We start from the raw sequence: 132,825 nt of genomic DNA, 5'->3' as shown, positions 1-132,825 counted from the left end.
ATACACACACACATATATATACACATATATATACATATATATATACACATATATATATACATATATATATATACACACATATATATCTCACAACCAGGATATTGACATATTGACATTGATATAATTCATTGTTTTTCCTCAGCTTTACTCATTTGTGGGGTGTTTAGCCCTATCCAATTTTTTGATGTGTACATTTGTGTATCCACTATCACAATCAAGACACATTTCCGTCATTACAGGGATCCTTGTATTAGTCTTAAAAACAAATCCACCCCCTCCTCCTGCCCATTCCTGTCTCTAACTCCTGCTAGCCACTAAACTCTTGTGTTTCTAAAATTTTGTTTTTCCAAATGTGTTATATAAACAAAAACATACAGCATGTTACTTCTTCAGATTTTTTTTTTTCCTCAGTGTAATTCCTGGAGACTGGTCCAAGTTGCTGTGAATAGCTTATTGCTGTTCACTGCTGAGTAGTATTCCAGGGTATGTGTGTACCACAGTTTGATTAACCATTCACAGGTTGAAGGACACCTGGGCTGATTCCAGATTACAGCTGTTACAAATAAGGCGACTATAAACATTGGTGTAAAGGTTTTTGTGTGAACGTTAAGTTTTCATTTCTCTGGGATAAATGGTCAAGAATGTAGTAGCTGGGGCATACAGTAATTGCATGTTCACTGTAATGACTCAGCAACTGAAATTTCCAACTATGACTGCAGATTTGTCTGTCTCCTTTCAGCTCTACCAGTTTTTACTTCATGCGTTTTCCGAGTCTGATGTTGGTAAAGGCACATGTAGGACTGTCTGGTGGTGAATCTTCTGTTATGTAATATCCGTCTTTGTCTCTGCCAATTTTCTTTGCTCTGAAGTCTAAGTGATCAGATATCAATATAGTCACTGCTGCTGTTTTTTAAATTAAATTCCGCATATCTGTTTTCATCCTTTCAATCTACAAATGTTTTTTATTGATGGGAGTTTCTACTAAACAATATAATTGAGTTGTGCCTTTTAATCCACTCTGCCAATCTTTGACTTAAGAGAATTACTGATATGTTAGCTCTTAAATCTACCGTTTTGTTTGTTTCATCTGGTTTTCGGGCTATATCTCTTTACTTGCCTTCCTTTGGGTTACCTGAACAGTTTTCAGTATTCTGTCTTGATTTCTTTATACTGTTTTCAAAAACTGAGATATAATCCACATACCATAACCTTCACCCTTTTAGAGTACACAATTCAGTGGATTTTCATCTATTCCCAAGGTTGTGCAACCATCACCATTAATTCCAGAATATTTTCAACACCCCAAAAAGAAATAACTGTGCTCATTAGTATTCATTTTCCATACCCTAGCAACCAATAAACTTTTTTTTTTTTTTTGTAAGATGGAGTCTTGCTTGTTGCCCAGCCTGGAGTGCAGTGGCTCGATCTCGGCTCACTGCAACCTCTGTCTTCCGGGTTCAAGCAATTCTTGTGCCTCGGCCTCCCAAGTAGCTGGGATTACAGGCGTGTGCCACCATGCCCAGCTAATTTTTGTATTTCTAGTAGAGACAGGGTTTCACCACTAGCCAGGCTCTTGTATTTAGGTCTTTAATTCATTTGACTTAATCTTTGTATTATAATATACGACATGAGGTAAGAAAAGACAATTCTTTCTACCATTGAATTGTCTCGATACTCATCAAATATTGATTGACTGTAGGCCAGGTGCAGTGGCTCATGCCTGTAATCCCAGCACTTTGGGAGGCCGAGGTGGGTGGACTGCTTTGAGCTCATGAGTTCGAGACTAGCCTAGACAACACGGTGAAACCCTGTCTTTACAAAAAATACAAAAATATCAGCCAGGTATGGTGGCGCATGCCTGTAGTCCCAGCTACTCGGGAAGCTAAGGTGGAGGATGGCTTGAACCTGGGAGGCCAGAGGTTGCAGTGAACTGAGATCGCACCACTGCACTGCATCCTGGGCAACAGAGCCAGACCTTGCCTCAAAGAAAAAAAAAATCAATTGATCAAGTCAGGCATAGTCCCAGATACTCAGGAGGCTGAGGTGGGAAAATCCTTTGAGCCCAAGAGTGCAAGTCTAGCCTGGACAACATAGTGAGGCCCCTATCACTTGAAAAAAAAAACTCAACTGACCATAGATGTACAGGTTTATTTCTGGACTCAGATAATCTATGAATCTATACATCTCTCCTTATGACACTGTCTTGATTACTATGACTTTATAGTTAAGCTTTGAAATCAAAAAGTGTGAGTCCTCTAGATTTGTCCCTTTTCAGGATTGTGTTGGCTATTCGGGGCCCCTTAAATTTTCTCAAGACTGTTAGGATTAGCTTGAGAGGGTTTGCACTAAATCTGTACGTTTATTTAGTGTATTAGTCCTTTTTCATGCTGCTGATAGACATACCAGAGACTGGGCAATATACAAAAGAAAGAGGTTTAATGGACTTACAGCTCCATGTGGCTGGGAAGGCTTCACAATCATGGTGGAAGGCAAGGAGGAGCAAGTCACATCTTACATGGATGGCAGCAGGCAAAGAGAGAGATTATGCAGGGAAACTCCCCCATATGAAACCATCAGATCTTGTGAGACTCACCCATCACCACAAGGCCAGCACAGAAAAGACCTGCCACCATGATTCAATTACCTCCCACCGGGTCCCTCCCACAACACGTGGGAATTTGAGATGAGATTTGGGCGGGGACACAGCCAAACCATATCATTTAGGGAGTATTGTCATCTTAACAATATTAAGTCTTGCAAAACAAACACAGAATGGCTTTCCATTTATTTGTCTTCAGTTTCTTCCAGTGGTATTTTGTAGTTTTTGTCTCTAAGTCTTGTTTCTTTTATTAAATGTATGACTAAGTATTTTTTATGCCATCACAAATGGAATTGCTTTTCTTATTTTCATTTTTAGATTGTTCATTGCTAGTGATTACAGTATACTGAACTTATATATTACAACCTGGGAAAAGCAGTTTTGTCCTCAGTGAGCTCTAACTCAAGTCAAATACAGCCTTGCAAGTGGGGTTTTTCATGGAACTACAAGATTTGTTAAATGACACATTTCTCAGCTGGGCGACATGGCTCATGCCTGTAATCCCAGCCCTTTGGGAGGCTGAGGCGGGCGGATCACCTGAGGTCAGGAGTTTGAGGCCAGCCTGGCCAACATGGTCAAACCCCGTCTCTACCAAAACTACAAAAATTAGCAGGGTGTGGTGGCATGCACCTGTAGTCCAGCTATTTGGGAGGCTGAGGCAGGGGAATCACTTGAACCTGGGAGGCGGAGGTTGCAGTGAGCTGAGATCATGCCACTGCACTCCAGCCTGGGCAACATAGCAAGAAAAGGACACATTTCTCCAGGAATGAGGCTTTGAAGGATCTCCAGCCGTGTTCTGCTCCCTCCAGTGGTGTCCAGGCTGTGCATCTGCACTGTGAATGTGTTTAAGGCTACTGTGGAGTTTGAGGATGTGAAAGAGGGATAGTGAGCCAGGCATGGCGGCTCACAGATGTAATTCCAGCACTTTGGGAGGCCAAGGTGGGTAGATCACCTGAGGTCAGGAGTTCAAGACCAGCCTGACCAACATAGAGAAACCCCGTCTCTACTAAAAATACAAAATTAGCCGGGCATGGTGGCGCATGCCTGTAATCCCAGCTACTCAAGAGGCTGAGGCAGGAGAATTGCTTGAACCCGGGAGGCAGGAGGTTGAGGTGAGCCGAGATCATGCCATTGTTCTCCAGTCTGGGCAACAAGAGCAAAACTCTGTCCAAAAAAAAAAAAAAAAAAAAAGAAAAAGAGAGGAATAGCGTAAGTTAAAAATGCCATAAACCTCTGTTGTTAATGAGATTTATATATTTTTCTTGAGTAAATGCTCTGGATTGCTTCAAGCCTAAGGTTAATTTCCAGAGCTATAAAAAGGTGACTGATAATTTTTTACTAGTTTTGTTACTTTTATGGAAGAGAACATTTTAAGAAGTTCTTGGCTGGACGCAGTGGCTCACGCCTGTAATCCAAGCACTTTGGGAGGCTGAGGCAGGCGGATCACTTTAGGTTAGGAGTTCGAAACCAGCCTGGCCAACATGGTGAGACCCTGTCCCTACTAAAAATAGAAAAATTAGCCAGGCGTGGTGGCACATGCCTGTAATCCCAGTTACTCAGGAGGCCGAGGCAGGAGAATCGCTTGAACCCAGAAAGCGGAGGTTGCAGTGAGCTGAGATCAAGCCACTGCACTCCAGCCTGGGTGACAGAGCGAGACCCTATCTTAAAAAAACAAAATAAGTTCTTTGCCAATTTCACTGATATCATTTCTATTCATACTGTCTCTTAGTGTGTCTCTGTAGTTTCCTAAGTGGCTCTGGTATTACAATATACATATATGACTTATTAAGTCTACTAGTGTCAACATTTTACCACTTCTAATGAAATAAGGAAATCTTACTTGCATTTAATTTTATTCCTTTTTTTTTTGTTTTTTCCCAAGACAGAGGGTCTTGCTGTTGGCCAGGCTGGAGTGCAGTGGTGCAGTCATAGCTCACTGTAACATCTAACTCCTGAGTTCAAGTCATCTTCCTGCCTCACCCTCCTGAGTAGGTATGACTACAGGCGTACACCACTATGACCGGCTAATTTTTTTTTTTTTTTTTTTTTTTTGAGACAGAGTCTCACTCTGTCACCCAGGCTGGAGTGCAGTGGCGCAATATCGGATCACTGCAAGTGCCGCCTCCCAGGTTCACGCCATTCTCCTGCCTCAGCCTCCCGAGTAGCTGGGACTACAGGCGCCTGCCACCACACCTGGTTAATTTTTTTGTATTTTTAGTAGAGACGGGGTTTCACCGTGTTGGCCAGGGTGGTCTCAATCTCCTGACCGCGTGATCCACCTGCCTTGGCCTCCCAAAGTGCTGGCATTACAGGCGTGGGCCACCACACCTGGCCCCATGACGGGCTAACATTTTAGAGATGGGGTCTTGCTTGTTGCCCATGCTGGTCTCAAACTCCTGGCCTCAAGCAATCCTCTTGCCTCGGCCTCCCAAAGTGCTGGGATTATAGGCATGAGCCACTGCACCCTGCCCTATTTCCTCTACTTTTAAATATCATTGTGTTGAGCATCAGACAGCATGATTTTTAATTTAATCAACACATATGATTTATGAAGATTATTTTATCACTTCTTTTGTTTGAAGAACTTCCTTTAGCTAAACTGTATGGGTAGATTAACTAATTCTTCTTGTTTTATTTCATCCAAGAATGTTTTGATTTCACTCATTCCTGAAAGTAAGTTTTGCTGTATATAGAATTCATGGTAGACAGTTATTTTCCTTTCAACACTTATAATACCATGCCATTTCCTTCTGGCCTCCATGATTTCTGAGGAGAAATTCACTGCTTTCAAACTGGTGTCCCCCTATAGGTAATGCATTATTTTCCTCTGGCTGCTTTTAGGACTTTTTGTTTTCAGTTTTTAGACGGTTAACTTATTATTTGCCTTGGCATGGATTTTTTTTTTTTTTTTTTTTTGAGACGGACTTTCACTCTTGTTGCCCAGGCTGGAGTGCAATGGCGTGATCTCGGCTCACCACAACCTCCACCTCCCGAGTAGCTGGGATTACAGGCATGCAGCACCATGCCCAGCTAATTTTTATTTTTAGTAGATACGGGGTCTCTCCATGTTGGTCAGGCTGGTCTCAAACTCTTGACCTCAGGTGATCCACCCGCCTCGGCCTCCCAAAGTGCTGGGATTATGGGCGTGAGCCACCATGCCCAGCCTCTTGGCATGAATTTCTTTGAGTTTATCCTGTGTGGGGGTCACTTAGCTTCATCAATCTGTGTTTCAGTCTTTCCATAACATTTGCAAAGTTTTCACATTTATTGTTTCAAATACTCTTTTTAGTCTTATTCCCTTTCTCCTCTCCTTTTGGAACTCAATAGGAAATGGAATCTTTTGTCATTGTTCCATTGAGGCTTTGTCCTCTTGCATTCCCCCTTTTTGGTTTTTCTCTCTTCGGATTTGGTAAATTCTATTGATCTGTCCTCAGATTTGCTGATCGTATCTTCTGTTATTTCTACTCTACTATTGAGCTCATCCAGTAAATTTTTAAATTTTCTGTCACTGCACATTTTAGTTCAATAATTTCCACTTGGTTTTCTGTAAGTTCTATAACCTTGTAGAGATATTCTATTTTTTTATTTGTCTCAGAACAATTCATTATCAGCTTTCGAAACATTTTTATGATGGGTACTTTAAAATACTTATTAGAAAATTCCATCTGATTTAACTCATGATTAATGTCAGTTTATTGTATTTTCTTATTTAAGTTGCAATTTTCCTGGTTCTTGGTATGATGAGTGATTTTCATTTTTATCTTGGATATTTCTATTATGTTAGGAGATTGTTAATTTAAATCGCTGTCATGAACTACCTGACGTCATGTCTGAAAGCCTGAAAAGCCATAGATATTGTTGGGTTTTTGCTTATTTCATATAGGAGGGTAGATCCAATCCTTGTTACTCAAGCTGCAAGCACAAGTTCCCTCTGTCCTTTCTGTTATCTTCCTTCCGATGGCTTTTGTCTGTTTTCTTCTGCATTCTGGGAGGATTCCTCAAATTTGTCTCTACATCATTGAGCTACTTTCTCAGCATCAATTCTGCCCTTTGCTGTGCACTTTATGATGATGACTTTAGTTTCCTCATCTAATTCTTTTATAGTTTCATTCTGTTTCCTTTTCACTTTGGCCTACTGCCTACTTAGGGCTTTTTTAGTCAAAGGTGCAATTTACTGCATGTTCCTAAACATGTGGATTTTTCTTCCCTAAAAGATTTTTTTTGATTCTACACTTCATTTCCAAAATCATGTTTACCCTTAGAATCTCTGGGATATTACTTCTTCTTTTCTGCAGCATTTTCCCACAGGCTTTACTCAAGCAAAGTAAACTCTGCTCAGCCTTGACATCTGTCAGCTGATGGAAGGGCAGTTACCTTGCCTGGGTGGTGCCAGATGCCATCCTCAGCTATTGCCTGGGCTACTAAGTGCACCCAGCTCCTGGTTGACTGCCACAAGCAGGCTTGCAGCTGGTGTACTGTGCTCTTAAGCTACTACATATTTACTCAACAGCCAAAAATCACATTGTAGTAACCTACTCAGTTACTGCAGCTGGCTAAGGCCTGTACTCCAGATGCTGACTCCTGGGAGAGGCAGGAATACATATGTAAGTGCAGTCCACACCCTTGGTGCTTCTGGAAGCTTGGGAAAGACGAGGATACTCAGAAAGTGTTTGTCTACCTGTAAGAGCAGGAACAGCTTCATAGCAGTGGCACCATATGAACTAACTCTTGAAGGAGTCCCAAGAGGGAGGCTGAGTGTCTTGGAAGAGTGGACCTCATCTCAGAGCATATAAGCACTACTTTGAGGCCAGGGTCTTCAGGGTAGTGGCTGGCAGGGTGGACAGGGGCCCAGTGACAATGGGCTCTGTATGCCAGGCACAGGAATGCTTATTCTGAAGGCAAGAGGAAGAGGTGGAATGGTCAAAGGTGTTTCAGAAACCTCTGTGGCAGTAAAGTGGAGAGTATGTGGGTGAGGAGGCCATCCCCACGGGTTTTAGTCTCACCTGGATGTCTGGCCAGCTCTTCCACATCCCACTGCCCTTCCTACAATGACCATGGTTTCTGTCACATGCCACTGTGATTGGTATGGCAGAGCACACAGCCATGTGAGTGGGATCCACAGAGTCACTGGGCTCCACCTGTGTCTCCTGCTCTATCTGGAGCTCCTTGCCACAGCATTCCCCAGGGAGACAGGTTTTCTCTTTCCAGACTAACTTGAGGTGGAAACCTCTTAGGAACAGGAAACAAGGCTACTGACCCACAGGGCTGCACCCAGCTACAGCTCCTCCACCTCACCATGGGAGGAGAGGAAAGGACACAGGTGAACAGGGTCACTGAGGTTGGAATACATATTTTTAGAAAGGGATATCTGGTAATATCAATGACTGGTTTGAGACAAAGTAATCTTCTAACATTAGGCATCAGGAATGACATACGAGTGATGGGCTGCTAGGAGCGTCATGAGGTTGCACACTGAGGTGATGAAAACCCAACACTGAAAAATGCAACAAATACAGACAGAGGAGGCCTTATAGGCCACAAGAACATCGCCTGGGTATCACCTAATTATCAGAGAAGGGGAAACACCCACACATGAACTGTGGACCAGAGGCCCAAGGAAGAGACAAAATGGAAGTGCTAAGCCACTACAGCTACTATGTAAGTCTCTCCTGGTTACTGTGCCTCCCTGACAAGTATTTACCCCAGTCGGCTGTGCATGGAGGCCCTGTTCACAGAAGTTCTCTTCCCCAGCATGGGGAACTCTTGGAGTAGGCACTGTCATTTCCATCTGGCCCTGACATAAGCTTAAAAAAAAAAAAAAAAAAAAAAAAAGCAGTGACTATACTGGAAGAACTCTGGCTCAGTGAATTTGCCAGTGAGAATCAGCAAGGCCTAAGATGAATTTTTTGAAGTGATCATTCAGTTCTTTATATAACTGTGTGAACAAACAGATATTCTTAACAATGCAGGGTCCCCAAATGCTCCCATCAGTGGGTTTCTTGAAGAACTTTATTTTTTCAAACCACAATTCTTTCAATAAATAAATTTCTGTAACCTATGGAAACCTGGGGTAAGAGAGGTGGCATAGATAGGTGATATAGACACCTCTGAACCAGCCCCTCTCAGCTGTTCAATATTTTTTATTTTAGGCAGGGCTATAGGAGGGAGGAAAGAGGGGAGTGACAGGTTTTCTCATTTTTCAAATTATTCTTTGGCAAAGAACAAGTTAAACATTTTACTAATACTATACATCAACATTTTACTAGACTTATTTTATGAAGAATAGTGAACGTGTAGCAAACTTGAATTTCCAAAGCGAAACATATGGATAAAAGTGAAGGCCAGGTGCGGTGGCTCACACCTGTAATCCCAGCACTTTGGGAGGCCAAGGCGGGCAGACTGTTTGAGCTCTGGAGTTTGGGACCAGCCTGGCTAACATGGTAAAACCCCATCTCTACCAAAAATACAAAAAATTAGCTGGGAATGGTGGTGCATGCCTGTGGTCCCAGCTACTGGGGAGGCTGAGGTGGGAGGATTGCTTGAGTCCAGGAGGTGGAGGTTGCAGTAAGCTGAGATCACACCACTGTACTCTAGCTCCAGCCTGGGTGAGACAGTGAGGCCCCATCTCAAAAAAAGAAAAAAAGAAAGTGAAAACAATCCTGAATTGGTGGTTTACATCTTCTTATTGGAATTCTTACATGAAAAAACACAATCTGCTTGATTTGATTATTGGCAAAAAGGGCGATGTTAACAGGAATATGTGACTTATTTGAAAATCTCTTAGGGAATAAGAAGGTTCTACTTAACAAATGTAAATCAGAATGCACCAGTAGTGCTGTGGGTTTTACAGAAGAAACTGGAACTGATTTTTCACAGCAGTTCTTTAAATAAGTGGGGCTGGGGAGTGGCAGCAGAGCAACCCCAGGAACAGCAAGTGGGGTTTGTTCACTGAAGACTGTGACAGATTTTTGTGATCACCACCGCCTGGGAGTTTGCCCTCTGGGATTTTTTCTTTTTTTGCGGTCTAGAATCCAGCAGAAGGGCTATTCAATCTTTCTGCTGCCATAAGAAAAAAACATGCTGGGTCTATCACCAGATGGCCTCTGAATGGGGCTAGGACTCTGCTGAGACTGGCTTAGCTATGAACACTGTTATGTTCTACACCCCACAAGGTCTTTCCAGACAAGTGTGCAAGTAACTAGAGACATGAAAATATGCACAGGTGCTTTGAATCATGTAAACTGCCAAATACAAAGGTACATGATCCTTTAAAAGAACGGACATTCACAATGTTTCAGCTCCTGAGCAGCCTCTCAGGCCTCTCGTGCTTGGAGACGAGGGCAGGTGAAGACAACCCTAACCCAAGACACTGGCTCCCCGTGGTCCATGGTGGAAACACCACAGATGACGAGTCGTGGGAGAAAAGGCGACGGGCACAGCTGAGATCCATTTTCAATATCTGAATAATACTCTCGCCTTGGCTCCTTAGTAGAGACTGCAAAGGGATGGTCACCTGCTGGTGGTTATTTAGGGGAAGATCAGAGGTAAGATGTGAGGCTTCTGAGAGGCTTACCCTGGAAGTGTTTCCTTCTAGGAGTGCTTGAAAAACATACAGCTTATGCATCAAATTCTAAGCAATAGTCAGAAGGACCCTCTGGAGTCCAGCCAAGAACCAGGATTCAGGAAGCAAAGGTTCTGGATGTCCAATTGGATGTCAGAGCTTCCCAAGAGCTTCACTTCCCCAAGGGCCTGCCCACTCTCACCTATTTCCAGGACTGGCCTTTTGGCCAAGTCTAAGGATTCCCATTCCCTGACAGATCAGAAACTACCAACTAGTACCCGGTTGGTTGGGGGCACATGCGCTGGAGCCAGAAATGTGACTTTGGCCTGTGAAAGAGGGAGGGGAACGCCAAGAAGTCAAAAACTCTGGAAGGAAGCTGGGTCCCACAGTCACCCAACAGATCCCAAGGACCCCACTGGCCAAGGACCCAGGACAACAACAGCTGCTTACTGCAATGGGCTGCATCTGAGTGTGCTCCTAAGATGCGGTGTGTGTGCAAAATATCTCTGGGGGATTTCCACTAGACAGAATTGGATGATTCAGTTATCTGGACATTTTGAAAGAATTGCTTAATCCCTGATGAGCAAAGTGTTTTTCTACTGTGCAGATACTTTGATGTCAGAATAGCTGATATTACCACTTTCAGTGTGGTCCAGAGGGCACACTGTTTTTCATGTACGCTGCATAAACGTTTCCACTGGACAGCAGGCGTTTCTCCCACAGAAGTGCTCTTCTGAAAAGTCCTGCATCAACACCTGCACCACCAGCTGGGGAACTCCAGGGAGCTCGAACAACTACTATGGGATGTGCCCTGACTTGGGCCTGGGACTGGCACCAAGCAGAGAACCTCATTTCCTGGGTCACAGGGGGCAGGAATTAGCTGCTGGCCTCCTGCCCTGCCTAGAGAGGAAGCCTAGTGCTCAGCTGGCAAGTTCCTCCGACACTAGGCAGAGTAAAAGTGTGAAGCTGCAGTACCTCCCTCTCCTAGGCCCTGAGAGGTGGGGATTAATGTGTCTCCTGGACAAGCCCTGAGCTCCTGAGATGCCATAATTCTCTTTATCCAATCTCACCCTTCCTGCTCTGTGTGGCCCATTAGCCAGGGGCCACCCTCAAGTCTAAAGGGTGCAAAGAGGAAGCAAGGCCTACATTCCTCACCTGCTGGGTCTCCGTGACACACTGATCTCACAATCAGAGATTCTATAAAGTAAGAAAAACAAACTAAACCCAGTAGATGGCAGACGGGGAATCCAGAGGTCTAAGGAAGCTGGCAGTTAAATTTGAGAGTGTTAGGCAGGCAGCAAATGAAACTAGACATACATTTATTTTGCGTTTGATTTCACTGGTTCAAATGTCTACATGCTGGAGTAAATCCACTTGCCTCTCTTCAGGGCTCTTCCTCTGCAGTACATTAATCTGGCCAAGGATGGCATATGCCACTGTTGACTCCTGGTCCTCCAAGGCCTAAGAAGCTCACCCCACCGGCAGGGCCTGGAGCCACAGCAAACTGAGAAGAAGGCCACAGGCACAGTCTCAGTGACATCAGACATTGGGCTGATTCCTGAGGCATTGCTCCTGTCTCCCAGGACAGCAGGGTCTGGTGCTCTGATAAGTAGCTACCAGGTCACAATCACATGACCACTGCAGAAGCATCAACCCCAGCTGGTCCAGGCTCCAGCCAGTTTCCTCTGGGCCGCATGTTAGAATGGGCTCCCTGCCTTTTTTTTTGATCATCCAAATCTAGCTTCAAAGGGCTCCAAAACGTCCTCACCACATCTGGACCTGAGAGCAACAGCTGATTTTTAAGAGTCAGATTCTCATTGCATTTGGACAAAATGAATAATGTGCCTTTCATATTTTCTTTGTATTTCTCTTCAATAGTTGCTTGACCCAGCATCTTTCTGTCTGCTCTATACAATGAAAATACAAACTAAATGAGAATAGAAAAAATAATTAAAGCATTGAATTGTACAAATTACAAATCTGTTCCAAAATATACTTACATTAAATAAAATACGCATTTCAATAAGAGATCTACAGTGAATGACTCTATGCATTCTGGGAAGCTTCACAACATCTAGGCAGGGCCAACATTCGTGAAAGAAGCTAAGAGATTTTGCATCCAATCACAGTTTGTAGCGGGTATCTTATTGCCAATCTGCGAGTTACACTGAACACATCATTAGCATCGCTTGTGCAGAAAACCAATTTTGTTTGGGAAAAGGGAAAGCAAGCTCTGGCCTCAATTTTGAGTTCATTACAACTTCTTAAGAATTTCACCAACAGCCTATACAGTACAAGTTCAAAAAAGTAAACATGTTAAGGTAAGCAGACAACTCTTCAGAAGCCCAAACACATTTTCTTGCTGTATTTATGTTGAATTCTCCATCTACAATGAGCAGTCATGAAGATGGTCTTCTTCAGGGCAACATGGTCACAGGACTGGGGCAATCCAGGGGACTGAGAGGGATTATGAGGATGGGAGAGGGGGCTACCTCTTGCTGTTTCACGTTAGAGACAAACTGTAACACAGTCCATGGGCCTGCAATCGTCCCCTTTTATCATCTGGCATAACGTTTGATGTAGTCATCCACTTTATTCCGGAAGTCCTCCTGTGGAGTAACAGCATTGGGGACAGAAAGAACAGGAGGAGTGAGTGAGTGAGTGAAGCAGCGCTTCAGGGACAAGTCAGACCCACCAGCACCAAGGCCCCCTGTGGTCGCCAAGGTGGTAGAAGGACCGGGACCTTGCGGAGTCTGACTGCCATTTCACCACGACCTGGGTGCCTACTGCACCCAAGAAACAGTGCTGGGTAGGCTGAGGGGCGAGCACGTGGAAGGCTTAAGTGGGAGGGACCCTAAGGGGGCGCTTATCCCTCCTCATTTTCCAGATGGGGAAAGTGGAGCCCAGAAAAGTGTGGTTGAGGTCACAAAGCCAAGACTCCTTTGGCCACAATGGGTGTGAGCTACAGCTGCTGCTCTCAGGAAGACCCTTGTTTCTGGATTTGTCTTCCTAGAATGATTTCCCTGGATGCTGCTACCTATTTAAAATGTGCCTGCTCTTCACAGCCCATGTACAGCCCCCCGTCTCTTCTGGGCAGGATTACTACCCTGCCCAGAAGAGAGCTGGGTGTGCCACAGAGCTCCATCCTCATGCATTGAAATGAAGGTGGACAGTGACCAAAGGCGGTGTGGACCTAGGAATCACCCCAGGCCAGTATGGGTGGAACAATCTTCTCAGATCTGGGCCACTGTCAGGTTTGTCCCTGGATCTGGTCTCCCCAAGGTTAGGAGTAAAATCCCATGGGATTGTATGAGCCGTAAGAGTGACTTGGAGCTCTTAACCCTCTCACTCCTACAACACAGCTGCCGGGTCTCAGATGTCCCCGCAGGATCACACTGCTTCGGTCCCATCAATGCCATGCAGCCCCCACTGCACAGGGAACACAGCACAGTTACCACAGTTCTTAGTGGGCATGAGTTCCATTTCCTTAGCTAAGCCTCAGTCTTCCTGTATAAGCGTCAGTCTAACCTGTTTGCTGATTCCACTGCATTATCCCGACACCTGGCAATGTGCAGGGCATACCCTGGCACTTGATGTATACCTTGCTGCTGCCGCGATGCCCTCTTGCAGGGGAGACCCTGCCTGGAGCATGGTCCTGGCCAGCTGGGCACCAGGTGCCTGCCCTCCTGCCACACCTTTACGACCCTTTCCAGGGTGGGCAAGTTCCCAATTTGAAGCTATGGATATGGTCCCATGACTTGCTCTGGTCTCAGGGTGAGAAAGCGGAGTGCTCTGAGTCTACCTAGGTGCCTCTGCCCTGCCATCTGCCCTATTTGTCTACAGGATGGCGTTTGGAGCCTCCCACATGGGCCTTTACCCCGCAACAAAGGGGGGCTGTGCAGAAACCCTGCCTGCCCTTTTACAAAACCTTCTCAAGGCCATTTCCACAGTCCCCAGAGCCAGACAATACTGGCAGCTCACAAGGACCCTGAAAAAGCTTACCGGATGTAAAATGAAGACCCCATAAATGCCCCTGCCTCTCCATGTTGTGGAGGACAAAAGACGCCATGTACTCTTAGTCGCCCTGTTCACCTCAGCCAGCATAGAGCCCGGCGTCCATGCCTGCAGCAGGCCCCATGCTCCAGCCTCTGCTGCCTCCCTCCTCCTCTCCTACTGCAAGGGACACAAAGCACAGGGCCCAAGTGAAAACCACAGACTCTGGAGCCAGACGGAGGTGGGTCCAAGTCCTGGGCTCTGCCTCCAGCGGGCTACTCAATCATGGCGAATCTCAGCTTCCTGGCAGCAGCAAAACGGGGATCATAATGGTATCCGCCCCAAGGGGCTGTCGTGAGAAACAAGTGCACTCTGTGTCAAGTGCATGGAAGTGTGCCTGGCTTCTACTAATTCCATTCCTCTGACGTGCACCAGTCATAATGGCCTCTTTTCTCTGCCCTGAGCTCCACAGCACATTCCTGCCTCAGGGCCTTTGCATTGGCAGCCAAGGTTTTCTGGAGTGCTCCTCTCTCACCACCCGGCCCTCTGTGGCCCCCTCTCCACCTCACATGCTGCGTTTGTTCACCTATTTTTTTTAATTTTAATTTTCATTATTATTATTTTTTTGAGATGGAGTTTCGCTCTTGTTGCCCAGGCAGGAGTGCAATGGCGTGATCTCAGTTCACTGCAACCTCCGCCTCCTGGGTTCAAGCGGTTCTCCTGACTTAGCTTCCCAAGTAGCTGGAATTACAAGTGCCTGCCACCATGCCTGGCTAATTTTTTTATTTTTACTAGAGACGGGGTTTCACCATGTTGGCCAGGCTGGTCTCGAACTCCTGACCTCAGATGATCTGCCCGCCTCAGCTTCCCAAAGTGCTGGGATTACAGGCGTGAGCCACGGCATCTGGCCATGTTTGTTCACCTATGCTCCGCCTCCTCCTGCCGGAATGTGTGCACCACAGGGACAAGGAATGTCATTCCCACAGTCATCCCGAGCTCTTTGCACCTCCCCTGGGACATAAGTGGTCACCAGCCAAATAAGTGACGAACGAGTGGACATAAGGACGCGGCGCTCACCAGCTGTGACTATGACTCCGCACGGAGACTGGGGTGGGGCAGCACTGCTTAGGCTTCATGTGGAGGCATCACTGTTTGGAGATTTTAGGTCCATTTTACTGGGGCTAAAAGTGTACCAGTTGCAAAGTCCTATTTTATACAAATCAGGAATATGAAATCTTATTTCATACAAAGAAAGGTAAAATGGAAGACATCTCTCCACCTGGAGCTATGGGAGTGCCCCTATTGCCATCGCTTTCTATCTGATAAGGCTTGGTCCACAAGGGCTAGTCCTTGCCAGCAACAGCAGACAGGACTGCCGCCACGAATGCCTGCAAGGGGTGGGCCAAGGGGCACATTTGCCCAGGGCTTGTCAGCGCAGTACCAAGCCCAAGGCTTTACCAGACAACACAAGCCCATCAGGACCACCGACGGATGGCAAGGGTCGGGGACTGACTGCCCCCATGGGGAGCTGTGAGCACAGGGCTGCCTCACACCCCTGCTACTTCTCTTGAGGACCCCTGCTGCTCCAGCCCTCAGGACAGAGCTCGCCTCCTCGGCACAACACCAGCCTCAGAAGATGGCCCGCTCTGCCCGCCTGGTTGCACTGCACCACTCCCCATGCCCACTGTGCCTGCCACTTGTTTTGTGAGTCTGAGCAGGATGCATGCTGGGTGGCACTTCTCTTGCCTCCCTGTCGGAGGTGCTCCTGCCCACTCTTTGGGGCCGTGGTCAGGCAGCACCTCCTGGGCTCAAGACTGTAGCGAGGACTTGGCAGGGCACATTTCAAATGCCCTACTTGGTCGTGGCACATAGTAGGTTTAACTAACGTTAACAGAAGCCAAGGCGCTGAACATTCAGCATGATGTCTAGAACTAGCTAGAGGGGTTTTAGAACTGTGTTCAAAGCTACATCAGGTCGGGTGCAGTAATCACTTTGGGAGGCTAAGGCGGGTGGGTCGCTTGAGGCCAGGAGTTTGAGACCAGCATGGGCAACATGGTAAAACCCCCTCTCCACTACTAAGAATACAAAAATTAGCCCAGTGTGGTGGCGCACGCCCACAGTCCCAGCTACTCGGGAGGCTGAGGCACAAGAATTGCCTGAACCTGGGAGATGGAGGTTGCAGTGAGCCAAGATCGCACCACTGCACTCCAGCCTGGGTGACAGACTCTGTTTCAAAAAAAAAAAAAAGGCAACTTCAGCCAAGCAAACAGTGGTGGCTGACCGACTGCCACAATGGCAAGGCTGCTATAGGGAATCTGGTTCAGAAGATGGAATGCGAGGTTCTACCACCAAATCCAGCCAGAGCCCCTGGCCTAAGCTGAGCTACCTCGACGCCAGCCACACACGGCCTGCCTCTGCAGGCTCCTGCTCCATGTGCTTTGCACTGGGCCAATGGTAAGGTCATTTCAGACCCCCTTTCCTGACAGCACTTCCCCTCCTCAAGGCTTGTATGCTTTCTTTTATCAGACAGTTAAAACCACTGCTGCCTTGCTACTCAAGCACAGTGGAAAGGTGCTTCAGCAACTATAATTCTTTCAGCATGGGTTTTGTTATACTTTTTTCTTCCCAGTGAGTTTTAATATATTGTTTCTAGGTAAACGGTCTTCCTTAAACAGGTGTCTTACTGGAAGACTTCAGTGTGGCTCCTGAAATGAATGACTGATCATTTATGCACTGCATTAGAGGAAAAAACTTTTTAGAAGTGGAACTGAAGATTAAAAATAATGAATAGGGGGAGCTCTCTGAACCTTTACAAGCTCAGTGTGCTGCCCTAAAAATTAAATAAATAAAAATTAATAACAGTAATGAACAGGATCTCATTATTTTTGGGTAAAAATCAAAGTCAAGTGTGTATGAATGTGTATGAGCTCAGCAAAAGGTGTGGAAGGATAAGGTGGGCTGCTGGGGGTCAGGAGGGTGCTAGTGGGTGTGACACCGTCCATTCTCCTTCTCTGTTCCTACTATTTCTTTATTTATGTATTTAAAGATGGGGTCTCACTCTGTCACCCAGGCTGGAGTGCAGTGGCACAATCTTGGCTCACTCAACTTCCCGCGCACAAGCAATCCTCCCACCTTAGCCTCCTGAGTAGCTGGGACCACAGGCGTGTGCCACCATGCCTGGCTAATTTTTGTAAAGACAGGGTTTTGCCATGTTGCCCAGGCTGGTCTCAAACTCCTGAGCTCAAGCAATCTGCCCACCTTGGCCTCCCAAAGGTTGGGATTACAGGTGTAATCACAACGCCACCATGCTAGTGCTATACCTGTTTTAAATTACTCATACTAAATTCTACTAGGAAATCACATCAAATAAAAAAATCACTTCTCAGCTGGGTGCCGTGGCTCATGCCTGTAATCCCAGCACTTTGGGACGACAAGGCAGGAGGATTGCTTGAGGCCAACCATTCAAGACCAGCCTGGGCAACAAAGCGAGACCCCACCTCTACAAAAAATAAAAGTAAAAAAATTAGCTGAATGTGGTGTCATGCACCTGTAGTCCCAGCTACTTGGGAGGCTGAAGACAGAGGATCACTTGAGCCCAGAAGGTGGAGGCTGCAGTGAGCCACTACTGCAACACTGCACTCCAGCCTGGGTGACAGAGTGAAATCTTATCTCAAAAAACACAAGAAAACAAAACAAAAAACAAAAAAACAAACACACACCAATTCTCTCTAACCTTGGGTAAAGCATTTTCCTGAGGTTACACACATTTACTATACCATATTGTTTACAAATTGCTTTGAATTCCAGCCTTGCATCCCACCACTCTCTTGGTGGATAAATTTCTCATTTATCCAATCAAGAGACAGTAGTAATCGTCTTTGTGACAAGTACATCAGCCTAGAATAAGCCTGTTACTGGCTCACCTTGTCCCGCAAATGATGTTCTGCAGCTTCAATATTCAGTGGATCATCAAAATTCAAAAGATCCTTAAAAAGAGAGAAACTTAAAGTAAACATTGGAAGAATTGCTTTTCTGCTGTTAAAGTCTTCATTTTATGGCACAGTAAGAGAAGTCTAACTAGCAAATGGCAGACCAAACTGGAGAGCTGAGAATCTCACTAAGAACTCAAGTGCTTGTGATATCAAAGTATTGAATATGTGGGTATTTTTTTCAAAATGGTGACTGACAACTGACTGAAAGAAGTTAGAGATATATTGACATGCAGTTCTACAAAGTTTGGTGAAGATGGAGTAAATTACAATCACATTCATTTCTAATGCTATTTGTGATAACTGGAGAATGAAAACCACTATTATTAAGCATTTCCAAATAAAAATCCCCTTCTTTTCCATAAAAATTAACTTTTTCTTTTGTTTTGTGATTAACAGCTTTGACTTTTTGAGCCCCTTCCCTGGACTTTCCTTTCTCTGATTCACAAAGCCACCCATGCAAAGCCAATAGGGACGACATCTGGAACCCGAGCAAACTGCACAGCAGTGTTGCCAGGCTCATATCCCCAGACTCCGGAGAGGGAGCCAGACCCTAGAAAAGCACTGCAATGGCTACGCCCCTCAGCCCCAAGAAGCACTCTGGCCTTTGGACCAAAGCTGCATCTTATCTTCACACTGCTCACCCCTCTTGTTGAGAATCGGCGGGCTTGCCTGGCCGGGCATGGTGGCTCACGCCTGTAATCCCAGCACTTTGGGAGGCTGAGACGGGCAGATCACCAGAGGTCAGAAGTTCGAGACCAGCTTGGCCAACATGGTGAAACCCCATCTCTACCAAAAATACAAAAATTAGCCAGGCATGGTGGTGCATGCCTATAATCCCAGCTACTCGGGAGGCTGAGGCAGCAGAATCGCTTGAACCCAGAGGCGGAGGTTGCAGTGAGCCAAGATGGCGCCACTGCACTCCAACCTAGGCGACAGAGCAAGACTCGGTCTCAAAAACAAAACAAAAAAAAAAAAAAGAAAAAATCAGGGGGCCTCAATTTGTCCTTATGATGAGTCATGGCTTTCCAATGCAGGCTGTAGGATGGATCATTGTCAAGACAATCATATTTCTCTTCAGGAATGATGTTAAATTTGGGGACTATGTTCCTGGAGATTAATATGGCTGTGACCATTAAAATGTTACAAAATAGCAAAGAAAAACTGTAAATCTCTATAGTCATTCACAGTTGGAAAATTAGATTCCAAGTCCTAGAAAAAGGCAAAAATGTAAAGTACATATTAGATAAAGACTGTTATCACACAGAATTTCTTACCTTCTTTACTGTATGTTAGACCTAAGATAAATGAGTTGATCAGAATAACCATTACAGACTTAATTAGCAATTTTGATTGGCTCTTTTAGAATTTACTCAGAGCACTGAGAGATGGGGAGCTAGTGTGGCTGAAGCAGATTTCTTTAAAAAAAAAATTTTTTTTTTTTTTGAGACAGAATTTCGCTCTTGTTGCCCAGGCTGGAGTGCAATGGCATGATCTCGGCTCACTGCAACCTCCACCTCCTGGATTCAAGAGATTCTCCTGCCTCAGCTTGCCAAGTAGCTGGGATTACAGGAGCCCGCCACCACGCCTGGCTAATTTTTTTTTTTTTTTTTTTTTTTTTTTTTTTTTTTTTAGTAGAGATGAGGTTTTACCATATTGTCCAGGCTGGTCTCCAATTTCTGACCTCAGGTGATCTGCTGGCCTCAGCGTCTCCTAAAGTGCTGCGATTACAGGCATGAGTCACTGTGCCCAGCCAACAATTTTTTTTTAAGTCCAAGGAGCCAGTGTTTCTTTCCTCCCATTAATTCCCCTGCAGCAAGTCACCAGTCAAAACCTATTCAGAGCCAAGGAACCTGGGACAGACATGGTGGGCTCCAGAAAAAATCATCATGGTGGCTGATGACAATGACAGCATGTGGGCCCCTAGAAGGGCCTGAGTTCACACCTGTCCTCTTTGGCTCTCTCAATCAAATCTGGAGATGCCAAGGCTCAATATTACAATGGAGCACAACTGCCAGACAGATTTCAAATTAGGCTCCAGAAATAAAACTCCATTCACTTCAGTGAAAAAGCCAAAGACAGAAGCAGAACAAAGTGGCTGAGACCAGCAGAAACTGTCAAGTCCAGGTCTCCATCAGGGATGACCTCCCATGGAGATTCAGGGAGATCCTGAAATCACTGGAAGTGCTTGGTTTCTCTGCTTGTGTGATAGACATTCACCAGCTAACATCTGACAGAAAGACAAAAGGTGGGCAGGGATTCAGTTTAGTTTGAGGCTCTGCTTTTGCTGAAGATAAGAACACTGTGCCCTCAGATGACAGGACAAGTAAGGGCAGACCCGCCCTAGTTTAACTGAGTCCTGCAGGTGCCTCTGCTGTAGGCAACAGCCAGTGACCCACATGACACCTGGCCAGGAGGATGCTCGTAAAACAGCCCACTGGCCTGGGTGGGCTATCCAAGATCATAGAGGCACCTTAGGTTTTATCAAAAGTAGCAAAAACTATTTTTTCATGAACAGATCTCTGAAGCTTATTTCTTTAAAAGCAACTTTATGAATCGAAAAGTAAAAATTCAAAGGAACGTGTAATATTGTATAAAAAAAATCCAACCAACAGCTTTTGGCTGAGTCCATTTAGCCTCTTCCTGCCCTACGGCCATTGTCTGAGAAATGCTATTTCCTGAGAACAGCAAACTTCAGCACCTCATCACTGACAAAAAGACAACAACTCTGAGGTTCTGGACTCGTGAAAAGCCCGCAAGGCTGGGTAACCACAAAATCATCCACCCCAATCAGGACACCTGGGAGGTGACAGGGCCACTCCCTGGGCTGTCTAGTGTAGCCACGGGCACAGAAGTGGCCTGGGCCAAGTGACCCCAGGGTAACAGCCACCCTGCTGGAAGGGGCTAAGGCAAGTGGAACCAGCCTCATCCCCTAGAAACCGGGGTCAGCCACCTCAGCAGGGCAGAAGTGAGATTGCTGTGGCCCCTGCCCCAGACAACCTCCCCACATGTCACTCCAAAGTCCCCTCATTCCCTACCTCACTGTTCTACTTCTGACTCATAAAAGAGCAACAGAAAAAAGGGGTAACTATGTAACTATTTGCATGGTGGGTTATTTTTTAATTTATTATTTTTTTTAGAGACAGGTCTTGCTATGTTGCCCAGGCTGGTCTTGAATTCATGGGCTCAAGTGATCCACCTGCCTCAGTCTCCCAATGTGCTAGGATTACAGGTGTGAGCCACCATGCCCAGCCAGGATGTCTTTGGGGGGTTTTTGTGTGTATCTGTTGAGGCAGAGTCTCTGTCACCCAGGCTGGAGTACAGTGGTGCAATCTCAGGTCACTGCAACCTTTGCCTCCTGGGCTCAAGCAATTCTCCCACCTCAGCCTTCCAAGTAGCTGGGACTACAGACATGTGCCACTATGCCCAACTAATTTTTCTATTTTTTGTAGAGATGGGGTTTGGGCCTCCTGGGCTCAAGTGAGGATCCGCCCAAAGTGCTAGAATTACAGGCGTGAGCCACTGTGCCCAGTCCATGTTTCATTTTGTAACATGGTTTTGTGTTAACCTTAACGCAATGTCTAAAACTAGCAACAAGGAAATTGAGAATAACTTGGGATTTTGATCACTGTACTTACAGTAAACAAAGAGTTTAATCCCCAAACGACATCCTGAAATAAAAAAGAAAACAGAAAACAAGTTTTAAGCCAAAGTGCACCTAGTCTTTTAAACCCATGATCAAGAAATACACTTTGTACTCTATCAAAACCTGTCTTCAGCATGGTTTGTTTTTCTCAAGATAGAAAATTAAAATAACTTCTCTTCAAGTGTAACAACAAACTCTGGAAAATTCAAAGAGATGAGCAGTCTCAGGCAGTGAATATAAAATCAAAGATAGCATCAGCCACCCTCCCAGTCAGACCTGACAAGCCCAATCCTGCACGACAGGGCCCGCAGGCCAGTGTCTGCATAGGGGCTCCACCTTAAATCACCTCTTACTTGTTACCACCAAATATGGTTCTGACTTCTAAAAAGTCACCTTCAAAATAACGTCTGTTGTTTTTACATCTACTGCCTCTTGCGGTCGTAGATAAGTTAATTACCCCTCATCCTATTAAGTTTTCTTAATGATTTTGCATTAGTTATTTAAAGAATCATAGAAGATTCACAATTCAAGGATTAGAGATTTTCATTAAATCAAACTGAAAGCCAGAGTTGTTCTATCTGTACTGACCTGCCATCTGTGAAGCACAAATTCATTCTCCATTTTCCTCTTCATCAACTCAAGAGTTTCGTCCTTTTTAGGCCTGTTCTCATGCTCCTCTCCTACTTTTTGCTAGTTGGTAATTTTATTTGCCCTTCTCTGTTTTCTCTAGTCCATCAATCCATCCACTCACCCATCCCTGACCTTCCAATGTGAGCCAGGCCTAGGGTTGGAGTGTGGGTGAAGGCGAGCCCTCAGCCTGAGGAAGGGGGATGGACAGATGGGCAGGTCAGCAGGCCAGCACTGTTCACGAAACGTGTTCCCCAGCACCCTGGGAGGAGAGGCTCCAGAGGCAATGACAGCCATCTGAGCCCCAGGGGAGCAGGAGTCTGCCAGGGAGAGGGCTGGAGGAGAGGGCCGCCTTCCAGGTAGAGGCACCACCTGCAGAGGGAAAGTTCTGAGAGGGCAGGACATTTCTAGAGCGTGGGGAGAAGCTAAGAAAAGGCTGGGTGGGCTGCCCATGGTGGCAGAGACTACAGCTCGGAGGAGCTGGGTCAGGACTGCATGCAGTCTGCAGTGTTCCCTGATGCAGGGCCAGGGCCAAAAGCCCCTTCCTGTGCTGTTCCCCTAGGGTCCCTGCCTGATGTTAGGTACCCAACACCTGACAGTCTTCTCTGGCCGTAGGGAGTGGTTTGCACATCAATTTGCTGCTCCTTCTTCAACACCTAGTGGCCAGAGGAGCTCAAGACATCCCTGTTGAATGAATGGTGGCCATGAGGTTTCCTATGCGGCGGGTGGTTTGGCTGTGAAGCCTGCAGTTTGGGCTCCTATCTCTGGTTCTAGAATGGTGCCTGGCAAAGCCAACAAGGATGCTCATCTGGCCCAAACTGACTGAGGTCAGTGACTGGCTAAGTAGCCTAGGCAGCAGGGAGAAGAGGAGACAGGGTGTGTCCGGCCACTGGTGTGGATGTGACAGGCAAGGACATGTGCTGCTTTCTCAGGAGGCTGGCTACTGCAGGGAGAGGACCACAGGGACAACTTATGATCAAGATCAAGGCACAGACTCTACCTTTAATGTTCTTGTGGGAGCCCAGCCAGTGCCATCAATTGAATGTTCTCTCAGTAAACTGAAAAAGACAAACACACAGTGGTTAGTGAGGAGCAGCCACAGGTGCCCTGCACGCTGCCAACTAGTCCTCTCGGTGTGTGTTTTGTCTTTATTTATTATATATTATAATAAAGAGCTCTACTTTTTATTAAACCCATCTTTTCCTCTGTGGCTTCTCAGTTTTCTCTTGCTGAGGAAGGCATTTCTACCTCCAAGTTTATATACATATTCAATTATAACGTCTTGTGTTATGTTTATCTATTTGTTGTAATACTTGACATGGAAGTTTAGGCTGAGGAAAAGCATGTTTAAAATAACACACAAAGAACATTTGTCAATTTAATATGCAGAAAATGACAATGGTGGCTAGGTACAGTGGCTCACGCCTGTAATCCCAGCTTCTGGGAGGCCGAGGTAAGGTGGGAAGATAGCTTGGGTCCATGAGTTTGAGACCAGCCTGGGCAACACAGTGATATCCTGTCTCTACTAAAAATTAAAAATTAGCCAGGCATAGCGGTGCACGCCTGTACTCCCAAAGGCGGAGGACTGCTTGAGTCCAGGAGTTTCAGGCTGCAGTGAGCTGTGATGGTGCCCCTGTACTCCAGCCTGGGAATAGTGTGAGGCCCTGTCTCAAAAAAAAAAAAAAAGAAAGAAAATGACAATGGCAACAAAATGACAAGATGACAACAGGAGTAACTGAAGCTTAGAGCTTATTCTGTGTATGTCAGGCACAATCCTAGGTGCTGTGCCATTAAATTCACTTAATGCCTATAACCACCCGTGAAGAGAGCATCACTGTTTCCCTGTCTTATACAGGAGGAAACCAAGGCACAGTGAAGACATGCCCAAGGGCACGCGCCTCATGAACAATGTTGTTCTTCCAACCCAGGCAGCTCACGGGCACCGACATTCTGAAACACTGCTGACGCAGGTTAACAACAATGGGAGCTCCCAGCATATGACATTTTAATAACTGTGTTTTTTTTGTTTTTTTTTTTTTTTGAGACGGAGGCTCTCTGTCTCCCAGGCTGGAGTGCGGTGGCACGATCTCGGCTCACTGTAAGCTCCACCTCCCCGGTTTTATGCCATTCTCCTGCCTCAGCCTCCCGAGTAGCTGGGACTACAGCCATGCACCACCTATGCCCGGCTAATTTTGTTTTTTGAATTTTTAGTAGAGACGGGGTTTCACCGTGTTAACCAGGATGGTCTTGATCTCCTGACCTCGTGATCCGCCCGCCTCAGCCTCCCAAAGTGCTGGGATTACAGGCGTGAGCCACCACGCCCGGCCGTAACTGAGTTTGTTTGTTTGTTTGTTTGTTTGTTTGTTTGTTTTTAAGTTCAAAAGAAAAAGCTTGAGGATAAAAGATTAATGCGAAATTCTGAATACCAATCACTCCTTAGGTGGGGGGCCCATGCTCAGGGAAGGCACACCAGGATTCAGAGGTCCGGTGAGGCCCCATTTCTGAAGCTGGTACCTGAGAGTCCTGGTCATTACTGTCTATCAGCTGTAAAGGCACACCATATACTCTCATGGAAATGATCAATCCAGTGCTCACTTCCGCAGCACATATGCTCAAATTGGGATGATACAGAGAAGATTAGCGTTTTCCCAATAATCTTAAAAAGTAAAAAAAATTTTTAAATAATTTTAAAAGGATTAAATGATCATTCCATACTTTGAAAAAGTATAATTTATTGCCAAGCTTCCTTCTGGAGATAAAATTACTTTTGTATTTTTTGAATTATTGTGCTGTGGCTTTGATCTGTAAATAAAATATCAGGCTTTATCCATAATTGTTACCTCTGATAAGCTTTTTTGAATTAGAGCATGTTTAAATTCACAAAAGTCAATTTAGATCAGGAGAAAAATATGTAGAGTTTGAATCAAAGCTATAATCTTAATTGTCTATGAAGAGCAGTTAAAAAAACCAGGTAACTAACCTTAAATTGACCATTAAAATTGACTTTTAGCCTTAAAAAGAAAAAAGGAAAACTCAAATCATGTACCCTACCAACTGGGTGGACGTCTTTCTACCCTATAGAGGTATTGGTGACTTGTGGATCTGAATTGTCAACTTCTGAATATCTTTTTTGGGAATGAACTCAAATCCTAGTGGCTATATTTTGTTGAATGGAGGAATTATTTCTGATCTAGCTAATCATTTTCTTATATAGATCTTAATGCAACCTTCAGTTATATATTTGTCATTTATTTGTTGAATGCCTGTTTCATCCATAAAAGCAAGGAATGCTAATTCCTCTGCTGGTGCCTAAGCTCAATCAACATTAGCTGAATGAAGGGGAAGGAAGCTCACCCTGAGCTTTGCTGTCAACAGCACAGCCAGAGCAGGAGGGCTTTGCATCTGGCCGGGGCGGGTAATAGGGAGGCAAGGCCGGCCCTAGCATGTGGTGGCCACTGGTCTGGGCAGCAGTGAGGCCCATCAGGGGTGCAGTGCCTCCAGTCACTGAGGAAGTTCTAGCCTGGCCTCACAGAGGATAGTCCCAGCAACAGCTCAGGAGACAGAGACACTCGGCTATCAGAGATGTCATTAAGCAAGGAGACAGAGGACACCCCAGGAACTGTAATAGAAGCTTGGGCTCTAGGAGAAGCTTTGACTGAGCTCTTGACCTAGGCCCTCCAATCCCACAGACATGGAGCCTCTGACCTTGTGCCAGAGCAGGGGAAGGGTCCCTGCTGGGACAACAAGGTGGAGCCAGGGCAAATCTCTCTAAAAGAGGAAGCTGCTCCTGTGTGCCAGCACTGAAAGGCCCATGGAGCCCCAGGCACCCATCAGTCTTGCTGTGGGAAGGGCTGATGAGCTGCTGTCAGCGTCACCACAAACCAGAGGTGCGGTTGGGCTTTTCCTTCCCTTTATTCGGGACACACCATAAAGCTGCCACTGGACACTGTCTGCTTTTCACTAACAAGGTGGTCCCTGTACATCAATCTGGCACATTATTTCCTTAGATTAAATCCCTAGAAGTGCAGCTGACAAGTCCAAGGGTACATACGAGTTACAGGTAGTCTACATGGCTGAAGGACCAATGAAAGGTGTGCAAATACACACACCCTCCAACGAGACAGCCTGCTCGCTCTGTCACACACTCCCCCACTACCACCAAGTATCTGCCTTTGTGCCTGCCAATCTGGTAAGTGGTAAGCCACACTTCACGGTTTTCTGCGCCTTTCTCTGGTTACCGATGACAGTGAACATCTCCTCAGATATTTACTGCTCACCTCTATTTCTTCTTTTATGAATCACCTATTTGTAGCCAATGCCACATTTTTCCAGAGAAGTATCCATCTTTTTTATAATGAATGGTAAGGACTATTTATATACCAAGGATGTTAATCCGGTTGATCATTTCTCCTTCCATTTTGTGTTTTTAATTTTTACGTGGTCAAATCTGACAATCTTTTTCCTTAAGATGTCTGGCTTTTATATCAGGATACCATCTGTTCATCCTTATAAGGCTTTGCTAATCATCTGATTTCCCAGAAGATGGCAAAAGGAACAAGAGAGCTTCCTATTCTGGACCCATTTCTGACTGAGGCAGGGGCAAGACAGGGAAGTAGAGTATGGCCCCCCAGAAAGTGAGCCAGGTGTCCTCACAAGCACAGGAGGAAGTGGGGCAGTGGGGGCCTGGGCCAAACACATTTATAACCTGCAACCAAAGATAGTGGAATTTTAATGTTTCAATACGTAAAGGACAGATACTTCAAAGGGAAGATGCTTTTTTAAAAAGGTATGTCTGGTAAAATGTATTTTTAACTATCTGTGAAAAATGAGGCTGATATTAAAGAAAGGGAGCAGTATATACAAAAATGAAATGGGCAAATGGGCACTGACTGTACTTGTGAAGAGAAAGGCATCCGGCCGGGTGCGGTGGCTCACACCTGTAATCCCAGCACTCTGGGAGGCCAAGGCGGGCACATCACGATGGTCAGATCGAGACCATCCTGGCTAACACAGTGAAACCCCGTCTCTACTAAAAAATACAAAAAGTAGCCGAGCGTAGTGGTGGGCGCCTGTAGTCCCAGCTACTCGGGAGGCTGAGGCAGGAGAATGGCGTGAACCTGGGAGGCGGAGCTTGCAGTGAGCTGAGATCACGCCACTGCACTCCAGCCTGGGCGACAAAGCGAGACTCCATCTCAAAAAAAAAAAAAAAAAGAAAAAAGAGAAAGGGATCCTAAGGTAAGATTTCCAGCAGCCACAGTTCACACATTTCCTTTCAAAGGTGATTACTGTTTACTAAGGAGAGAGGACCCAAAGAAAAGAGATACGGAAGTTGAGCATGAGAAATGACTTAGGCCACTAATTGCATTTCATGTCAAAATTAGGAGAAATGTGCTAAGAAAACGCTTTGTGCCTACATTCCAAACTGGCTGAGTGTGAGGCACATACGGGTCAAATACCTAGCCTAAAGTCCCACAGCTGCCCCAGGCAGCGGGGCAGGGGCGGGGGCGGGGGTGGCGAGCTGGACTCAGGTCCAGGTGGTCTGATATCAAAGCCCCTGCAATCAACCTTGCTGCCTTAAAGTGATGAAAGGGAAAAGTGCAGAAAAAATAAAGCCCAAATGCAAAACTTACTTTAAAAACCAACCAATCCACCTATACAACTTTTCCAGCAGCCTTAGGAGGAGAAATCACTGATGCCTGACGTTCTGCCCATGCCAGGGATCAGGGACACAAGTCACAGCAGACAAGAAGCTCCGAGAGGCTGCCTGCCCTAATTGCCCTGACACCTATCAGGACCATTTTGGTAGAGAGAGGGCAGTTTAAATACAAGTGCCCAAGGTCGTCTCAAGCCTGCCATCTACATTTTTTCTCCTGGGTATCTATTGTTCATCATATTTTCTCATCTTAGCTAAAATCAGCCACATGGAGGTAATGTGGTCTCTCATTTAAATAGGAGGGGAACAAGGCAAGGGACTCCAAGGGTCCATCCTGGGCAGGCAAGGAGGCTGTACTAAGAACTTAGTAGGGCTGTGGCCCCCAGAGGGCCACGAGAAGACACTGGTCTGGAGGCAGAAGGTAGGGTAGGGTTTGGGAGCAGGCAGGCAACCGCAGCTACTTCAGCTGAGTTCAAGCCCTTCCTAATCTTGGCCATGCCTCAAAATCTTTTCAGAGGAGACAACACGTTTAAAAGCCCAAGGCTGGCACATGACATTCACGAATGTAGAAGAAAGAAAAGACAAGAAACTCACCTCAGACATATTTCCCCTGTCTCTGTGATGTTGGGGTGCCAGATCTTGGTCAGGCATTTCACTTTGGGAGGCTGCAACATAGAGAGAATGAGAGAGATCACGCCGACAGTCTGCAAATCATATCTCCAGGCCAGAGCCTTACCATATCCCCTATCTAGACACTTGTTTCATGGCTTACTCAGCGTGCAGTTTGACTCGCTGAACATGTGTTCAACCCTGAATACTGGCTCACCTCACCCACGAGGCATGTGTTGATGCGCTGCATCCACAAGGGCTAGTCTCAGCAGCCAAGTCTACCCGTGGGCTTCTGAGCACCTCTCTACAAGCCCCATGTGTCCTGCTGGCTGACGGTGCTGGTGACTGGACCTCTGTCACCTCCCACACCCCCTGGGTTTGGGACGGCAGAAGGTATCCACAGTGCACTCTAAGGAATAGTTCTGCATCCTCTGGGTCCAAATCCAATCAGAAGCCCCAGATTCCTTTGCAATACAAGTTACTATGGCTGAAAGTTACTGCTCCTTGCAAGAACAGCCTGTTCCATTTGCTGGATTTTTCTGAAGATGCTATTGTCACATATATTTTCCTAGATGAAAGCCCTAGTCCACTTTATATTTAAAGGAGAGAAAGAGAATGAAAATGAATTTGTGGGGATAAAGTATATCGACATCATTTATGACTTGGCATGTTTGGATAAAGTTCTTTTAAGATTTTTCTAGTTTGGGCGTATTGGCTCACTTTGGGAGGCCACCTAAGAGAAGAAAATATAATTAATGATAGACACCCAGGAGAAAAAAATCTCAACACTTTGGGAGGTCAAGGTGGGAGGATCGCTTGAGGCCAAGGGTTTAAGATTAGCCAGGGCAATATAGCAAGACCGTGTCCCTCCAGGGAAAAAAAAAGAGCTGGGCATGGTAGCTCCTGCTTGTAGTCCCAGCTACTCAGGAGGCTGGGGTGGGAGAATCACTTGAGCTCAGACGTTGTAGGCTGCAGTGAGCTATGATCACACCATTGTACTCCAGCCTGGGTAACAGAGCGAGTCCCTGCCTCCAAACCAGAAAACCAAACCAAACAGATTTCTCCGTTACAAAGGCAATCCACACTCAGAGAGAAAAGGACAACAGAAATGAACAGAAATATATGTAAATATATAATAAATCCTGCTCTTTCACTTTTGTTTTTTATGTAAGAATATATATACTCCATCAAAATGGTACCCAGAAGTTATGTGACACCTGATGTACATGTGTTTATGCCTCTTTTCTAGGCCACACACATAGTGTGCATGCAGCATACTCATTTTTCTTTATAGAAGAAAGCTGTGCTACATATGTTTTAGTTATTTCTGCCATCATTTCAGATGGCATCCTGCATTCCATGGTACACCTGCCTGAGTTTAATAAGCACTTCCCTACCTCTGGGCCCTCAGGTTACTTCCTCTTCTCCCAACCCTGCTCTATCAATGCAGGGTTCATCCCGGGTGAAATGTTTCCTCAGGATGAAGCCCAGGAAGAGGATCTGCTGGTCAGAAACCCTAGCTTCTGATACACTGCTCACGTCCTTCAGAAGCTTCTGATACACTGCTCACGCCCCCCTGCCACCCCGCCACAACCTGCAGTAAGAGAGAGGGCCTCTTCTCCAGGACCTCCCACAGCAAGGTCCCCTTGGTTAATATGCAGAAATGTCAAATCACAGGATCTCATCAGAAAGGTCATCTCAAAAAGGAAACAAACCTTTGTGAAATGGGTAACATTTTCCCTGTGTATCATCTGCTATTAACTTTTATTTATGATGTTTTCTGAGGAGGTTATTTTTGTAATCAAATTTTTATCTTTGATGCCATACTTAGAAAATACTTCACCATCCAAATATCCTCTTTAACTTTCTAGTAAACTTTTATACTTTCATCTATTTATTTGTATAAAGCAAAAATACTTTTTCAACACTCTAATGAGCATTCTTCCTAATTTCAAAATACCACAAAATCCGTAGATTCCAAAAAACTGATTAAACTGACTGTGCAAATCCATGTGTCTGAGGACAAAGAATTTAGGTTCAGAATGAGTTTAAATAAATTTCACATTGTACTTTTCTACAAATAAATGGGAATGTATTTAATAGAAAGGAGGAACTGCATCTTTCCCTTACACTGAGGCATTTGGGCTGCAGACGGAAGGTCAGACTGCCATGAGGGGCAGGGCTCTGTGACCCCCCTCTGGGTCACGGGATGGTGGCAGTCTAGTGCTAGGCCAAGTCACCAACTCTCAGTTTTTGTAGGAACCTGGAAAATTGGCAAACTCACTCACCCTCCCAAGCAGGTACCCCTTCTGTGGAGGCCCTCACACATGACCACGCAGCCTGGTGCTACCACATCTCCCAAAGGCTTGGGGGTATTCGCCCTTCCTCCTGTCCCCTTCACACCTTCCATAATTTGATGTTAACACAGATACCTCCTTTTGTCAACGGTCCTCTTAACTGTGGTTCCAGAACAGAGAGCAAAACGCTGCACCTGGCTTCTGACATACATACTTTCCAAACTGAATTAGGCCTGTAGCCCCTTCCTCCCAACCCCAGTGGCCCACAGCTAGACCAACAAGCAATGCCCAGCCCTCCCACATTCCCCCTCAGTGCTTGGCACGGCTACCATCACTCACCCTGCCAGAAGCCTAATGTATGACAAATCTGGCCTTTCAAACCAACAGAGAACTGGGTTATTTGGTGGGCCGCTGGCTACCCATTTGGAAAAACACAGTGTTCCAGATGGCGTGACATGGCCTGGGGATGCCTTGGAGGAGGAAAGAGCCTTAGCCCAGACCCTAGCTGGCCTGTGGTGTCACACAGCCCTCAGGTGCATCGGTCAGGACTGTTTGGAGGAAGCTGTGTGCTGCAGCAGGAGAAAGGATTAAACATAAAAAGGAATTATAGGACTAGAAGAAAATGTAGATGACCGTCTTGGGGTCTGAAGGCTGCTTTAAGCGTATCATAACATACAAAACTCAAGCAGTGAAACAAAAAAACCAAACTTGTATAGAACAACAACTAAAGACGGCAAATGCAAAACAAAGAAAGTATTTACAGAATAGCTAAAAAACCTAAGAAAAAAGTTTCACATACTTTGCGTGTAAGGACTCTAGTAAATCCAGAAGAAAAACAAATATCCCCAATGGAAACATGGGCAAAGGACATAATAGCAGCTCATAAAAAATAGAAACAGCTTATTAGTGGGAAATACTATTCAGCATCTGACTTAAGAAATGAAAATGCAATTGCTTGAACCCTGGAGGCGGAGGTTACAGTGAGCTGAGACTGCGCCACCGGACTCCAGCCTGGGGGACAGAGCAAGACTCTGTCTCAAAAAAGAAAAGAAAAGAAAAAGAAATGACAATCGGATATTAAATGAGATACCATTTCCTCCCAAAATGGCAACAACAACAACAAAAAGGCAAATATTCTACCTTGGTAAGTGTTTAGGGAAACGGAATTTTCAAACATTGATGGTGAGGATGTCAACTGGCATTCCTCTCTGCAAGGTAATTTAATAGGATTTATCCAGAACCTTAAAATGGAGCATCAATTACTCAGTACCCATAATGCCATGTCTAGGAACTGATCCAGAAGAAAGAGGCAGACAGACATAAGATGCATGCCCCAGACTTACCTCACAGCCCTATTTATTCTGGGGCAGCAGACCACAGCCTACAGACCAAATCCAGGCTGGGACTGTTTTCACATGGTCAAAGACTGGTTTTTACATTTCTAAAAGGTTACTGAAAAAACAAAAAAGAATATGGGATAGAGACTATATGTGGTCCACAGAGCCTAAAATATTTATTGCTTAGCCCTTTACAGAAAGTCTGCTTTATACTACAAAAGGTTGGTCAACCAGTGACCAACGATAAAGGACTGGTTTAAATGACACATCATACATGGAAGTGCTCTTATTAATAATGATGCCATTGTGCATTGACTGACATGAATGTGTACGTCTATCATATTATGATGGGAAAGCCCCGAGTTACCAGACTATGTGTAGCATCACCCCATTGGTATGTGGGATTTATACTGTTTGCAACAGACATTAGAGAGTCAGGGTGATCATCTCTGGATGGAGAGATTACGGGTTATTATTATTCTATTTTTGCATGGCCGTGTTGTCTCAATTCCCTACAAAGTCTGATAATTTCATACAAAGAAGAAGGGAGAGTGGGAGTTCAGGTGTCACTTGTGGTCGTCACCACTGCTGTTCAACAAGTGTCTCTGGCTCTCCTCCTCCAGGGCCCATGGCAGGACTGGCCTTCCTTAGTCCCTCCGGGCTGGCCGTGGTCATGTTATCTGATTTGGCCAACAACATGTGAGGAGACATGGTGTCTTCACTTCCAGGAGGAAACCAGAGCCAAGAACAAAGAGCTGTAATCCTTTCTCCTGCTGCAGCACACAGCTTCCTCCAAACAGTCCTGACCGATGCACCTGAGGGCTGTGTGACACCACAGGCCAGCTAGGGTCTGGGCTAAGGCTCTCTCCTCCTCCAAGGCATCCCCAGGCCATGTCACGTACTCCTCCTCTGGGCGTCCCCACCAGCCTGAGGAATAGCCGTCGCCCACATCACCACCCGGGCTCCTCATTGTCATGTCAGCGTCTGTCTGCCCAGAGACTGAAATTCTTAAAAGGCCACCAAGTTCCCATCCTTGGCCCTCCAGTGTCTGACACGGAGCCTGGCACAATGTAGGAGCTCACTAAATGTCACTACATCTGTTTGGACAGTTTCTAAACTGACAAATTACAAGGCAGGCTTTAGGCTGGGAGTTAAACTTCAAAAGGCAAAGGGACAAAAACACAAAGAAAATTTGAATCTTAGCTGCTGGGATATTGGGTGGGGTGGGGGATTCCAAATAGACATTTTTCTTTTAAAAGTTTATTCTAAAATAATGATCGACTTTATTAAAGGTTTTCCACATTCACAGTCTTAATAACAGACCTTCACTGCAGGAACTGTAACTCTTAGGAGATAAGTCCTTATGAAGTATAGAAATTGTGTCAAGTCAGTCATGGCAGTGAAGCAGATGCACCCTGAGAAGCTCCAGCCCACCCCTAGGCTCCGCACTGGCTGCTGCTGTGTCCGTTCTCACTTCCCCACCTGGTGCCCTCAGAGTGTGCCCTCACACTCCCTATCCTGAATGACTGTGCCTATGTGATCTTCCTATGCTGGCTGAATTATTTCATCTCTTTTCTACACTAAGTTTGTGGGGGGCAGAGAGAGGGGCAACCACTGAACAATCTGTGTTTTTTGCCTAGCATGCTAGTCACAGGCTACACATTGGAAATAGTGTGGGCAAGACAGCTGGCACTCCCTCAGGGCTCACAGCCCAATGGGAAAGAGATGCTCGGGAGAGTCTGTAAGCAATGATACATTATAAACATGGCAAATGCAACTACTTTTGTGTTCAACCAAGTACTACACCCTAATGATCCCCTGGAGACTTCCTGCTGGGGACACTAGTGACATATGCTGGCCCCTAAGGAAGTTGCCCCACACTTGCCTGAATGAGAGGCAGACAGGAAGAAAACACGAGAAGGGGACAGGAGGCTGGGTGCAGTGGCTCATGCCTGTAATCCCAGCACTATGGGAGGCCAAGGCTGGCAGATCACCTGAGGTCAGGAGTTCGAGACCAACCCAGCCAACATGGTGAAACCCCGTCTCTACTAAAACTACAAAAATTAGCCAGGCATGGTGGCAGGCACCTGTAATCCCAGCTACTAGGGAGGCTGAGGCAGGAGAATCAGGAGGCAGGAGGCAGAGGTTGCGGTGAGCCGAGATCACACCATTGCACTCCAGCCTGGGTGACAAGAGCAAAACTCAATCTCATTTAACAACAACAACAAAAAAGGCTGAGCACAGTGGCTCCCCAGCACTTTGCGAGGCGAAGGCGGGCAGATCACCTGAGGTCGAGAGTTTGAGACCAGGCTGACCAACATGGAGAAACTCCGTCTCTACTAAAAATACAAAATTAGCTGGGCGTGGTGGTACATGCATGTAATCCCAGCTACTCAGGAGGTTGAGGCAGGACAATCACTTGAACCCGCAGGCAGAGGTTGTGGTGAGCCAAAATCGTGCCAGCCTGGGCAACAGAGTGAGACTCTGTCTCAAAAAAAAAAAAAAAAAAAAAAAAGGCAGAGGGGACAGGAAGGAAAGGCTGGGGAGAGGAGAGGAAAGGACGCTAGCTGCTCTCAGTACTTCTGGGTTTGAGAACATGGGGTTTTATTCCTGATGAAATCTGACCAGTCCATCATTTATGAAACTTCCAAAAGAGACAGCAGTGGAAATAGAAAAATGTAAGATCATCATTACAGAGCTAAAGGTCAAACACAGCACACAGAACTTCAGAAAGGCTGCACGGGGATGATGTTTTCCCACAGGGACTGGTAATGGGGACGGGGGAGGGGGGCTGGGGAATAGCAGGTCTGAGAGAAGGACAGGAAAATTTAAGCCTTACCCCTCCACCTCAACCTCTGTGCCAGTCTTGAACTAATAAGGGAAACAAGTCTTCAAGGCTCAGTGGCTTTCAAGTCATTCTTTATTCCATTTTCCTTTCTATTTCTTGAAGTCACAAATGGGACAAGACAGTATGACAAACATTTTCTCACCACCTGGTGTGGTAGGAAGGGCACACGCTTAAAAGCTGGGCAGCCCTGGACATTAAGTGACTTCAACAATTCAGCCGTCTCCGTTGGCAAAGCTAATGTTTTTAACTTTAGCTTTCAGAACCCTAACTTCCTAATGTAAAAAGATATTAATGTTAAGATCGCCCACTGACAGGAGGCTAGGGCAGGAGAATTGCTTGAACCCGGGAGCTGGTGGCTGCAGTGAGCTGAGATCACGCCACGGCACTCCAGCCTGGGGAACAGAGCAAGACTCCGTCTCTAAATAAATAAATAAATAAATAAATAAATAAATAAATAATACACTGAACTATCAGAAGAATGGAATAAAGTAATGTGAGTCAAGACACCTGGCACACAGAGGCTCTCAATCATGCCCGTTCCTTCCCTGGTATTTTCTCTTAGTTTGCTTTCTTCCTATAGTGAAAACAAGGAGCTCTGCTCCTAGATGATGCCAGATATACCTGAAACAATGGTTCTCTGATGCCTCACAACTTGTCTGGAAAGTTTATCAGCTTAAACTTAACTCCCTGCTATGACATCCAGAACCGTGTGTCATAAGTATTTAGCGGCAAATCTAAATACAGAATTTCAAATACTGTATGCCTGTTTGTTTCCCGAAACCACCAGAGTCCCCAAATTCTAAACATCTGTACTGAAACCAAGCCTCTGAAACCACCTCCCACTGGACATGGTGCAGTGCTCCGTCACCAGGCTTCTCAGTGTGGTTTGGGAAGGATGGAAAGTCTCAGCAGGTGGTGGATGGACAAAGACTGGAAATGTGTATTTTCCCGTCTTTGTCTATAAATTTAAAAATTTCTTGGACTGCCAACTCTTCCCCATCCCCACAAATTACATTTCAAAAAGAACCTTAAATGGAGTAGTCCGGTAAAAAGTCAATTTCCATAGATGAAGGTTTGCTTCTAAAACAAGTGTTGCAGCCACTAAACAGAGCCCGGTGGCTAGGGCTGGGGGCAACTCCACTCGTCAGGCAGTGGGAGCACACTTCCCACAAGCGAAGTCACAGGCACAGTGTCCCCAATGCCTACATCCTCATGATGGGAGTGAGGCTTCCTTTTCTCTGGCAGCACCATCAGCTTGTGCTTTCCTACTGGATGGGCCAAGAGGATTAGTTAGAACACGTGAGGAGGAATACATATATACATGGTGCACGCCAATAAGACAAGCACGCTGAACTGCCTGTACACCAACTCCTGGCAATTTGGGCCAAGACACATCACACTCGTCCCTGAAGTGCAGCCACACCTCCTCTAATACCCCAACTTGGGGGCGTGGAATTATTCAGAATCTCCAGTGGTTTGTCACTGCCAAATCGAAAATGCCCAACCAAACCCCCACATCCGAGTTTTCCCATTTTTTCCTCTATTCTTCCCCAATTCCAATTCTTCACTCGACTTGGCCTGGCCCTATCTGCCTTCTGCAGGTTGCAAGTTCTCATGTCCACACCTGTCACCACAGTTCACCACGTTTCCATGTCACCTAGAACACCCTCCCCTGGTTCTGGGCCACATCAGGGTGACTCCAGTTAGATTTCCCCCTAAAAGCTTAACTAGCCCCGACCACTTTCCAAAGTGATGATTACTTTCCCTTCTCTGAATTCTCAAAAACTAGTTTCCTATCATTGATCAGTATCACTACTGTCCTCTACTTACCATTTTTATCACCTTATCAACTTTCTACACTTTATCTCTCCTAATTGGTCTGTAAGTTCCACCAAAGCAAAGACATAATGTAATGGTATTTGGTATAATTATCGCCTAAAAGGATCTTTGAGGGATTAACATGAAACTATAGGTATAAATTACTTATAGTTTAAACTACAAGTCACTGTTCTCTGAAATTCTAAAATACACATTTTATAGACTTCTGGAATTTTGGTGTTATATCATGAACAGAACTACAGTCATTTTATTAAATGCTTTTTTTCTTCAGTGCCAGACTGTAACAGATAATATGAGTTATAGAAAATACACAGGCAGGCTGCCTGGCACATAGTACTCAGAAGTATTTGTTGAATAAACGAATTCTCTACTAACACTCTAAATACTGCTGATGAGTGACATTCATCACAAAAATACTGAAGTGAGTACTCAGTCACACATGGACACACGCAGAGGGGAGTGCTAGGACCCTGTGCCAGTGGCGGGCCACAGCCACAGGCAGCCCCGCCCGAGAAGTAAAACAACAGGCTCAACGCAGGCTACTCACCACCATGTTGTACGCATCGGGAACTTCAGTTTCAAACTGAAATTTTCCACCCTGGTAGTAACCCTCATCTATCAAAAAACACAAAACAAAACAAAAAAATCCTTTAAATTAAAAAAAAAAAGGAAACAAAAAGCAAACACTCTGTTAGGATATGGCAAATACAGAGAATCAGGAGTTTAAAAACAGGCCTGCAGAGTTCCTCGGTTCCATCACCAAATGCACACACACTGGTGGAAGTCCTGCCCCTGCCTGAACAGAAATGGGCTCCATGCTGTCACCTGCCTGCTGTCTGTCTTCTCGGGGGGCCGAGCACACCCTCAGGGAAGGGAAGGGACATCCTTCTGGGGCCATCTGCCTGGCCTCCTTGCATCCTACCATCTTCCTGGAACTTCCAACCCTCCGAACACATCTCATGCCTTAAGTGATTTCTTTATCTGCTTACTGCTGGTCTCCCCAAGAGAATGTCAATTGGAGGACACAAGACTAACAGTCACCAACAAACCCTTACTGAGCACCCAACCTCTGCTGGGCATGGTTCTAGGCCTTGGGGACACAGCAGTGAACCTGACAGAATCACTGCCTCGGTGATTGCTTGGTGCAGCCTTCAGAACAGAGCAGGCCTTCTAGAAATGCGGGCTGGTAGGCACGAAGGAGGATGCCCAGGGTGTGAGCATCACCAACATTGCCATCCACATGCTGTGTACCCCCACTCCCTCTTTACCCCGTCCCCCACGCCCTGTAGACCCCACAGGGCAGTCCCTCTCCTCAGGTGGTACCCAGCCTGGGGTCACTAAGTGGCTGCTGGTGCCAGCAGAGGGCACTTCAGCATGAAAGAGCTTGGAAAAGCCACTGGAAATAAATTATTCTCAATTTTCAAATTTGACAGAATTAGCACCATTTTAAAATTAAAATTCAACTTCCCCTAAAATATTTATCATCATGAACAAACCAGTAATATTAAATCTTATCATTTTCCTCAAATTTTTTATATGAAATGAATGCATAACAGCAAGTTGTTAGCCTCAAACAAGCCATCATTAAAAAAAAAATTCCATTCCTTAAGAGTTGAGACTGTATCAACATTTATGTCATCTAGTAGTTAAAACTGGCATTACCTGGACCCTAACATTTTTTTTCTTTGCCAATTTGATAGAAGAGAAATGCTAGTTCTCTTTTATTTTACATTCTGTAATGAATACTAGTGAGGCTAAAATTTATATGATGATTGGTCATTTATGTTTTTTCTTTTAAGAACTGAATGATCAATGTTCTGAAACTCTCCTTTTATTACTGAGGTATTCATCTTTTAATTACCAATATAAAAATCTCTTAATTAGCCTTTGCTTTTTAAATATGCTACAAGCAATTTTTCTTAGTCTGCTGTTTGCATTTTGATTTTGTGGTTTCTGAACACTAGTCTTCCATTTTTAAGAAGCTAATCTTTCTTTAGGGTTTCTGTCTTTGGTGTCATGCTTAGAAAAGGCCTTTCCCAACCAAGATTATATCAATATCCTCTTATATTTTCTTCTAGTAATTTAATGGTTTCATAGACTACATTTAATCAGCTCATTCATTCATCAACTGATTACAGACTAAGGTCATATTTTTTTTCCTAACTGGTTGCTTAATCATCCCAATGGCATTTATTATTCTAGCCTTCCTCCACTTATTTGAGATGCGTATTTCTAGTTTTTATAAGTACACTTGGATTTCTGACTGGCAATATAAACTCTCTGGCAAAGATACTTGTTTGGGGAAATTTTTAACTCCAGATATAAGAACTTTTCAAATAAGTGGCATCTTAGATATAAAATACTCAGAGTATATATCCTTGTTCATCAAAGCATGTGTGGATGTTGGTGTCTTACACGTATTCTGATATTGATCACTGTGGCACAACACAGAAATCCATTGCCAGGCCTAACATTACAAACCACGCAGTCCACTCTGTGAACTGTTACCACAGCTTTTGGATGATGCTGCTGCACCCGCGCTGTCCTTTTCCTTTTCCTTAGGAATGATTACTACCCATGCAAGACACCCTGGTCATGGCTGTGCTCTGGCCATTCCATCCTGCCATGCTATATTTTTTCTCCAGTTGGCTTTCCAATTCATGGATTACAGAGTTTCAACTCTATTGCCTACCACTTTCAAAGATGTTATTTGGTCTAATATGATTATCACTTTACCTTATTCCCTCTGCTCCAGTCAAGTTCTTACTTAATAATTATTAGGATTATATCTTTTCTTAACTCATTAAAAAGTGAGAATAGACTGTTTTATTTTTTTCTCTTTCATGAAACAAATCTCTCTCAGGAAAATGATCTGCTCCTGCATCAGTACTTCTTTTTCCCTCTTTGAAGTTGCACAGCTTTTAGACCTGATCCAAATCTGCTTATTTATTACTGAATTTGCCCAGAAATTCCACAGTCCAACTTAAAAAGCAGTTTGGGAGCAGACTGGACTGAGATGAAACCCAAGAGCATCTCTTATTTACAAGGTTTCCTTCACGATGTCCCCAGCTTAAAAGTTCAGATTCACCTTCTACACCTGGCTCTGGGAGTACCTGGCCCAAGGCGGAGACAGCTCAGGGAAGGCCTGCTCACTTCCACAGCTGGCAGGTAGTGGACTCATTGAGAATGTCTGTAACTACACGTGCACCGTGGCCCACAGCACAGTATACAAGTCCAAGACAGGCCAATTCTATGTTACTATCGTCCATGGCTGCTGGGGCTGAAAACATTATACTTCTCAGACAACTAGGTTTTAAAATACAATAATGAAATGCAACTGAGGGAAGTTCCTGGCACTCAGCTCTCAATCAGCCATCCTGGCCCCTGCCCCACTGTTACAATTAGAGGAATTATCCTCCTCTTGCCTTGTGCTTTAGAGCCCACTCCTCACTACCTTTGAGGAACCATACTCCAGTGTCTTCAAGATTACCGAGAGCCCTGGGAAAACAAACCTTTTGAAGGGGTATGTCGGCACAAATCACTGTGACAGAATCCATTTCTAGATTCTAGATGGTAACATCCACATATGCTGTCTGGTAACAAATCTGTGGACAACGCCCTTGAGACCAAGGAGTCATGCCAGCTCTCCATCCCACCTCCTCTTTTACAACCTTCTTCCCCACTGTGAAAAAAAAGGCCTACCTCCCAATTCCCCCTGTACTAGAATGAACTGCCTCGAGGAGTGGACATTCCCAGGGGACAAAAGTACCCGTGATGCACTGATAAGGGTAAAGCCACCTCAAAGCGACGCATTAAGGTAGGGTTGTGCTTTTCCCTGTATTTGCTTTTTCCCCCACCACTGTGTCTTCATTCGCTTTTCCCTACCTATAACCATTTCTTTCTTTCTTTTTTTAAATTATTTATTTATTTTTGAGACAGAGTCTCATTCAATTGCTCAGGCTGGGGTTCACAGCTTACTGCAGCCTTGAACTCCAGGCCTCAGGTGATCCTCCCACCTCAACCACCCAAGTAGCTGGGACTACAGGTGTGCGCCACCACGCCCAGCTAATCTTTTGTAGAGATGGGGTCTCACCATGCTGCCCAGGCTGTCTCAAACTCCTGACCACAAGCGATCTGCCCATCTTGGCCTCCCCAAAGTGCTGGGATTACAGGCATGAGCCACCACGCCTGGCCTATACCCATTTCTGTAAAGGACAAAGCATGGTATTATAAATAGTATATCGTGGTTCACACTGGAGTGTCTTGGGTTCAGACGCTGTGGAGTCTGATGGCAGGGATGATGAAAACTTCATTTAGTAACTTCAAACCCTAGACCACTGTAAAAGCAGGCATTACCCCTTTGAGAGCCAAGCAAAGAGGATACCAAGAAACAACAGCCATGGTGCCTTCCTCCACCTAGGGCACTGGCTCCACATCTCACCTATCTAACCAGGAACCTCCAGGAGCTCAGAGTGAGATGGCTGTCACAGGCATGTTGTTAGAATGAAAATGAAGTAAGACTTTTGCCTGAGGGAAAGAGTCTGATTTCACTGACTAGTTTGACAATTAATGTATATGGCAGATAGTTTTGATAAACTGAATGGGCTGAATCTGGAGCTCCAAGCTTTGGGTGAAAATAGGAAGAATGTAATAAGATTTTAAAAATACTACATTGGTATACATATTAGTATGTTGAAATTAATAATACTGCTGTTTTTCTCAACTCTTCCTCAGCATTTCCAGCAAAAGCCTGTAAAGCTGCTCTGAAGTGAGGAGTGACAGATGTAACTATTCAGGGTAGAAAAGCATTCTGATGTCCCTGCAGCTGACAGGGATTGGTAAAGTGATTCTGGTGGACACTTCAGAAACTGAAGCAAAGGACTCCAATGACTGAGTGACAAAGCCTTCTCCAAGTCAGGTGGCTTCCAATTCTCTACTTTCAACAAAATGAAAGAAGGAATTTAATCTAACAGTCAGTGGAAAAATCATGAAAATATATGACGATAGGCAAGGTGACTTATGCCTGTAATCCCGGCACTTTGGGGGGCCAAGGCAGGTGACTTGCTTGAGCTCAAGAGTTTGAGACCAGCCTGAGCAACATGGCAAAACCCTATCTCCACAGACAAAAAATAAATTAGCCAGGTGTGGTGGTGTGTGCCTGTAGTCCCAGCTACTTGGGAGGGAGGCTGAGGTGGGAGGATTGCTTGAACCTGCAAATTTGAGGCTGCAGTGAGCCATGACTGCACCACTTCACTCCAGCCTGGGCAACAGAGTGACACCCTGTCTCAAAAAAAAAAGAAAATATTTTGTATGATCTTTGGCCTTTAACTTTGAAGTCCAAAGACAAAATGGCACAGCCATAACAAGACACCTTCCATGCCCATCTAATCTACTTATTTATGTGAACAAGCAGTCCTGAGTGTTTATATCTATAAAGACAAAATAATGGAAGAAAACTGGTATCAGATCTTTGTTTCTAGCATAAAATAATATTCATTCACAAACGCATCAATTTAATCAGGGAAAATGCTAATAGTAACCCCATCATTTTCAGAGATACACTGCAGGTGAAATGTTTAATTATCATCAAAATTTGCTTAAATTCATTATTCATTACACAAATAGTTGATGAGTGCCCACCATGTGCCACACACTGTTCTAGGCCCTGGCGACACATCAACAAGAGATAATTCCCGCCCTTATGAAGCGTATATTCTAGTGGAAGGGAGAGAAAATACATAAACTACATAATAGAAGGAGTAGAAAGTGGGAAGAGGCTGCAATTTTAAGCAAGGAGGTCAGAGAAAATGATGACTTGAAGGAGGAGGGTACTGGGGTGAAGGACACTCCACGCAGATGAAACAGGGTGGGTACAGTAAGAGGCCTAGTATGTTCCGTGAACCCTGCAGAAGCCAGTGTGGTCAGAGTGTAAAGTGGAGGAAGAGGACCTGAGCCCAAAGAGGGAGCAGATGCAAAGGGTGTTGGGCCCTGCAGGCCCCTGCATGTAGCTGGCTCTGATTCAGAGTTAGATGGGGCCATGAAAGGGGTCTGAGTAGGGGACGGACAGGAGCATATAAACAGATCACAGAGCAGGAGCCCAGTTGTGGGTATCTGTTGTAATCATCCAGGTGAGAGATGGTAATAGTTAGGATCAGGGTGGGAGCAGGTGAAGCGGACAGATTTTGAAGGCAGCAACACCAGAATTTGCTGACAGATTAGGCACGGGGGGAGGAGAGAAGGAGTCAAAGAAGATCTTTGACCTTGCAATGGAAAAGGCAGAGTTGCTACCATGAAGATAAATGGACTGCAGACAGCACAACTGTGTGAAGTTCAAATCAGACACATTAACTTGAGATTTCAAGTTGGCATCCTAGTGGAGGTGTTGAGTGGGCAGCTGACAGATCATTCTTGAGTACTGGGAGAGGTTGGATAGAGAGGGCAGTTTGGGAGCCATTCAGGGTAAAGCATTCTGATGCCACAAGATAGCCAGGACACCAGAGAACTGACTATACAGGTCCAAAGACAGAATGAAGCCTTGACGCTCCCCCACTTCGAGGGGCTGGAAGATGAGGCACAGGACAGGCAGCCAGAGACAAAGGAGGAAAAATCAGAAGCAGGAGCCTGCATAAATAACAACTGCAACAATCGTTCAAAAGCAAATGTTTAACACTTAAGAGTCTTACAGTTATAGGAACTTTTCAAATAGTGAGCTCTGGGCCAGGCACGGTGGCTCACGCCTGTAATCCCAGCACTTTGGGAGGCCATGGCAGGCAGATCACGAGGTCAAGAGTTCAAGACCAGCCTGGCCAACATGGTGAAACCTGTCTATACTAAGAATACAAAAATTAGCCGGGCATAGTGACGGGTACTTGTATTCCCAGCTACTCGGGAGGCTGAGGCAGAAGAACTGCTTGAACCCGGGAGGCAGAGGTTGCAGTGAGCCAAGATTGCGGCACTGCACTCCAGCCTGGGCAATAGAGCAAGACTCTGTCTCGAAAAAAAAGAACAAATAAATAAAGCTCAATCTATCTGTCTACCTGTATATCTAGTTACAGAAGAGTATAAAAAAAGACAAATAAAATACTTATAAGCACAAAAATGTTTACATTAGGATGCAATTCGAGGGAACAAGTGGAATGAAAACATGAGTGCCAGGACAAAAGTAGCAAAGGTTTTCCAGCCAGTGAAGTAGTGCTTATTCACATCAAAACAAACAAACAAACAAACAAACAAAAAACAAAAAACTGTGATGATGGGCATATCTGTGGTGGTGGCATATCTGTGGTATTTATATTCTATACTGGAAACATTTCAAAGAGTAACTTTCATTTTTAAATGTCAATATTTACAGCACACTGGAAGTGACATCCTATGCAAACTTTAAACTTAAAAGGCTCTGATCCATCTCAGATCAGACTGTTGAAAGAGAAGAGACAGAGACAGATGGTGGAGAAGAGGAAGTGAGTGCGAGCGGAGGCAGGAGGCAGGACAGACATGGGCACCGGGGAGCGGGCAGGACTCTGGGATGCAGGGCTGCAGACAAAGGCACAATGACAGCTATTGTATAGAGATGCTGAGACTTAGAGGAAAACATGAACATAATGAGGAAAGAAATGGACAGTTAGGGGGAAAGCACCAAATGGAACGTCAACAGCTAGAAAATACAGTATCTGAAATGAAAAATTCACTGGATGCGCTTAACAGCAAATGAGACATTGCAGAAAAAGAAACTATCCAAAATAAGGCACGGAAAGAAAAGTGAACAAAGCCTTGCGACCCAATGGAGGTATAATTTACACGTAGAAGTAATCTGTATGTAAGACATATATGATATATATAAACTAGAGTGCCAGGAAACGATCACAGAAAAATATTTAAAGAAATGTTGGCCAAATTTTTTCTAAATTGGATGAAAACTGTAACTCACAGATCCAAAAAGCTTAATAAGCCCCAAGTGTGATAAAAAGAAAAAACCACTTCAAAGCACATTATAATCAAACTGCTGAAAGCAGTGATAAGGAGAAAATCTTAAAAGCAGCCAGAGAATAAAATGCACATCGCATAAAGTGGAACAAAGAATCACCACTAACTTCTAAGGAAAAAATACAGAAAGCAGTAGAATGACATCCTTAAAATGCTGAAACTGTCAACTTAAGAATTCAACCTTCAGCAACACTGACAGAATTCACCACAAGCAAATCTGCACCACAAAAAAATCTTCAAGGATGTTCTTTAGGCAGAAGGAAAATAACAGAGAGGAGAAACCTAGATCTATAAAAGGGAATGAGGGTCATAAATGTGAAGTATGTGGAGACATATATTTTGAAAACAGACTGTGTAAAGCACAGATAATATATTCCGGGTTACAACATATGTAAAAGTAAAACAAATGAGAACTATAAAATAAAGGTTGGGCTGGGAAATGGAAACATACTACTGCTTGTCTAAGCTTCCATCTTAAACATCAGAAAAAGAAGAGCAAATTAAACTGGAAATAAAGAGGAGGGAAATAACAAAGACATGAGCAAAATTCAAAAAACAACAGGGCAAAATCGATGAAACTAAAAGTAGGTTCTTTGCAAAGATCAAAAAAATTGACAATCTTCTCATTAACCTGATCAAGAAAGACAAAAATTACAATATCAGTAATTAAAGAGGAGATACAACACAAACTCTACAGAACTTAAAGGATAAGATGATACTAAGAACATTATATCAATAAATTGAAAAATGCAGATGATATGAGCAAATCCCTTGAAGGACACAAATGAGTGAAGCCCACTCAAGAATAACCTAGGCAGCCCTATATGTATTAGAAATTATGTCTATACTTAAAATCTTACCACAACAAAACAAAATTCCAGAGACAGGTGGCTTCACAGGTGAATTCTACCACTGAATAAAGAATTAATAGGCCAGGCACAGTGGCTCACACCTGCAATCTCAGCACTTTGGGAGAATCACTTGAGCCCAAGGGTTCGAGACCAGCCTGGGCAACATAGTGAGACCCGCATCTCTATAAAAAATAATTAGCTGGACATGGTAGTGCATCTGCCCACTACAGACGGTGGGCATCTGTAGTCCCAGTTACCTGGGAGCCTGAGGCGGGAGGATTGCTTGAGCCCAGGAGGTTGAGGCTGCAGTGAGGCGTGATCATGCCACTGCACTTCAGCCTGGGCAAAAGAGTAAGACCTTGTCTAAAAAAATAATTAATTAACTAATTAATACTAATTCTACACAAGCTCTTCCAGAGAGTAGAACACTTCCCAATTCAAAGACCAGAATGCATTACCTTGACATCAAAATTAGGCAACTCATTACAAAAAAAACTACAAATATCCCTCACAGACAGGTAAGGATTTGTAAAAATTCTTAACAAAATACTAATATATCAAACTGAGCAATATATGAAACCATTAAGACATTAATACATGATGAATTATGGTTTATCTCACAAATGCAGCTTTGGTAACATTTGAAAAATAATCTATCAATGTAATTTACCTTATCAACAGACCAAAACAGAAAAACCGTTATGATCACCTCAGTAGATGCAGAAAAAGCATTTGGCAAATTAAGCATCCATTCATTATTGGCCATTTTTGGTTTGTGGGGAAAAAAGCATCCATTCATGATTTAAAAAATACATACATATATACATATACATATATATGTATATATGCAAACAAGAAGTAGAAAAGAACTTCTCAACCTGATAAAGGGCATCTGCAAAAACCCTATAGCAAGGCCAGACTCAGTGGCTCACGCCTGTAATCCCAGCACTTTGGGAGACCAAGGCGGGCAGATTACCTGAGGTCAGGAGTTCGAGACCAGCCTGGCCGATATGGTGAAACGCCATATCTACTAAAAATATAAAAATTAGCTGGGCATGGTGGTGGGCACCTGTAGTCCCAGCTACTCAGGAAGCTGAGGCACACGAATCGCCTGAACCCGGGAGGCAGAGGATGCAGTGAGCTGAGATCACACCACTGCACTCCAGCCTGGGCGATAGAGCAAGACTCCGTCTCGAAAAAACAGACAAAAACCCTACAGCAAACCATACACATAATGATGAAAGACTGATAGCATCCCCCTAAGATTAGAAACAAGCCAGCCAGGTGAGGTGGCTCACGCCTGTAATCCCAGCACTTTGGGAGGCAGAGGTGGGCAGAACACCTGAGGTTGGGAGTTCGAGACCAGCCTGACCAACATGGTGAAACCTCATCTCTACTAAAAATACAAAAAATAGCTGGGTGTGGTGGTGCATGCCTGTAATCCCAGCTACTTGGGAGGCTGAGGCAGGAGAATTGCTTGAACCTGGGAGGTGGAGGTTGTGGTGAGCTGAGATCACACCATTGTACTCCAACCTGGGCAACAAGAACGAAACTCTTTCTCAAAAAAAAAAAAAAAGGAACAAGCCAAGGATGTCCCTCTCACCACTTCTATACATGATTGTACTGGAAGTCTTAGACAAGAAAGTAAAGCAAGAAGAGGAAACAGAAGGATACAGACTGAAAGGGAGAGATAAAATTGTCTTTATGCAGAGATGGCATGATAGTTTACATAGGAAAGTCTACAGAATCCACAATACAACTACTACAATGAAAAGCAGGTTTATCAAGGTTGTAGGACACACGGTCACTATACAAAAATCAGCTGTATTTTTATGTACTAGCAACAGAAAACTGAAATGGAGATATAAACCATGTTCATGGATTAGAAGATGTGATAATTAAGATGACAAATGATATGGTTTGGACGTGTGTCCCCTCCAAATCTCATGTGGAAATGTGATGCCCATTGTTTGTTTGAGGTGGGGCCTGGTGGGAGGTGTCTGGGTGATGGGGGCAGATCCCTTATGAATGGCTTAGTGCCATGGTAATTAGTGAGTTTTTCCTGTTAGTTCATGTAAGAGTTGGTTGTTTAGAAGAGTCTCCATCTCTTTTGCTCCCTCTCTCACCATGTGATATGCCGGCTCGACTTTGCCTTCCACTAGGATTATAAGCTTCCTGATGCCCTCACTAGAGGCAGATGCCAGCACCGTGCTTCCTACACAGCCTGCAGAACCATAAACCAAAATTAGCCTCTTTTCTTTACAAATTACCTGGCCTCGGGTATTTCTTTATAGCAACGCAAATAAACGAACACAGCAATTCTCCCCAAATTGATTTACATTAGAGTCAACGTAGTCCTAATCAAAATCTCAGCAAGTTTTTTGCCGAATTTGACAGGCTGATTCTAAAGTGTATGTGGAAAAGTAAAGGAACAAAAATCACCAAAATAATTTTGAAAAAGTAGAAAAATGTTGAAGGAGTCAGAGGTCACACGATGGGATTTCAAGACTTACTATAAAGCCATAATAATCAAGCAGTGGTATTTGTACAAGTGTAGACGTACAGAACAATGGAATGGAACAGAGTCCAGAAGCAGACCCACACACATATAGTCATGTAATGTCAACAAAGGTGCCAAGGTAAGTCAGTGGGAAAAACCCTCTTCAGCAAATGGTGCTAGAAATGGGCAATGCAAAAAGAGACAGAAAAAAAAAACCAGAAAACTACACTCTTCTCTTGTATAATATGTGAAAATTAACTCAAACTGGATCACAGATCTAACTGTAAAACCTAGAGCTATAAAACTTCTGCTTTTAAAAAAATAAGGCCGGGCATGGTGGCTCCTGCCTGTAATCCCAGTACTTTGGGAGGCCAAAGTTGGCTGATCACCTGAGCCCAAGAGTTCAAGACTAGCTTGCGCAACATGGTGAAACCCTGTCTCTACAAAAAATACAAAAATCAGCCAGGTGTGGTAGCATGTTCCTGTGGTCCCAGCTACCTCAGGAGGCTGAGGCGGAAGGATAACTTGAGCCCAGGAGGTGGAGCTTACAGTGAGCCATGATCCTGCCACTGCATTCCAGCTGGGGCAACAGAGCGAGACCCTGTCTCAAAAAAAAAATAATAATAATTTTAAAAATAAGAGAAAATCTTTGTATTTCTTAGACAAAGATTTCTTAGGACACAACAAACACAAATTATTCTTACTAGTTTTGCATTGCTGCTATAATAAATTTCCACAAACTCTGTGCCTTGAACAATACAAATGTATTATCTTCCGGAGGTCAGAAGACCAAAATGGATCTCACTGGGCTAAGATCATGAAGTTGGCAAGGGGGTACTCCTTTCTGGATGCCCCAGAAAAGGCTGTCTCTTTGCACTACCAGCAGTCAGAAGCTGCCAGCGTCCAGGGCTCATGGGCCCTTCCTCCATCTCCAGCGGCAGCAGTGGCAGGTGAGTCTTTCTGCCAGTGCCTAACCTGCTTCCTGCTTCCATTGTCACATCACCTTCTCTGGCTCTAACTGCTTCTCTCTCCCTTTCCACTTTAAGGATCCCTGTAATTACACTGGGTCCACCTAGAAACTCCAGGACAATCTCCCTCCCTTAAGATCAGATGACTAGCAACCTTAATTTATCTGCAACTCTAATTCCCTTTTGCCATGTAACATAACACATTCAACAGGTTCCAGGAATTAAGACACGGACATCTTTTAGGGCCATTATTCTGCCGACCACATTAGCACAAAGAAAACAATCATAAGTTGGATATCCCCAAATGAATTTAAAATACATGGTCGTTAAAAGACAGTATTAAGGAAATAAAGATGAGCCATAGACTAGGAAAAAACATTTATAAAACACATCTGATAAAAGACATATCTAGGGTAAAGAACTCTTAAAATCCCACAATAAGAAAAAAAACCTTATTTTTCTTTTAAATTAGCAGAACAGTTGAGCAGACGCATCTCCAAAAAAGAGATAGTCATTAAGAAAATGCAAATTAATACCACAATTAAATACCACTATGTAACCATTACCATGAGTAAAGTTTTTTAAACTAAATGCTGGTGAAAATACAGAGCAACTAGAATTCTCATACAGTGCTGGTGGGAATGCAAAATAGTACAGCTACTTGGAAAAAACAATTTTGTAGTTTCTTATAATTTAAGAAAACTGAGAGCAACTCAAATGTCTGCCATTTGATGAATGGATAATCAAACTGTGGTACATCCATACAACTGAAATAACAATAAACACAACAACATGGATGAATGTCAAAAGCATTACACTAAGTGGGAGAAGCCACATACAAAATGTTGCATACTGTTTGGGTTCATTTAAATAATATCCTGGTAAAGGGAAAACTATAGGGAAAGAAATCAGGTCAATGACTGCCAGGGGCTGGGGATGGAGAGGGGATCTACAAAGGGGATCGAGGCAACTTTTTGAGGTGATGGAAACTTCCTGTATCTTAATTGCAGTGGTGGTTATGTGAGTACGTAAGTCTGTCAAAAGGCAGAGAGCTGTCTACCTAAGAATGGTAAACTTACTGTATGTAAATTATAGCTCACTAAACATGATTCTTAAAAAAGATGAAAAGCCTGTGCCACATAAAAGACACCATCAGGTGGAACGGGAAACTTAAAGAGTGGTGGTAATTTTTTAAATGCCAAAAAACTTAAGATTTAAATACTATGTCATTTTTGGAGATTTTATACACACTATATACATTTTTACTGGAGACCACCAGAATCTGTTTTTGCCCATGGAAATGAATGGTTTTTAAAACAATTCATATCATACTCACTTCAGGAAGCCTGAGCATCCCACAAGAGAATTTGACTTGGAGTTACGTTTAAGGCAGGGGACAGACCAGTGTGAGAACAGATCAGGTGTCTCTGTATCAGATGATGGGGTGGCCTACTCAGTAGGTGCAGTAAGCAAAGAAGCATCACACCAGCCAAATTCTTGGAATGAGCAAGGAGAGAGCAGCGAATATTTTCCTGATGAAAGTTAACAGAATGCTTTGGCAGAAAACTGACATTTTAAGAGCTCACATCACATTTCTATTCTACGTCGCAAGAAAATTGGCATCTGTATTTTTAAGATTATTTGAAAGAAAAGATTCTACAAAAAAAAATAAAACTGTGCTTCTTCAAATTTATCCCCCTTATAATGGTTATCTCCATACTAAAATTAAAAATCAAGCTAGAAAGAAACAGGGATGATACCAGTACCATGCTGTTTTGGTTATTGTAGCCTTGTAGTATAGTTTGAAGTCAGGTAGCGTGATGCCTCCCGCTTTGTTCTTTTGGCTTAGGATTGACTTGGCAATGCAGGCTCTTTTTTGGTTCCATATGAACTTTAAAGTAGTTTTTTCCAGTTCTGTGAAGAAAGTCATTGGTAGCTTGATGGGGATGGCACTGAATCTATAAATTACCTTGGGCAGTATGGCCATTTTCACGATATTGATTCTTCCAACCCATGAGCATGGAATGTTCTTCCATTTGTTTGTATCCTCTTTTATTTCATTGAGCAGTGGTTTGTAGTTCTCCTTGAAGAGGTCCTTCACATCCCTTGTAAGTTGGATTCCTAGGTATTTTATTCTCTTTGAAGCAATTGTGAATGGGAGTTCACTCATGATTTGGCTCTCTGTTTGTCTGTGATTGGTGTACAAGAATGCTTGTGATTTTCGTACATTGATTTTGTATCCTGAGACTTTGCTGAAGTTGCTAATCAGCTTAAGGAGATTTTGGGCTGAGACAATGGGGTTTTCTAGATATACAATCATGTCATCTGCAAACAGGGACAATTTGACTTCCTCTTTTCCTAATTGAATACCCTTTATTTCCTTCTCCTGCCTGATTGCTCTGGCCAGAACTTCCAGCACTACGTTGAATAGGAGCGGTGAGAGAGGGCATCCCTGTCTTGTGCCAGTTTTCAGAGGGAATGCTTCCAGTTTTTGCCCATTCAGTATGATATTGGCTGTGGGTTTGTCGTAGATAGCTCTTATTATTTTGAGATACGTCCCATCAATACCTAATTTATTGAGAGTTTTTAGCATGAAGGGTTGTTGAATTTTGTCAAAGGCCTTTTCTGCATCTATTGAGATAATCATGTGGTTTTTGTCTTTGGTTCTGTTTATATGCTGGATTACATTTATTGATTTGCATATGTTGAACCAGCCATAGATCAATGGAACAGAACAGAGCCCTCAGAAATGATGCCACATATCTACAACTATCTGATCTTTGACAAACCTGACAAAAACAAGAAATGGGGGAAGGATTCCTTATTTAATAAATGGTGCTGGGAAAACTGGCTAGCCATATGTAGAAAGCTGAAACTGGATCCCTTCCTTACACCTTATATAAAAATTAATTCAAGATGGATTAAAGACTTAAATGTTAGACCTAAAACCATAAAATCCTACAAGAAAACCTAGGCAATACCATTCAGGACATAGGCGTGGGCAAGGACTTCACGTCTAAAACACCAAAAGCAATGGCAACAAAAGCCAAAATTGACAAATGGGATCTCATTAAACTAAAGAGCTTCTGCACAGCAAAAGAAACTACCATCAGAGTGAACAGGCAATCTACAGAATGGGAGAAAATTTTTGCAACCTACTCATCTGACAAAGGGCTAATATCCAGAATCTACAATGAACTCAAACAAATTTACAAGAAAAAAACAAACAACCACATCAAAAAGTGGGCAAAGGACATGAACAGACACTTCTCAAAAGAAGACATTTATGCAGCCAAAAAACACATGAAGAAATGCTCAGCATCACTGGCCATCAGAGAAATGCAAATCAAAACCACAGTGAGATACCATCTCACACCAGTTAGAATGGCCATCATTAAAAAATCAGGAAACAACAGGTGCTGGAGAGGATGTGGAGAAATAGGAACACTTTTACACTGTTGGTGGGACTGTAAACTAGTTCAACCATTGTGGAAGTCAGTGTGGCGATTCCTCAGGGATCTCGAACTAGAAATACCATTTGACCCAGCCATCCCATTACTGGGTATATACCCAAAGGACTATAAATCATGCTGCTATAAAGACACATGCACACATATGTTTATTGTGGCACGATTCACAATAGCAACGAGTTGGAACCAACCCAAATGTCCAACAACGATAGACTGGATTAAGAAAATGTGGCACATATACACCATGGAATACTATGCAGCCATAAAAAATGATGAGTTCATGTCCTTTGTAGGGACATGGATGAAACTGGAAAACATCATTCTCAGTAAACTATCGCAAGGACAAAAAACCAAACACTGCATGTTCTCACTCATAGGTGGGAATTGAACAATGAGAACTCATGGACACAGGAAGGGGAACATCACACTCCGGGGACTGTTGTGGGGTCGGGGGAGGGGGGAGGGACAGCATGAGGAGATATACCTAATGCTAAATGACGAGTTAATGGGTGCAGGAAATCAACATGGCACATGGATACATATGTAACAAACCTGCACATTGTGCACATGTACCCTAAAACCTAAAGTATAATAAAAAAAAAAAAGAAAGAAAGAAAGAAACAGGGATGAGAGTATAAATTTTATGTGTCTGAAACCTTTACATATCAACAATGAACTACATGTAAACTACTACATGGTCAGGATGTTGGTCAAGGCAATAGGTCTACTCCGGTGCTCTGCTCCATTTCCTTACCTTCTTACATGTCCATGACTATTTAAATGTTGTTCCAGAACATTCATGCGTCAGCCAGGCATGGTGGCTCATGCCTTTAATCCCAGCACTTTGGGAGGCCAAGGCAGATGGATCACTTGAGGTCAGGAGTTCGAGACCAGCCTGGCCAACATGGGGAAACCCTGTCTCTACTAAAAATAAAAAAAATAAATAAATAAAATAAAAATTAGCCGGGCGTGGTGGTGCAGACCTGTAATCCCAGCTACTCAGGAGGCTGAAACAGGAGAATCGCTTGAACCCAGGAGGCGGAGATTGCAGTGAGTCAAGATCGCGCCACTGCACTCCAGCCTGGGTGATGGAGTGAGATTCCGTCTCAAAAAAACAAAAAAACAAAATGTTCATGCATGGAACCAACTCGGGTTTCAGGTTTACCAACTGTAATTCTGTGCTCAAAAATTGGAATATTCCGGCCAGGTGCAGCGGCTCATGCCTGTAATCCCAGCACTTTGGGAGGCCGAGGCAGGAAGATTACCAGAGGTCAGGAGTTTGAGACCAGCCTGGCTAACATAGTGAAACCTCATCTTTACTAAAAATATAAAAATTATCTGGGTGTGGTGGCGCATGCCTGTAATCCCAGCTACTCGGTAGCCTGAGGCAGGAGAATCGCTTGAACCTGGGAGGCAGAGCTTCAAAATTGGGATATTCCTTTATTACACATTCAGAACCTTCTCCTTCCATAGCTCCAAAGCTCTGAAACAAACCAAACATGATGGGGATAGCAGATAAATCCACTAAACGTTTATGACTCAATGTAAGCTGCGCGTTTATTATCATGTATCAAGGAGTTTTTATAAATTAAAATTTCAAAATAAGAAAACATCAATAATCTAATGACTGATACTTTTTTTTTTTTTTTTTTTTTTTGTTGAGACAGAGTCTTGCTCTGTCGCCCAGGCTGGAGTGCAGTGGCACAATCTCGGCTCACTGCAAGCTTCGCCTCCCGGGTTCACGCCACTCTCCTGCCTTAGCCTCCCGAGTAGCTGGGACTACAGGCACCTGCCACTGCACCCTGCTAATTTTGTTTTGTATTTTTAGGAGAGACGGGGTTTCAACATGTTAGCAAGGATGATCTCGATCTCCTGACCTCGTGATCCGCCCGCCTTGGCCTCCCAAAGTGCTGGGATTACAGGCATGAGCCACTGGGCCCGGCCTAATGACTGATATATTCTAAAACAAACTTAGAGGAATACACACATAACTATATAAGATTTATAATCTAGCTATAGAAGTCTCTAATCAGAATTTTTTCTATATGTAATATCAATAAAAACCCTTTAAAAAACACCACATATCTGATAAAGGATTCATATCAAGGTATATAAGGAAAGCTTACAACTTAATAAGACAATCAGGCTGGGTGTGGTGGCTCATGCCTGTAATCCCAGCACTTTGGGAGGCTGAGGCGGGCAGAACACCTGAGGTCGGGAGTTCAAGACCAGCCTGACCAACATGGAGAAACCTTGTCTTTACTAAAAATACAAAACTAGCCGGGCGTGGTGGCGCATGCCTGTAATCCCAGCTATTTGGGAGGCTGAGGCAGGAGAATTGCTTGAACCAGGAAGCGGAGGTTGGGGTGAGCCGAGACTGCACCATCGCACTCTAGCCTGGGCAACAAGAGTGAAACTTGATCTCGAAAAAAAAAAAAAAAAAAAAAGCAAAACTCCATCTCAAAAAAAAAAAAAAAAAAAAGACAATCAATCATATTTTTAAATGGGCAAAATATTTGAAGACTCTCTTGAACAAAGAAGATATACAGATAGCAAACAAGCAAACGATAAGATCACCATCACTAGTCATTAGGGAAACGCAAGTTAAAGTTATAATGAGATATATACCTACTAGAATGGCTAAAATTGAAAAGAATGACAATACCAGTTGTTGGTAAGAATATAGAGAAACTGGGATTCTTATTCAGTGCTAGTAGGAATGCAAAACTTTGGAAAACTTAATGGTGGTGGTTTTATAAAGTTAAACTTATTCTCACCACATGGCCCAGTAATTCAACTGCTTTGTATTACCCAGAAGAAATAAAAACATACTGGCAAATGAAGACCTGCACATACAAATTTTTAACAGCTTCATGTATAATAGCCCCAAAGTGGAAACAACACAAAGGTTCGTCCACTGGTGAATGGGCAAATAAACTGGTATGCGTCCATACAACAGAATACAATTCAACAATACAAAATACAGAATACTGATTAACAACATGGGTGAAACTCAAAAACACTACGTTAAGCCAAAGAATGTAACTTATATCTCAATCAACATTACTTTAAAAACACTAAAATAGATATATACACACCAATGATCTAGGTTCTACTTTAAGAAGCTATAAAAAGTAAAGTAAAACCAAAGTATTAGGAAGGAAATAACAAAGAGCAGAAATAAATGAAATAGGCAAACAATTGAGAAAAAAGTCAGTTGTTTGCAAAAATCAACTGCATAAACCTTTAGCTAACATGATCAAGAAAAACGAGAAGCCACAAATTACTGTATCAGTAATGAAAAAGGAGACATCAATATAAGTCTTACAGATATTAGTAGACTAGTAAGAATATTCTGGGCTGGCTCACGCTTGTAATCCCAGCATTTTGAGAGGCCAAGGCAGATGGCTCACAAGGTCAGGAGATCGAGACCAGCCTGGCCAACATAGTGAAACCTGTCTCTACTAAAAATACAAAAATTAGCTGGGTATGGTGGTGTGCACCTGTAACCCCAGCTACTCGGGAGGCTGAGGCAGGAGAATCGCTTGAACCTGGGAGGTGGAGGTTGCAGTGAGCTGAGATCGCGCCACTGCACTCCAGCCTAGGTGACACAGTGAGACTCCGTCTCAAAAAAAAACAAAAAAAAAAACATCAAAATACTTACATCTATGCCTAAGGGTAAACACAGACCAATGGAACAGAATCAAGTCCAAAAAGCAGAACTACACATATACAGTCAATGCTTTTTGGTCAAGGTATCAAGGTAATTCAATGAAGAAAGGAAAGTCTTTTCACTGCAACAGCTGGATATCTATCTATATAGATAAAGTAAATCTCAACCTCTGTCTTACTCCATATACAAAAATCAATTCAAGATGGATGATGGACCTTAACATAAAACCTACAATCCTAAAGCTTCTAGGGAAAAAACACAGGAGCATATATTTATAAGCTTCGGGTAAGCAAAAATTTCTGGACAGGACATAAAAGGCACAAACTGTTAAAAAATTGATAAACTGCACATCATAAAAATTAAAATTTCAGCCAGATGTGGTGGCTCATGCCAGTAATCTCAGTACTTTGGGAGGCCAGGGTGGGCGGATCACTTGAGGCCAAGAGTTTGAGACCATCCCGGCCAACACAGCAAAACCCCGTCTCTACTAAAACTACAATGGGTGAAACTCAAAAACATTACGTTAAGTAAAAGAGGCTGAGGCCTGAGAATCGCCTGAATCCGGGAGGCAGAGATTTCAGAGGTGAAGTTGCACCACTGCACTCCAGCCTGGGTGACAGAGCGAGACTCTGTCTCGAAAAAAAAAAAAAACTCCTCCTCAACAAAAGACAGCATTTTTAAAAATGAGCAGAAAAGTCACAGAATGGGAGAAAATATTTGCAGCTCATGCATCTGACAAAACACTTGTATTCAGACCACAGCACAAAATAAAAAGTTTTTTTAGGGCAAAAAACTGGGGCGCTTCAGAAAGGACGATGTATAAATGGCCCGTAAATACATGAAAAGATACTCTACATCATCTGTCACTGGGAAATGCAAATAAAAACCCCAATGATATACCATTTCACACCCGAATGTTGATATATGTGTAGAACAATGGAAACTTCTCATACAGTGCTGGTCAGGGTATGGCACAACCACAGTGGAAAGTTTCTTAAAAGGTTAAACATGTTATCTTTCCTATGACTCAGAAATTCCACTCTTAGGTAGAATTAAAGAGAAAGGAAAACTATGAACACGAAAAGCTTGTAAAAAAAAAAAAAAAAGCTCATGGCAGTCAAACCTCATAGCTTTTGGTTTATTGATACTAGCCAAAACCTAGAAACTACTCAAATGTCTATCACTAGGAAGATAAATTATGGCATATTCATTAAAATTCCATAAAAAGGGAATAAACTACTGATTCACACAACATGTGTAAATTTAAAACTATGTTAAGTGAAAGAAGTCAGAGACCAAGAGTACATATATAAGATTCCATTTACATATAAAAAAATTCAAGAACAAGCAAAACTAATTTATGGAAATAAAAATCAGAAAGGAATTTTGGATGGTGGTGTGGGGGGCAAGGAACTGGCTGCAAAGAGGCAGAAGGAAACTTTGGGAATGATGGAAATGTTTTTCATCTTTATTGGGGTTATGGTTACATATGTGTATACATTTTCCAAATGTAAGCTATACATTTCAAATTAGTACATTTTATTGTTTATAATTTTATACCTCAGTAAAACTGATTTTAAAAATTTAAATTTAAAAAATTGTCATTGTTACTTAGACCCATGCTCCCTTCAGCCTAAAACCATCACCACCATCACAGCAGGGCAGGCTGAGGTGACTCCGTCAACATGTCAGCCAGGCCACTCACCGAACAGGTCCAGTTTTTCAAACTGTCCCACTAACTTCACAGAAGCCTCCATGGGATATTTCAGGCTATCTTTTAAGTTTTTGTTTTGTTTCATTTCACTTATTACTACTTTTTCTTGTTTTGTGAGATGATGTGGACACTTTTTTTCTAAATTCGGTCCCTTTCTTTTCCCCATCACCAAATTACATTTTCATGTTTTTCTCTAAAGAGTGTATTTACTCCCAAGCATGAGCAACCATTCCAAAAACAAACAAAACTATGAAAATGTTAGCAAGTGTGAACAGGAGCCAGATAAAGAGGTATGAGCTGAAAATTCAGATGCAATTCTTCCACTCTTGACCATTCTAACCCCCAGATCATAGATATTAGTGAGTTTTCAGCCCTAGATCCAGGATTACTGGCTACAAATAAGTCCATTTCAAAATCATTTTATTTCATATATTGTTAAAACTTCACAACTTAGACATATCACTGTAATTTGTTTTCAATATGAAGAGTATGATTCTAAATTTTTTTAAAAAACCATGATATGAGGCAAGTTTTTCCGGTTGGCATATCTCGGCCACACTTCTCTTAATAATCAAAGGGCAGGCATCACCACAGCTTTCTAATTCACAGACATCACAAAATGAGGGCATATACACAGTATCTAAAAAGCATGCTGTGCACAGCTCAATGTTAATGTCCCTGAAGTACACTTATTAAAAATATGAATGTTCAGGCATTAAGTATTTACAGGTACCAAGACACAAGTTACTTTTTAATTATAATTTTTATTTTTTTTGAGACAGCTCTGTTGCTCAGGCTGGAGTGCACTGGGCCGATCTCAGCTCACTGCAACCTCCACCTCCTGGGTTCAAGCGATTCTCCTGCCTCAGCCTCCTGAGTAGCTGGGATTACAGGCACGCACCACCACCACGCTGGGCTAATTTTTTTGTATGTTTAGTAGAAACGAGGTTTCACCATGTTGGCCAGGCTGGTCTCGAACTCCTGACCTCAAGTGATCCACCCACCTGGGCCTCCCAAAGTGCTGGAATTACAGGCATGAGCCACTGGGCCCAGCTACAAGTTACTTTTTAATCTGATGGAATGGTGAATACAAAAACTGTAACAATTATGCTCCATTTTCAAGGACAATTCTAAGACCAACATCAAAAATGCTGTCATATACACAGTAATCACAACATTGAAGTGATTCAGTAAAAAATTTCAGTTAAAAAATAAGGGGGGCTGGGCGCAGTGGCTCACGCCTGTAATCCCAGCACTTTGGGAAGCCGAGGCAGGCAGATGACCTGAGGTTAGGAGTTTGAGACTAGCCTGGCCAACACAGTGAAATCCCATCTCTACTAAAAATACAAAAATTAGCTGGGTATGGTGGCGCATGCCTGTAATCCCAGCTACTCAGGAGGCTGAGGCAGGAGAATCACTTGAACCCGCAAGGCAAAGGTTGCAGTGAGCCCGAGATTGCGCCACTGCACTCCAGCCTGGGTGGCAGAGTGAGACTTGGTCTCAAAAAAAGAAAAAAAAATGGCGGAGGGGAGGCAGGGAAGAAACATTTATCCAGAGGTTAGACTTGCCAGAAACCCAATCGTATGACAGTAAAGAGCCTGGAAAAATCAACAAACATCTTTGAGTGGCCAAGGACCACAAAGCCCATGCTTGGGATGGGCAGAGCCACAGAATCCCTGATAGCCATTGAAAATGCCCTAGAAAGGCAGATGAAAGAAAATATCTTACTATAAACACACAAGTCTGAAATTAGTAAACAGAGAACCAATCTTAATCACTACAATGATTTCTGAGAATACCCTACATTACTTAACAGAATAGTAAATGATGTCCATAAAAGTGACCTTGAGTCACCAAGAAAGCATTAGAGCATGCTCAATACCTCTCGTCAAAAACAGCACAATATGCAATGTGTTTTAGGAAGGCAGCCAAAGGATCGTTAGAGTTTTCATCATTTTCACAGTTTAAAGCCCTTCACTACATTTATCTATAGATGTCAGGCATGCGGAACACTCTGCTTTCTAACAATGGTGTTCTATTTGGCATAAAGTATAGCTAATAGAAAAAAGAAGAAAGAAAAGAAAAAATATATAATGATGATGTTCTAGTATTAACTCCTATACCCAAGTACTCTCCTTATCTTAGAGGAATCAGTATCAGACTGATTTACACTTCCAGAGCCCTTTGTGGAACCATCACATAGATAAAATGGAATTTTTTTTAAGTTTCAAGCATATTTTGATATTCTGAAACCAGGATTTCTTGTGCTATTATTATCAAACATCTTCCACAGAAAAAGCCCATCCTACCTACAGAGAGACAAGGCCAGGACTTATTTGTGGGTTCATTGCCACCTACCAAAATCCTGTATTCCTTTCCACATTTTAATTAGCTAGTGACTAATAATTCTCAGTTTCTCACTACCTTTCCATACCCCAAATAAAATAACACCCTATATTTCCACCACCAAACATCCTTCCCTCTTGTTAATTCCCCACAACAGCATCGACCGGTTGCCATCCACTGTCCAACATAAACACCAGTGGGTTGTGAAGTGTGGGAATCTGCAGCTCTTGGAGCTGTATTGTAACTAGAAAATATACAAGTCCTCCTCCTGCTGTCTACTTTGACCAAGAAGAAATACGTTGCCATGCTGGGGCAGCTTAGGGATTAGACACTTCTCAGTCTTACTGAGGACAGCTGGTGATCTTCTGTCTGCTTCTGTGTGCCAGACCCTGGGCTTCAGTGCTTTACCCACACTATCTGTTTAATCCTCACAACTGTCCTATGAGATAGGTCCTATCTGATCCCACTTTATAGATAGGCAGGCTGTGGCTAAAAGGTTAAGCAACTTAAGCAAGGTCACACTATTCCTACGTAAGGGAAAAGGATTGGAACCCAATTATGACTTCAGAGCCCACACTCTTCACTATACACCAACTGCCTCAGCTGTCATTAACTTTAGTTACATTTATACATCATTATTGAGAGTGTATACTGAATGCCTCAAATTCACTTTAATATGCTTTATTTCGTTCACTATCAAGTATGTATCTTATCTTCATATGAAATTGTTATTAATGTGTTAATTTTTTAAAAGCTAGAGGACAAACCAAAGCAAAGATTACAGGTTTGGGTAGCCTTTATAATTTGCTGTTTGAAATCACTTTAACACTTAAGTTATGTAAGAATATTACCTGGGGTTACTGTTAGCTGAAAACAATGAAGCTTGTTTGGATCAGGAAAATGCACTTTACATGTACCTGCAAAAGAAACAGCACATCAGGAAGGTCTGGCAGTGAGCAGCAGTCCATATGTTGAGGCTAACCTTTGAACACACGTAAAGTTAGCGGTGCTCCAGGGATTTGTATGGTTTACGGAAAGTTGGTAGATCTCTCTCCCTATTTGTCTGCTAATAATCGTGCCAATACTCTAAAATTGCAAACCAGTGGTTTTTGTCAGTGCTTTTCTCCCTACAGTCTTTTACTAGTTAATTCCAAGTAGAGATGTTTTCCTTCAACCTTTAAGTGGTCACTAAACAATTTATTTCAAGAATTATGCTACTGTACTTTGACAAGAAACCGTATCTCAGGGAGATTAATATATGCAGGCAAAGGCTAACTAAACACGAAAAAACCAGGAAACAGCCCAGGTCAACTCTGTTGCCCTAGCACCACAGACATTCAGTCACCATGGTAAATGGAAGTTCTTTATAAAGAAGGGTGCTGGCCGGGCGTGGTGGCTTACGCCTGTAATCCCAGCTACTCGGAAGGCTGAGGCAGGAGAATCGCTTGAACTCAGGAGATGGAGGTTGCAGTGAGCCAAGATCGCGCCATTGCACTCCAGCTTGGGCAACAAGAGTGAAACTCTGCCTCAAAAAAAAAAAAAAAAAAAAAAGAAGAAGAAGAAGAAGAGTGCACCCAGGACTTGGCTCCCACCCAGCCAGAGTTTACCATAATATTTTGTCTTTTTAAAAAATACCTTTACTACATAAGTGGTAAATCAGCTTGCTTTATTGGTAAAATAATGCTCTACTGACCCAGATGGCAATGTTCTGTGCCCACTGGTCCAAATCATAAGAGGCCTGAATCAGGACAAAGTGTTCCCTTGGGAGAGAAGCTACTGGCTGCTAGTGCAGGCCAGGGAAGTTGATTGCATCCCACCCGTCTCCTTCAAACAAATGACACATGGCTAATTACCCATTGGAAAAATACCCAAGGAATCTGGAAGGAATATATATAGAAATTTTCTACATCTATAAAATCAGAACATACTACGCTAAACTTTTTTTAGACAGGGTCTCACTCTGTTGCCTGGACTGGAGGACAGTGGCATGATTCCAGCTCACCGCAACCTGTGCCTCCAAGGCTCAGGTGATCCTCCCACCTCAGCCTCCTGAGTAGCAGGGACTACAGGTGCACACTACCACACCTGGCTAATTTTTGTATCTTTTGTAGAGACAGATTTTCACCATGTTACCCAGGCTAGTCTTGAACTCCCATGCTCAAGTGATCCACTTACCTTGGCCTCTGAAGTGCTAGGATTACAGGCGTGGGCCACCACACCAGGCCTATGCTAAACATCTCAGTTCACCACTGGTGGTGAACTAAACATGGAAAAACCCAGGTCAAATTTCTACTCTGTTCTCCTAGCACCATAGACATCCACCGTCACCATGGCAAATGGAAGTTAAAAAGAAGAGTGCTGGCCAGGCACGGTGGATCACGTCTGTAATCTCAGAACTTTGGGAGGCCAAGACAGGTGGTTCACGAGGTCAGTAGTTTGAGACCAGCCTGGCCAACACGGTGAAACCCCATCTCTACTAAAAATACAAAAATTAGCTGGGCAAGGTAGCAGGCACCTGTAGTCCCAGCTACTTGGCAGGCTGAGGCAGGAGAATTGTCTAAACCTGGGAGGCAGAGGTTGCAGTAAGTTGAGATCACGCCACTGCCCTCCAGCCTGGGCAACAAAGCAAGACTCAGTCAAAAAAAAAAAAAGAGTGCTGCCCAGGAGTTAGCTCCCACCCAGAATTTACTATGATATTTTGGCTTTTTAAGTTTTTAAAGTTTTTTTAGAAGCCTTTTTAAAAATTTGTTTAAAGTTTTCTTACAAGTTCCACCAGAAGTATTTGCTTAGTTTGACAATCATAAAAATTTTTATCGAAAACAGGACAATTCAAATTTCTACTCAGAGGTGACCTTAGAGACGATCTAGTCCAACGTCCTCAATTAGGAGACATAAGTAGAAGGTCCAGAGAGGTTTGGTGACTAGCCCGAGATCATACAGGCTACCAACAGAAGCAAGGTTAATTCCTACATTAATAACTAGTTCATGACTCCTTCCCCTACCTCATGCCTCATTTCCTTTCAGTATTTAATGACCATGTTAAGACATGGGACACCTGTATATACAAACAACAAATAACACAGGACTGTTAGTGGGGTTTCCTTTCCAGAGTGAAAACTGTCTAGAAAAGCAAGACGCAGTCTTAGAGATGACAATGTCACAGTCCTTACTTGAGAAATAAAGAAACTGGAGCCAAAGAGTTCAAGACTTCCCCCAAAATTACACATTTAGAACTATGTGTGAAATACTTAAAATGGGCTTTATTCTTCCTAATCTTAACTTGCAAAGATAAATGCCATCCTTCTAGTGAGTTCTAAGTAACAAAAACATATAATTCTGACTTGGGAGATGTTTCAATGATTCACTGAAGTTGGCATCATGTATTTGTTTTTAATACCTGGCATTCTCCTTTAATAGACAGATGCGGAAATCAATAGCTCCAAAAAAGGTGGCCCACCAAGAATAAAGAAATTATCGGCCGGTCGCAGTGGCTCATGCCTGTAATCCTAGCACTTTGGGAGGCCAAGGCGGGTGGATCACCAGAGGTTAGGAGTTCAAGACTAGCCTGGCCAACATGGTAAAACCCCCTCTCTACTAAAAATACAAAAAATTAGCCGGGTGTGATGGCACATGCCTGTAAGCTGAGGGGAATGCTGAGGCAGGAGAACTGCTTGAACCCAGGAGGCGGAGGTTGCAGTGAGCCGAGATTGCGCCACTTCACTCCAGCCTGGGTGAAAGACGTGACTCTGTCTCAAAAAAAAAAAAAAAAAAAAAAAGAAAAAAAAAGAAATTATCAAAGTGGATTAAGAAGCAATAAAACTATGCCAGGCGCAGTGGCTCACGCCTGTAATCCTGGCAAAACCCTGTCTCCACTAAAAATACAAAAATTGGCTAGGCGTAGTGGCAGGCACCTGTAATCCCAGCTACTCAGGAGGCTGAGGCAGGAGAGTCACTTGAATCCGGGAAGTGGAGGTCACAGTGAGCCGAGATTGCGCCACTGCATTCCAGCCTGGGTGACAGAGCAAGACTCTGTCTCAAAAAAAAAAACAAAAACAAACAAAAAAAAATTTCATAGGTTTTTGTTCTAGTTCAATGCATTAGAATTAAGCTTTTTATCTACATGTAGGCATGCACTATCTGAGCCTCTAATATTTCAGTCTATCTGAAAGAAACATTTTAAATTTTTAAAATTTTTTTGCAGAGAAACCTCTACAAACTTGCATGTACAGAGCTCGAGACTAGTTCTGAATCGTTACTAAGTGGTACTGATACAAGGCAAGTTGTTTTGTTTGCCTTTGTAAATATTTTAGAAAGATAATTAAATAGATAGTAAAGGGTTATTCATTGGTGGCTTCTTGTTTTCTCTTTAGAATAATGAGACATACTTTTGGAAAGCATGGCTTACTTGAATAAAATGATATAATTTCCCCCTCTTTGATTAGGAGAGAAGGTAGGGAGAAAAAATTAAAGAAGGGGCAGGGAGCATGCTGTCTTTTTATCTGACACCATAGCCATAGGGCTAGGAAGATGTGCCATGCTTCTTTCAAACCTAAGGTATGTATGCAGTTACAATCCTGATTTGAAAGCCAGTCATAAAATTTACTTGTTTTTAAAGTACACTCTATGGGTTAAAAACCAACAATCTCTGTAAGATATGTATCAAGGATGAATGAACCATTTATAAGTGGGACCTTTTCTGTGGTTTTGATTAAATGTCTACATGTGGTGGCCATGCACAGTGGCTCGTGCCTGTCATCTCAGCTCTTTGGGAGGCCAAGGTGGGAGGATCACTTGAGCCCAGGAGTTTGAGATCAGCCTGGGCAACACAGGAGACTACATCTCTACAAAAAAATAATAATAATTTTATTTATTTTTTTTTTTGAGACAGAGTCTTGCTCTGTCGCCCAGGCTGGAGTGCAGTGGCACTATCTTGGCTCACTGCAAGCTCTGCCTCACGGGTTCACGCCATTCTCCTGCCTCAGCCTCCCGAGTAGCTGGGACTACAAGCGCCCACCACAACGCCTAGCTAATTTTTTATACAAAAAATAAAAACAATTTTAAAAAATTAGCTAGGCGTGGTAGCATGCACTGAGATCTGAGGTCTCAGCTGCCCAGGAGGCTGAGGTGGGAAGATCACTTGAGCCCAGGAGGTGAGACTGCAGTGAGCCACACTCATGCCACTGTACTCCAACTTGGGCAACAAAGAGAGACACTGTCTATTTAAAAAAAAAAAAAAAAAGTTTACATGTACATACAGGCTCAAGTTGGGAGCCTGTGGGAAGATAAGATGGGAGTGGAAAGCAGAGGGATTATTTTATTTTTATTAGGAAAATGTCCTAATAAAAGAGAAGAGTATAATGAACCCATCCCCCAGCTTCAACATTTTGCCAATCTTGCTTGTCTACCCTGCCCCCACACAGTTATTTGTTTATTGTTTGTCTTCCTGTAGCATTTTAAAGCAAACCACTTCATCTGTAAATACTTCAGTGGGTAGAAAGATAACATTTTTTTTTTGAGACAAGTCTCACTCCATCGCCCAGGAGTGCAGTGGCGCAATCTCAGCTCACTGCAACCTCCGCCTCCTGGGTTCAAGCAATTCTCTTGCCTCAGCCTCCCGAGCAGCTGGGATTACAGGTGCATACCACCACAACTGGCTAAATTTGTACTTTTAGTAGAGACAGGGTTTCATCATGTTGGCCAAGCTGGTCTCGAACTCCTGACCTCAAATGATCTACTCGCTTCAGCCTCCCAAAGTGTTGGGAATACAGGCGTGAGCCACTGCACCCAGCCAGAAAGATAACCTTTTAACAGAATCTCAAGATATTGCCTCATTTCCGAGTTGAAGAAAACTTTGAGGTCAAGCAATCCAGTGTCTTTCAAAACACTTTCGACTGAGATCCACAGTAAGAAACATATTTTACATCACAACTCACTATACCTACCCATAAATTCTATATGTTGAAAATAATCTTTTGGCTGGGCGCGGTGGCTCACGCCTATAATCCCAGCACTTTGGGAGGCCGAGGCAGGCGGATCACTTGAGCCCAAGAGTTTGAGACCAGCCTGCCCAACATGGCAAAAACCCATCTCTGCTAAAAATACAAAAATTAGCCTGGCGTGGTGGTGCGTACCTGTGGTCCCAGCTACTCCGGAGGCTGAGGCTCAAGAATCACTTGAACCTAGGAGGCAGAGGTTGCAGTGAACCGAGATCTCACCACTGCACTCCAGCCTGGGCGACAGAGTGAGACTCTGTCTTGAAAATAATAATAGCTTTTTAAGAAACATTACATACTTACCCTCTCAAACTGATTTCACAACCATGGAGAGGTTGCAACCCACCATTATCTTTCCTACTTCAGATGGAGGCTGGAATGGGCCCTGTCCTGCCCCATGTCAGACATACCTGCACATCCAAACCCAAGTTCTCTCTAGCACTCACCCAAACCAGCAGACCCACTTATAAAATATTTCACCATCATCCATAGACATCCTCAGCCCCAGAACTAATTTTAAAGGAAGTACGACGATAAAAAGTTGTAATTCAAAAAATACTAAAATGATCAAAGCTTTCAGGCTTTAATGATCTTTTGAAATAATCAAGGGTTTGGAAGATTAATGATAGAGAAAATATGACATATATTACAAAAGTGAACTGCCTGATAAATAGCTTTCCGAATGTACAGTGCTCATGAGTGAAGACTGCATGCTGACCCTGTGTGTCTGGGGCAGGAACAATCAAGCAAGATGGACACCCACTGACAGCAAGGCAGTGCAGCCACCCCTCAAACATGAAGACAAGTTACAAATGAGAACTTTGCCAAAAAGCTGGTATCATCCCTAACAAAAGTGGAACTGTTATTGATTTATATACTTTTTCACTCAAAGTGGATGTGGGACAGAATGCATCTGGAAGAGGCAAAAACCTAACCAAATGCACCTCTGCTATGCTAAGGAGAGACAAAAAGCACTCAGAAAGACAGCGGAACCTTGTTTTTTGTTTTTGTTTTTTTTAAGACAGAGCCTCATTCTGTTACCCAGGCTGGAGTGCAATGGCGCAATCCTGGCTCACTGCAACCTCTGCCTCTTGGGTTCAAGCGACTCGAGTGCCTTAGCTTCCCGAGTAGCTGGGGCTACAGTGATGCAGCACCAGGCCCAGCTAATCCAATTTTTTTTTTTTGAGATGGAGTCTTGCTCTGTTGCCCAGGTTGGAGTGCAGTGGCCTGATCTCAGCTCACTGCAACTTCTGCCTCCCAGGTTCAAGTGATTCTCCTGCCTCAGCCTCCCAAGTAGCTGGAACTACAGGCACGCATCACCATGCTCAGCTAATTTTTGTAGTTTTAGTAGAGACAGGGTTTTACCACGTTGGCCAGGCTGGTCTCGAACTCCTGACCTCAAGTGATCCAGCTGCCTCTGCCTCCCAAAGTGCTGAGACTAGCGGCATGAGCCACCATGCCTGGCCTACCTTGTTCTTATTAGACACTTGAAAAAAATCCTACCTTTTCACAGAAAATTAAAATTCATTCCTAACATACATGAAAAATAGGCTTTTTACTACACAAGGTTATTAAAACATAAAAAGTTTTCTTCATGCAGTTATTTCACAGTACTTAGTGTTTGGGAATGCTATACTTACAAGGTAAATTAGCTTCAAGTTCTGCAACCTCTGTAGAAACAAAGAAATTATTATTAATATTAGTCAATTACTCCACATAAAATCACCAGTTCTAAATCGGCAATTTCCTCTAGAACACTGAATTAAAAAAAAAAAAAAATGGATGAACTGAATAAAACCTGGTCTAAAGTTTAGACTTTAAGCCATTTAGCTGCTGTCAATATACAAAGTGACTTGCAGAATGCCAACAAATTCAGTCAAAAGTCCTTGAATATTCACTTTAATGTAAAAGAAAAACATTTTAAATTAACATAGAAATGACCTATAGGTAGCCAGTCACTACAGTGTTTTTAAAAGTGGTTCCAAGTACTGGAATGATTCCTCTCAAAATCTGATCTATATGCACCTTGTGTCTATGTCTGTTCCCAGTGCTATCTTCCAGTTACCCCCTCATAGCTGCATTTCTTGGCCCCAGTCCTCTGCCCCAGGGCCTCAGACATCGAAGTCCCTCTTCTACAAGCCATTCATTTGGTGTTTAAGCCCAGCACCCCCTCTGCAGGACAAAACTGCAAACCCCCGCCACAATCCTGCTTACCACTTCTATTCAACACAGTATTAGAAGTCTAAACCAGAGCAATCAGACAAGAAAAACAAATAAAAGGCATCCAAACTAGAAAGAAAGAAATAAAATTATCCCAGTTTCAGGTGACATGATCCTATATGCAGAAAGCCCTAAAGACTGCCCCCCCCCTTCCCCGCACGCACACCCACTTTAGAATAAAATGGTTGGGAATAAATTTAAGGAGATAAAAGATCTGTATACTGAAAACTGTAAAACATTGATGAAAGACATTAAAGAAGACACAAATAAATATATGGAAAGATATACTATGTTCATATATTTGAAGAATTAATATTGTTAAAATGTCCATACTACCCAAAGCAATCTACAGATTTAATGCAATCCCTATCAAAATTCCAATGGCATTTTTCACAGAAACTAAAAAAAAATTCTAAAATTTGTCTGGAATCACAAAACACCCTGAAAAACCAAAGCAACTTGAGAAAGAACAAAGTTGTAAGCATCACACTTTCTGATTTCAAGCTATAGAAATCAAAATAGCACAGTACTGGCATAAAAGCAGACACATAGAACAGAAAAGAGTCCAGAAGTAAACTTACGCATATAAAAGTCAACTAATTTATGACACAGGTACCAAGAAAACACCATGGGGAAAGGATAGCTCCTTCAATAAATGGTGTTGGGAAAACTGGATATTCACATGCAAGGGAATAAAATTGGCTCCTTATCTTATACCATACATGAAAAATCAACTCAAAATGAATTAAAGACTTAAATGTAAGACCTGAAAGTAAAAACTCCTAGAAGAAAAGACAGGGAATAAGTTCCTTGACATGGGCCTTGGCAATGATTTTTTTGATATCACACCAAAAGCTCAGAGAACAAAAGCAAAAATAAGCAAGTGGGATTACATCAAACTAAAAACCTTCTGTACAATAAAGGAAACAATCAGCAGAATAAAAAGGCAGCCTATGTGCCAGGCATGGTGGCTCACGCCTGTAATCCCAATACTTTGTGAGGTCAGGTGGGTAGACAGCTTGAGCCCAGGAGTTTAAAGACCTACCTGGGCAACATGGCAAAACCTTTTTTTTTTTAACAGAATATACAAAAATTAATGGGGTGTGGTGGCACACACCTATAGTCCCAACTGCTCAAGATATTGAAGTGGGAGGATCACCTGAGCCTGGGAAGTTGAGGCTGCAGTGAGCCAGGACCACACCACTGCACTCTACACCACTCACTCTAGGTGACAGAGTGAGACCCTGTCTCAAAAAAAAAAAAAAAAAAAAAGAAAGAAAAGGTAGTCTATGAATTGGGAGAAAATATTTACAAATCATATATTCAAAAACAGATTAATATCTAAAATATATAAGGAAATCACACAACTCAATAGCAAAAAGAAAATTAAAAATGGGCAAAAAACATGAATAGACATATCTCCAAAGAAGAAATAAAAATGGCCAACAGATATATGCAAAGGTGCTCAACATCACTGAACATCAGAGAAATACACATCAAAATCATGAGAAATCACCTCACACCTGTTAGAATGGCTGCTATCAAAAAGAGATAAATGTTGGCAAGAAGGTGGAAAAAGAGAACCCTTGTATACTGATAGCAGAGCAGTTAACTTGGTATAGCCATTATGGAAAACAGTATGGAAGTTCCTCAAAAAATTAAAAATACAACTACCATATCACCCAGAAATCCCACTCTGGTTATCTACCCAAAGACAACAAAATCAGTATGTGGAACAGATATCTGTGCTTCCATATTCATTGGCGCATTATTCACAATAGGCAAAATATGGAAATAACCTAAGCGTCACTGACAACTGGATAAAGAAATTGTGGTATACACAGTATATATGTTGGAACATTGTTCAGCCTTAAAAAAGAGATCCTGTCATTTGGGTAATCTAGACATGGGTAAATCTAGACATTATGCTATATAAAATAAGCCAGACACACAAGGACAAATACTACATGATCTTACATATATGTAGAATCTAAAGTCAAAATGAAGAAACAGAAAACGGTAGTGACTAGGGCATGGGAGTGGGGAAGGGGGCAGAATGCGGGGGATACAAAGTTATAGTTATACAGGACGAATAAGTCTAGAGATCTAAAATACAGCATGATGACTACAGTTCATAAATATTGTTTTATATGCTGGAAATTTGCCAACAGGGTAGATTCAGGTGTTACCATTTTAAAAAAGGTAAACTATATGAGAAGATGAATATATTAATTCACCTGACTGTAGTAAACAACCTACTACTATGTTTATCAAAGCAGCATATTGGACCAGGCACTGTGGCTAATGCCTGTAATTCCAGTGCTTGGGGAGGCCGAGGCAGGAGGATTGCTTCAGGTCAGGAGTTTGAGACCAGCCTGGGCAACACAGTGAGACCACCATCTCTTTTTTTTTTTTGCCTTTTCCCACAACCTCCCAACCTCTTCAAACAAACAAACAAAAAAGAGTCAGTCATGGTGGTGCACGCCTGTAGTCCCAACTACTCAGGAGTCTGAGGTGGGAAGATCACTTGAATCCAGGAGTTTGAGGTTATAATGAGCAATTATCGCCTCATTGTGCTCCAGCCTGGGCAACAAAGTGAGACCCTGTCTCAAAAAAAAAAAAATATTCTTGTTGTATACCTTAAATATTTACAATAAACAGCTAATTAATTAAAAACAAAAACCTGCAGTTTAGCAGGGCATAGGGAAGGGTACCCTCTGAAATAACTGACCCGGCAAAGTCCTCTGTGCCTCAGACAGAAAGCAGTGTGCTCTGGGGTCTTTGGGACAGGGAGATTCTCTCCAGCTGTGGGGACTAAGGAAAGAGGAAGTTTCTGAGTTGGGCTTTGGCAAGTAAGTAAAATTTAGTCCTGCAGAGTTAGGGGAAAAGAGGAGTATTCCAAGCAGATAAATTAGCAATGTGCGAAAGCACAGTGCACGGAAAAGCACAGAAACCAGACAGCATCCAGTGTGGCCAGAACAAAGGTCCCAAAACAACAGCAGAGCACTGGGAAACAAAGCAGAAAAATTGAAACAGCAGTGTGGAGAGAGCCATTGGAGATTTCTGAACAGAAGTTTCTAAACTTTGCCTGAAGAGGACAACCTTAAAAGGGCAAAGTGGAGGCCAGGTGACCTAAGAGATGGGCAGCAAGCACCTGGCAAAGGCAGAAAAGTGTGGGGGCTTCAGAGCAAACAGAATGGAGAGGTTCCAGCAACTGTGAGTGGGTGGAGGAGGTCAAAGATGGCACCCAGGGGTGATGTGCTGGGATATGGGAGTGCCAGAAAGCCACGAGAGACAAAGAGGAGGAGTAGGGGAGGGGGAGGAAGAGGAAGAGTAGGGGAGGGGGAAGAAGAGGAGAACAAGGCTGGGGGCACAATGAGGGCAAAGGTGAGGGGTTCCTGCAAAGTGATGCCACCTGTCATCATAAGATTGGGTAAGGTCAACAAAAGGGAGAAAAAAGAACCTTGGAGAAAGCAATGGCCAAGGAACAGGGAAAGTTACAGATGAGAAACATGCCAAAAAGCAGGACAGCCACTGGGAACGTGGTGATTCAGTGAAAGAGCACAGAGTGTCCAAGGGGAAAGGCCATTGGAAGTGGATCAGACCTTGCTAATTCGCATTCAAAACAGCAGGAAAGCAGGAAGAGAGACGGAACCCAGAGTACAAAGTGAAGAAGCAAATGTGCGGTCAAAATAGCTGCAGCACAATTCCTTCAAGAAGTGAAGTGGGGAAAGGCGGCAAGGGGAAGGGGCAGTGGAGGCCAGAATGCTCGCAGAGCTGACCACCGAGTGGAGGAATGAGAAGGCTGGCTGAGGGCTCTACTCCGAGGCTCAGGGTTCAGGAGACCTGCAGGCCTCTGATCTCAGCTATTTATATGCTACAACTAAGCACCTGTGTAGAGGCACGTGGCCCATTAAATGCACTCCTTCTAGGACCCAGGTATATGGAATGGGCACCAAAGGTGAAGACAGACAGTGGAGAAGCTAGAGAAAGGGTGAGGCCCGCCCACAGCCGCTCCCTCTCGGGGCCAGGACATGTTCTGGCCAGGGCAAGCTTCTCACACTGAGAAAAAGGGCAGATCTCTTCAGCGGAGCTGAGTGTGGGGAGAAGAGGAGAAACAGTTCACCCACTTGCCATGATTAGAAATAGGGCAAGTTCTGTGACTAAATACAACCCTGGGAGCCTATCTTCCTGGCAGTCTTATGTGGTGGCCCCTACATTAAAAAACATTCCCTTGACTGGGTGTGGTGGCTCACACCTATAATCCCAGCACTTTGGGAGGCTAAGGCAGGAGGATCGCTTGAAGCCAGGAGTTTGATATCAGCTTGGGTAACATACTGAGACTCTGTCACTACAAAAACGTAAAATATATACATATATTTACTTAACAAAATATAATGATGGTGATCCTAGGAAAGGTTCACCATTATTCTTCTCATGCCCACACTGATACCTAGCTGTCTTTCCGATGGGCCAGATTTTGCCCTTCCTTAGAGCAATGTGTGGGAAAGGCAGAGGACAGAGAAAGACAACAGAACCTCGGACCATGGCACCCAACACTGGTCACATCTGACAGGTGTGACCTACACAGGTGAAGAGCAAATGAGTTGTTCATAGTGATCACTTTTAAATAAGGGTTACCTATATAATTAAACTTGATCTTAAAGCAAATACTAACATTTTATTCTGTATTATTTATATTTTGTTGATTAGAATTTACAAGAAACTGTTCTTGAGGGCCCTTCTTTTGAGAGATTGATGCTGGCCACTGGAATCCAGCTTTCCCTGGCGTGACTCTGGAAGTGGCCCAAGCCACCTCAGTAGAGGGTGGTAACTCCTGTCATCCAGCTTTTCCTACGGGAATTTAGAAATGTGTCCAGACGGCATGGTAAGCGACTGGATTGTAAGCAGAGGGGCCAGCATGACAGAAGCAAAAGGTTCAAGAGGACAGTCTAGTGACAAGGGAAGAGGTGAGGTCTGGGCACAGACGGACAATGAGGAGTGAGGCCACTGACCAGTGCTAAGACTGTGATGTGGTAGGGTGGAGGAGTGGGAAGAAATGGGCAACAGAGCCAGGCCCCTTCTCCTACGGGGATAGGGGTGCGGGAGCAAGAGGCACTCAGGGGCCAGCAAAGTGACAGCCAGGAAGATGCCAGACAACACCTGATAAAGAAAGGAACGGAAGCCCTGGCTGCACATTCGTCACTCGGGGAGTGTTTTGCTGGTTTGACATTTGACAGCTTTGTCAGGGACCAATTTACATACTGTAAAATAGACCCATTTTAAGTAAATGATTCAATAAATTGTAGTAAATTTTGGAGCTATGTATCCATTACCACAATCTAGTACCTGCTGAGCTTTTAAAAATCCTAATGCCCCAGCCCTAACCTTGACCAATTATATCAAGAGTTTCAGGTACAACTTAGGTCTCTGAATTTTCAAAATTTTCTCCCAGGGCTGGGCGCAGTGGCTCATGCCTATAATTCCAGCACTTTGGGAGGCTGAGGAGGGCAGATCGCACGCATGAGCTCAGGAGTTTGAGACCAGCCTGGGCAACGTGGCGAAACCTTGTCTCTACAAAAGATATAAAAATTAGCCAGGCATGGTGGCATGCACCTGTACTCCCAGCTACTCAGGAGGCTGAAGTGGGAGGATCACTTGAGCCCGAGAGGCAGAGGTTACAGTGTGCTGAGATCATGCTGCTGCACTCCAGCCTGGGTGACAGACTAAGGCCGTGTCTCAGAAAAAAAAAAAAAAAAAAAAAAAAAAGAATTCGAATTCCAAGATGAGCATCAGGCGTTCGGTCCAATTCACTCACGGAAGGAGGGCAGGCTGAGGGAGCTTCTGGACCCAGCCTACCAATGATCCCACCACAGTCAGAGTCCCCGCAGGCTTCTGGTCCAAGAGACAGTGCAAGCAAGGACTACAATCCTGGGGCACAGGATTTCAATAAAGATGCTTGGCATTTTAGTTCCACCGGGGCAGAAAATAAGCCAGGCACGCTCCCACAGTGTTCCTCTCAGGAAGTCGTCACAAATGACAAGAAGTTCTGCCGCACTTCCAATGAGGGCAAATTAGAATTCACTAACATCAACAGTTATCACCTTAGAGTCAAGGTACAATAAGACTATTAGCAAAGCTTGGCAGCCTCTGGGCAAAGCAGTGGCCCTTCTCTGCACACCCTCACCACCTGAAGAATGCCACCCACCTACAAGGTAATGAGAAATGAAGATACTTTTAAAACTGCTCAAGTCTTGCCTATTCCAAGATGTGACTCGGCATTTCTGGGAGGCACCTGGCTGACACCTTGCACAATTCCGTGGCTGCATAACTTCCTTCTGCTAGATTAGACTCTTTTCCTTTCTAACTAAAGATCAAACCACAGGACCCATTTGAAGCATGACTACACTGAAATATCAGATTGCAAAATCCACCTGATCACCACAGAGGCCCCCGCACAGCAAGTACTCACCTTCTCCTGCCCTGGCCCTAACACAGGGCTCCTGCTGGCTCCTTGCTGCCTGCTCCCTGACCCTGCATACCCTGTGGGCGGGGCCATGTAATCTGCCTCAGCCCTATGAGCTCAGTACCTGGCACTGGGGCTGGGCACACATGGGGTGCTCGGGAAAAGGGGGACACATAAGCATACTTGCCTACAGGGTGGCAGTGCCCCTGCTGTGAGTTTCCTCTAAGACACAAGAATGTTTCTTTTCACATGGCTGGGAACTGAGGCATTCCAAAGGCGCTGTGGACTGAATTTATGCCCTCCACCCCCAAATTCATATGTTGAAGCTCTAACCCCCAATATGATGGTATTTGGAGGTAATTAGGTTTAGATCAGATCATGGAGGTGGAGGCCTCATGATGGGACTCATGCCGTTATTTAAAAAAAAAAACAAAAAAAAACAAAGAGGGACCAGAGCTCCCCTTCTCTCCTCCATGTGAAGACACAGCCAGGAAGAGGCCATCTACAAGCCAGGAAGAGCACTCTCACCAGGAACTTGATCGTGGCCTTCCAGCCTCCACAAGGGAAACTCATGCCTATTGTTTAGGCCAAACCATCTACGGTCCTTTGTTACAGCAGCCCAAGCTGACAAAGACAAAAGGCTGGTCACACAGGCAGATGACTCTTGGCAAAAGCCAGCTCCAAGCCCCATCAGAAAACACTAGGCAGAGCTGCCGAGCCCTTCAACCTAGGTAGAGACAGCTGCCACTTTCCAGGTGACCTGATTACTTCCTTAAACCTGAACCACTGCCTCACAGATTTCTAGAACTAGAAGTTTATTTCTTAGCTTCCCACTGCCTTTATGCATTAAAATCCTCAAATCCACCTTTTCTGCATGCTTCACATCTGGGAGACACTTGACTCACACACAGGGCCTCAGCCCCTCCAGAGAGAGCACCACCATGGCTGAGGCCTCACACTACAGAGTGCAGGCCCACAGTGCTCCAGGCTCTGGAGGATCAAGGCTATAACTCTGAAAAGCAGTCACAGCCCCTGTAGCAGAGCCTGGTATCACTAAGAATGGAGCCCACAGGCCTCCTACCACTTACTTTGAACACAAATGCAGATGATGTCAACTTGAGCCCTCATCTATGCTTCCACAGGGTCCTCCCTGCTCACTGGGCTATGTGGTATACCTGGGGGGCTGCCAAGTTTCCTGGGGCAGCTCCACTTTAACCCTCCAACAAAGCATGTAAAGGTCAGCCCGTGGCCAACTGCCTTACATCCGCACTAGCTGGATTCCTCCCCTTGGGCCACTGTTCCAGTTTTTAAAATATGTATTGTAGCACAGAACCTCCAGCTGCACACACTGCTAAATGCTGCGACTACCCTGACAATGTGGCATGCCACACCCTGAGCCCGCCCTGCTAGAGTTCCGCGCCAGGACACGCTGCAGACAGTGGTTCCAGAAAATAGTAAATGCTTCTCTTTCTCCCCCAACACTGAAATGGGGACATGTGGCAGACCTCATATAGGAAGGTGAGGGGTCCCACCCGTGACTGGACAGCTCAGGCAGACACAGGTGCCCTCACAGAGGGAGGCCCATGCATCCTAGACACTGGGAAGCTCAGGCAGATGGGTAGCCAGACCCTCCCACTGCCCCAGCCCCCATCAGCCAAAACAAGAGAAGGTTAGAAACCACCTGGGACTCAGGGGTTGATTGGGACAAGGGGTACAAACAGAATCAACCCCCTTTAGCTCCTCTAACTCCAGACTTGACCCTGAAATGGCTCAATTCCAAATCCCCACATTTAACAAAGACTGACACGGGCAAAGGGTCCTGTCAGACCTCCTGGAGCCCCTTGAGGTCTTTGGGGGTCACTAACTGTATGCTGGCACTACAATGTATGTTGGGTGAACAAGTGAAAGAACAGGGAGACAGACAGGCATTGAGCTATTAGATGGAAACAGTGCCAAACTTCAGACAGATAAGAAAGCAATTAATTCTGCCCTGAGGGGTGTTTGGGGAGTAGGGGGCACCATGGACTCAGATCCTGATGGACTCAGCCACAGAGGTTCACAGGGAATGCCAACAACAACACTGGCAATGGCCAGCCCTCCAGTCAGGCCTGGACCCAAGTCAGGGCCAGCTCAAATGCAGATCTGACTCTCTCCTCAGTGACCCCAGCTTCTGGAGTCAGGACAGACAGCAGCCCAAAACACTCATCATTCTACACTCCCCAGGCAATGCAGCTACAAGCATCACTCCAGCTCCAGCCCAGAGGGTGCCCTCAGAACTGGACTGAGGATGCTGAGGAAATGTGGGTGTGGCTGAGGGGGGAGCCCTTGCGGCCATCTGGAGGCCTCCCCATGGCCAGCCACTCCAAAGCAGGCCACGTGTTTCCAGAGACCTGGAATCGAGCCAGGAGAGCTGACTCTGGCCTCCCATCACTGTTAAGAACTGGGCTCACTCTTTCAAGAAAAAGAAGGGGCCTCTGTTGTGCAGATACCACTGGCCCTTCCTCGCACCCCTCCCTAGGGACAAGGTCCGGCCTCCTATAAACTCAGCCCTACTGCCATGTGCACCACACCAGAGCCCACATCACAGGTGAACAAGGCAATGAGCCAGGCACTGTGATGCAGCAGCACCCAGATCCCCTCAGTAAGGGCTGTGGGCAGGCAGCCTTCAGCAATCAGCCCTTTCAGGGATTTGGTGGCTGCACAGACGTGCACTCCACACCACACCTGTCCCAGGCAACCCTCATCTAACGACTGATGGGTGCAGAGCAGGAAGACCTGACTATCTCACCAGACCAGGGACAGCTCTGAAGGGCCGTGCTTGTGCTTGCTCTTGCTCCAAAGCAGAGGCTGTCGTGGGGCCTTCCTTGCTGCTTGAGTCTCCCTCTGCCCGCTGTTGCTTCCCTTGCCTACCCCACAGGTGTTGTCCCAAAGGTACCCCTTAGTAAGGATCCTGCATGACAAACTCCCTACCTCCTCTTCAGGAAACCCAGCCTATGGCATAAAGTCCCAAAGACATATTGATACAATTTTCTACCACCTATGGATGCTCGTGAATAACACCCTTACACAAGCCACAGTACCAGGTGACAGTTCTGACTATAGTAATCTTTCTGAACTCCAACACTCTACTTTTCTCAAAGTCCCAAAAGGGAGTTTGGATTTCACCTGGAAAGGATTCTCACTTTATCACCCCTCAAAGTGCCTTGCCATGCCCTCCACCAGCCACAGCAGCCTCCACAGCACCACTTCCGCCATAACTCCCCAGAGGATAGAAGGCCAGACTGCCACCAGGGTCAACAAGTCACCCACAGGCAAGCTAAACAAAGAAGCACTCTAGGGGAGGACCCCACAAGCATGAACCATCAGGCACTCTTGTTGCACTTTGTGTGTACAGCCACCTCTCTCAGATCAGGCCCTCCCTTCTCTTTACCCAACCTCCACCACAAGCCCAAACTACTCACCACTCAGCCTGGCCTGCAGCCCCTGAGGTGGGTGGAAGGAAAGGCCACGAGAGGGAAGGTTACACTGAGTTCTACTGCCATTTATCGCCAGTGCTTTGGACTCTGAAAACTTAATTGCCACCAGTGCCTGGGGAGGATGGAAATGGTAGGTAGCCTCAAGAGTTGGCTCTGCACCTCTCCTTGTGAGACCCTTCTTGTTCTTGATGGGTCGCACAAGGTCAAGGAACCTCAGCTGGGCCCTGTCAACCCAGCCAAAGATATTTCCTTCCTTGGAGCTGGTGGGGCGCCCAGGTTGGTAGGTCTTAGTGGGCTCTGTCAGGCCCTGGAACCAGCAGAGAGCTCCAGGGTGAGCTCCTGAGCAGGGCAGGAGACATGGAGATGCAGAGCCTCCTTGAACTCTCTTTTCTGTGGACTTGCACTTCTATTCTGCTACTTTGGTTTCTGCTTGTCGCATCTGCCCCTCCCAGAGCCTGTCCTACCCCAGTATGTGGGTCTGGCTGTCTTGCTGCAATAAACCCGCAAACTGGGCAAGTTTCTTAACCTGAGTCTCAGCAGTTCATGGGTAAAATGAAGCATCAATCTGGCACGGCTTTGAAAAGTCAAACTAGAATTATCCCATTAAGTGCCTACTATGGCTTGAATGGGACCAAAATTCATGTTGAAGCTTAATCCCCACTGTGGTAGTATTAAGAGGTGGGGCCTCTAGGGAAGTGACTGTCATCAGGGCTCTGCTGCATAAATGGATTAGTGCCTTATAAAAGAGCAGGAGGAAACTAGCTTAGGCCCTTTTTGCCCTTCCATCTCTTCTGCCATGTGAAGACACAGCAACAAGGTGCCATCTTTGAAGCAGAGAACTACCTGTACCAGATACCAATCCTACTAGGATCCTGGACTTCCCAGCCTCCAAAACTCTATTGTTTATAAATTACCCAATCTGTGGCATTTTGTTACAGCAGCACAAACGAACTAAGAAGGTGCCCAACAGAGGGCCTGGCCCTAAGTGCTCAGTATACAAAAGCTCCTATTAGCTACTATTAACCATGACGATTCTGTTTGTCAGCTTCTACCCACTCCTCCTTAGCTGACATCCAGGCCCTCCTCGCTGCAACTCCTCAGGCACTGAAGCACTCACTGTCTACTCCAAGTACAGCAACAACACACCATTTTCCTGGCTTGTGCTGCAGATGGAGCCCAGAATCTGAGAAGACACTCAAGTCCTATCAGGCACACCCAAATAAGGTGCTCCAGCTCTTGCCCCGCCCTCTGGGCCTCCTTGGGTAAAGCCTCCAGCACAACAGACACTGAATACAATCTACTGTTCTCCCAGGCTTAGTAGGTAAGGCCAAAATGTGAAATACCATTCTCACTCCACTTTCAACCAACCATCAGGCTAGATAATCCAAAACTAAGTGCAAACTCAGGGGCAGAAGGAGAATAAGAAAAAGAGTACAGGCCAGGCACAGTGGCTCATGCCTGTTAGCCCAGCATTTTGGGAGGTTGAGGCAGGCAATCACTTGAGGTCAGGAGTTTGAGACCAGCCTGGCCAACATGTTGAAACCCCGTCTCTACTAAAAATACAAAAATTGGCTGGGCCTGGTGGTGTGTGCCTGTAATTCCAGCTACTCAGAAGGCTGAGGCATGAGAATCGCTTGAACTCAGGAGGTGAAGGTTGCAGTGGGCCGAGATCGTGCCACTGCATTCTGTCTCAAAAAAGAAAAAGAGGACACTGTTAAGTCCCCACAAACCCAGTGCCCTCACAGTTCCCATTCCTTCCCCAGTTTAACAGTGATTTGTGTCTGGGAAGGCCAAGCACAGCACATTTACATACAGCAGCTCTTCTGCTGTTAGATTCTTCAGGTCACATAAATGCCTGTAATCTCCATGTTGTCAACCTAATACAACATGAAAACAGGGAGTTCGAATACACTAATCAACTCATTGCTTTCTAGCTGCTCTACATGTAAGAAATGTAAACACTTGCTGGGTGCGGTGGCTCACACCTGTAATCCCAACACTTTGGGAGGGCCGAGGTGGGTGGATCACTGGAGCCCAGGAGTTCAAGATTAGCCTGGGCAACATAATGAAATCCCATCTCTACAAAAAAATAAAAATTAAAAAATTAAAAAACTAGCTAAGCATGGTGGTGCACGCCTGTAGTCCCAACTACTCAGGAGGCTGAGGTGACAGGATCACCTGAGCCCAGAAGGCTGAGGCTACAGTGAGCCATGATTATGCCACTGCACTCCAGGCTGGTGACAGAGTAAGAGACTGTCTCAAAAAAAAAAAAAAAATTTAAAGAAATGTAAACACTTGTTATAAAGTAAGGCCAGGCACAGTGGCTCACGTCTGTAATCCCAACACTCTGGGAGGCAGAGGCAGAGGCAGGTGGATCACCTGAGGTCAGGAGTTCGAGACTAGCCTGGCTAACATGATGAAACCCTGTCTCTATTAATGGCCGGGCGCAGTGGCTCACACTTGTAATCCTAGCACTTTGGGAGGCTGAGGCAGGTGGATTACCTGAGGTCAGGAGTTCAAGACTAGCCTGGCTAACATGGTGAAGCCTCGTCTCTATTAAGAATACAAAAATGGCCGGGCACGGTGGCTCATGCTTGTAATCCTAGCACTTTGCGAGGCCGAGGTGGGCGGATCACCTGAGGTCAGGAGCTTGAGACCAGCTTGGCCAACATGGCGAAACCCCATCTCTACTAAAAATACAAAAAATTAGCTGGGCGTGGTGGCAGGCGCCTGTAATCCCAGCTACTACGGAGGCTGAGGCAGGAGAATCACTTGAACCCTGGGGGCAGAGGGTGCAGTGAGCCAAGATTGCACCACTGCACTCCAGCCTGGGCGACAGAGCGAGACTCCATCTCAAAAAAAAAAAAAAAAAAAAATTTGGCCAGGTGTAGTGGCTCACGCCTGTAATCCCAGCACTTTGGGAGGCCAAGGCGAGCAAATTATCTGAGGTCGGGAGTTCAAGACCAGCCTGATCAACATGGTGAAACCCCGTCTCTACTAAAAATATAAAATCAGCCAGGTGTAGTAGCGCATGCCTGTAATCCCAGCTACTCGAAAGGCTGAGGCAGGAAAATTGCTTGAACCAGGGAGGCAGAGGTTGTGATGAGCCAAGATTGCGCCACCGCCACCGCACTCCAGCCTGGGTGAGAGTGAGACTCTGTCTCAAAAAAATAAACAAATAAAATACAAAGTTAACTTTATTATAATTAAGCAAATTATAATCTCCTTAAAGGCTGCAACTGTTTCTTCATCTTTTATAGGTCTTATGACCCCCAAGAAACCGACTTCAAAGCACTCGAAAATTGTAAGAGTTTGCTAAATGAATAAATGCAAAATTTACGCTCAAACATACAAATGAATGCATATCTGCATGCACGCATACTCTCATACATTTTACCAACCCTTCTCCAAGGATAAAGTTTCTCCTCACCAACATGGATAGCAGAAGTCACTAAAACTCTAGAACACTGTATGTTATTAATTCCGTGAAAAGAACTAATTTTTCACAAGACTCGCCATAGGCTTTGACCTGAATAAAACAGGAAAAGATCCTAAGAGATTACAGAATTTGACTCCTTCCCCTTTACAGAGCAGAAACTATGGTGCTGAGAATCAGAAAGAAAGGAAGATAATGGCAGCTCTGAAACCAGTCTTAGGCCTTGCTGACTCTCAGCACCTTATTCTTTCTGCTAGCATTTTGGCAGACGTGACAAAGAACATCCCAAGTGTATAAGACACACTGCAGTTTCTAATACCATCTCCCTGCAACAGCGTGCTCATATCATCTGTGTGGTACAATGTCCTTCACTATAAGAGATAAGCAATTATATTTTAAAACCTTTTAAACAGGTATTTCTATCAGCAGTAGGTTGCTTTATATCCCCAAAGACTCTCCAGTCAAACTTCCTTTTGTTACAGGATACAAAAACAGTTCACACGAATGATCATTACCTTTAACAAGCAATTTGTCTCTCACAGAAACCCTCCGAGTCGAGTCGGACGCTGTGGTTGCTGTCCGGGACCCTTTGAGACCATCGTCACGCTTCAGTTTACTTGCTAGCGTTAGCATTACTGCTGCCTTTACCCTGAAAGACAGCAATGAAAGCAGGGTTAAGGACCAGGTCTCCAGAGACTAATTAGACATTGAGGAAAATGTACAGGTGCTTTTGTATTTTGATTTTTTCCCATAATTTAGTTATGGAAAAAATTTGTACACATTAATAAGATTGGATTCCTTCATAATACATTTGAGAAGCTCTATGCCATCCTCTATAAGCCTAACTTTTAAAATTATGAATTAACATTTTTTAAAAAAGAGAGTCATGGCTGGGCACGGTGGCTCACAACTAATATCCCAGCACTTTGGAAGGCTAAGGTAGGAGGATTGCTTGAGCCTAAGAGCTCAAGACCAGCCTGGGCAACATGGCAAAACCCTGTCTCTACAAAAAATACAAAAAAATTAGCCAGGAGTGGTGGCATGTGCCGGTAGTCTCAGCTACTCGGGAAGCTGAGGTAGGAGGATCCCTTGAGCCTGGGAGGTTGGGGATGCAGTGAGCCGTGATTGTGCCACTGCACTCTGGCCTGTTTGACAGAGCAAGACCCTGTCTCAAAAAAAAAAAAAAAAAAAAAAAAAAAAAAATTTAAAATTAAAAAGAGTCATGCATTTCACACTCAATGGGTGCCAGGCCCTGGGATGTGGTTGTGACAAAGCTCCCGTGGAACACAAGGTCTAGGGTGGCCTCCACAGCTTCTCAACCAGCATGCCCTCACCAATGGGTTCCACATGAGTCCATTACTGCCCACGGGTAAGTCGGCCCTTCCCTGCTGCAGGGGATCATGCACACACATGGTACGGTCCCAGGGCCTGGCCCATCACCAAGTGAAGCAGCACAGCCTTTGGTGGAAGAGGAGCACCACTCTTTGCTCTCCTTCCTCTTTTAATAAAGGTGTGGATAGAGCCTTAATAAGCATCTTCTCATTTATTCATGCTGTGTTGCATTTACTTACATTTGTGTTTTATTTATATTTTTTGGCAATTTCAACATCAAGACTAAATTAAAATTAATGTCCCAAAGTAGACTATGTTCATTGGTGGTTTCCACCCCATCTGTTTGCAGGTTCCCCTGCTGCAAGCTCACTGGGAGGGACAACAAAGACCAAACACAGGTGATGCCCCTTGCTATCTGGGAGACGGTTGAAGAAATGCCACAATTTGTTTAAGATTTTATTTTTTAAGGGCAATTTTAAGTATACAGTAAAATTAACAGGAAGGTACAGAGATTTTCCATATGCCCCCTGCCCCAACACATGCACATTCTCCCCTGTTACCAACATCTCCCACCAGAGGGTACATTTGTTACAATTAATGAACCCACATTAACACATTATAACTCAAAGTCCACAGCTTACATTATGATCCCACTAATTATAACAGAGTAACTATCCTCTAGACTCCGCCTTCTGTTTCTAACATAAACTGACATTAATCTTCCTCCTAACTCTTGCTTACTTTGCCATGGTCAGAGGGGGTCACTGGAACTTCTTTTGACTGAGGACAAATATTTGTCACCAGGGCCAGGTGCCGTGGCTCACGCCTGTAATCCCAGCACTTTAGGGGAACAAGACAGGTGGATCACGAGGCCAGGAGATCGAGACCACCCTGGCCAACATGGTGAAACCCCGTCTCTACTAAAATACAAAAAAATTAGCTAGGCGTGGTGGCCCACACCTGTAGTCCCAGCTAGTCGGGAGGCTGAGGCAGGAGAATCACTTGAACCCAGGAGGCAGAGGTTGCAGTGAGCTAAGATTGCACCACTGCACTCCAGCCTGGCAACAGAGTGAGACTCAAAAAAATAAAATAAAATAAATTGTCACCAGTTCAGTATTTCCATAATTTCCTTTGTTGCTTTCGTATCATTTTATTTCAACACCACTCTGATCATTTCAACAGAAAATGATCTAAAAATTCCATGTGAAAAGTTTGACCTAAGCACAGAAATTTTAGGTTGAGGCTAAGACCCTGAAAGTCAAATAAGAATACTCCTTTCCTCATCGGCATTTGAAACCATTTTTTACCCAGGTTTCTTACACAGTTTCTCACACCATCTTCTGCATATCCCCTAAAGGCTGTCAGATTTTATTTTCTATTGTTTGTACAATGAAAACAGTACAGGCCAGGCACAGTGGCTCATGCCTATAATCCCAGCACTTTGGCAGACCGAGGCAGGTGGGTCACCTGAGGTCAGGAGTTCTAGACCAGCCTGGCCAACATGGCAAAACCCCATCTCTACTAAAAATACCAAAAAAAATTAGCTGGGCGTAGTGGCGGGTACCTGTAAATCCTAGCTACTCGGGAGGCTGAGGCAGGAGAATAGGTTGAACCCGGGAGGTGGAGGTTGCAGTGATCATGCCATTGCACTCTAGCCTGGACAACAAGAGTGAAACTGCATCTCAAAAAATAAAAAAAATTAAAGAATTTTTTCAAAACGAAAACAATACATAGAATACAATCTTCTGAACTGCACAGTCTTTTCCACTAGAGGACACGGACACACACACACCCTAAACCCCTTAAGAAGCACTGGTCTAAAGGCTTCAAAGACAGCTCTGCACTTTCAGGGTCATAAGCTCTTAGAATTGCAAAGTTGGAATGGACTTCTCCCACTCCCATTCCATTTTAACATGTGGACCCCAGGACAACAGAGGCCCAGAAGGTAGGCTGCCCAAAGTCACTCAGCTGCTAGAAGCTGTCACCACAGACACACTAGTTTCCCTCTTGTGGATGACAAAAATGTTTTTTGTCTTTTGAGACAGGTCTTGCTCTGTAGCCCAGGCTGGAGTGCAGTGGCATGACTTGAGCTCAATGCAGCCTCAAACTCCCAGGTTCAAGAGATCCTCCCACCTCAGCACCCTCCACCTTCTAAAGCAGCTAGGACTACAAGCAGGCACCATCATGCCCAGGTAATTTTAAATTTTTTTGTAGAGACAGGGTTTCACCATGTTACCCGGGCTGGTCTTGAATTCCTGAGCGGAAGCAGTCCATCTGCCTCAGCCTCCCAAAGTGCTGGGACTACAGACGTGAGCCACCATGCCGAGCAGGAAATGTTTTTATCTTGAGTGTGGTCATGGTTTCAAACTGATCAATTACGCAATTTAAATATGGGCAGTTTAGTGTATTTCAATTACACCTCAATAAAGTTGACAAAAATGTGAAAATAAACCAACATTAGTTTCTTCATTGTTACGCTACTGTGCCATCTCCTCAGGTGGACCTCCATAAGAGCACATCTTCACAGCTTCACCCAGGGCAAAGCAGCTGGGTTCAGCTGATGAAGTTACTTCACAGGGAAATAGTCACAAACACCTGTAGGGGCTTTAGCTACCACAGACAGTAGCACCATCTAGAGCCAAGCTCTCCTGCTTCAGCCCCTACCTGGAATGATCTTGTCAAAAATCCCTCACAAGGATTCCTTGTCATGGAACAGTGTTTCCCTTCCCAGCCAAGTCTGCTGCCCCGCGTGCAGACTGGAGCACATCAGTCCTGCCACATCGTCAGTGTCACCCAAGTATGGACCAAAACATGCATCCATCCATCACCTGGGGGTCAGCTGGACACACCAGATGCCTTACACAAGGACTACCAGGTCTCTGGCTGACCTTGGGAATGCAAATGAAGCAAAGAGTAAAAAATAAAAGCACAACATGCTTGAACATGAGTTCAGCAGGCAGTAACCTAGGAAAGTCAGAATGAAGAGTCCCACAGAACAGCAAGCACCAGGGCCACAGCCAGCTCCCCGAGAACCTGCACTGAAGGAGGCTCAGGGGAGCCTGGGGAGAGAGATCCCTCACACACTGAAAGGACAACCACCAAGAAACTCTTCTGCACCACTACAGCCTGCAGGCTACGCTTAACGCTTTTATACCCCCAATCACGCCACGATGAAGTCTTCTCTGTGGGCAGAAGATGCTCCAATATTCAATTCCACTGGAAGAGTCAGATTGCTGGTTTACTATGTTCAAGTCTGTGACTTGCCACATATAAAAGAATGTAACACTGGTGCTTTGTTTTCCATAGAAAGTAATAAAAAATGTACTTCCCTAACATTCTAAGAAATCTAATATAGTGACCATCTAATTTTCTATCACGTGTATCATTTTCACATGCCACTTTAAGGATAAACCCAAGGCCTAATTTGGGAATGTTTCCATAGCTGTAAAATTAAATTTAAACCAAAGGATTCTAACAAAAAATAAGTATTCAAACTGTCAAGAGGCTAGCTGAATACCTGCAGTTGCTTCAGAATTCTTTTCCTTCTTCAATATGCTTCAACTCTTGAAGATCTGGTTTAAAACAAAACTTCCTCTTTCCTGCAAATTACGCTCTAAGGCAGCATTTCGGTAACAGATCAGCTGTTCTGAACAGCATTCTCAGTTTCTAAATTCCACAAGTTGTAATTGGCCCAGTTAGGTTCCACCTCTGGGTGGGACCTGCTTTCAGACGGCCCAGAGAAGAGTATCTGGTGTACAACTTACTAGTGCCATCAAGTGATATTTACTCAGCATCCCTGCAAGCAATGGCAAAACCAGGCCATGTCACTTGTGCAGGGACACCAGGGGCCAGTCAGCTCAAGGTGAGGGGGCTACTTATTTACAATTCCTTCCGAATGGAGACGTCTCAATCCAAGCATAAAGGATGGGACTGCGGGTCACTAGGGGACACTCAACTTCCCCAGCCAAAGGGGCCCCGATCAGGGCACAACAAAGTCCACATCCCACTCTTCTACAGAACGCCAGTACCCAGGAACCTCCCGCTCGGCACAGGAGTACGCTGGTTGACTGACCATCTTTGGAGCCCAGTCCCTTTTATGTTCAGCAGTAAACCTGCCCCTTCCTGCACTGCCTACTACCTGAAAGGCAGGTATGTCCAGGTGGGGGGTCCTCAAGCCCCACAGCATTAAGCTTGGTGAGATTCTCTCAATCTCTCTCTCTCCCACCTCTATGCTCCCCCTTGCCTTCATCTCACTCCTCAGCCAGGATTCCTCTGCACCAGGCAGGCCAGTTTCCTCTTTGTTCCTTCACAACACCTTGCTCATTTCCAGAAGCTTCTGTTCAATCTGATACCCAGGTCTGGAATGCCCTCCTTCCCTTCACAAACGAACCCTACCCCTTCCTTAAGGGGAAGATTCCTATCTACATCCCAACGTCTCCTCCAAGAAGCTTTCTCTGGCTATTCCAACCGATCCGGCCCCCACTTCCAGGCGGTCGGGAATGCAGAGTGGGGGGCCCAATTCTCTCCTGTGACAGATGAGGAAACTGAGCCCAGGGAGGGGAAGGCCACACCCAAGATGACACACCAGCAGAACTAGGTCTGGAACCAAGACTCTGCTGCACTAATTGTTCCAAAATGCCCTTCCTTCCTCGTCTCCTTTGCTGTGGTAAAAATTTTCCAAACTAGCCTGGCCGCCCCCAATTGCAGGTAAGCGTCCATACTTACTCTTCCCGCTGCAGGTACGAGGACAGGGCTCGAGTTGTCACTCCCCTCACCTCCCCCGCTCCTCACGGCCTAGCGCGACTCCTGCCGCGATCGGGAGTCCAGTCCCGCTTTCTGCGGCCACGTCGAGCCGGTGACCTTGGCCAGGCGCTGGACGCCCCGCTTCCTCCGTACAAGGCAGGCAGCCGATCCCGCGAGTGGGGCGTGAGCGCGGCCAGGTCCGTGCCACGCTCGGCCCAGGGCCTGGTTCACACCAGGTGCTCGGCGCGGGCCGTCCCCCGCCGCCGCCGCGGTCACTTACTGCCGGGCGAGGCCAGCGCCCGGGCCGCCGACGCCGCCTCCGACCCCCGGCTCGCTGCCCGCGACCCGCGGCCCCTTCCCATTCACGCCGCTCGGCCTCGCGTCCGGGTGCCCGCGCCTGCCCGGCCCCCGGCGTGAGGAACCCGGCGGGCCTGAGGCGGCCCCGTCACCGCCTGCGCCCTCCGCCCGGCCCGCAGGCCAGCCCGTGCACCGGCGGCCGCACTTCGCCCCGCCGCAGAGCCGCACGGTCGCTCCTCACCTGGGCTCCCCGAGACAGGCGAGGCGGGCCCGGCGCCCAACACCATGCCCGGCCCGGGCGGCTGCTGCGAGACGCGGCCCCTCACAGCCGCACCGGCTCCCGGCGGCGGGACCGGAAGTGGTGGGGCGGGGACTCGGCAGCTCTTGCCCGCGGCTGCCGAGACAGCATCGGGCGCTTTAAAAAAAAAATTCAAAGTCGCGAAAAACTTTATTTGGAACCAGACACGCGAACAGCGGCGTGCCTCGGTCGGGACTGGGCTGGACGACGGGCCGCTCGGACCTCGCTCATTGGCAGAGGGCGCGGCCAGGGGGCGGGCACGGATTTCGCGACCACCGCTGATTGGCGAGTAGCGTTAGGGGCGGGGCTTCCGAGTTGCCTCTGGAGCCCGAGCTCCCGAGGGCTGGGGGTTTTGCGCCTGGTTCCAGCCCGGGTTCACTCCGTGGTCTGCAGGGTTTAGGGGCTCGGAGGAGCCCAGGCTATCCTTCCCTGAAGGAGCGGCCTCCGTGGCTGGAGCTCCCGCTGTCCAGCACCGCACCTGGAGTGCAAAGGACTGGACCGGCCCCCGCAGCCTGCAGTGCAAAGGACTGGACCGGCCCCCGCAGCCTGCAGTGCGGGCGGTGAGGGAGACCGGGCGGTCAGACGCGCAAGCCATGACCAACCCCCACTGTTCTTGTCACGTCCCTTTTATTCCTTCTTTTCTCTCTTAAATGTGTTTAAAGTACCTTAAAAATCCATTTCAACTTGTCCTCTTTTGGGCGCCCAGATTCGTCCCGCGCCCATTAGCGTCCTGTGTGATGGACGAGAGGCAGCTCTGGGCGTCAGGCAGGCCCCTGGAGGAGTGGGCCATCGGAAAGATGAGGTTCAGCATGGAGACGGTCAGAAAGAGACAAGGAGTTAGACTTTCATTTCCAAAAACCCCACTGAGAGGTTTGTAACAGTGGAGTGACAATATCAGGTTTTCTTCCTAAAGGAGGCTGGCGGGCCCGGTGGCGCATGCCTGTAATCCTGGAACTTTGGGAGGCCAAAAGTGGGAGGATCCCTTGAGCCCAAGAGTTTAAGACCAGCCTCCTGATGGTGGCAAGACTTCATCGCTACAAAAAAAGAAAAAAAAAAATTAGCCGCGTGGTGGCGCGCGCCTGTAGTCCCAGCTACTCAGGAGGCTGAGATGGGAGGATCACTTGAGCCCAGGAGGTTGAGGCTGCAGTGAGTCGTGATCGCACCACTGCGCTCCAGCTTGGGTGACAGGGCAGACCCTGTCCCCATAATAATAATAAAGGCTTTGGCTCTAAGTTAGTCAGTGGGAAGGGAGTCAGGAAAACTGGTCAAGAACACAACTCAGCCGGGCGCAGTGGCTCAGGCCTGTAATCCCAGCACTTTGGGAGGCCGAGGCAGGCAGATCACCTGAGGTTAGGAGTTCAAGACCAGCCTGGCCAACATGGCAAAATCCCGTCTCTACTAAAAATACAAAAAAGCCGGGTGTGGTGGTGTGCCCCTCTAATCCCAGCTATTTGGAAGGCTGAGGCAGGAGAATCGCTTGAATCCGGGAGGCGGAGGTTGCAGTGAGCTGACACTGCACTCCAGTCTGGGTGACACAGCAAGACTGTTTCCAGAAAAAAAAAGAAAAAAGAACACAACTCGTGTTATTTCTTGTGTTTGGGACCATGTCTCTCCCTTTTTTGCCTGGCTAACTCTCAAGTTTTTCTAAGCTAAGACACCACCTTCTCAGAGGCCTCAAAGTCTGGGGGTGGGGTGGGGCAGTGCAGGTGCCCTCTGTGTCTTCCTTGGAGCCCTGCACTTCCCTCTCCTTATTGTCATGGCCTGTTTCCCTGACTAAGCTCAGCTCCTCAGCCCTCCTCTTCCTTCTTCCTCCAGCCTCACCTCCTGCCACCCCCTTTCCCATCCTGGAACATGCAGGTGATTAAAACACATCTGCTGGATAGAGATTGCATGCGCTGGCGGCATAAGTCCTGGTGAGAGGAGATAAGGGCTTGAAGATTGCAGTGTGTGAAGGTGCAGCTGGAATTGTGTGAGCACTTGTCTTACTCATAAGCGTCACTGTCTCCAGAATGGATTGCACCACACATGGCCCACGTAGGCCCAAATTCCACCGCCGTAGATGAATGAAGTCATTTCTAGCTCCATATCATGAGGCTGCCTAATTCTTTCACTAAGACTTATTTAGGACTTCCTAGTTTATTAACTCAATTAATCCAAACAATAACCCCATGAAACAGGTATTATCCCCATTTTATAGATGAGGAAACTGACACAGAAGTTAAGTAGTCTGTTGGCAAAAAAGGTCAAACTGTAAAATATTTGAAGAGATTTTATTCAGAGCCAAATATGAGTGACCAAGGCCTGAGTCACAGCCTCGAGAGGTCCTGAGAACATGTGCCAAGGTGGTTGGATTACAGCTTGATTTTTATAAATTTTAGGGGTGTCAGAGACGTTTGAACCAGAGCAACTCCATCTTAAGGCTAAGACCTACTGGGCTACATTCCCAGGAGGTTAGGCATTCTAAGTCACAGGATGAGATAGAAGGTTGGCACAGGTACAGGTCACAAAGACATTGCTGATAAAAGCATGCCATTAAGAAGCCGGCCAAAACCAAGATAGCGATGAAAGTGTTCTCTGCTCATCCTCACTGCCCATTACGCGCTAGTTATAATGTATCTGTTGCTAAAAGACACTCTCACCCGTGCCATGACAGTTTACAAATGTCATGGCAAAGACAACAAGTTATCCTATGTGATCTAAAAATGGGAGGACCCCTCAGTTCCAGGAATTGCCCAGCCCTTTCCTGGAAAACTCACGAATAATCAACCCTTGTTTAGCATATAATCAGGAAATGACCATAAAAGTGACCACCCAGCAGCCCTTGGGGCTGCTCTGCCTCCGTACTAGCCATTCTTTTATTTCCTTACTTCTCTAATATGCTTGCTTTCACTTTACTCTGTGGATTCCTCTTGAATTCTTTCTTGTTTGAGATCCAATAACCCTCTCTTGGGGTCTGGATCAGGACCCCTTTTTGGTAACAGGGGGACAGAAGTTACAGGCAGACACCAATCAATACATGTACATTAGTTCAGTCTGGAAGGGCAGGACAACTGGAAGCAGGGAAGGGTAGGCAGGGGCTTCTGGATCGTAGGTAGATTCAAAGATTTTCTGATTGGCAATTGGTTGAAATAGTTATTATCTAACAAACTGGAATGAATAGAAAGCAGTGTCTGGGATAAGATAAGGTGTTGTATAGACCAACGTTCTTATGTAGATGAAGCCTCCTGGTAGCAGGCTTCAGAGAAATAGATGGTAAGTATTTCTTATCAGACCTAAAAAGATGCCAGACTCTTGGTTAATCTCTCCTGGATCAGGAAAAGACCTGGAAAGGGAAATCTACAGAACATAGAGTTTCCCCACAAGAGACAGCTTTGCAGGGCCATTTCAAAATATGTCAAAGAAGGCTGGGCATGGTGGCTGATGCCTGTAATCTCAGCACTTTGGGATCACAAGGTCAGGAGTTCGAGGCCAGCCTGGCCAAAATGGCGAAACCCCATCTCTGCTAAAATACAAAAATTAGCTGGGTGTGGTGGCAGGCGCCTGTAATCTCAGCTACTCAGGAGGCTGAGGCAGGAAAATTGCTTGAACCCGGGAGGTGGAGGTTGCAGTGAACCAAGATTGCTCCATTGCAATCCAGCCTGGGCGACAGAGCAAGACTCTGTCACCAAAAAAAAAAAAGTCAAATATATTTTGGGGTGAAATATTTCTCTTTCTTTCAGGGCCCACTGTCATGTGATGCTATACTAGAGTCAGTTGGAATTTGGCATCTTATTAGTACAAAGAGCCTGTTTTATCAGTCTTATGATCTCTGTTTTAATGTTAGTGCTGGTGAGTTGTGCTTGAATGCCAAAGGGAGGAGGGTATAATGTGGCATGTCTGACCCCACCTTCCCATCATGGCCTGAACTAATTTTTTAGGTTTCTTAAGAATCCCCTTGGTCAAGAGGAGTGGTCCACTCAGTCGATTAGGGGGCTTAGAATTTTATTTTTGGTTTACATGTCCAACGTGGCTGTGAGGAATAGAGAAGTTCTTCTTCAAAGTTTCTTAAAACCATAAAGAGCTTGTCATTTCTTTGCTTTATGCATATCTATATATGTTCCAGTGCAGCTGCTCTGACTTGACCTGGCATGCCTGGACAGGATTAAGCCAGCCCGGGACCATAGTGCCTGCCATTCCTTATTTGGAAACCCTCCTGGCCCTCTCATGACTAGCTTCCTCTTTTCTTTGTCCTCTTTCCCCTTTACCCATTTAGAAAACTTTCAAGCTGTTAGCCAATCAGGTCAAGCTTAGAATGTGAGGTCCCATTCTGGCCAATGGAAATGGGACACAGTCATAGGACGATTGCATCAGGTTACAAAGATTATAAATGTCCCCATCTCCTTTGTTCAGGTGTGCTCTCATGCAAGACTGCTAGTGAGCGGCACCCTTTCTGCAGAAACTAAACTAGCCTTGCTGAGAGATCCTTTGTCTCAGTGTTGATTTTGCCACACCGAACACCCATTTCCAACAATGGCAGAGCTAGGATTTCAAGCCGGGCAGTCTGACTCTGAGATTTGCCCTCAGCCAGCATACCTTGAGGCAGCTGATACAAAGAACTTGAGGTCAGCTATGGGAAGCTGGAGATGGTGCCATAAGTGTATTGCCTGCAGGCCTGTCACCTGAGTCCTGGCCTCTGTGGGCTGGTCTTGCCCTCCCAGGTGCCTCCAGGGAGCTAGGGCCTGGGCTTAGCCATCTTCACAATCCAGGACATAAAAGGGGCTGGTGCCTCTAACTCTGAATTTCATGTTCTCTGGGAGGGACTGGCTCTGCTTGAGTCACAGAGCCACTGTGTGTGTATGTGGGAGTGGGGTGGAAGTTCAACGTGAGCCTCACAGAGGGGTGTTGTTGCCCAAGGAAGGGCAGGGGGAGACAATGTCCTCACATCCCTTCCTCCCTCACCCCTATAAGTTCAACCCCAGAGGCTTCCAGCTCGGATGTGGAAGGGGAGATGGCCTGAGCTATCTATCTTTCCAGCCTGGTCTAGGGCCGGGGGCACTCCGGCCTGGGCTGGTGCAGGGACCTGGGAACCTGCCTGGTGAGGGAAGGGTCTCCTAGGCAGGAAAAGTGGCCTCTGCCAGCATCTTATTCTGCTTAGGCTGCCATAAAATACCACAGACCGGGTGGCTTACACAACAGATGTTTATTTTCTCACAGTCTGGAGGCTGGGAAGTTCAAGATCAAGGTCTGGCAAGGTAGGGTTCATTCTGAGGCCTCCTCTTGCTTGTAAGCAGCCACCATCTGACTGTGCTCACACAGCCTCTGTGTGCTGGGGCAGAGAGAGAGAGAGTGGGCACACAAGCATGAGAGCTCTCTGTTGTCTCCTTGTAAGGATTCAAATCCTGCCAGGTCAGGGCCCCAACTTTATGGCCTCATTTAACCTTAATTGCTTTCATAGAGGCCCCATCTCCAAATACAGCACACTGTGGGTTAGGGCATCAACATATGAATTTTGGAGAAACAAACATTGTGTCTCTTGCTTCCAGGAAAGCCCTGGAGGGGCATCCACTCCATTTAGCCGTCCACTCCACTCTTCCCTCCTGCCCTCACTGTCGGTGGGGCACACTCCATTCATTCCCCATTGGGGTAGGCATTCCTGGCTCTGGGCTTCAGTGGAATATTGGCCTCCAGAGGTAGAATCTGCAGTCTGTGTGAGCTGGCATCACCAGGCCCAGTGGGTCCAGTGCTCATGCCCCTTCCTCCAGACACAGTGTCCTTACCCCAGGCAAGACCTTAGCCATGTTCCAGGTGCAAGCCCTTGTTGTGTGAATTGGGAAACAGCCCAGGGGACACTAAACTTGGAGTAGACTTGGGAGAAAGGGCGCAACGCCGCCCTTGGCCAGCCCTTGCTCCACCTGTTCTGTGTTGTTCTAGATTACTCCCAGGTGTGCATCTGCCCTCCAGCCTCATCTGGTGCTCCTGGGGGGCAAGGACACTCAAGTGCAGGCCTGGACACATATAGGCCCCATGTCCCTGTGGAGTCTTCTCAAATCTACTTCAGTCCAAGTCAGGCACTATATAATAAGTACCTGTCAAGGGCTAAGTGTCGTTGGGGACAGACCCTGCCCTCCAAAAGCCCGAGCTCATGGGAGAAACTAGCATTTAATAAACCACCACAGAATAGGGGCAGGGGCACAACTGTGGCCTCTAAGGTTTGTTCCAGACAGGGGAGAACAAAGCCTCCACTGACCCACATGAGTTTAGGGATCTTTGGGGAAAGGAGGGAGAGAGAACTGTGCTGACGGTAAGGCTCGCCTTAGAATTCAACTGAGGAAGCTGAAAATAAATGCCCAAAATCCTATGTCCCCCTAGCTCATTCTCTTGCTAAAAGGGGAGACAGGTAAATGGTGTTTCTGTTAGGAAAAGCTTTATTGGGCCTTTTGGGGCCTGGGGTCTTACCTGGAGAGGAGGATAAAGATGAGACTACAAAGCAGCCGGAGGTGGTATGGAGTACTATGAGGCTATCTGAGGGGCAGAAGCTGAGAGGTGACACCCAAGACCCCGTTCTGGGGTCCTCCGTGGCATGAGGGAGGGATGAACTTCCTGTAGCTGGGGCAGACAGGGGCTCAGATTATCGTCATTGTTATTATTATTTAGTAAGGGGTCATCCAGGAAGCAGACAATTGAAAATTCTAAGTAGTATAATTTTAATTACATATCTGGTATAATTAAGTTTTGCTTTTGCAACTGGTCCCCAGGGAATACAGCTTGTTTCTTTTTATTTCTTAAAAAAAAAAAATAATACAGTGGGCTGTGATGGCTTTGTTGGAGAGGGACTGAGTCAGAGTGGTGTTTTAAATCTCATCATAGGATTGAGATTGTCATCATTCACCTACAGCAACACTGGGCTCCTTTTAATAAGGTCTGTGCATGGGGACTGGAATAGGGACATGGTAGTCCTGTGGTTCTTCCTCCTTCCTGGATGCCCATCAAGTGACCCCAGAACTGGCAAAGCCCTACAGGACCATCAAATGTGAGACAAGCCACCTTCCTCTGGGGGCTTTTTGCTTTTACTTTCTTGCAGAAATGGATTTAAGTTGTCTGCCTTTGTCACACTGTCTCCCATTTTGTATTGCATGTTCTTTTGGATTATTCACTAACCAAGGTTAGTTCAAGTTTTCAGGGGTTTTATTTATTTTTGAGATGAAATCTTGCTCTGTTACCCAGCCTGGAGTGCAATGGCACAATCTCGACTCACTGCAACCTCCACCTCCTGGGTTCAACTAATTCTCCCACCTCAGCCTCCCAAGTAGCTGGGATTACAGGCACGTGCCATCGCGCCCAGCTAAATTTTTGTGTTTTCAGTAGAGATGGGTTTTCACCATGTTGGCCAGGCTGGTCTTGAACTCCTGACCTCAAGTGATCCGCCCACCTCGGCCTTCCAAAGTGCTGGGGTGACAGGCATGAGCCACTGTACCCAGCTAAGTTTTCAGGTGTTTCTATGCAGCTAAAGTGCCACCTTTTATGGTTTAGCTCTGGTAGAGGTCTTACGTGGTAGATGTGTGTGGTATGACAGGTCACAACCATATGTGGAGGTCTGAATAATGGCCCCTACAGATGTCCTTGTCCTAATTTCTAGAATCAGTGAATATATGACTTTACATAGTAAAGGGACTTTGCAGATGTGAGTAAATCCAGGATCTTGAGATGAGATTATCATGGATTATCCAGGTGGGGCAAAGGTAATCACAAAGGTCCTTATGCCAGGAAGGCCAGAGATCTATCAACAGGAGATGTGAGGATGGAAGCAGAGGTTGGGGGCATTCGAGGAAGGGGCCCAAGCCACAGAATGCAGGTGGCTTCTAGAGGCTGCAGAAAGCAAGGAAGGGGGTGCTCCCTTGAAGCCTTCGGAAGGAATGCAGCCCTGTTGTTATGGGCTAAATTGTGTCCTCCTCCACATTTATACATTGAAGCTCTAACCCCAAGAACTTGGAATGTGACTCTATCTAAAGAGAGGGCCCTTAAAGGTAATTAAGTTATCCAAGAAGGCTGGTACGCGAGAAAAAATTTTGAATGTAAAAAGTAAATAAATAAAAAGGTAATTAAGTTAAAAAAGAGGTCATTAGAGAAGGCCCTAACCCAATACAGACTGGTGTCCTTATAAAAAGAGGAGTCTAGGATACAGACATGCGTGGAGAGAAAACCAAGTGAAGAAACAGGGAGAAGACAGCTGCCTACAAGCCAAAGAGAGAGGCCTCAGGAGAAACTGGCCCTGCCAACACCTTGATCTTGGACTCCAGCTTCTAGAACGGAAAGAATTAATTTCTGTGGTTTAAGCTGCCCTGCCTCTGGAGTTTTGTTATGGAAGCCCGAGCAGACTCACACACCTGCCAGCACCTTGCTCTTAGATTTCTGACATTCAGAAAGGTAAGAGAATGTGTGTCGTTTTTGAGCAACTGTTTGTGACAGCCTCTACGGGAAGCGAATGCACTGTGTCTCCCATAGAGCATTCCCAGTGGATGGCGGCTGGGGCCGCAGCCTGGGGTCTGGGCTCAGGAAGGCCTGGCTGCAGGGAGAGGCACTACCATCACCCGAGGGCACATCAAGGTGCTTTTCACAGGCACTCAGGATGCTGGGGCTGCTCTTGCAGGCAAGTACTGCAGCCGCACTTTCATCTTGCATGGCCTCTGTAGTCTTCGTTGTTCTCACTATCCGACATTGTGCACTTCAGTGGGTGTTGTGTGGAAAATACCACAAAACACTTTTCCCTAAACACCCGGCTGAAAATGTGTATCTGCGAGTTCATGGGAACACTTAAGTGCACAAGGCAGAACATGATCAGGAGCAGCCATCCCAAATTTGGAGCGTCAGTGATGGTCGGGACGGCATCCACGCTGTTTGCATCTCAGGCTGCCCCCCCCCGGGGCCCTACTGGGGCCACCTAAGACAGTCACCAAGGCAGTCTCTTCCCCTGCAGCCACAGCTCTTGCTAGAGACTTAGTGGGAACCAACATTCCATAACCCCTTTCGAAACCCACGTGACTGAGGTCCAGGAGAATTCAGGTGATGGTGATGCTACAGGTCTTATTTGTAAAAAGGAGGAGCCGCCATTCAGAATGGGCCTGCCCAGCAGAGGAACAGGTTCAAATATCCTATCAATGATGTATCATCAGTAGCAACATCCCAGAAGCAAGCTAAGTAGTCCCCGTAGGGCCCTGGGGAATACATGATGGGGCATTAGTGAGAGAGTCTATACAGCTGCTCCAAAAACAAGGTAAACACACATTCCCTGCTGGAAAAGCATCCATCACACATGATAAAATGAAAAAATAAGTAGGGCCAGGCCCTGTGACTCACACCTGTAATCCCAGCACTTTAGGAGGCAGAAGCGGGAAGACTGCATGAGCCCAGGAGTTCGAGACCAGCCTGGGCAACACAGCAAGACCTAGTCTGTACCAAAATGAAAAGGAAAAGAAAACTTAGCTGAGTGTGGTGGCATGAACCTCTAGTCCTAGCCATTCCAGAGGCTGGGGTGGGAGGATCACTGGAGCCCAGGAGCTAAAGGCTACAGTGAACTATAATCACACACTGCACTCTGCCTGGGTGACAGAGTGAGACCCTGTCAAAAGAAAGAAAGAAACAAAGAAAGAAAGAGAGAGAGAGGGAGGGAGGGAGGGAAAGAAAGCAAGGAAGGAAGGAAGAGTAAGAAAGAGAGAGAAAGGAAGGAAGAAGGAAGGAAAGAAAGAGAGAGAAAGAAAGAAAAAGAAAAGAAAGAAAGAAGAAGGAAGGAAGGAACGAAGGAAGGAAGGAACGAAGGAAGGAAGGAAGGAAAAAAACTTTTAAATAAAATGGTCTGTTTGGACAGAGATAAGTCTATGAACTATTAGAAAATATTAGCTGCATATTGTGTTCATTTGCTAGGGCTATTGAAACAAAGTACCATAAACTAAGCGGTTTCAACAACAGAAATGTATGGTCTCTTCCTCGGGGAGGCCAGAAGCGCGAATGGAGGAGTGGCAGGCTTTCCTTCTGAAGCTATCAGCTGTGGCCTGGCCTGGGCCTCTCTCCTTGGCTTGTGGACGCCACCGTCTTCTCCCTGTGTGCTCCTCTGCCTCCACCTCTGGATGTCCCTTTTCTTTTTTTTTCTTTTTCTTTTTTTTTTTTATTATACTTTAGGGTTTTAGGGTACATGTGCACAATGTGCAGGTTTGTTACATATGTATCCATGTGCCATGTTGATTTCCTGCACCCATTAACTCGTCATTTAGCATTAGGTGTATCTCCTAATGCTGTCCCTCCCCCCTCCCCCCACCCCACAACAGTCCCCGGAGCGTGATGTTCCCCTTCCTGTGTCCATGAGTTCTCATTGTTCAATTCCCACCTATGAGTGAGAACATGCGGTGTTTGGTTTTTTGTCCTTGCGATAGTTTACTGAGAATGATGTTTTCCAGTTTCATCCATGTCCCTACAAAGGACACGAACTCATCATTTTTTATGGCTGCATAGTATTCCATGGTGTATATGTGCCACATATTCTTAATCCAGTCTATCGTTGTTGGACATTTGGGTTGGTTCCAACTCTTTGCTATTGTGAATAGTGCCGCAATAAACATACGTGTGCATGTGTCTTTATAGCAGCATGATTTATAGTCCTTTGGGTATATACCCAGTAATGGGATGGCTGGGTCAAATGGTATTTCTAGTTCTAGATCCCTGAGGAATCGCCACACTGACTTCCACAATGGTTGAACTAGTTTACAGTTCCACCAACAGTGTAAAAGTGTTCCTATTTCTCCTAGGACACCAGTCATATGGGATTAGAGCCCACCTTAACGACCTCTCTCCAAATAAAACTTAGGGGGAAGCAGCTCTGAGGTACTGGGGGTTAAGGCTTCAGCATATGAATTTTGAGGGGACAGCAATCCTACCCCTAACCCACAGACACTAGCTGTTGCTCTGGGCGCAGTATGGGGTCGGGGCGGGAACAGGGGTCTTTTCACTTCACAGAACCCTGAACCGTTTTGATTATGGGGGATGGAACGGAGGTGGGATGTGGGGGAAAAAGCTGCCAAGCAGGGCCTGGCGGGCCGCCTATGGGAATCCGGGAGAAACCTTTGGAAGCGGCCTGAAGTTGCTAAGGGGCCTGGGGGCGGGGGTGGGGTGGGGGTGGACGCAGCCCCCTCATCTACCAGTTGGCATGTGTCCGTTCAAGGGCCCCGGCCAGCAGCCCGGAGGAAGCTAAGGGCACTGCCGATCAGCCCTCCCTAGTCCGCTGGAGGGACAACCTCCTTCTCGCTGCCCTTCTGTGGCCCACTCGGCTCCTCAGACAGGGGCGGGGCGGGTCCACGGCGCCCACCGACCTCCCCGCGCAGGAGGAAGCCACAGTCCCCCAGCTCCGCGGGAGGTGGGCGTCCCTCCGAGGGCTGCGTGGAGACACCGCCAGAACCAGGGCCAGGGTCAGCAGGGGTGTCCTTCCACGAGGGGAGCCATGGGGTGGGCTGCCTGCACGCCAGGACAGCCCGCGGGGGACGCGGAGGCGCCTAGGGGGTTCTCGGGTGCTGCGACATGTGGGCGCAGGGGGCGCCTCTTTTGGCTCCGCCCCCACTCCCAGCTCGGTCCTTGGACTCAGCAGCGCTGCGGGGCCGAACCCTGGGGCCTTGCATCTCCGCCCTGCCGGGAGGGCCAAGTGGCCGCGCCCAGGGCGCACGGCTTCACCAGGCTGCGGTTACACGGGACCGGGTTACCGGTGCCGCGGGATCCCAGGACACAGGGCGCGGTTACACCCGGCGCGGGACTACAGAGGGTGCGGGGGTCCAGGGCGTGTGGTTAGTCAGGACTCACGGGGCATCGCCGCCGGGGCTGGGGGGACCCCACCCTGTCGCCCTTTGGATGGTGGGCGCTGGTGGCCTCGCCTGGGGTCCAGGGGTCCACGTAGTGGGTGGCCCAGGCGCCGCAGGTTCCCCAAAGCCCCGAAGCCGGGTCCTCCCGGGGCAGGAGAGTTGGGTGGGGGCGACACCCGGGCATTGGGCTGCGGGTGAGGCTCCGCCTGCATCTTGGCTCCACGGGTCCCGCAGGCAGGTGGTCCTGGCTGTCCCTGGAACCCGCCGGGCCCTCGGAGGGCTAAGCACCGGCAGCGGGGCAGTGCACAGCCTTCAGGGAAGCCCGACTGAAGGAAGCTGACTGCAGGGTAGGGCCTGCCTCCGAGGGGGGCATCTCAAGGAGCCAAGGTCAGAGCAAAGCAGAGGAAGTTAGTGAGGGGAAAGGCTTGGTACACTGCGGGGCAGGGCTGTCTTTGCACCGAGCGGCCTGCTACCCCCTCCCAGCCCCGTCCCAGCACTGCGCACCACCTTAAAGGAAAGATTACAAAGGAATTCAGATTCCAGATGAATTGTAGCTCTAAATGTAAAAGGTAAGACTACGCTTTTAGAAGAGCTCATAGGAAAATGGTTGCATGGAGAAGGCAAAGCTTCTTTAGGCAGAACACAAAAAAGGACTAGTCATAAAGGACAAAAAGACTACGCTATAACTCAGGACCTCTCTTCATCAACCCACACCATCAAGACAATCAAAAGACAAGCCGCAGGGTGGGAGGAGATATTTGGCACACATGTATCTCACAAAGAATTCATAGCCAGAACTGTAGTCTATAAGTCAACAAGAAAAGGCAGAAATTCCCCAAGAAAAATCATCCGATGATTTGATCGGGCACTTCACAAATGAGGTAAGCCAAATGGCAAGAAGCCTGTGAACCTGGGAGGTGCCTGCAGTCTCAGCTACCTGGAGGCTCAGGCCGGAGGGTCTCTTAAGACCAGGAGTTTCAGGCTCCAGCGAGCCGTTGGCCACTCACTAGTCAGCAGGAAAAGAAACCATCTGACATTGCTTCACGCCTGTCAGGATGGCTAAAACGAAAAAGATGGCAAGGCTGTGGGGCAAATGCAACTCTTATACACTGCAGATGGGAGTGAGTATTTATACATTGGCTTTGGAAAATAGGTGGCGTCCACTAAAGTTGAAGACACGTTTACAACCCAGCAATTTCACTCTTAGGTATGTGTACATACACTCACCAAAAAAAGTACTTATTCCACAACTTAGTTCTTTAACTTAATACTATGGCTTTGAAATCTATTCATACTGATATATAGAAATCCATAGTGTTGGCCGGGCGCGGTGGCTCACGCTTGTAATCCCAGCACTTTGGGAGGCCAAGGCGGGCGGATCGCGAGGTCAGGAGATCGAGACCACGGTGAAACCCCGTCTCTACTAAAAATACAAAAAATTGGCCAGGCGTGGTGGCGGGCGCCTGTAGTCCCAGCTACTCGGAGAGGCTGAGGCAGGAGAATGGCGTGAACCCGGGAGGCGGAGCTTGCAGTGAGCCGAGATCGCGCCACTGCACTCTAGCCTGGGTGACAGAGCGAGACTCCGTCTCAAAAAAAAAAAAAAAAAAAAAAAGAAATCCACATTGTTCCTCTTTTTTTTTTTGAGACTGGGTCTTACTGTCATTCGGGTTGGAGTACAGTGGTGCAATCACAGCTCGCTGCAGCCTTGACCTCCTGGCCCAAGCAATCCTTCTGACTCAGCCTCCAAAGTAGCTTGGACTACAGGCATGTGACACCTGGTTAATTTTTTAAAATTTATTTATTTATTTATTTATTTATTTTTGAGACGGAGTTTCACTCTTATTGCCCAGGCTGGAGTGCAATGGCATGATCTCGGCTCACTGCAACCTCTGCCTCCCAAGTTCAAGCAATTCTCCTGCCTCAGCCTCCCTAGTAGCTGGGATTACAGGCATGCACCACAATGCCCGGCTAATTTTGTATGTTTAGTAGAGATGGGGTTTCACCATGTTGGTCAGGCTGGTCTCGAGCTCCCCACCTCAAGTGATCTGCCTGCCTCAACCTCCCAAAGTGCTGGGATTATGGGGGTGAGCCACCGCACCCAGCTAATTTTTAAAATTTTTATAGAGATGTGATCTCTAACTCCTGGATTCAAGCACTTCTCCCACCTCTGTCTCCCAAAGTGCTAGGATTACAGGTGTAAGTCACCGTGTCTGGCCATATTATTCCTTTTAATAAGTGCATATGTTATTCATTCATAAGAATATTTCACAATTGGCCACATGCGGTGGCTCACACCTGTAATCCCAGCACTTTGGGAGGTCGAGGTGGGTGGGTGGATTACTTGAGCTCAGGAGTTTGAGACCAACCTGGGTAACATAGTGAAATCCCGTTTCTGTCAAAAGTACAAAAACTAGCTGGGTATAGTGGCATGTGCCTATGGTTTCAGCTACTCGGGGGGGCTAAGGTGGGCGGATCACTGAGCCTGGTAAGCCAAGGCTGCAGTGAGCCACGATTGTGCCACTGCACTCCAGCCTGAGTGACAGAGGGAGCCCCTGTCTCAAATAAATAAATAAATAAAAATATATAAAAATTGGCCAGGCACAGTGGCTTATGCCTGTAATCCCAGCACTTTGGGAGGCCGAGGTGGGTGGATCACCTGAGGTCAGGAGTTCGAGGCCAGCTTGGGCCAACATGATGAAACCCCATCTCTACTAAAAACACAAAAATTAGCCAGGCGTGGTGGCGGATGCCTGTATCCCAGCTACTCGGGAGGCTGAGGCAGGAGAATTGCTTGAACCCAGGAGGCGGAGGTTGTAGTGAGCGGAGATCATGCCACAGCACTCCAGCCTGGGCAACAGAGTGAGACTCTGTCTCAAAAAAAATTATGTGTATATATATATGCGTGTGTATATGTGTATATAATATATATATAAAAATTAAAAATAAAAATAATAAAATAATTTTTTAAAGAAGAATATTTCACAATTGTTTGTCCAGTTTCCTGTTTCCATTTCATTGCTTCCAATTATTTGCAATCACAAACACTGCTGCAGAAAACACACTGCCTGGTGAAAGTAACCTGGAGTCAGGTCCAGAGGCAAAACTCCTTATCTAAGAAGCTTAGAAGTAAATTAGACTTCCCTATTATCTAAAGCCAGCATCCAGTTCCAGGCTTCTTTCCCAAAAATGTGTAAGTCATTCGAATTTCTATACATCTGCGGAATGCAGATGTCAAAACTCATTGTGCAATCCTTGCTGGCACTAAGGCAGCAAAATGTCTACAAAGGGAATCATTTATCTGTCATGTCTTACATGGCTAATATGGCCCAAATTACCCTTAAGCTCACACTTTAAGAAACTTAAATAGCCCTAAGGAAAATCGACTGCAGTGTGCTGTCCTCTCTTGCTGAAGCGCCCACTGTACTCTTCTGCAGCACAGTTTCTATCTAATAAAACTTAACTTACTTTCCTTCCTTCCCACCTACCTTCCTTCCTTCCTTCCTTCCTTTCTTTTCTGAGAAGGAGTCTCACTCTGTTGCCCAGGCTGGAGTGCAATACTGCAATCTTGGCTCACTGCAACCTCTGCTTCTCGGATTCAAGCAATCCTCCTGCCTCAGCCTCCCACGTAACTGGGATTACAGGCATGCGCCACCACACCTGGCTAATTTTTGTATTTTAGTAGAGCGGGGGTTTCACCATATTGGTCAGACTGGTCTCAAACTCCTGACCTCAGGTGATTTGCCCAACTCGGCCTCCCAAAGTGCTGGAATTACAGGCATGAGCCACCACGCCTGGCCTCCTTTTAAAACCTATACTATTGGTAAATTCTTCTTACTACCCAAGAGTCAATCACTTTCTGTTGCCCGGCCTCTGACACCTCGCCTGGCATAAGGTAAGGAGTTTCTCTAAAGCCTGCCCCAAAAAGTGAAATAGCTGGATGATAGAGTATATACATTTTCAGCTTCGCTAGAATTGCCACATTGGTCTTTACAGTGGCCATACTACTTAACATGCCTACAAGCAGTATGTGAGGATTCGCACTTCCCCGTAACCTCCTGGCATTGACAGGCTGATTTCGGCAATGTGATGGGGATGAAATGATATCTGCCTGTGGCTCTCCTTTGCATATCTCTCAATGGCAAGTGTGTGCAGCTTTCCTGTTGTCTATTGGCCATTCACAGTTTTCCTTCTGCGAATGGCCTCTTCATATTGTTTGCTCATTTTTCTGCTGAGTTATCTTTTTCTTATTGATTTGTATAAGTTCTTTAAGCATTCTGGAACAAATCCTGTGTCTAATACATAAGACATAGTGTATATAGTACAAAATCTTCTGTTCAGTGGCTGGTTCCTTAGCTTTGTTTTTTTGTTTTGTTTTGTTTTGAGACAGTCTCGCTCTGTTGCCCAGGCTGGAGTACAGTGGCGCGATCTCAGCTCACTGCAACCTCAGCCTCCCAGGTTCAAGCGATTTTCCTACCTCAGCCTCCCGAGTAGCTGGGATTACAGGCTCATGCCACCACACCCAGCTAATTTTTGTATTTTTAGTAGAGACGGGGTTTCACCAGGTTGGCCAGGCTGGTCTTGAACTCCTGACCTCAGGTGATCCACCCACCTCGGCCTCCCAAAGTGCTGGGAGTACAGGCATGAGTCACTGAACCCAGCCTTAGTTTTGCTTACAGTTTTCTTTTCTTTCTTTCATTCCTTCCTTTCTTTCTTTACTTTCCTTCCTTCCTTCCTTCCTTTCTTTTCTTTCTTTCTTCCTCTTTCTTTTCTTTCCTTCCTTCCTTCTTTCTTTCCTTTCTTTCTCTTTCTCTCTCTTCTCTTCCCCTCCCTCCCTCCTTCCTTCCTTCTTTTTTTTTTTTTTTTTTTGAGACAAAGTCTCACTCTGTCACCCAGGCTGGAGTGTACTGGTGTGACTGCAACCTCTGCCTCCCGGGCTCAAGCAATCTTCCCGCCTCAGCCTCCCCAGTAGCTGGGACCACAGGTGCGCACCACCACGCCCAGCTAATTGTTGTATTTTTGTAGAGATGAGGTTTTGCCATGTTGCCCATGCTGGCCTTGAACTTCTGGGTTCAAGCAATCTGCTCACCTTGGCCTCCCAGTTTTGTTTTGTTTTTTCTTTTTGACAGTGCCAGGGTGGAGAGTGCAGTGGCACAGTCTTGGCTCACTACAGTCTTGACCTCATGGGCTCAAGTGATCCTCCCACCTCAGCCTCATAAGTAGCTGGGATTACAGCATGCTCCACCATGCCCAGCTAATTTTTTGTATTTTTTGTAGAGAAGGGGCTTCACCATGTTGCTCAGGCTGGTCTCGAATTCCTGGGCTCAAGCCATCCTCCTGCCTTGGCCTCCCAAAGTGTTAGGATTACAGCTGTGAGCCACTGGACCCGGCCTATAGTTTTTCGTTTTGTTTTGTTTTTGTTTTTGTTTTTTGAGATGGAGTCTCACTCTGTCACCCAGACAGGAGTGCAGTGGTGCAATCTTGACTCACTGCAGTCTCTGCCTCCCAGGCTTAAGCAATCCTCCCACCTCAGCCTCCCAAGTAGCTGGGACCACAGACATACACCACCACACCTGGCTAAGTTTTTGTATTTTTGGTAGAGATGGGGTTTCACCATCTTGCCCAGGCTGGTCTCGAACTTCTGAGTTCAACCAATCTGCCCACCCTAGCCTCCCAAAGTGCTGGAATTACAGGGGCGAGCCACCATGCCCAAGCCGGCCTATATCTTTTTATTAGTTCATTCCCACATTGCTATAAAGAACTACCTGAGACTGGGTAATTTATAAAGGAAAGAAGTTTAACTGGCTCTGTCACCCAGGCTGGAGTGCAGTGGCACGATCTTGGCTCACTGCAGCCTTGACCTTCTGGGCTCAAGTGATCTTTCCACCTCAGTCCCCCAAGTAGCTGGCACTACAGGTGTGCACCACCATGCCCGGCTAATTTTTGTATATTTTTGGTAGAGACAGGGTTTTGCCATGTTTCCCAGGCTCTTCTCGAACTCCTGACCTCAAGTAATCCACCCGGCTCAGCCTCCCAAAGTGCTGGGATTGCAGGCATGAGCCACTGTGCTCAGCCTTTTGTTTTTTTCAAGTCAATCTCTGGCAAATAAACAGTCATATTTTCTTTGGAAAAAAGCTCTTCTACTCCAGGACAGATCCAGTTTTGTGGGGTCTCTGTCTTGATACATAGATGAGGAGTCCTCTTTAAGAAAGAACATAATTATACAAAGTTATTATACAAAGTGCTATATACTTGGCTGGGTGCCATGGCTCACTCCTGTAATCCCAGCACTTTGGGAGGCCAAGGCAGGCGGATCACTTGAGATCAGGAGTTTGAGACCAGACTGGCCTACATGGTGAAACCCCATCTCTACCAAAAAATACAAAAAGTAGCTGGGTGTGGTGGCAGGTGCCTGTAGTCCTAGCTACTCAGGAGGCTGAGGCAGGAGAATCGCTTGAATACAGGAGGTGGAGGTTGCAATCATGCTGCTGCACTCCAGCCTAGGCGACAGAGTGAGACCTGGTCTCAAAAACCAAACCAAACCAAAACAAAACAAAAACAAAGTGCTGTACATTCAAAGAACGCAAAGTCAGGGATGAAAGTCAATATTTATTTAGGATGAGAAAATAATAAATAGCACAAAAATGACAAAATGCAGAAAAATATAATCACATAATATATACGACATGTAATATTATTTACAAAATAATAATTATATTGTATTAGTCTGTTCTCATGCTGCTAATAAAGACATACCTGAGACTGGGAAATTTAGAAAGGGAAGAGGTTTAATTACTCACAGTTCAGCCTGGCTGGGAGGCCTCAGGAAACATAATCATGGTGGAGGCACCCCTTCACAGGGTGGCAGTAGAGAGAATGAGGACCCAGTGAAGGGAGAAGCCCTTTATAAAAACATCAGATCTCACGAGAACTCACTCACTATCACGAGAACAGCATGGGGGAAACTGTTCCCGTGATTCAATTATCTCCACCTGGCCTGACTCGTGACACCTGGGGGTTATTACAATTCAAGGTGAGACGTGGGGGAGGGACACAGAGCCAAACAATATCATATATATTACATGTGACGTATATAGTATTTTCCTATTTTTTTGAAGTTTGTCATATTTGTTTGTTTGTTTGTTTTGGAAACAGAATCTCATTCTGTCTGGTGTGTGGTGGTGTGATCTTGGCTCACTGCAACCTCTGCCTCCTGGGTTCAAGCAATTCTCCTATCTCAGCCTCCCAAGTAGCTGGGACTACAGGTGTGCACCACCACGCCTGGCTAATTTTTGTATTTTTAGTAGAGACGGGTTTTACCATGTTGGCCAGGCTGGTCTTGAACTCCTAACCTCAGGTGATTTGCCCATCCAAACCTCTCAAAGTGCTGGGATTACAGACGTAAGCCACCACCCCTGGCCAGTTTGTGGTATTTGTGATTTACTTTCTCACCACCAATAATATTTACGTTCATCCTTAACTTGTAGTCAAAATTGAGCGTACTTTTTCTTAAAGGAACTCTCCCCACCCCAAAGCTGTATAACAAACCTCTCCAGAAGTTTCTATGGCCACTGGCCATCGCTGTGGGCAAAATAATGCCCTCCTCCCAAATGTCCACATCCTAATCCCTGGAACCTGTGAATATGTTACCTCACAAGGCAAAAGGGACTTTGCAGATGTGATTAACTTAAGGACTTGGAGCTGGGAGATTATCTTGTATTATCTTGGTGGGCCCAATGTCATCACAAGGGTCCTTATCAGAATGAGGCAGGTGGGGCGCGGTGGCTCACTCCTGTAATCCCAGCACTTTGGGAGGCCGAGGCAGGCAGATCATGAGATCAGGAGATTGAGACCATCCTGGGTAACATGTGAAATGCTGTCTCTACTAAAAATACAAAAAATTAGCCGGGCATGGTGGTGGGTGCCTGTAGTCCCAGCTACTCGGGAGGCTGAGGCAGGAGAATGGTGAGAACCCGGGAGGCGGAGCTTGCAGTGAGCTGAGATTGTGCCACTATGCTCCAGCCGGGGCGACAGATCGAGACTGTATCTGAAGGAAAAAAAAAAAAAGAGTGAGGCAGGTGTGTGAGGGCATCTTTTTCCTCTGCTTGTCTTAAGTTTTCCAGCTGCGGTCCTGAAAATTAGGCTATCAAAAGACAGACTAACAAGAGAAAAACAAACAGATTGTTAGAAAGTGCAGCACACATCAACTTGAGAGAAACCTCAGTGATGAGTAACTCAGAGAGATATTTAGAACTGGGTTTATGTAGGCCAGGCATGATGGCTCATGCCTGTAATCCCAGCATTTTGGGAGGCCGAGGTGGGTGGATCATTTGAGGTCAGGAGTTTGAGACCAGCCTAGCCAACATGGTGAAACCCCATCTCTACTAAAAATACAAAAATTAGCTGGGTGTGGTGGCATGAGCCCGTAATCCCAGCTACTCGGGAGACTGATGCAGGAGAATCACTTAAACTCAGGAGGTGGAGTTTGCAGTGAGACGAGATTGTGCCACTGCACTCCAGCCTGGATGACAGCTTGAGACTCTATCTCAAAAAAAAAGAGGAAGAAGAAGAAGAAGGGGAAGAAGGAGAAGAAAAGAAAAACTGGGTGTACGTAGCATCTTAGCAAAGGAACAATACAATTTTAGAGAAGCGATGAGACAAAGGAAAAGGGTTTTAGGCTTCCAAGGGTGACAAACTGTGAGAAGGTGACCAGATGAGGGAAGCTAACAGAAGAGTAGGGCTACCTGGGCAGGTCCATCTGGATGCTGACTTTCCATCTTCTACGTGGCCATAAAGCTTCCCTGGGAGAGGGAATTTGTAGCAATCCTCATTCCCCAGAAGTTTCTGCTTTTTTGTCAGGTAAGAGAAGCACCAAGAAGATGTTTTTCTGCATCTACTGATTATCATTTGCCTCTAGCTCAAATTACTCATTATGCCAACATAGTGTATTTTGGGGTGGAATATTCCTATGAACTACACAGGAGATCAGAGTCAGAAAGAAAGAGATGTGAAGGCTGGGCATGGTGGCTCACACCTGTAATCCAAGCCCTTTGGGAGCCCAAAGTGGGAGGACTGACTGAACCCAGGATTTTGAGAACAGCTTGGGCAACAAAGCAAGAGGCCCGTCTCTACCAAAAATTGAAAAATTAGCTGGGCATGGTGACATACACCTGGAGTTCTGGCTACTTGAAAGGTAGTGATCCCCTGAGACAGGGATCACTTGAGCCCAGTGGATTCATATTGCAGTGTGCTATGATAGTCTGGGTGACAGAGTGAGACCCTGTCAAAAGAGAGAGAGAGAGAGAAAGAGTTGAAGGAAGGAAGGGAGGGAGGGAGGGAGGGTACTCTGAAGATGCTCCTCTGCTAGTGAAGATGGAGGAAGTGGCCACAAGCCAAGGAACTCAGGCAGCCTCTGGAGACTGAAAAACACAGGAAAGAGATTCCCCTGAAGCCTCCAGAAGGAATGCAACCCTGGTGACACCTCGATTTTAGATGTTTCGCCTCCAGAACTGTAAGATAACAAATGTGTGTTGTTTTCACCAGGTTTGTGGTAATTTGTCACAGCAGCAATTGGAAGCTAATATAGCCATGTGTCCATATCCGCATATTGAACCCTTTCTCTCTCTCTTTCTTTCTCTTTCTTTCCTTCCGTCTTTCTTTCTTCTCTTTCTCTTTCTTTTTCTTTCTTTCTTTCTCTCTCTCCTTCCTTCCTTCTTCCTTCCTTCCTTCCATCCTTCCCTCCTTCCCTCCTTTCTTTCTCTCTCTTTTTCCTTCCTCCTCCCTCCCTCTCTTCTTCCTTCCCTTTCCTTTCCTTCCTTCTTTCCTTTCTTTCTTTCTTTCTTCTTTCTTTCTTTCTTTCTTTCTTTCTTTCTTTCTTTCTTTCTTTCTTTCTTTCTTTCTTTCTTTCTTTCCTTTCTGTCTTTCTCTCTTTCTTTCTTCTTTCCCTCCCTTCCCCCCCACTTCCCTTCTTGACAGAGTCTGGCTCTGTCACCCAGGCTAGAGTGCAGTGACATATTCTTGGCTCACTGCAACCTCCACCTCCTGGGCTCAAGTGATCCTCCCACTTCAGCTTCCTGAGTAGCTGGACCACAGGCCTGTGCCACCACCCCTGGCTTGTTTTTGTATTTTTTGTAGACATGGGTTTTCACCATGTTGCTCAGGCTGGTCTCAAACTCGTCAGCTCAAGCAACCCACTGCCTTGGCCTCCCAAAGTGCTGGAATTACATGCACAAGCCACTATGCCTGGCCTATTAAGGGTTAATTGAACCATTTCTTACCCAAATGGGATCATATTCTATATGAGTTTTGTAGCTTGCTCTTCTTATTTTTCCAGCTAACAGCAGGTCTTGAAGGCCTTTTCTGTAAGCGCACATAGAGCCATGTCACTCCTGTTAAAGGCTGGTGGAGGTGGTGGTGTTCACTACCTTCCTTCTGCTCCCCATGCGTCCAGCCATCTGCAGTCGGGTAGGGCCCTGTGCCTCGCTACGGCTGTTGGGTTGTGGGCAGAAATGATATGACTGGCTCTGATTTACGTGAAAGAGGGAATTAGAAGTCCAGTTTTATCATCCAGGCCTAAGAGTTGCACTCAGGCACCCTGTTCCCAGGGGGCATCTCATGGGGAGACATGCAGCAAAGAGAGTGGCAGACGATGCTGGTTGCTATGCCAACATCTACCCTTCCCTTTCTTCTCTATAACAAAGTGCTGGCTTGAAGCTGGGCACATCACTTGGTCTCCCTCGATGCTAAGTGTGGCCTTGTGTCTCAGTTCTGGGTGGGAAGGCTGCTCAAATGGGGATGACTCACGTAGGAGGCGCTGCTTTGCCTCCTGCACTCCCTGGGCTCTCCAAAGTGATTTTAAGAAGCAGGCACTTGAGAGCCCAGAAGCTTCTCTTCATCCACCGCTTGGCTTAATTGAGGCGGTGGTGGGAGCCCACAAAGGCTGCCCAGCCCCTCGGAACCACTGTCATGTCTTTGGTTCAACCTTCCTTCATCCACGTTGCTCTAGCCAAGAGTCTTTGGTAGCAACAAACAGAGACCCATGCAAGCTTGCTTCCACTAAAAGCAGGCAGGCCAGGCAGCAAACTTCAGATTCCAGAAGGCTTCAGGAATGGAAACTAGATTCTTTGGAGGCCTGCATCGCTCCACAGCCCTGCCTCTGTCTATTGCTGTATTACTCTCCATTGTCTCTGAAGCTGCCTCAGGATCTTTAGGGTGTTGCTTTTGCAGTTGGAAACCTCTGTGGCTGGTGGTGCCTTTTCCCGAGTTTTTGCTCAGGCCCGCTTGGCTCATTCTGCCCACTTGGCCTGGCAGGCTGCACTCAGCTTGTGCTACTGGCCCAGATCTCACACCTGACAAGGGTGAGCCAGTAGCAAAGTGGAGTGAGTGTGGGGTCCAGCCACTGTGCACAGCCAGGTGAACTGGCTGCTGCTACAGGACAGGCAGCTCCAGGCACTGGCACAGGCGCCAACTCCATGCAAGGCTGCAGCTGGATCAGATGTATTGCAGGTGGCTTCCTCTGTGGTTACCTATGTCTGGACGAGGGGAGCATGGTGGTGCCTGGAAGCTTGGAGATGCCAGGAACCACAGAGCCCCAAAGAAGGTGTCACAGCCCTGGCTCAGGGAGCCCCTAGGTCTGGGCTTCCTGAAAGGCCACAGCTCTTCTCTCGTTCTTGTTGCCCACAACATGGTGAGTGGGGGGTTGCGGGGGGCATGTTTCAGCCCTGCTTGTGTTACAGCTCTTTCAGTCACACCATGTGGTGAGTTCTTGCCCCACGTCCAGGAAGAATGAGGTACGTTGGCAACTGGAGAGTGAGCAAGATGGAGAGGAATTTTATTGAGTGACAGAACAGCTCTCGGGAGACCCAAAGCGGGTAGTTCGTTTCCACAGGGAGGTAGTTCTGATGAATGCAGCCCTCAGCAGAGAGGAGATCCAGAGTGGGTAGCTCCTTTCTGAAGGCAGAGGGCATTCTGATGAGAGTCCAGCTCTCAATGGAGAGGATACCAGGGTGGGTAGCTCCTTTCTGAAGGCAGAGGGCATCCTGATGAGAGTCCAGTTCTCAATGGAGAGGAGACAAGGGTGGGGAGCTCCTTTCTGAAGGCAGAGGGCATCCTGATGAGAGTCCAGCTCTCAATGGAGAGGAGACCCAGGGTGGGTAGCTCCTGTCCACAGGCAAGTTTTCCCGATGAGTTGAGGAGACCCAAAGTAGGTTGTCCCTTCCTGCAGCTGGTAGTCCTGATATCTGCAGGAGTCTGGGGTTTTTCTGGGCTTAGAAGGGACGAAGTGTGTGCTGACCTTGGGCAGCCATAGGTGGGCCTGGAAAAAGTACCATAAGTTCTCACTCCAGGCTGTGGACTCCATCTGTAGCTGATAGCCCGGCCCCTAGGCTTTAGGCTGTCCCTGGCTTGAATGTGGGGCTTCACTGGGGACCCTCCTCTTCCCACTCAGGAGCCTGTCTGCCTCCTGCTGCCATCCATGTGCCATCCATAGCACCCAAGCTGTTCACGTTGAGGGGCACCTGCAGGCGCACACTGAGCTGCCCTCCCATGCCGGTTGACACCCAAAGTCCAAAGGAGGCAAGGTGCCAGGGGGCTGGCATGTCAGCACCATCCCAAAATCAGGCACTCAGCCAGGTCATGACAGTGCCCAGGCTTGGCCACAACTTTGCTCTACCCTAGAGTGGGCACTGGGAGCAGGGGGAAGCCAGGCAGCAAGAGCAGACACTTTCAAGCCTGCAGGGTTAAGGGGCTTCCTGGGCCCCCAAGAGTGCACAGATGCCTGGGTCTGGAGCTGAGAATGAGTGGCTGCAGCTGTGCCTGGGAGCATGGGGCTTCTCTCCTGCCGACTCAGTAGGGGCCGGGGCTCCCGCCTGTTCTGTGGAGCATGCCGCCCTGTCCGCACCTCCCCCACTGCAGCTGGCATTTTCACAGTGGCCTCTCCAGATGGGCCACTGCTGCCATCAAAGCCCATGATGTCTACTTGCTCCCTGTCCACATGACTAGTGTTTGCTGTGTCTCTAGAAAAATTGCATCAGCCGAGAGGAGGCTTAATACCCTACGCCAGGCCCTGTGCTATGATTGGCTGCTATGTTGATTTAAAAAGACAAGGTATTAAATATACCTCCCTTTAAATAAAGCCATGGGACTGGCAGCTTATGTACTTAACAGGAGCTGGGCAGGGCAGATGAAAATGAAAGAAGGGAACATATATTCAGGGCAACTTGACTATATGTCTCCTGGGTTGCAGTCCTCAAATTTGGCCCAAATAAACTCTCTAATTATACTTAAGAGAGAAAGAGAGAAAAGAAAATCACAGAAGACAAGAATGAGCTGCATACAAACTTCTTGGTTCAGAGGGGCTTCATTACCCACCATTACAAAATTAGATAGGAAACCAAAAGTCAGCTGAAAATAACCTCTGAAGAACAATCTACTTATAGCCAGGTGTGGTGGCTCATGGCTACAATGCCAGCACTTTGGAAGGCCGAGGCAGGAGGATCGCTTGAGCCCAGGAGTTCAAGACCAGCCTGGGCAATATAGTGAGACCCCCGTTTCTAATATAATAAAAGGAAAAAAAAAAGAAAAAAAATTAATATAGCAAGTGATGTTAGTGAAAATACAATAAGGAACCCTGAAATTATTGTGCATTCTAAGAAGCAACAAAACATTGGCCCAAAATGCTGCAGTTAACTTCGTGGAACTCTGGAAATTAAACAGAGACTTGTAAGAAGTCAGGAAGCACTTGATAAGAGGAACAGCTGAAGGAAGGGCTGGGGTCTCCGCAAGAGCAGCAGGCTTTGTGGCAGTTAACTTACTCTATTCCCCTCCCTGGCTCCCCAGCAAAGCAGAAAACTTGAAAATGAGAGGCCCGTTTAGGCGCAGTGGCTCACGCCTGTAATCCCAGCTAATCAGGAGGCTGAGGCCCAAGAATTGCTTGAACCTGGGAGGTGGAGGTTGCAGTGAGCTATCATGCCACTGCACTCCGGCCTGGGCGACAGAGTGAGACTCCTTCTCAAAAAAAAAGAGACCAAATATACAGACAATGGCCAGGCCGTGTACACAAACAGAACTCTCACCCACAACCGGTAACAACAAGCCCAGGAAGGAAGCCAAACCCTTATCTGCACAAAACAACGCAGGAAGCCAGCATGCTACAAGTCAGACTTGTCGGAGGTCCAATTGCTCTCTCCAGAAACAATCCACAAAGTAAAAACAATTACTTCTGTGACAATTGGCCCCAGGTAGCCAGCTGACTGATTAATAACTAGCCGCTTTCCGAATTTGTGTCCCCGCTTCCAGCTTAGGACCAACCAGAGAAAGTCAATTTGCTCCCCTAAGCAATCCTATAGGAGCCCCATTTCTAGTGGGCCCTCCAGCTCCCCTAAGTCAACAGCCTCCAATCTGCACACACCTGAGCCTTCCCTTTTTTCCACCATGAAGCTTTCCCCACTCCCCTGCCTGCTTTTGAGTCTCTGCCGAAACACAGGATAGTGGCTTCCCCCCTTGTTACAGCAAGCTCTGAGTAGATAAACAGCCTTTGCTTCTCTCTTTATTTCCATACAGGTAACAGCACACATCCCCAGCACCAGAGAGAGCAGAACAGACCTCATTCTCAAAGAACTGTCATTATGTGACCTGTCTTCCCTGGAAGACCAGCTCAAAACACTTTATTTTTGTTTGACCCAGAACTTTCCCAGTGTTGAAGACTTATGCAGGAAGTGTTTGTCAAAAACACTTATAGCCAAAGGCTTTAGTTGTTGCTGCCCGAGGCAATAGATAACAGTTGAGAAAAACAATAATTGAAATTGTTCCTTTAATTGGAAATGGTGTTCAAAACCAGTATCTGAGTGCTCAGTGTGCTTATTGCTACCAAGGTGTGTGTGTGTATGTGTGTGTGCGTGTGTGTGTGCATGTGTGTGTATGTGTGTACGTGCGTGTACGTGTGTGTACGTGTGTGTGTACGTGCGTGTGTGTGTATGTGTGTGTACGTGTGTGTGTACGTGTGTGTGCGTGTGTGTGTACATGTGTATATGTGTGTGTGTGTGTGTGTGTTTGAGATGGGGGTCTTTTTATGTTGCCCAGGCTGGTCTTGAGCTCCTGGACTCAAGTGATCCCTGACTTCGACCTCTCAGGTAGCCAGGATTACAGACTCATGCACCATTCCAGCTCAGGGTATTGGTTTTTAAAGGCTCTTTCAGCTAGCAGGGTAAAAAATAGAGTCATGCACCACATGACAATGTTTGGGTCAATGATGGATGATAAATTTGATGGTGGTCTCATAAGATTATAAGACTGTGGAGGCTAAAGCAATTCCATCTTGGATTCTAATCCACCATGGTGACTTCTCATTAACCCCTGTTCCGGGGGGCCTCTAAGATTTCTATTTTATCTACTATTACCATGAACCCTGGCCTTGGGTCAAAATGACCTCGACGATAAATCCTCCCCTTAGGCAGATTCACATAGCATTCTTGCCTTTCCCTAGGGGATCAGCTTCACTTGTCCTACACGTTCCTTCCCCTATGGTAGGAATGGTGTGGGGTTCACCATCTTTTGGCCACCTGAGACATGGCTTCTCTTCATAAGCCTTTATTAAATGCTTCTTTCTGAGGAGATGGATTTGTCAGCCTCTTCTTTAGCCCTCAGCTTCCTTGGACTGTGGGGGTAGGTTTGCATAGACCGGCCTGCTATGAAGCAAATACCATGTTTTTACTATACTTTTCTATGTTAAGATATGTTTAGCTACATGAATACCACTGTGTTACAATGGCCTACACTCTTCAGTACAATCACATGCTGTACAGATTTGTAGCCTAGGCACAATCGGTTATACCATACAGCCTAGGTGTGTAGTAGGCTACACCATCTATGTTTGTATGAGTACACTCTATGATATTTGCACAATGACAAAAATCACCTGACACATTTCTTAAAAGGTATCCCTGACATTGAGAGAGGAGAAAGAAACAGATCAGACAGGCAGTTAGGGTGGGTCCTTGGTTGAATTCTTTCAAACAAAAAAACGGCCTGCAGGCATAGATAAGGGAACTTGCATGGGGGGGCTTGCCTAAGACATGCCCACAGCTGCGCTGATAAGAAAGGTGGGCAGATCATCTGAGGTCGGGAGTTCAAGACCAGACTGAAAAACATGGAGAAACCCCATCTCTACTAAAAATACAAAATTAGCTGGTCATGGTGGTGCATAATTATAATCCCAGCTACTCGGGAGGCTGAGGCAGGAGAATTGCTTGAACCCAGGAGGCAGAGGTTGCGGTGAGCAGAGATCTCACCATTGCACTCCAGCCTGGGCAACAAGAGTGAAACTCCATCTCAAAAAAAAAAAAAAAAAAAAGAAAGGCTACATAGGTGACTTGCCCAGACATGCCCACAATGGAAAATTCTGTCCCCTGACACATGTGCAGTAAGGGTTACAAAGCAATATGGAGTAACTCAAACCAAGGGCACACATGCGCATTAGGAGGATGGGGTAGAGCTACCAGAAGTTTGTACCTTAAACAAATGAGACACCCAGCCCTCTTCAGTTTCTTATAAAAGCCTTGGCATTCAGTTGTAAAAATGGCAACCCTCTTCAGGTCCCCTCTCTGCAGCAGAGAGGTTTCTTCTTTCACTTATTAAACTTTTGCTCCAACTTCATCCTTTGTGTCCACACTCCTTAATTCTCTTGGTTGTGAGACAAAGAACTCTGGGTGATACCTCACAAGGAGAGACTGCTCCATTGTGGTGCATTGATGAGACTGTAACACCATTAAGTGACACATACCTGTATATGTGTTCATACTAACTCATGTCACATATGTAACCAGCAGCGTGTATCTACAACTATTTCCATATATAGCTATTTGCATCTATAGTAAGCTAAGAATGAATTCATAGTGATGTATAATCCATCACCACATGGATCATTCTAGCTTTCTCCCCTTGCTTTTGTGTAAACACACTAAGAAATGTAGCTTCTACCATCTGCCACTGTTTACATAATTGCTCTATTCGAGTATATATGTATAGCAGTATCTGAATTATTAGCTCATACCTCCATAGCAAACAACTTTATTAACTAGACTACAGTGCTTATGTGCAATTCCTTCTGTCTTTAGTCTTAGAGGTGCAACTCATTTTCAAGTTACTTAGGTCAGCACCTTCCCATCCCCTCCACCCCTCACCCCTCCATCCCCTCCAGCAAAGTTGTTGCATGCATTTGTAATAGTTTGTTGTGTAAACCAAAAATACAATTCTAAGCCCCCCAACTGACTGAATAGACCCCTCCTGTCTACCAAGGGGGTCCAAAGAAACCTGAAAAGCTACTTCATGTGATGACAGGAAAGAGGGGTCAGACATGCCTCATTATATTCTCCTCCCTTTGGAGTTCAGGCACAACTGACCAGCACTAACATTTAAACAGAAGTCTTAAGAGTCACAAAACAGACTCTTTACAGTAATAAGATACCAAATTCCAACCTGAATCTAGTATAACATCACTTGACAGATAGTGTGCCCTGAAAGAAATCAAAATATTTATCCATATATATATATTTTTTTATTTTTTTTATTTTTTGAGACAGAGTTTTACTCTGCCATCCAGGCTAGAGTGCAGTGGTGCAATCTCAGCTCACTGCAGCCTCCACCTCCTGGGTTCAAGTGATTCTCCTGCCTCAGCCTCCTGGGTAGCTGGGATTACAGGCATCCACCATCACGCCTGGCTAATTTTTGTATTTTTAGTAGAGCTGGGGTTTCACCATGTTGCCCAGGCTAGACGCAAACTCCTGACCTCAGGTGATCCACCTGCCTCAGCCTCCCAAAGTGCTGGGATTACAGGCATGAGCCACTGGGCTTGGCCCCCAGATATATTTCTTTTCTTTTCTTTTTTTTTTTTTTCTTGAGATGGAGCCTTCCTCTGTCGCCCAGGCTGGAATGCAGTGTCACAATCTTGGCTCACTGCAACTGCTGCCTCCCAGGTTCAAGCAATTCTCCTGCCTCAGCATCCTGAGTAGCTGGGATTACAGGTGCGCGCCACCATGCCCAGCTAATCTTTGTATTTTTTTTTTTTTCTGAGATGGAGTCTCGCTCTGTCTCCCAGGCTGGAGTGCAGTGGCGTGATCTCACTGCAAGCTCTGCCTCATGGTTTCATGCCATTCTCCTGCCTCAGCCTCTCCGAGTAGCTGGGACTACAGGCGCCCGCCACCACGCCCGGCTAATTTTTTGTATTTTTAGTAGAGACGGGGTTTCACTGTGTTAGCCAGGATGGTCTTGATTTCCTGACCTTGTGATTGGCCCGCCTCGGCCTCCCAAAGTGCTGGAATTACAGGCGTGAGCCACTGTGCCCATCTGGAGTTTGACTTTTTAAAATCAACAACAGTTAGATTCTCTCGTCACAGTCTGCATTCCTTCCTGAGAGCCCCCTCCCCAACCCCCTAAATTACACCATCTGTAGGAAAGTAATAGACTTTCAAATATTAACAGGTATCCTGCAGCACTGCTGTAAACACTGATTCATTCCGGGAGTCTTTATTCTTTCGGATGTTCTACATAGACAATCATGTCATCTGTGAACAAAGACAATTTTGCCTCTTACTTTCCAATATGTATCCATTTTATTTCCTTTTCTTGTTTTATGGCGCTTCCTAGGACTTTGGTATGATGTTGAATCGTAGTAGTAAAAGGGGATATCTTTGCCTTTTTCCTGTTCTCAGGGGAAAAGCATTCAACTTTTCCTTATTAGGTATGATATTAGTTGTAGGGTTTTTGGGTAGATTAAAGAAACAAATTGACAAAGTTCCCCCCTTTTTCTGGTTTTATTTACTGAATGTTTTTTTATCATGGATGGGTGTTGGTTTTGTCAAATGCTTTTTCAGCATCAATGAATATGATCATATGATTTCTTTTCTTTAGACTTTTGATGTCATGGATTGCATTAATTTATTTTTGAATGCTGAATCAGTCTTGTATATCTGGAATAAATACCATTTGATTGTATGTTTAATCCTTTTCATGTGTTGTTAGATTCAATTTACTGCTATTTTGTTGAGAATTTTTTTTCTTTTTTTGAGATAGAGTCTTGCCGTGTCACCCAGGCTGGAGTGCAGTGGTGCGATCTAGGCTCACTGCAAGTTCTGCCTCCCAGGTTCACGCCGTTCTCCTGCCTCAGCCTCCTGAGTAGCTGGGACTACAGGCGCCTGCCATCGTGCCCAGCTAATTTTTTTTGGTATTTTTAGTAGAGACTAGGTTTCACCATGTTAGCCAGGATGGTCTCGATCTCCTGACCTTGTGATCTGCCCGCCTTGGCCTCCCAAAGTGCTAGGATTACAGGCATGAGCCACCACGCCCAGCCATTTTTTTTTGTTTGTTTGAGACAGAGTCTCACTCTGTTGCCTAGGCTGGAGTGCAGTGGCACCATCTCGGCTCACTGCAACCTCCGCCTCCAGGGTTCAAGCAATTCTCCTGCCTCAGCCTCCTGAGTAGCTGGGACTACAGGTGCATGCCACCCAGCTAATTTTTGTATTTTTAGTAGAGACAGGGTTTCACCATGTTGTCCAGGATGGTCTCGAACTCCTGACCTCAGATGATCCACCTGCCTCAGTTGCCCAAAATGCTGGGATTACAGGCATGAGCCACCGCGCCTAGCCCCTCTGTCACCTAAATTCTGACAAATTTAGAGAATATTGATTTGAAGGGATGGCAAAGAATTAACATGCCCCCACTGCCACTAGGTCCCAGAATGACTCAGAATTTCAGGGGTGCCAAGCACATTGGGTTCCACGCAGAGCATCTTTGTGGCCCTGGGAACCTGCCCCCACCTGTTTGCCATCTGTGTTTTTCGTTTTTATTTTGTTTTTGTTTTTGTTATTGTTTTTTTTTTGAGACAGAGTCTAGCTCTGTTGCCCAGGCTGGAATGCAGTGGCTTGATCTGGGCTCACTGCAACCTCTGCCTCCCGGGTTCAAGCAATTCTCGTGCCTCAGCCTCCGGAGTAGCTGGGATTAAAGGCACGTGCCAACCATGCTGGCTAATGTTCGTATTTTCAGTAGAGACAGGGTTTTACCTTGTTGGCCAGGCTGACCTCAAGTGATCCATCCGCTTTGGCTTCCCAAAGTGCTGGAATTGCAGGCGTGAGCCACCGTGCCCAGGCTGTGCTTGCTGTCTTGATCTTGATGGTTGCATCATCAAAGAGAAGATGGAATCAAACAAAGGGCATGACCTTCTTCTTGCAATTTTGTAATCATATAAAGTAGTAGACAGACTTACTTGTGTTAAAGAAAAAATTAATCCAAGAATGCTTATTAAAGCTCAATAAGGAAGACTTCTATTCAGGACCATCGGGTTCAGTGTAGGGAACACTTGCAGTCGGGGAGGGAGACTGGGCTCAACTCGGACTGCAGCACCAGCAAGCAGGGACTTGTAGCCAAGGAGCAGGGTGGGGTCAGCAGATGGAAAATGACTGAGAGGAAATATCACAGGTGACAAGTATTCTGGAGCAACTGACCTCACAGGATGCTTGCTGAAGACAGGCCAGGGCAATCAGGGGCAATCAGACATCCCCTGGGGGATGGCGGGCGATGAGGAACCTGTTCAGATGTGGAGGGCGATTGGCTCTGGAGAGGGCAGGAGTTCTGGCTAAACTGATTTAGCAGAGGGTTCTTTTGCTAAAACTGGATTTTCTGAGGAAGTGCACAGAGGGGCCCAGGGGAAGGAAGGTTTAGAAGCCTAACCAAAGTATGGTCAAGCAAACAATCATTGTCACTTTTAAACTGAGTTTAACCTCCCCTCCACAGTTTTTTAACTGCTGAATTTTTAGGTCCGTTTGCTAACTAAAGCATTTATTTAATTGTTCCTGTAAATAAGCAATATTAGACTACATGCATATGTAAAAGCACATCTCTGCATGTCTCAAAATTCATAATAGGAAAAACAAAAGCACCAAAACAAGAGGAAAATAACCTCAGCTTGTAATTTGTAAATAAATACTCCCTATTTCTTTTCCCTGTTTGAAGATAATTAATGGCAGCTGACTCTGTAGCTGGTTTTGTTGTATAAATATGTTCTTATAGGAAGCTTGTCTTTTTTAACCTTTTTTTTTTTTTTTGAGGCAGGTTCTCACACTGTCACTCAGGCTGGAGTACAGTGGTGTGATCTTGGCTCACTATAACCTCTGCCTCCTGGGCTAAAGCCATCCTCCCACCTCAGCCTCCTGAGCAGCTGAGACTACAGGCGTGCATCACCACACCTGGCCAATTTTTGTAGTTTTTTGCAGAGATGGGCGGGGTTTTGCTACATTTCCCAAGCTGGTCTTGAACTCCTGAACTCAAGCAATCCTCCCACCTCGGTCTCCCAAAGTTCATGGATTACAGGTGTGAGCCACTGTGCCTGGCCCTATTTTAAATTATTGATTCTGTTTAAAAAAAATTGTGACATCTTTTCTCCAAAAAAGGAGGGAAGAAAATATTTTCTAAAAGTAAAATTTTAAATGATGTTACATTTATTCATTCATTCAAAACTTCTTTTTTAAATGAGACAGGATCTTGATCTGCTGCCCAGGCTGGAGTGCAGTGGCATGATCATGGTTCACTGCAGCCTCAACCTTGTGGGCTCAGGAATCCTCCCACCTCAGCCTCCTGTGTAGCTGGGACTACAGGCATGGGCCACCACACCCAGCTAATTATTGTATTGTATTTTTGGTAGAGACAGAGTTTCTCTGTGTTGCCCAGACTGATCCAAACTCTGGAACTCAAGAGATCCATCTGCCAAGACTTCCCAAAGTGCTAGGATTACAGGCATGAGCCACTGCGTGGGGCCCAAAATATATTTATTGAACACATTCAACATCCAGCATCTGTACAAGGCCATGGGTGCTCTGAGCAGAAAACAAACAGTCCAAATCTCTCCTTCATGGGTCTTAGACTGCAGTGGGAGGCCAGGCAGCAGGGAATGAGCACTCAGAGGAGGCGTGGTGGGGAAGGAAGCAGGTCGAGAGGGCCACAGGGAGGTCTGGGGCTGGATGACCAGGGAGGGCTACACACTGGGCATAGACCTGAGGATGGTGAAGGGTGGAAGAAGTTATTCCAGACAGAGAGAACTGCAGGTGCAAAGGCACTGGGGCTGTGCTTGGCTCACTTGAGGACAATGAGGTGGTAGGCAAGCTGCCTGGTGTAGGAGGGGCAGATGGTGGATGGGATGAGGTCACAGTGGATGCAAAAGCTGGGCCATGTAGAACCTTGCAGGCCACTGCAGGGATATGGGCTTTTACTCTGAAGTGCATGGGAAGCCATTGGTGGGATCTGAGCAGAGAAGACATGGTATAGCTGCTCTTTTGAAAAGATTACTCTGAGGGCTCCAACAGACTGTAAGGAAGAAAGGCAAAAAGTAAGGAGAGTAAAAGCAGGATTCCAGCAGCTATTTTGGTGTCTTGGAATGGGGTCTTGGTGGTGTAGGCAATGAGAAGTGATCAGATGCTGGGCTGACTGTGAAGGTGGGGTGGACAGGACTGATGGGGTGGAGAGGGGTAGGAGGGGAAGAGACCAGTTGAGCTGGACTCTCAGTTTTGTGGTCTGTGTGATTTGGAGGATGGCGGTGCCGCTACTGAGGCAGGGGAGGGACAGAGAGGAGGAGCATGCGAAGCATCAAAAGTAGGCTTTGGGTCAGGCGCAGTGGCTCACGCCTGTAATTCCAGCACTTTGGGAGGCTGAGGCAGGCAGATCACTTGAGGCCAGGAGTTCAAGACAAGCCTGGCTAACATGGTGAAAGCCCGTCTCTACTAAAAATACAAAAATTAGCCGGACGTGGTGGCAGGTGCCTGTAATCCCAGCTACTCGAGAGGCTGAGGCAAGAGAATCGCTTGAACCCAGGAGGCGGAAGTTGCAGTGAGCCGAGATCGTGCCACTATACTCCAGCCTGGGCGACAAGAGTGAAACTCTGTCTCAAAAAAAAAAAAAAAAAAAAAGGAATAAAAGAAAAAGTGGGCTTTGGATGCACGGTCTGAGATGCTACTTTGTTCTTCAGTTTCTTCAGGTGGTTCAAAATATAGGCATTTCTTCTCCATATACAATCTAGGCTTTACATTTCCCTGATTCCTGCTTTAAGGGCATCCTGTGAACTTAGGTATGTTGCATTTCCTTTTTTTTTTTTTTTTCTTTTTGAGACGGAGTCTCGCTCTGTCACCCAGGCTGGAGTACAGTGGCATGATCTCGGCTCACTGCAACCTCTGCCTCCCAGGTTCAAGCAATTTTCCTGCCTCTGCCTCCCGAGTGGCTGGGATTACAGATGCCTGCCACCACGTCCAGCTAATTTTTTGTATTTTTAGTAGAGATGGAGTTTCACTGTGTTGGCCAGGCTGGTCTGGAACTTCTGACCTTGTGATCCACCCGCCTTGGCCTCCCAAAGTGCTGGGATTACAAGCATGAGCCACCGCACCCAGCCTGGTATGTTGCATTTTCATTTTTATTCAGTTCAAAATATTTTCTAATTTTATTTTTGATTGACTCATGAATTATTTAGAAGTGTGATATCCAGTTTCAAATACTTGGGGATTTTCCAGAGATCCTTCTGTTTCTGGTTTATCATTTGATTCCACTGTGGTCAGAAAACATACTTTGTACAGCTTGCATTCTTCAAAAACATTTTTGAGACTTTCTTTATGACCTGCATTCTAGGACACAGGGGTGTCTAATCTTTTGGCTTCCCTGGGCCACTTTGGAAGAAGGAGAATTGTTTTGGGCCACACATAAAATACACTAACACTAACAACAGCTGATAAGCTAAAAAAAAATGCAATAAACATATTATTATTATTATTATTTTTGAGACAGAGTCTCACTCTGTCACCCAGGCTGGAGTGCAGTGGCATGATTTCGGTTCACTGCAACCTCCACCTCCAGGGTTCAAGTGACACTTGTGTCTCAGCCTCCCAAGCAGCTGGGACTACAGGCGTGCGCCACCATGCCCAGTTAATTTTTGTGTTTTTAGTAGAGACAGGGTTTTGCCATGTTGGCCAGGCTGGTCTCGAACTCCTGACCTCAAGTGGTCCACCCACCTCAGCCTCCCAAAGTGTCTCATAATGTTTTAAGAAAGTTTATGAATTTGCGTTGGGCTATATTCAAAGCCATCTTGGGCCACATGTGGCCCACAGGCTGCGGATTGGATAAGCTTGGCCTAGAATGTGTTCTATCTCTGTAAATGGGGCCAGATACAAGCTCAGCAATTGCTGTTCTAAAATTCTGCACCTTCTATGTTTGTTTGTTTGTTTATTTATTTATGTTTTTGAGACAGAGTCTCACTCTGTTGCCCATGCTGGAGTGCGGTGGCGCAATCTTGGCTCACTGCAACCTCTGCCTCCTGGGTTCAAGCGATTCTCCTGCCTCCGCCTCCCAAGTAGCTGGGACTACAGGTGCCCGCCACCACACCTGGCTAATTTTTGTATTTTTCGAAGAGACGGGGTTTCACCATGTTGGCCAGGCTGGTCTCGAACTCCTGACCTCAGATGGTCTGCCCACCTCAGCCTCCCAAAGTGCTGGGATTACAGCATGAGCCACCGCACCCGGCCGGCACCTTCTACGTTTATTGTTAATTGAAAAACAGTCTTGTGCTATGCCAAGGACGCCTGGGGATGAATAGAACTGTTTGGAGCGTGTGCCTAACCTGTAATCGTGGCACTGCCACTGCAATGCATTGTGGGGGGTGGGCTGTCCCCACTTACATGACAACTGTGACAATCATTACTCTGGAATAATCAGGATTCTCATTTGAGACTCCAGCTGGCTTTGATGTTTCGTTTCTAGAGACCCACCCAGCAGCGTATGAAAATAAACAAACTCTGAGAGGCTGTGAGTTTTGAATTGCAGAGGGTAAAACCAGAGCCAAAAGTTCCAGAGAAAATATTTCAAGCTCCGGGTGTGTTTGAGGAACTGAGAAGTCACAGAATAGCTGGAAAAGAGGATGTAGTGTAAAGTAAACTCAGCTGCACAGACATATGGTCTGTTGGTGGAACTGGAGTCTGACCAGGTAATGATCATCAGCGAGGTAGTGCTCTGAAGAAGACTCTCATCCACAGGCGGGGGTCAGCGCTGCTGCAAACAGTTGTGCAGGTGTGCACTGCACAACTCAGGGCCACCGTTAACATCACACACAATAGCACATGGCAAAAGCTCCTGCTAGGTACAGCCCTGCGGCTTTACCATGTTAAATGCCTTTTGTCTTTCTGGGCCAGCCACTGTGAATCTGAGTGCCTGTGAGGGCACAAACCCTGCACAGTTCCTCTGCTCCTGGCAGTGTGGCATCCCATAACTCCTCCCCAGGGCCCTGCCCGTGCCAGCTCAAAAATCTCCCTGTGGGAGGGTGTGGCAGACAGACCCTAGGGTTCATGCCCTATATAATCCCTTCCTCTTGAGTGTGAATGGGACCTGTGACTTGCTTATAACCAGTAGAATATAGCACAGGTGACAGGATGTCACTCCCATGACTGAGTTACTATAGATACCTAGTCAAGCCTCCATCTTACCAGCACACATTGGAGATTCTCCTTCCTGGCTTGATGAAATAAGGACTGTGTTATAAGTTCACCTAACAAAAAACCACTAAGAAGGACCTGAGGGGGACCTTGAGTCAGTGACCAGCAAAAGCCAGGGACCCTTGGTCACATGCCCCACCCATTCAGTCCACTGGGCTACACTGAGCTTGTGCACCAGCTCAGCCTATAGCTGGGCCATGTGTGCCCCAGCCTGCCTGTGTTATAGCTCCTACCCATGTTTGGTGGTTCCTGAACTCTTGTCTCATGTCCAGGAAGAATGAGATTACCCTGACCATTGAAGGGTGAGAAGGGCAGATAATAACTTTATTGAGTGACGGAAAAGTTCTCAGTGGAGAGGGGATGCAAGGGTTGTCCTCCACTCTAAGTTGGGTGGTCTCTCCCTCAGTGTGGCTGGGTCTGGGGCTTTTATAGGCTCAGAATGGGGAGTGTGTGCTGATTGGTTTGTGAGTATGCAAAAAAAGTTAAAACAAAGGCACCGCTCAAAGGTGGGCACGGCAGTGTAAAAAACCTATTAGGGTCGGGTAGGTTTCTGTAAAATAGGTCAAGGGTGGGGATCAATCAGAGGAAAGTGCACCAAATGGGAAGACGGGTTCTCAATCCGGTCTGCGGATTTGACTTGTAGCTTGGCTTTCAGGTTTTAAACCGTCTTTGTCTTGGAAATAGGGTTTCACTGGGGCTCCGCCCCATCTGCCTAGGCATTTGTCTGCCTCCTGCATCTACAAGAGGAGGATGTGACCCAGTGGACACCTGATGACAGCCTCATGAGACCCTGCCATCTCAGAGGACATAGCTGGGCCACGCCGGGACTTCTCACCAGCCGGGAAATAAGTTACCCAGTGATAGAAATGACTGCAGGGGGTCTTGAGAACACAGTCCAGTTGGAAGCAGAAAATAGGGGACTCGTCTTCAGATGATGAACATGCTATTGGTACTTCAATTGTATGGGGTTTTTTGGGGTGGCTTTGGGGTGCTGGTGGAAATTACAGTAGGCAAAGTCCCTGTGGGCCACCCCAGGACCCAGGAACTAGCCCAGCAGCCTGGAGGAGTGGAAGGCAGGGCTGGGCCCTGGCCTGGGGAAGGAAGGGGATATTTGCTTGGAACATTCTAGTACAATCAATTGGAATGAAAGGGTTGTCATTTTAACTTTCTGACACAGTTTGGTTAGGTTAGACTTTAAAAATCGTAATGTGGCCGGGCATGGTGGTTCATGCCTATAATCCCAACACTTTTGGGAGGCCAAGGTGGGTGGGTCACCTGAGGCCAGGAGCTTGAGACCAGCCTGGCCAACATGGCAAAACCCTGTCTTTACTAAAAAATACAAAAATTAAAGGCTGGGTGGGGTGGCTCACGCCTGTAATCCCAGCACTTTGGGAAGCCGAGGTGGGCAGATCACAAGGTCAGGAGATTGCGACCATCCTGGCTAACACGGTGAAACCCCATCTCTACTAAAAAGTAGAAAAAAATCAGTTGGGCATGGTGGTGGGCGCCTGTAGTCCCAGCTACTCGGGAGGCTGAGGCAGGAAAATGGTGTGAACCCGGCAGGCAGAGCTTGCAATGAGCCAAGATTATGCCACTGCACTGCAGCCTGGGCAACAGAGTGAGACTCCGTCTCAAAACAAACAAACAAACAAACACAAAAACAAAAATTAGATGGGCGTGGTGGTGTGCGCCTATAATTCCAGTTACTCGGAAGGCTGAGGCACGAGAATCACTTGAACCCAGGAGGCAGAGGTTGCAGTGAGCTGAGATTGTGCCAGTGCACTCCAGCCTGGGTGATGGAATGATAGACTGTCTCAAAGGAAAGGAGAGGAAAGGAGAGGAGAGGAGAGGAGAGGAGGGGAGGGGAGGGGAGGGGAGGGGAGGGGAGGGGAGGGGGAAAAGAAAAATTATAATGTAATGCATGTAATGTTACATGATACACAAAGTAAAACTTCAGTACTTAAGAGGGCACACAGGCCAGGCATGGTGGCTCATGCCTGTAATCCCAGCACTTTGGGAGGCCGAGGCAGGTGGACCACAAGGTCAGGAGTTCAAGACCAGCCTGGCCAACATGGAGAAACCCCGTCTCTACTAAAAATACAAAAATTAGCTGGGTGTGGTGGCACGTGCCTGTAGTCCCAGCTACTTGGGAGGCTGAGGCACGAGAATCACTTGAACCCAGGAAGCGGAGGTTGCAGTGAGCCAAGATCGCGTCACTGCACTCCAGCCTGGGCAACAGAGCAAGACCCCATCTCAAAAAAAAAAAAAAAATAGAGGATACACAAATTTCCTTCCTAACCAGTATCCCAGAACTTTCCTCTGAGTCAACCAATGTTGTTTCTGGTTTGATCTGCTGGAAAATTTCAGTGGACAAATTCGATTATTTTTATGTTCCTTTCAGCTAACAGAATTTTGTGGAGTTAATTCCACATCAGTATTTACAGATCTGTGCTGTTCTTGTTAGTTCATGATTGTCTTTTGTACTGGTGGATGCATGGTTCCCTGCCTCACCCGCCCAGGAAAATCATTCAAATGATCTTCCAGAACAAGCCTCGGTTCAAGGTCAAGATGGTCTCAATTCATGCACAGCTGAAGCTATCAACCCTCACTTTCTGTGGTGACAAAGCCAAGTCCCCGTGAATTACACCCCAGAACCTGGAAGGCTCCTGCTGAAACCCACCCAATTGTCCCATAGAACTGATGTTTATAGGTGAGGTGCAATGGCTCACAACTGTAATCCCAGCATTTTGGGAGGCTGAGGTGGGCTTGAGGCCAGGAGTTTGAGACCAGCCTGGCCAACATGGCGAAACTCTGTCTCTACTAAAAATGCAAAAAATAAAAAAAAATTAGCTGGGTGTGGTGGTGTGCACCTGTAATCCCAGCTACTTGGGAGGCTGAGGCATGAGAATCACTTGAACCCAGGTTGCAGCTAGCCAAGATGGTGTCACTACACCCTAGCCTGGGCAACAGAGTGAAACTCTCTCAAAACACAACAAAACAAATCAAGACTGATGTTTATAGTTTATTTTGAATAAACATAGGAATTGCCCCTCCCAGTCTTGGAATTTGAGAAAGTTATGTTTGTCTTTTCTGAGCTCCTTTCTCAGGAGACCACCCAGCTGGCCTCCCAGATAGTATCAAGAAGCTGAAACTCACCAGTCACACCGCATTTGGACAATGAGAAGCCAAACCCCTCACCTCTGACGACTGCCTAACTGGCCACGTGCTCCCTGTTAACTGACTCCTCTTCCTTACCCCTCCCTAATTCCTGCTTTCCTGCATGTGGTTACATTTCTGCTATACCAACCCCTAATTGTAGTTAGTCAGGATGGATTTGAGACATATCTCCCATCTCGTTGGCTGCAGCACCCAATTAAAGCCTTCTTCCATGGCAATAATTGTGGTTTCAGTAATTGGCATGGCAAGCACTAGGACCTAGACCAAATTCCTGGTGTTTCGGTAACACTGCCAGCCATGCCAAAGTCCCAGTTTGCCCAAGAAGACTTGTAGGAGCAGCTTTGAGGGTTTGTAACCCTCAAAGTGGATCTCCCAAAGCACAGAAAGAGGCTGCCCCAGGGCTAGTTCTCTGCCTCCTGGAGACAGACCTATTGCTACTTGCAAAAGATGGACTGCCCTGCCCTGCCTGCTTACTTCCCCTAGCCCCCATCCTGCCCCTTTCCTGTTCCAGCCTCTGGTGGGATCAGGTGTGGGGTGCACACCTGTAACCATGGAATACCCTGGGGAGAGCCAGAGGTATCAATAGCTTTGGTCTTCATGCCATGGGTTTCTACTTAGAGCCTGGTGCCATCTTTTAGCTCTGGGGGTTTGGGGTCCTGGTGTTTCTCTTGATCCTTCCTAGGAAGAGCACAGGGTGCTCATAGGTTGTCATAGGCTGAGCCAGGTTGTCATAAGTTGAGCTCTGGTGCAGCTCCAGGGGTGAGGACCCATCATCATCTTCCTGGTGCCACCTGCCCATTCTAGAACAAAGAATCCATCAAGTATTGATTAGGGTTTCAGCAGCCAGGAGGCTGGACAGCTCCATGTGAAATCCTACCTAGCGTGTTTGGCCTTCTCAAGAAAGAGGGTCATTTTTGCAAAAGTACTTGATCGCCTTTGATATTCAAATCACTGTCTTTTGAACCATCTCCACAATCATCTGTGTTGCGTTTGAATTTCAGTGTCGGGTATTTTCATTCTACAACCTACAGGGACACTGACTCACCAAACTGATGGAACAGGGACAGCCCTGTTTTTATCTTTTCAAAATAATGTTTTATTTTAGAACAGTTTGAGATTTACAGAACAGTTGCAAATAGAGTAGAGAGAGCTGCCATATACGCCACACTCTTAACTCTACCACTAACCTTTTATGTGAATAAGGTACATTTGTTACTATTAATAAACCACTATTCAAATGCATTATTGTTAACTAAAGCTTATATTTTATGCCTATTTCCTTAGTTTTTTCCTAATATTCTTTTTATATTCAGGAGCCCATCCAGGATGCCACATGACATTCAGTTGTCATGTTTCCTTGAGTTCCTCTTGGCTGTGACAGTTTTTCAGACTTCTTTTGTTTTTATGATCTTGACAGTTTTGAGGAGTGCTGGCATATGTGTATATATATATATATATATTTTTTTTTTTTTTTTTTTTGAGACAGGGTCTCACTCTGTCACCCAGGCTGGAGTGCAGTGGAGTAATCTTGGCTCACTGCAACCTCCGCCTCCAGGGCTCAGGTGATTCACCTCAGCCTCCCGAGTAGCTAAGACTACAAGCACACATCACCACGCCGGGTTAATTTTTGTATTTTTTGTAGATAAGGGGTTTCACCATGTTACCAAGGCTGGTCTCAAACTCCTGAGCTCAAGCAATCTGCCCGCCTCGGCCTCCCAAAGTGCTGGGATTACAGGCGTGAGCCACTGCACCTGGCCTTTTTACTTTCTTTTTCTTTCCGCCTCGGCAGCTGCACAGAAATACTCTCTTAATGGAGTCATTTGATGCAAAAAAGTTTTAAGTTTTGATGAAGTCCAATTTATCTATTTGTTCCTTTTGTTGCTTGTGCTGTGGTTTCATACTTAAGAAACCATTGCCTGACCCAAGGTCATGAAGATTTATACCTATGTTTCCTTCTAAGAGTTTTAAATTTACATCTAGGCCTTTGACCCATTTCGAGTTAATTTTCACATATGGTGTGAGGTAGAATATACATTCTTGACCAGGCAAGGTGGCTCACACTTATAATCCCAGCACTTTGGGAGGCCGAGGTGGGTGGATCATTTGAGTCCAGGAGTTTGAGACCAACCTGGCCAACATGGTGAAACTCCGTCACTACTAAAAATACAAAAAAATTAGCCTGATCAAAAGAGACTCCTTCCCTGCAAAATGACTACGGACTGGCTTATGAATATACATGTGAAAATACTCAAGAAAACAGGGGCCTTTCGTACATAAGTTCCTGAACTTACGGGGGCAGACTGCTGTTATGAAGAGTGTCGTAACTTACACATGGGCCACAGGCCTGTGCAGTATTTCGCCAAAGAGGACTTCCTATGGCCACACCCATGGGGAAAACACTGGCCTTGCTGTAATCAGTGTGTGTAATGAAAACTGCAGTTGAGAGCATCTTTTCCTGATCCAGCTGTTAAAGTTATTACCCAGTTCTGGCTAAAGTGTGAGTAAGCAGAAACTTGCATCAATGCTGGTGTGTCGGGGAGATGCAAACATGCGTGAGGGATCTGGCAACAGCTACACAGAGCATAGGGATCTCCTCGACCCAAATATTCTATTTCTAAACATTTGTATTATGGAAGTGCACATCAGAGCGCTATTTATGAATAGCAATAAACAAAACAGGCCAGGCATGGTGGCTCACACCTGTAATCCCAGCACTTTGGGAGGCCAAGGTGGGCGGATCGCTTGAGGTCAGGAGTTGGAAACCAGCCTGGCCAAGAAGGTGAAACCCTGTCTCTACTAAAAATACAAAAGTTAGCCGGGCGTGGTGGCAGGCGCCTATAATCCCAGCTACTTGGGAGGCTGAGGCAGGAGAATTGTATGAACCCGGGAGGTGGAGGTTGCAGTGAGCCGAGATAGTGCCACTGCACTCCAGCCAGGGTGACAGAGTGAGACTCTGTCTCAAAAAAAAAAAAAAAAAATTAATAAAATATAAACAAACAGATGAAACTCCTTCCCTTCAGAGCTTATAAAAAATGTGTAGTCATTTTCTAAAAAAAGTAATTTTTAAATTGATAAAGCCACTTACAAAAGAGTATGAGGCCATTTTAATTAATTAATTAATTATTATTTTTTGAAACAGAGTCTCCCTCTGTTGCCCAGGATGCAGTGCAGTGTCACGATCTTGGCTCACTGGGAATTCTGCCTCCTGGGTTCCAGCGATTCTCTCACCTTAGCCTCCTGAGTAGGTGGGACTACAGGCACGCACCACCAGACCCAGCTAATTTTTGTATGTTTAGTAGAGACGGGGTTTCACCATGTTGGCTAGGTTGTTCTCGAACTCCTGAACTCAAGTGATCTGCCCACTTCGGTCTCCCAAAGTGCTGGGATTACAGGTGTAGCCACCGCGCCCAGCAAGCCCTTTTTTTTTTTTTTAATACAAGCATCTATCTGTCTATCATCTATATACTTAAGTATAAATTAATGTCAAAATGTATGTTAAAGATTATCTGAATGGTTGGAATTAAGACTGTTTGTTTACCTGTGTTTTCCTTTTATTCTTTTTT

General features: G+C 45.6%; 1 protein-coding gene and 1 pseudogene across 7 annotated transcripts; one reads left to right on the top strand and one right to left on the bottom strand.

The window, feature by feature from the left end:
- Positions 1-11,462: 11,462 nt before the first annotated feature.
- On the bottom strand, positions 11,463-88,858 carry UBE2F (ubiquitin conjugating enzyme E2 F (putative)). Of its 7 annotated transcripts, none has more exons than XM_055291118.2 (10): positions 88,708-88,858; positions 82,610-82,743; positions 68,137-68,166; positions 61,355-61,420; positions 37,546-37,613; positions 28,663-28,733; positions 23,416-23,473; positions 21,781-21,813; positions 18,077-18,139; positions 11,463-12,769 (listed from the first exon to the last, which is right to left on the bottom strand). In XM_055291118.2, exons 2-10 carry the CDS (start codon positions 82,725-82,727, stop codon positions 12,719-12,721), a joined length of 558 nt encoding a protein of 185 aa, XP_055147093.1. In that variant the 5' UTR covers positions 82,728-82,743; positions 88,708-88,858; the 3' UTR covers positions 11,463-12,718. The 7 variants fall into 7 exon arrangements, with proteins under 7 accessions (XP_055147093.1, XP_063501889.1, XP_055147094.1 ...); XM_063645819.1 differs by lacking the exon at positions 88,708-88,858 and adding an exon at positions 88,152-88,485; XM_055291119.2 differs by lacking the exon at positions 88,708-88,858 and adding an exon at positions 86,944-87,089.
- LOC129488947 (uncharacterized) lies at positions 25,003-25,094 on the top strand (annotated as a pseudogene).
- Positions 88,859-132,825: the final 43,967 nt, after the last annotated feature.

This window comes from Symphalangus syndactylus, chromosome 8 (genome assembly GCF_028878055.3).
Source record: "Symphalangus syndactylus isolate Jambi chromosome 8, NHGRI_mSymSyn1-v2.1_pri, whole genome shotgun sequence".
Classification (NCBI taxonomy): domain Eukaryota; kingdom Metazoa; phylum Chordata; class Mammalia; order Primates; family Hylobatidae; genus Symphalangus; species Symphalangus syndactylus.
This window is presented reverse-complemented; position numbering and strand designations above follow the sequence as displayed.

Excerpts from the sequence above, each read along its gene's own strand:
- UBE2F (XM_055291118.2), bottom strand. The coding sequence starts at position 82,727 with ATGCTAACGCTAGCAAGTAAACTGAAGCGTGACGATGGTCTCAAAGGG. Across the intron at positions 68,167-82,609 it reads AGACAAATTGCTTGTTAAAG|AGGTTGCAGAACTTGAAGCT; the intron begins GTAATGATCATT and ends TTGTTTCTACAG. Across the intron at positions 18,140-21,780 it reads GATTAAACTCTTTGTTTACT|GATCTTTTGAATTTTGATGA; the intron begins GTAAGTACAGTG and ends TCTCTTTTTAAG.